Source organism: Scyliorhinus canicula, chromosome 3 (genome assembly GCF_902713615.1).
Source record: "Scyliorhinus canicula chromosome 3, sScyCan1.1, whole genome shotgun sequence".
Classification (NCBI taxonomy): domain Eukaryota; kingdom Metazoa; phylum Chordata; class Chondrichthyes; order Carcharhiniformes; family Scyliorhinidae; genus Scyliorhinus; species Scyliorhinus canicula.
This window is the reverse complement of record NC_052148.1, coordinates 257,124,710-257,268,888: the sequence shown is the minus strand read 5'-3', so window position 1 is coordinate 257,268,888 and position 144,179 is coordinate 257,124,710. Positions and strand designations below refer to the sequence as shown.

The 144,179-nt window shown below is 46.1% G+C and overlaps 2 protein-coding genes across 8 annotated transcripts; one reads left to right on the top strand and one right to left on the bottom strand.

Moving 5' to 3' along the window:
* Nucleotides 1-33,559: 33,559 nt before the first annotated feature.
* LOC119963475 (SWI/SNF-related matrix-associated actin-dependent regulator of chromatin subfamily A member 5) lies at nt 33,560-77,032 on the top strand. 3 transcript variants are annotated; one of them, XM_038792646.1, is made up of 24 exons: nt 33,561-33,827; nt 36,963-37,046; nt 44,851-45,017; nt 47,160-47,260; nt 48,521-48,621; nt 49,595-49,774; nt 54,892-55,047; nt 56,884-57,015; nt 58,103-58,171; nt 60,747-60,856; nt 61,982-62,208; nt 64,652-64,773; nt 65,365-65,517; nt 66,572-66,704; nt 67,276-67,424; nt 68,725-68,844; nt 68,932-69,042; nt 69,592-69,705; nt 71,156-71,278; nt 74,446-74,578; nt 74,750-74,868; nt 75,014-75,226; nt 75,357-75,467; nt 76,742-77,032. In XM_038792646.1, exons 1-24 carry the CDS (start codon nt 33,684-33,686, stop codon nt 76,805-76,807), a joined length of 3,138 nt encoding a protein of 1,045 aa, XP_038648574.1. In that variant the 5' UTR covers nt 33,561-33,683; the 3' UTR covers nt 76,808-77,032. The 3 variants fall into 3 exon arrangements, with proteins under 3 accessions (XP_038648573.1, XP_038648574.1, XP_038648575.1); XM_038792645.1 differs by having other exon boundaries at nt 33,560-33,827; nt 68,725-69,042; XM_038792647.1 differs by lacking the exon at nt 33,561-33,827 and having other exon boundaries at nt 47,160-47,240.
* Nucleotides 77,033-80,711: 3,679 nt separating this feature from the next.
* On the bottom strand, nt 80,712-141,959 carry hgsnat (heparan-alpha-glucosaminide N-acetyltransferase). Of its 5 annotated transcripts, none has more exons than XM_038792643.1 (20): nt 141,665-141,959; nt 140,203-140,515; nt 137,638-138,403; nt 121,060-121,175; nt 119,203-119,339; nt 116,200-116,327; nt 115,715-115,784; nt 112,593-112,662; nt 108,191-108,297; nt 107,837-107,913; nt 107,300-107,330; nt 104,082-104,242; nt 99,701-99,816; nt 98,407-98,528; nt 94,980-95,106; nt 92,510-92,596; nt 91,619-91,696; nt 91,184-91,254; nt 88,533-88,645; nt 80,712-84,146 (listed from the first exon to the last, which is right to left on the bottom strand). In XM_038792643.1, exons 2-20 carry the CDS (start codon nt 140,494-140,496, stop codon nt 83,965-83,967), a joined length of 2,853 nt encoding a protein of 950 aa, XP_038648571.1. In that variant the 5' UTR covers nt 140,497-140,515; nt 141,665-141,959; the 3' UTR covers nt 80,712-83,964. The 5 variants fall into 5 exon arrangements, with proteins under 5 accessions (XP_038648571.1, XP_038648568.1, XP_038648569.1 ...); XM_038792640.1 differs by having other exon boundaries at nt 83,965-84,146; nt 141,705-141,959; XM_038792641.1 differs by having other exon boundaries at nt 83,965-84,146; nt 141,778-141,959.
* Between the last annotated feature and the right edge of the window lie 2,220 nt (nt 141,960-144,179).

The following is a 144,179-nucleotide window of genomic DNA, read 5'->3' as shown; positions in this document are numbered from 1 at the left end:
TTGGGTACTCTAAATTTATTTTTTTTTAAATAATAATACAAAGAAATCTACATGACCCAGTTGATGCTCTTCTCTTCCAAGAGAGAAAGTGGAGAAAGAAGGAAAGGAGGTGAGATAACTTCCGCAAGGTCCTTGGGGGATCACTAATCGATATCTCCGTGGGGCTTGTAGAGTACGGGTTCCCAAGGTAATGGATGGAGGCCCGACCAACTGGGACTCATTAATGAGCCCTGTAAATGCTGCTCCTAGACCAGGGGTTCTGATAGTCCCGGGCTGGGACATTTATATTGTAAGCCTCGGTAGCAGCTTTATCTTTTGAGTTAAAATAAACCCGTTTAGCCTCTTTTTTTGTGTCTCCTGGATTACTGCATTGGCAATGAGAATGAAGATTCTGGACAGCCCTGCATGAAACTCCAGGAAGGAACGATGTGCGAAGATCACCCGTAAATGCCCCTATTAGGAAAACTCAAGCCATATTATTGAGGTGTAGAGGACTGGCTCCAGTATGCCGAAAGAATACACTATTATTTTCGTGCTAACAGAATAGAAAATGAAGAACGACAGAAGGTAATCTGTCTACTTGCGGAGCCCAGAAGTTTGGCATCATTAAGAGTTTGACACACGCAGCAGCCTGGATTCAAAAACCTTTAACAGACTGGGAGAGTTAGTGGCAAACCGCTATGACCCAAGAACATCAATAATTCTCCAGCGTTACAGATTTAACATGGTTGGAAGGGCCCCTATGACAATCTATGGCAGAAGTCCTGGCCAGGCTCAGGAAATTAGCATAACACTGAGTATGGGCCGTCCCTTCCTGAGATGCTATGGGCTAATTAGCCAGAAACTGAACTGGACCAACCATATAGATACAGCAGGTCAGAGGCTAGGCAGCCTGCAGTGAAAAAACTCACCTCCTGACTCCCAAAGCCTGTTCACCATCTACAAGGTACAAGTCAGGAGTGTGATGGAACACTCCCCACTTGCCTGGATAAGTGCAGCTCCAACAACACTCACAAAGCTTGGCACCACAGTAGCACAGGGATTAGCATGTCGCTCCACAGCTCCAATGTCCCAGCTTCGATTCCCGGCTTGGGCCACTGTCTGTGCGGAGTCTGCACGTTCTCCCCGTGTCCGCGTGGATTTCCCCCACGTTATCCAGTTTCCTCCTACAGTCCAAAGATGTGCCGGTTAGGTGGATTGGCCATGCTAAATTGCCTTTAGTGTCTACAAAGGTTAGGTGGGGTTACTGGTTTACAGGGATAGGGTGGAGGCGTGGGTTTAAGCGAATGTGGGGTGCTCGTTCCAAGGGTTGGTGCAGACTCAACGGGCCAAATGGCCTCCTTCTGCACTGTAATTTCTTTAATTCATTCAGGATAAAGCAGCCCACTTGATAGGCACCCATCCACAAACATTCACTCCCTCCTTTCGATGCACAGTGGTGGCAGCTGTGTGTACCATGTACAAGGTGCAGTGTAGGAACTCACCAAGCCTCCTTAGACAGCACCTTCCAAACCCATGACCTCTCTCATCTAGAAGGACAAGGGCAGCAAATGCTTGGGAACACCAACATGTTCCAGTAGCTGAATGTAGCATCACAAAAATGAATTACACATGTAAATTAATCCAAAAAAGTGGAGTACTGAGGTTGTGCTGGAAAATAGGTTAGCCGGCACAGACACAATGGTATGAAGGGCCTCTTGATGTGCTGTAAAACGCGATGACTCTTTCAACAATTGCATAAATTGTATTTCCTGAAGTTAAGACAGTTCCTGTGAAATCTTAAGTTATTTGATTTCTTGAAAATTCTGGCCTTATCAACAACTAACATATGGTCAGGCAAGCTGTATACCTGAGCTGCAGTTTGCTATAGCTTTTCTCGAAAACAATTTAGTGATTATATACGACAATGCCCTGACCCACAAGCTCTGGGTTCAGGTCCCACTGCAGAACTTGATGACAAGAGGACGGTGCATTCATAACACAGCAAAACAGAATTTACAGTGCAGAAGGAGGCCATTCGGCCCATCGAGTCTGCACCAGCCCTTGGAAAGCGCACCCTACCTAAGGCCACACCTCCACCCTATTCCCGTAACCCAGTAACCCCACCTCACCTTTTCGGATACAAAGGGCAATTTAGCATGACCAATCCACCTAACCTGCACATCTTCGGACTGTGGGAGGAAACGGAGCACCCGCAGGAAACCGACGCAGACACAGGGAGAAGGTGCAGTGTCCGCACAGTCAGTGACCCACGCCGGAAACAAACCTGGGACCCTGGCGCTGTGAAGCAACAGTGCTAACCACTGTGCTATCTTGCCACCCAATATTAACTTGGCAGGCAGTAAGAACGGGGGAGATTCCTGGTCAGCCATGTGATGGAAAGAAATTGGAGCCTCTACAATCATTATCAATAGCTCAAGGCTGCAACATACATGTAAAGTTGCATGTTGAGGTGGTGTCTGGTGTGGATCAGATTGGTGCCAATAGTGCAGGGTTTGATTCCCCATTCCAGGTGGGGTGAATTCGTGACATGCCCCAGCCCGTGGTGGAGATTGTGGCGTGGTGGGGCAGACCTTGCTCCAGGCAGAGAACTGATGAAGAATACATGCTACCACTGTACGATGTTTCCCCAGTGTTTCCCTTCAGAAATATCTAATTTGCTCCCTCCAGTTTGTTCACCTTGACTTTCCAGCAACCACAATCTTCCCCCAAATCTCTATTTGCTTTTTATTCTTTGAAAGACTTCTCCCACATTTCAAATTTTCTTACACTAATGATTCTACAGTCATCAACTTCCTTCAGATCACAAGCATCAGTCATTCTCCTCACAAAGCAATGGGTGACTCACTAATCATCATGCTCTTTCATAACACAATGAAAATCTTTGCTTCTCTCACTTCTTCAAAAGACACAGCATCTTTGTGTCCTTTGAAAGTCCAACTAGCAGTTATTATCTTTTACATTTGATGGCTCCACTTTTAGCCTTTCTCCAACTATCGACATTCTCAGCCCCACTCTCTCCTTAATTTCAAAGAGACCACTCTCCATCTTCTCCACAAAAAGCTCGGTTTCCTCCTTTGCGTCAAATACTTTTGCTTCTCCAGCAATGCTCTATGAAGCCTCAATGCATTCGACTTGGACACTGCTCCCATGTTGCAGGAACATTTTCTGTCACCTTAATAGGTCTGGATACAAGCAAAACTTCAACAATTCAAGAAATCCTCTCACCTCTATCTGGGTAGAATTGTTTGGGGCAGCACGTGGCACAGTGGTTAGCACTGCTGCCTCATGGCGCCGAGGACCCGAGGTCAGTGCCTGTGTGGAGTTTGCACATTCCCCCTCGTGTCTGCATGGGTCTCACCCCCACAACTTCTTTAGTAGATGTACGAGGCAAGTTTTTTTTACACAGAGGGTAGTGGGTGCCTGGAACTCGCTGCCGGAGGAGGTGGTGGAAGCAGGGACGATAGTGACATTTAAGGGGCATCTTGACAAATACATGAATAGGATGGGAATAGGGGGATACAGACCTAGGAAGTGTAGAAGACTAGTTTAGTTGGGAAGCATGGACAGCACGGGCTTGGAGGGCCGAAGGGCCTGTTCCTGTGCTGTACTTTTCTTTGTTCTTTGTTGTTCTTGGTTTTTGTTTGTTCTTTGTTAACCCAAAGATGTGGATTGGCCACGCTAAATTGCCCTTTAATTGGGAAAAAAAGAATTGGGTACTTTAAATTTATTTTTAAAATTGTCCTCTTCTCTCCATTTTTTAAATACTGATACTGTTTCTCTGAACTTTCCACACTTGTTACGTCTAATTATCATTACTGTCCTTGATCTTCCATTTCTCCATCCGCATGCACCTTCTCAATTAAATTAAAAAACTTACTGCTCCGTTTCCTAATTTCACTCATTCTCTCAGAACTCTTGTCTTCCCCCAACAAACTTGTGTGTTTTAACACCCAAGACTGACATCACTTAGCCTCTGCCTCTTCATCCATCACATTCTCCCACTTATTTTTCAGGCAGTTGTCTCAGTATGCAGCTTGTTTCACCCCTGGGTTGAAACAAAGAATGTTTCTAGATGCAGTGTCCGCTTATTGGGCACAAATTCGAGCAGGTTGGTTCGATCACGGGAGAATCAAAATCAGGAAGCGTGCCAGCCGCTGATCGGAAGGAACCAATAATCACCAATTAAGGCCAATCTCCACCCCATTAACGAGAAGTACACCCTCCCTAACATCCTCCCATGATCTAACTGACTCTCCAGCGATCGGGCACGTGGGTGCTGTTTAGCACACCTGTTTCAAAAGGTGAAGCTAGTGCAATGGTTGCGAAGGGGATCAGAGGATGTGAGTAGCCATCTTGGTAAACGGGCAGTCAGCCCGAGGGCACTGGGGCAGCTGCCCCAGTACTTGGGGGGGGGGGGGGGGGGGGCGGGGAGGGGCAGGACTAATTGGGGGTGTCAGCCGCCACCGGTAGGTGGTGCGTGTCATAATGTACACCAGTATATCATGGTGCAGACACATACTGATGGACATACACTAGGACCAATCAACATGCACAAACACCGCAGCCAATCACCAGTTAGAACACACACTATAAACGCAGAGGGCATCACTTTTCCCGCTCATTCTGGATGCTGCCTCTCAGAAGCACAAGAGCTCATCAAGTTTAGTACAGACTCTCACCATGTGCTGAGAGATTCAACTGGTTCGGACAGGCACAGGTCTCTAGTTAAACTAGCATCGTTTAGACCCACAGTTCTCGTATGTCTATTATTTATATGTAGTTAATAAAATAGAGTTGAACCTTCTTCAGTGCTGGTGGCATATGTTAGCTTCACAAGTCTACACTGCCGAACACTTCAGTGCGGTCAGCCCCGGGCTGGGGGGACTCAGCACACATGGGTCTGGCATGCCAGCCCCAGATTGTGTATATCCATACCAGGGGCGACCTCAGTTACAGATTGTCCATCCCACCAAGCTTCCCTGGGAGTGTGAACGACAGCGACATCCTGGGGCAGTTGGAGATCTCCAGCGTCTTCGAGTGACATCTCCTGATGACCAGATGGCTCTTGGGCAATAAGGGGTACGCGCTTAGGACCTGGCTAATGATGCCAGTACGGAGCCGGTGACCAATTTGGAGACCCGATACAAGGTCCATGTGGCAACCCAGGCTGTCGTTGAACAGTGCCATCGACTGCTCTGTTGGTGCCATTACTGCAGTACACCACCCGGAAGGTCGCCCGCTTTGTCGTGGTCTGCTGTGCCCTCCACAATCTGGCAGAGCAGCGGAGCAATGCGCTGGAGGTGGAGGAGCACGAACATGCACCCACATTGGAGGAGGAGGAAGAGCCGGATCAGGAGGACCGGCCCAGGGAGGACCCGTGGGATCAGCTGGAGGATGAAGGACAGGCGAGGGTCCGGCATGCCAGTACGGCCAGGGAGGCCCTCAACCTCGCCCACTTCACATAGGGCGTGGCTTCATCCATCATCTCACCCCCCTCTCCCCATCCGTGCCCCCCTGCCCCCATCAGATCCATCTCCCCCTCCCTCCCCACCCACCCATTCCCCCCCCCCAACATCGTTTGTTCCAGCCCCTCAGTATCACTCCAGGGTGGTGAGCCAATATTCAAGGCAGGAGGGTGATGATAACTCGCTTTGAGCTGAGCTCTGTTGCTCCTCAGTCTACTCCATGGCACTTCTGACAGCACTCTCACACCCATCACCTGCACATGCTATGCCTTGGGAGGGATGCAGACCTGCCCTCAGTGCTTCACATGTCTCGGTATAAAATGTTTTAATGGTATACAATCTTGACCCCGACTGTCCATAGCTGCCAATGATGATACCCTCCTCCCCCTCCCCCTCAGTGCTTTCTCAGTGATCCTCTATTTGATTAGCCCTCCGTGCTCTCCGTCTAGGTGTGTCCCCAGGTGGAAGCAGCCTGCTGCTTACCGCACCCTGTGGCCTTTGATGCCCCTGCCCGGCGTCCTCTGGAGGGCCTGGAGCTGACAGGCACCAGTCACATTGCCGGTGGCACGTTAATCACTGTCCCACATTTTCCTTCCGCTGATCCCAAGATGCACCATTGTCAGGAGCGGGGGGGGGTACTCGGAGAGAGCTGCTGCCCACTGTCATGTCCCCATGGAGTGGATCCGGCTCCCTCCTTTCAGTCGGTGCCCTACTAATCACCTTGGAATGGCGGGGCAGTTGGATCGAGTTCCAGAGGCCTCTGCGCCATCTGCCTCTGCGAGCCTGGTGGCTCCCCATTGTCTGCACCATGATGCTGATTCCCTTTGCGAGGGGCAATATAGCATGGCCAATCCACCCAACCTGCACATTATGGTACTGTGGGAGGAAACCGGAGCACCCAGAGGAAACCCACGTAGACACTGGGAGAACGTGCAAACTCAACACTGACAGTCACCCAAGGCCAGAATCGAACTCGGATCCCTGTTGCTGTGAGGCAGCAGTGCTAACCACTGTGCCACTGTCTATCTATTCCACTCACAATTGAATCCCCTATGACTATTGCATTTCTATGCTTTTTCTCCTCCCCTGGACAGCAGAGCCAACAGCAGAGTGGTGCTACGAATTTGGTTGCTGCTGTTATCCCCTGAGAGGCCATTCCCCTCAACAGTTTCCAAAACAGTGTATCTGTTATGCAGGGAAATAGCCACAAGAGATTCCTGCACTGCCTGCCTAGTCCCTCTTGCTCTGCCTGGTGGTTATCCATTACTTCCTGCCTGTGGAGTCTGAGCCTGCGGTGTAACCACCTCTCTAAACGTGATACCCGCGATACTCTCCGCTTCGCTGATGCTCCACAACGTCCCCAGAATCTGCTCCAGCTCCGAAACCCAGGTTTCCAGGAGCTGCAGCTGGAGACACTTGCTGCACACATGCTGGTCCTAGGAATTGGAATCGTTTGTGGCCTCCCACATGGAGCAAGAAGAGCAGGCCATGGCTTGGAGCTCTCCTGCCATGTCTTTCCCCTTTAAGTTAAATTAATCCTTTTAATGTCAAACAATATCAACTACAATATCAACTAGGGCCCTTCTTCTCCGCTCTTTGTTATTCTTGAATATATTTCTTACAATGAATCACAGAATGATGTCTTACCAATTATAACCAATAGTAGTAGTACCTACCCAACAGTACTCACCCAAACAGCCGTTTAGATTTTCTGAGGAGATGTAAACTTGCACTCCACTCTTACTTGCAGTATTTTAACCACCTGGTTCTGCTCTTAGATTTACGTTTTCTTACTCCTTTATCCTCCTAACTTTGTTGCCTAACTGTTATCTTATTTAGTTACTGAAGTTTCAGCTATTTAAAGCAGTGGATGTAGTGTACATGGATTTTAGTAAGGCATTTGATAAGGTTCCCCATGGTAGGCTTATGCAGAAAGTAAGGAGGCATGGGATAGTGGGAAATTTGGCCAGTTGGATAATGAACTGGCTAACCGATAGAAGTCAGAGTGGTGGTGGATGGCAAATATTCAGCCTGGAGCCCAGTTACCAGTGGCGTACCGCAGGGATCAGTTCTGGGTCCTCTGCTGTTTGTGATTTTCATTAATGACTTGGATGAGGGAGTTGAAGGGTGGATCAGTAAATTTGCAGATGATACGAAGATTGGTGGAGTTGTGGATAGTGAGGAGGACTGTTGTCGGCTACAAAGAGCTGGGCTGAGAAGTGGCAGATGGAGTTTAATCCTGACAAGTGTGAGGTTGTCCATTTTGGAAGGACAAATATGAATGCGGAATACAGGGTAAACGGATGGGTTCTTGGCAATGTAGAGGAGCAGAGAGAACTTGGGGTCTATGTTCATAGATCTTTGAAAATTGCCACTCAAGTGGATAGAGCTGTGAAGAAGGCCTATGGTGTGCTAGCATTCATTAGCAGAGGGATTGAATTTAAGAGCCGTGAGGTGATGATGCAGCCGTACAAAACCTTGGTAAGGCCACATTTGGAGTACTGTGTGCAGTTCTGGTCAACTCATTTTAGGAAGGATGTGGAAGCTTTGGAAAAGGTGCAAAGAAGATTTACCAGGATGTTGCCTGGAATGGAGTGTAGGTCTTATGAGGAAGATTGAGGGTGCTAGGCCTTTTCTCATTAGAACGGAGAAGGATGAGGGGCGACTTGATAGAGGTTTATAAGATGATCGGGGAATAGATAGAGTAGACAGTCAGAGACTTTTTCCCCGGGTGGAACAAACCATTACAAGGGGACATAAATTTAAGGTAAATGGTGGAAGATATAGGGGGGATGTCAGAGGTAGGTTCTTTACCCAGAGAGTAGTGGGGGCATGGAATGCACTGCCTGTGGAAGTAGTTGAGTCGGAAACGTTAGGGACCTTCAAACGGCTGTTGGATAGGTACTTGGATTAGGGTAGAATAATGGAGTGTAAATTAATTTGTTCTTAAGGGCAGCACGGTAGCATTGTGGATTGCACAATTGTTTCACAGCTCCAGGGTCCCAGGTTCGATTCCGGCTTGGGTCACTGTCTGTGTGGAGTCTGCACATCCTCCCCGTGTGTGCGTGAGTTTCCTCCGGGTGCTCCGGTTTCCTCCCACAGTCCAAAGATGCGCACGTTGGGTGGATTGGCCATGATAAATTGCCTTTAGTGTCCAAAATTCTATGATAATCTATGATTAGCCTGGGACAACAGTTCGGCACAACATCGTGGGCCAAAGGGCCTGTTCTGTGCTGTATTTCTCTATGTTGTTTCTATGACAGTCTTTAATATCATTTACTTACCAACCAATCAGCTTACTGCTTTCCTGTGCCGTCACTCTGGATATTTCAAACTCAACGCGCTGTCTGAGTGGCGATTGCCTCTCGCAGGTCCAGCGCTCTCCACTGCCCGAAGGTGAAGAAGGTGAAGGCACCAACAAGCAGCTCGTCTTTCTCGGAGGATTCCAAAAATCATGGAGAACTCTGAATTATGTATTTCCTTCCAGTAAGGTGTCAGCTCTGGCATTCTTGCCTCCCAGTTCGAGGTTAAAGATTCAAGTCCAAAAGTCATATAAAGCGTTCCACAAATGGAAGTCTTGTTTTTCTTTTAAACTTATTGGGCGGAATTCTCCATTGGCCAACGCTGAAATTGGGGCTTGCGATTGGGCGGAGAATAGCTCCCGACATCAAAATCATGGCAGCCACTGGTTTGACGCCAAAACGGATTCTCCGCCTCCTCGAAAACAGCGTTAGTACGATGCACACAGTAGTTGAAACACCGTTCGCATCTCATTAGTGCACCCACATGTCATAATATCCACTCATGTATATAATGAGATGCAGACAGGCAGAGGTTGACACATAAGATGGCCAATAAGCATAAAACACAGTACAGCCAATCACCAGACAGGACACTACCACTATAAAGACAGAGGGCACTAGGTTTCCCGCTCTCTCGGGACCCAGCTACTGAGACAGTCAGAGTCCACGAGCTAGCAAGTGCAAACACCATGCGGTAGCTAGTAAGTCTGGTCAGGCTACTACAAAGTCACCAGTCGACCCACAGCTGAATATGTATAGCAGTTCTATAGTTGAATAAAACAGTGTTGGATCTTCTCCAGTGTCAGACGTCTGTTTCTAACTTCCCTGCATCGAGTGCAGTCCAGATCGAACCAACCTGCCTAACACATCATGGTACCAGAGTGATACTGATCTTGACGTACCTACCTCAAGTGAATCAGCATTGACCAGCAAGAAGCCATCCAACAAAATGGAAAACATCCAGCCTCTGCCGCAACTCCGCATCTCCGGGAACCTCGGCGCCAACTGGAAAATCTTCAAGCAAAGTTCTCCGCCTCCAATGGGCCAGGTTCCCGACGGCGCGGTCCACGTATGCTCTCAACAATCGTAAACCTGCCGTGGTGGCTGCTGAGAGAGAGGGCGTACGGACAGTGTTTAGCACCGCCATACTTTGCCGACGGTCGTGCCACTGGTTGGGCGGCTTCTACCAGGACTGGGGTGAATAGTGGGGGATGGCCAGGAGGTGAGCTGTGGGGTTGGGGTGGACGGGTACGCAAAACCATTACCACAGCCGGCAGGTCAGCCATGCGGCTGCGCACACCGCTGACAGCCCGCTTTGAACCTGGTGCCCTGGGTCGTATAGGTGCCCCCCCCCAGGACACCCCGCTGGGTGCCCTCTGGCCCCTGCCAACCCATCAGCTGTATGGGCGCTCCAGTACAACCAGTGCCATCTTTTCGACCTCGATCAGTGTGTGTGTGGAGGGTCTACAGTTTAAGCACAGCTGCAACTTGTCAGCCCTGCGAGTGTCCATCACGGACTCCGCACCGTTTTTCATTATTCTGCTGGTGTTCCACGCGGCGCCGTGCTAGCACCTCAACGGCAACGGAATCGGTGCCGGTGTGACGCCGATATTTCTGGAACTCCACGGATTCTCCGTTGGCGGCAGCACTTAGACTCAGGAACGGAGAATCCAGCCCATTATGTACAAGATGAGGGATACTCGTACTGGGAATATAAGCTGGGCAGCCAATAGCGTATCCTGAACATCCGAATCATCAGTACAATAAGGCACATGAACAGCAAAGCTCTCTCCTGTCTGCCTCCAATAAATGTAATCTTACTGTGGTGAATGTGATTCACACTATATATAGTTGCCAATATCACTCCATGTATATATGGTGGTTAGCATAAATGCTTCACAGCTCCAGGGTCCCAGGTTCGATCCCCGGCTGGGTCACTGTCTGTGCGGAGTCTGCACGTCCTCCCCGTGTGTGCGTGGGTTTCCTCCGGGTGCTCCGGTTTCCTCCCACAGTCCAAAGATGTGCGGGTTAGGTGGATTGCCCATGTAAATTGCCCGTAGCGTCCTAAAAAGTAAGGTTAAGGGGGGGGTTGTCGGGTTACGGGTATAGGGTGGATACGTGGGTTTGAGTAGGGTGATCATGGCTCGGCACAACATTGAGGGCCGAAGGGCCTGTTCTGTGCTGTCCTGTTCTATGTTCGTTATCTACCCATTGTAAGTGCAGTTGCGCTATCCGACCACCGGGGGAATCGCTCTGGGAGTACGCGAGAGTTTGTACTGGGCTCCTCCCTTGGCTCCGCCCAGGACTCCTCCCCCTGGGACCGATGTATAAAGATCAGTGCCTTAGAGCCAGTCTGCCAGTTCACCTGAAGTTCAACAACAAATAGGCTGGCTCTATTGTAAGTGTATTAAAGCCTCTGTTCAGATCCAACTACACGTGTTTGCTGAATTGATGGTTCCATCACTTACATTCTCAGAGATCCATCCATGTTCACTAGTGTGATTTGCTACTACTCCCAAAACATCCATTATTGTGGATTCTCCAAATTAGGTTACAAATTGGCTATGCAGTTAGAGACAGTGGACGTGATTCAGTAACCCCGCTGCTGCACCCGACGCAGATACGGGCGCAATGGGTGAATTGCTTAAGACCACCAAATCAGACTCCACGCAGGGCATCGGGTCGAGCACAAGTCACCCAGCCCATCCCAGATCTGCATATTTAAATGAGCCAAAAGGCACCTGAGGGATCTTGCAGGACATTAAAGACTCCCAGCTGGTCAGGGACAGAGCAGGGTGGCACCCTAGCAAGCTCCCTGGCACCTGGGCACCTTGCTACTGCCAGCTTGGCACTGCCAGGGTGCCTGGGTGGAATTCCCAGGGTGCTAGGCTGCCAGTGCCTGGGTGTCAGGTTGGCACTGCCAGTGTTTGGGCCTTGTCCATTGGAGTGGGGGTAAGGGGGTCCAAAGGGGCTTCGCCAAGGTTGGAGGGGTGAAGAGGCGGTCAATAAAAAGGGGGGGCCGGAAAGAGGGGGGGGTGGGGAAAGATCGGGAATCGCGGTCCAAGGCAAGCGGCCGTCACCAGCAGGAAATCAACAAAAGTGTTGCCTCGGCAAGGAGAAACTCCCTGAGGCCCAAAAAAACAGCAATGTGCCACTGAATAGCGGGGTGTTTCCAGGCATTGCAGCTGCTGAGAAACACGCCGCCAAATGCGCTGTCCACTGAATTGCAACCAGTGTTCGCGGTGCCATGCCCGTTGTAAAGCTGACTGGAAACTCAATTATTTAAATTTCGAATTCTCAACATCTATGAACGATGATAGATTTTCATTCCATAATCTGGACATAAATAAAAGGGTAGTGTGTCAACAAATTGAACCACTCAACCTCCTTTCTCCTATCACTTCATCATTCCAAAGCCTGCCCAGTATCTCATGAAGTAATGAAACATTTGGTTAAAGTGTTAGGATAACAAAGGTAGTTTTAAGGGATTGATCAAACTGGGGCAGCACAGTGGTTAGCACTGCTGCTTCACAGAGCCAGGGAGCCCGGTTCAATTTCGGCCTTACGTGACTAATTGTGTGGAGTGTGCACTTTATCCCCATGTCAGCGTGGGTTTCCTCTGGGTGCTCCAGTTTCCTCCCACAGTCCAAAGATGTGCAGGTTACCTGGACTGCCCATGTTAAAATTGGCTCTTAGTGTTCAAAGACGTGCAGGTTAGGTGGGGTTACAAGGAGCACGAATGGGCCTAGGTAGAATGCTCTTTGGTGCAGACCCAATGGGCCAAATGGTCTCCTTCTGCACTGTATTGGTAAATATTAGCAATAAGGTAGAATTTTAAGTAGGTTTAATTTAATGTTTCTGTGCCTGAAAGGGTAAACCTACAGTTAGAATCATGCTCGACAAAGATGCGGGGGTGGTTATGTTCCAACTGTATTTCTGTGGTCCTTAGAGAGAGTTACAGCATGAAAAGTAAATAGAAGTTAGCAGTCATTGCTTAGCAACTGGAGGCTTTTTAAGGTCGGGAGGCTTTCTGTTCTTAGTTCAGCTGAATTTGTTCGCAGTTGGAGACAGGAGAGTGAACATCTTTCAACTCTGCCAGGAGGAACTGGACAGGACAAGGGAGTTGAAAAGATGTAAGCTTCCTGAGGAACAAGATTCAATCCAGATAACGAAGGAATTATGACAGAAAAAATGTCTTACGATGACTGTTGTGAAGAGAACAGGGACCAAGGTATTGTTCAGAAGAAATCAAGAGTAAACAAATGGTTCTGAGTTCAAGAGACAATTGCAGTAACCAAATTTAAAGTGGGGCAGCGGATTTCAGAGGTAAATCTAAATTTTAATGACATTTTTACTCGAGTCTGGGAATTGAGAGTTAAAGCTATTGTGAACGGTTTGAACAGCAGTCAAGACAAAGAATGCCTAAAGGAGGTGGTGTAAATCCTAGGCTGGATTCTCTGTTAAAAGTGGAGTGGAAGCTTTGTTTAGGTGTCATTTGGAAAACTTGGACTGGATTTTAGAATGCAAACCGTTAAATGATAGTACTCAGTACTCAATTCATTTTTTTCCAATTAAGGGGCAATTTAGCGTGTTCAATCCACCTATCTTGCACATCTTTGTGTTGTAGGGGCGAAACCCACGCAAACACGGGGAGAATGTGCAAACTCCACATGGACAGTGACCCAGAGCAGGGATCGAACCAGGGACCTCGGCGCCGTGAGTCTGCAGTGAAAGGATAGTATTATTACAAATGAAGATTTTGAAGCATGTTTTTGGGAGTGGAGTTTGGAAACTTTCATGTGATAATCATTTGGGGGGGGGGGGGGGGGGGGATTCTAAGGAGACATTCATAGACATTCACTTGGGATTCAGAGTGGAGAGTGTATTTGACCAGTCATCTTATGCTCTTAAAAGGGACTTTGTACATTAATGAGACCATTGTAGCTTAAGATGTACTTTGTAATCTGCGTTTGTCTTAAAATCTGTGTGCAATTTTTAAACTAAGGGGGAGTAAAGGAGAATTTTATCATAATCCAATTTCTTCAGGTTTATTAACTGTTTTGTTAAAACTAATTAGCGGTCCTGTGACTCTGTTCCTCCACACATATTAAAGAAAAGTAAAAGTGACGTTCTTTTGAGTCAGTGTTCCATTCTGAGATCTTCCCATCCAGTTATAAGATCAACTGGGATCGTATCAAAAGTTTGAATGAGCATTTTCAACAACTTACTTTTAGATGGTGACAAGCTGAAGGTCAAAGTTCAGGACCACGAACGAGATGTTCCAACTCTCCAATAACAAATTCTGTTCCAGAACCGTAACTTACAGCACAGCAGAGGCCATTTGTCAAATTGTGTCCGTGCCAGCAATTTGCTAAAGCAACCTAGAACTGGGGCAGCACGGTGGTGCAGTGATTAGCATTGTTGCTTCATGGCGCTGAGGACCCGGGTTCAATCCTGGCCTGGGTCACTGTCCATGTGGAGTTTGCACATTCTCCCCGTGTTTGCGTAGGTCTCACCCCCACAACCCAAAAAAAATGCAGGGTAGGTGAACTGGCCATGCTAAATTGCCCCTTAATTGGGAAAAAATAAATTGGGTACTCTTAATTTTATTTTTAAAAAGCAACCTAGAACTAATTCCATTTCCTCTGCATTCTCCATTAAGCCTGCGCCTTCTTTGCTTCAAATATTTATCTAATTTTCCCTCAAACACTGCAGTGATATCTTCCTGAAAGGTTCTATGCATCAAAGCATTCCAACAACCTTCTGGGTACAGATGTTTTTTCTAACCCCCTCTCTTCGCTGAAAAGCAAACTTTCAATTGATGAACTCCTCATCAGTCACTCCCCACTCAGAGGAAATAGATAACACCTCCATAAAACATTAGAATAAATAGAATAACTGAAGCAAATGTGATTAACCAATTTCCTCCCCCCATCACTTTACTTAGCTACTGTCTTTAATCCCATTTTCACTGAGGCTACGTAGGAATTACACTGCATGTATTCCTTGTTTCTATTTTCACTTTCTGCACATTAGCATCACTGTTCAAACTAACTGGAGAATTATCTACAGTATTATCCATTGTTTACCTCTGTAAAAAATGCAAACAACCATCTTTGCCTTCTCTCTGAAGTTGAAGAACAAGTTAGTACAAGAGCACCCCCTACTGTATTCCTAAATGATCTACTAATTGAAACTAAGCAAAGCAAATAACTCAACAAAGATTAGGATCCACTATTTAAAATATTACATTATCAAATAAAGCAAATTTAGATTAAGAGACAACTGTATCATCAACATCACTTTCATTGTGTGGTTTATATTTTCCTAGACTTCAAATTGTTGATGCAGAACAAATTGCAACTTCGGATAGTTTGCTTGCCATCTCAACTTCAGGTAAACAAGTAGGACATGTGATGAGTCATGGGACAGGCTGCATTAATGACTGCTATTAAATATTGCAACCCTGGCCCTAAGCTTACTGGGAAATGTGGACAAGTTAAAAGAAACACTATAGCCTGATGGGTACTCAAAGACACCAACGAAGCCTGATGGTTAATTTTGTGAGGGCCACAAAGAATCCAGCACGAGTTGAAGGATAGAAAGAAATAACATTTATTTACAATAACATATATATACACACACACATGCACATACAACAACAGCAGCAGCAACTTCCTTGCTGCTCATTCTCGTCTAGCCGGTTCCAAACTGGCCAGCTTTATTTATGCAGGGAATCTGCTAATAATTTCTCCGCCCACTCCGCTCATTGGGGAAGCTCATACTCCCAAAGGATTATGGGATTACCATTAGTCCCCAGCCAGTGGTAAGCAAGCAGATTATAACATCCCCCCCCCCCCACCCCCCCCGCCCCAAGTCCAAGGAATCCACCAAAGACCCTGGCGAAGGAGGGCGTCGGATTCGTTTTGCCGCAGGCCGGACACCATTTGCACGAGGCGCTGGATCAGGCGGCGTGTAACGAGACAGAGAACGGCGCTTCCGTGATGAACTTTGTAACGGTTGTACATCCACAGCCCGTGGGCCCAAGGATTCCCCCTCTGAGGCGTCCTGTGTCTCCATCTTGGAGTCAGAGTCCGCTGCCTCCATAATCTCGGCGTCTCTATCTCCACGCGGTTCTGCGATGACCTGCGCAGGCTTGGAGTGTGGCACCAGAGGAAGATTGTGAGGAATACTTTCCATTATGTCTGGTCTCTGTGGCTGTAGAAATGAGCTCTGGGGGCAGGGAATCTTTGGATGGGATGGTCTTCTGGACCGAACGTGGGCTTGCACCTGGTAAGACATAGGGCCCGTTTGGCGAAAGATTACCGCCAGGGACCCACTGGGCACCACCAGCAAAATTCCAAACGAACGCTGGGTCACTGGGCGCAAACTGCCGAATCGGCCGATGCCGAGAAAAACCATGTCCCTGTCGTTCTTGTGTGCGGCGTACTTTTGCGCCAATGTCCGGGAAAACCATACTGAGGCGAGTGCGAAGTCTCCGGCCCATTAGGAGTTCCGCGGGAACTACCCCAGTCACCGCATGTGGGGTGGTCCGATATGAAAACAAAAAACGATCCAGTCTCATGTCCGTCGACCCGGAAGACTGCTTCATTAGGCCTCTTTTGAATGTCTGCGCGCTCCGCCAACCCATTTGAAGCCGGGTGGTATGGGGCGGTGCGGATATGGCGTATACCGTTCATCTTCATGAACCTCGCAAACTCATCACTTGTGAATGGAGTGCCGTTGTCTGTGACCAGAACATCGGGGAGGCCATGCGTACTGAAAGACAAACGCATCTTTTCAATTCTTGCACAGGACGTTGTGCCTACCATCTTATGCACCTCTAACCAGTTAGACTGGGCATCGATTAATAGAAGGAACATGGATCCATGGAAAGGGCCGGTGAAATCCGCATGCAAGTGCGCCCATGGCTGCCCTGGCCATTCCCAGTGATGTTGGGGCACGGCCGGCAGAAGCTTCTGATGCTCCTGGAGCAGTTTTGGGCCACCTTCTCAATGTTGGTGTCGAGGCCTGGCCACCAGACATAACTCCGGACCAAAATTTTCATTTTGGTCACACCCGGATGCCCATTGAGCAAGTCCCTTAGTATCAGCTCCTGTCCTTTTTCCGGAACAATCACACGCATCCCCCACAAGAGGATGCCGTCTTCCACGCTAAATTCTGACAGCTTGGAGGAAAATGCCGGCAACTTGCCTGGGAGCTGTCTATGCTGCCCACCATACAGGACTATGTGTCGAACCTTTGACAGGACTGGCTCCGTCTGGGTCCACTCACGGATCAGTGATGCCGTGACAGGCAAGGAGTCCATAAACGTTAGGGTTGCAACCACCTCACCAGTCATTGGGGTCGATATGGGGCCGGTCGATAAAGGCAATTGGCTCTGTGCGTCGGCATTCGCTATCTGCTTCCTGGTTTGTGCTCCAGAGAATACTCGTAGGCAGCGAGCAACAAAGCCCAGCGTTGGATCCGTGTGGAAGCAATGGGCGGTATTGGCTTATCCTCTCGGAAAAGTCCCAGCAGAAACTTATGACCAGTCACAATAGTGAAGTGGCGGTCATACACATATTGGTGGAAGCGTTTCACCGCAAAGACCACCGCCAGGCCCTCCTTCTCAATCTGCGTGTATTTATTTTCCGCTGCAATGTTCGGGAGGCGAAAGCTATCGGCCGAGGCCGTTCTCCATCTTGTGGGACAGGATGGCCCCAATACCATACGGGGATGCATCACACCTGATGAGCAAAGGCTTTCCAGGATCATAGTGGGTTAGTAACCCAGACCACGACAATTGTTGTTTTACCTGCCGGAAAGCAGTTTCTTGTGGCTGGCCCCAAACCCAGGTGTGATTCTTCTTTAGCAGAAGGTGCAACGGGGCCAGAGTAGTTGCCAGATTGGGGAGGAACTTCCCGTAAGAGTTTACGAGGCCAAGAAAAGAATGAAGATGCAAAGTGTCAGTCGGGCGGGGGCCTGTTGAATTGCGCGCCCCTTCTCTGCGACGGGGTGCAAACCTTTGCGGTCCACCCGATAATCCAGGTAGACTACTTCCTTTGCCTGAAAGACGCACTTTGTGCGACGTGAACGGACTCCGGCCTCCGAAAAGCGTCTAAGGACAGCCTCCAAATGTTCCTGCTCCGACATCCCTGTAATCAAAACATCGTCCAAGTAGACAGCGATACGCGGTAAACCTCTCAAAATGCCCTCTTTGATGCATTGAAAAATAGCGCAGGCAGAGGATACCCCAAAGGGCAACCGTGTATATTCATACAGGCCCCGGTGTGTATTAATCGTTACATATGGCTGGGAGGCAGGGTTCAGCTCCAACTGTAGGAAGGCGTGACTCATATCTAATTTCGTAAACGAGAGTCTGCCTGCAAGCTTCGTGTAGAGATCCTCTATGCGAGGTATTGGATATCGGTCGAGCCGGGAAGTTGTACTCACTGTACGTTTAAAGTCGCCGCACAAGCGAACTGTGGCATCTGGCTTCATTACAGGTACAATTGGTGCTGCCCAGTCAGCGAAACAGACGAGCCTGATAATACCCAAAGTCTCCAAACGAGTGAGCTCCCTTCTACCTTCTCAAGCAAGGCGTAAGGCATCGGGCGCGCCCGGAAATAGCATGGTGTGGTTCCTGGTTTGATTTGGATACGGGCTATGGCCCCTTTTATTTTCCCTAAGCCAGGGCTGGAATACATCTGGGTACCATCCTAGCACCTCAGTCAACCCTCCAGAACCTGTTTGGAGGATGTGCTGCCACTGCAGCCGCAAATGGCGCAACCAGTCCCGACCCAACAGGCTGGGCCCGTGGCCGCGCACCAAGATAATTGGAAAACGTCCCTCCTGGCATCCATAAACAACAGGGGTCATCATAGTTCCTGCAATGTCCAATGGTTCCCCCGTATAGGTAGCCAACCTGTCCTGTGTGTCGTTTAATGTAAGGGTCTGTACACCCTGCTTAATGCGGTCAAATGTCCTCCGTGCGATCACGGAGACCGCTGCACCAGTGTCCAACTCCATCTCAAGCAGGTGACCATTGACCCATACTGTCACCTTAATGGGGGCCACACGGGGAGCTGCCACACAATGCAGCTGCAGGCAGTCGTCCTCCATCTCCACGTCCTCCGGAGTAGTCGCCGCAGGTTCATCCAAATGGAAGGTACGGCCCTTGGGCTGGCCCCAGTTTCTGTCGGAGCGACAGCGCCTCTGGCGCCCCCAGGACTGGCATCCGCGACGGGGTCGGCGCCCACAAGTCTGACATGGACATGGCTCCTCATCCATTGGCTCTGGAGAAGGCTCCCTTCAGGGAGGAATGTCCGACGGCCACTGGCGTCGATCCGGACGTCGTCTCGCCCAAGGTACCGCAGGGGTGCGGGGGGATGCTTTTGGATGGAAGGGGTTGCACCCCAAGGCATTCACCTCCATTCCCTGTAGCTCCTGCACTCCCCGTTCTGCGCTCTCTCGGGACAATACTATTTGAATGGCCTGCTGAAAAGTCAATGTTGGTTCAGCTAACAACTTTTCCATGGGTGGCCGCATTGTTAATACCGCAAACCAAACGGTTGCGTAACATTTCTGACAAGGTCTCACCATAGTCACAGTACTCCGCAATCCCGCATAGCCTGGATGGAAATCGGCAAGGGATTCTCCTGGGGTCCTCTCAGCGGTATTAAACCGGTAACGCTAGACTATCGTGGATGGGGTTGGGTTAAAATGTTGCCTCACTAAGTTCACAAGTTCAGCAAACGTTTTGGTGTCTGGCGCAGCTGGGTACGTACGGCTCCTAATCACTCCAAACGTATGCGGGCCGCAGGCGGTGAGCAACATGACCACCTGGCGCTCGTTTCGGTGATGTTGTTTGCCCGGAAATAGTAACGCATCCGTTGTGCGTACTGGTTCCAACTTTCCAGCGCAGCATCAAAAACATCCAAACGTCCATAGAGAGGCATAGTGTAATAGAAAACAACTTCCAACCTGTATGCAACAAAAGTCCAGGGAGGTGGCTTCAGCAGTGTAGACAGCTATTCACTTTAACCCTCATCGCCAGTTTTGTGAGGGCCACGAAGAATCCAGCACGAGTTGAATGATAGAAAGAAATAACATTTATTTACAATAACATATATATATATATACACAGCAGCAGCAGCAACTTCCTTGCTGCTCACTCTCTTCTAGCTGGTTCCAAAATGGCCAGCTTTATTTATGCTTGGAATCTGCTGATTTCTCCGCCCCCCCTCATTGGGGAAGCTCATACTACCAAAGGATTGTGGAATTGCCATTAGTCCCCAGCCAGTGGTAAGCAGGCAGGTTGTAACAGTTAAAAAGGCTAACTCTGTATCAGCAAAAGCCGCATAAACAGCGGGGGTCTGCAGTGAAGAACAGGATGTGCAGTCAGGGAGTGAGCACTGGGGCTGATTGGACAATGGCTATTGCTATGCCTTGGAGAGACAGTGATTGAACACAGACCCCTGTGTGCCATGCTCCTGAGAAGAAATACAACCCCTGAGTGAGTCACGAACCTTTAATCCTCCATGATCAGAAACTACGTTGATTGATTAGTGCTGTTCTGTGAACAAATGAATGGAAGACTGAGATCAGTGCCAGCGAGATCTGTATAAGAAGGAGAGGCAAAGAGATTCCATCAGCGAAACCTCAAGGAGCAACATCGCAGAAGGAAGAAGCCTCAAGCCTCCAGCTTGAAGATTGAGTTTAATCCCCACTTATGCCGGGGATACTGACATCCTCCTCACATTCACTACCAGAAGTTAGATAAGTCCTAACAGTTTAACCTACGCTTGTGAACCTGTAGTGGTAGCAAAGGAAGGTAGAATCATTTTCATGTTTTTGACGTAGTGTATGATAGAACCTCTCTTGTAGTAGTGATAAGCATTGGGATCTTATATTGTGTTCAATAAAGAACTGATTTGATTCAAAGTGAAAATGTTTCTGTCTATCAATTCACTGGAGCAATGGTCTCAGTCTATAATATTCATCTTTATTTACTCATTGTTCCTTGCTCAGAAGCTTGTTCCTTTTAACACTTCGGTTTCCTTTGAAATTTATGTTTAATGTTGTGCCAAACTTTTATCTTCCTGAAATTCCCTCATCGGCCCCTTGAATGAGAAAAATGTTGAAATGTGCCCCCCACGTGAAAACGTTGGACAAGCCTGTTCTAGATGGCGGTGGTCGTGGGCTTGGAAGGTGCTGTCTGAGGAGGTTTGGTGAGTTCCAGGGGTGCATCTTCACCATGTAACACTTGCTTTAATCCTTACCGATGAGAAATGGGCAAAAACGTTTGCCATGCCTATTTCTCTCAAATCCTCTGGCTGGCCTTTATAATACTTATTGTTTGTTTGTTTTCAAGCCTTGAGAGTGTGTCGCTAATTCAACCTTGAGGAATGCAACAGCGAAACCAAGAAAAACATTAATGATGTTCAAATTTCCAACGGGAAGAATTCCATTGATGGGATGTGCTGAGCGGACACAGGGAAGGTGGCTCTCCTCCTGGAAACTTGAAATTAGGTCCTTTTAGCCCCGAAATAGGAGGCTGAACCCGGGTGGGAAAATCCCATAGGCTCCAACACCACCACAATGAACGAGACATGCCAAGCATCAAATTTAGGAGCCAAAAGGACGGCTGAATCAGGATAAGCCTGGAGAGGAAGAATGAAGCAATGACGCTCTCACGCAGGTGATAAGGAATCGGCCGTACCTGAATGGGATGGGACGGCAGGGCACATGCCGGGCTACCCCCAATAAGTGAATAGATGGACCTCCTAACACAAGAGCTTCAATTGCACTGAGATGCCATCAAATTAGAAATGATGGCAACGGTGAAGGCTGTATTGGGGAGGCTCCGGTCTCCTTTAAAATGGCGTTGGAAAAGGCGGAGCGGTGATTGGAGACACAGGAGGCGACAATCAGGAGCTGGAGAAGGCTGCGACCGACCAGAGCAACTGGATCGCCTCACTGGAAATGGAGATGGCAAGGTTGGTGGCGACACAAGGGATGCTGAAGGCGAAGGTCAAGGACCAGGAGAACTGGTCATGGCGTCAAAACCTCTGCATTGTGATCCTACTGGAGGGTACTGAGGGCAGGAACCCAAATTAATAAGTGGCCCAGATGCTGGTCAAGCTGATTGGAGTGGAAAGTTTCCCCAAGCCTTCAGAAGTGGACAGAGCTCAAGGCGCAAAGCCGGGAGCAACCACTGGACATCATCACAAAAGATCCCGAATTGCACAAGGCACACACGGACCTGCAAGTGGGAGAGACACTCAATCCGTGTGTACCAGGACATTGGGTCAGGGACCTAGCCAAGCGCTGAGTGGAATTTAACGCAGCCAAGGCGGCCCAATACAAAACCCAGGTGCGGATTGAGATGCTGTACCTCGCTAGACTCTGGGTGACTTTCCAGGGTCAGGAGTTCTACTTCATCACACGGGCAGAAGCAGACGATTTTGTGCGCAGACGCGAACTGGGAAGGCAGCGACAACAGCAGTGAACTCGAGCTCTTGTTTCCTCTGTTTGAAAAGAGACTAATTGTGTGGAATAGAATGCCTCATCTTCAGTCTATAAGTAACAGGAAGGAGGGGGCAGGCACAAAAAGAGGTGTGGATAGGGAAAGGGGTGGGGAAATGGAGTGGGTAGGGGAAGATAAGCATCGCTCCGGGGGGGGGGGGGGGGGGGGGGGGGGGGGGGGGGGGGGAGTTGCAGCACGTCTCCCGACAGAGAGAGACTGCCTTGCAGGGGGGTGGGGGGGGGGGGAGAAAACACTAGATGGGGAGAAAGTAGGGGAAAATAGACGGGGTAAAGAGGCTGCGGGGCACATTGACAAGGTAATGAGGGAGAATTCAGAATGTCTAATTCAACGAACAGCACATATTTCGGGACAAGTGAGAGGAAACCGTAGCACCCAGAGGAAACCAACTCAGACATGGGAAGAAGGTACAGACTCCGCACAGTGACCCAATCTTGGAATCGAACCTGGGACCCTGGCGCTGTGAAGCAACAGTGCTAACCACTGTGCTACCGTGCCGCTCTTGAACGCCTTCATGGAACAGATGAGTGCAGTGGACCCATGGAGGTGCACACACCCAGAAAGAGTACTCCGCAATCGTAATCTCTGACCACGCTCCACACTACATTGATGTGAGTTTGGAGATGGGCCGGGCACAGCGCCCCACATGGAGGCTGGACACGGCCTTCCTGGCCGATAAGGCATCCTGCAAATGGATATCACAGGCCATAGAAGGATACGTTACCAACAATCAAAATGGGGTGGTCTCGTCCTCCAAGTTCTGGGAGGCGCTGAAGGCTGTGATTAAGGGGGAAATTAATGTGCAAAAGGCATGCAAATATAGAAAGAAGAGGGCGGCTAGGCAACAGCTGGTCGGCATATTATTTTGCAGCTTTCAATCGAAACCAAAGGTCTGTTTTCCCCTGACCATGGACACTACTGGTGGAGAGGAAAAAGCCACAGATGGACATTGACTTGCTCTCTCCCCACTGGGAAAGCAGTGCACCAGCTCGCCAGACAAGGGAAACCTTTTACGAACACGGAAACAAAACAAGCCAAGGATCCAAAAGAAGGTCCGACAAAGGAGAAGAAGCCGTACTATTTTGCGATAGTATTCAATGCATGGCTTCTAAATTCAGTGTGCGCTGCCATATTATTTTTCCGCTTTCAATCGGACCCAAAGGTTTTTAGCTGTTTAGCAGCTAAAGGGTTTAAAGGCCATTTCACACCTCATTAAATCGTACTCTGTGGAGTGTCTGCAATTGTTAATGTCAATGAATGCACAATTGATAAGGTAATTTAGCAACATTGGATAGAGCTGAGAATTTGACAACTTGTTAAATTTTGCTGCTCTGCAGTGTATCTGACTCGTTCCAGTGATACACCTGATTATATGCACTTTCAATCACCTTAAAAGGAAATCAACAAGAGTGTGTCTGTCCCACTTTTCACATTCATTGTTGGGTCCAGTACCGTAGCTAATAGGTGCCAGGCCCAGTGGGCACAGAGTGCCTGACCAATTGCCTTGCCATAAAGTACCAGTCCCATCAGCCATCCCATAGGTGGCACCACATCTCAGTCTGAATTCTCCCATTTTGAGGCCGTGCAGTAGTGGGTGGTTTCTGACCCGCTGACCAGATTGGTGGCATCCTGCACCAGATTCTGCACTTGGAACCCCATTAATCCTGCACAGGCGAGTTCCCCTCTGACCCTCCTGGCAAGCCTGTCGCTGATTCGTCCTCCCACTCAGCTGTGTCCCAGCACAGTCCAGTAGATTCATATCATCCTCTTCAGCCCAGCCCGGCTTCACCAGACCGTGCAGGATGTCAGCAACCCAGAGGGAAAAGTCTAGCAGCTGTAGGAGCGAGTATGTTCTCCAATTCAAGATCCTTCCCCCTGAAGTCATCACCTGTTAGATGCCCATGCCCCATTTGGACCTCCATCCACCACATCTAGAGTCTTCACCCATCCTCTTCCACCCATCCTCTTCCTTTTGAACCCCTTGTTTGTGAGCTTTTCATGCAGCCTTGTCAGAGTCCAGCTTCCCTCCTCTTGGTTTTTCCTCTGTTTTTCATTGTCCATCTTCTTCATCCACCTCCTTGCCCTTCTGCCTGCCATTGAGTCCTCGCCCTTCCATCCTCTTGCACAACCCCCCTCCCACATTGCCCCCATTTTCTTTGTCTAGCCAGTAACCCCAGTCGAACTTAGGGGGTGGGATTCTTCGAGCCTCCGCACTGAAATCGCGATCGGCGCGGGGGCGCAGAATGTGCATTGACGCGAATCGTGGAGAATCGCCACGAATCCCGCGCATGCGGTCTACGCGGTGCGGGCAGGGGGCCATTGACAGAGGCCCCGCGGTGATTCTCCAAGAGTAACTGGCCGAGTTCCCGACTGCGTGGGTCTCTCATGGTCCCACCCATCGGGAATTCGTCATAGCGGCTGCAGATTCAGTCCGCGGCAGTCCTTGTCGGGGGCAGAGGGATCCTTCACTGGGGGTGGGGGGGGCCTCACAGGCTAGGCTATTGATCAGAGGCCACCGATTCACGGGATCTCGGGGGGGGGGGGGGGGCTATCTTTTAGGTGCCGGTCTGCGGTGTGGATCCGCCATGTCACAGGCTGCCGCCGTGCACATGTGCGTACCCCCGACCGGACGTACAGGGCCTCGCATCGGCATCCAGAACTACAAGGACTACTCCAGGGCTCTGCTAGGCCCCTTCAAGTAGGAGAATCTCTCTGGACTTTCTTCAGGAAAGTCCAGAGTGATTTGCCCGCTGAAGTGGGGACATAGCCCCATTATCGGAGAATCCCGCTCCAGATCTTTGTTGCGGTGTCTGCATGAGTCCTGCAGCATAGTGCTGTCCAAATGGACACTGGTGTAGGGTGCCAGGGAAGTGGGAGGAAACCCCCGTACTCCCCAACCTCTGGCACAGTACTGAACCGAGACAGTGACACAGGGGGTTCCATGGGTCCAGCAGCACAGTGCTGTCAGCTCGGCATGGAGACTGAGGGCAGGAACTGCCCTGGGGGGATGACTCAATGGTACTGTCAATGGTAACAATCTAGAAACCTGGTGTAATTCTCTGGGTTCAAATCTCACCGTCGCATATGGTGAAATTTGAATTCAATAAAAATCTGGAATCAAAAGTATTATGGTGACCATGACACCATTGTCAATTGTTGTAAAAACCCATCTGATTCACTAATGCTCCTCTAGGGAAGCAAATCTGCTGTCCTTGCCTGGTCTGGCTTACATGTGACTCCAGATCTACAGCAATGCGGTTGACTCTTAAAGCGGCGCCTGAAAAAGCTAAGAAGCCACTCAGTTCAAGGGCATTTCGGGATGGGCAATAAATGCTGGCCCAGCCAGCGATGCCTAGATCCCATGAACAATTTTTTAAAAACTGGTCTGCCCCATCAGAGTGGTGAACAGCCCATCCAGAACAGTGCAGCAATATGGCAGAAATCTTTGTTGCGCTCACTTCAAAGTCTCTATTGATCCGAGGACCGTCGAACGCACGCCGCCCTTCAGCGATGGGGTTTGGCGCCGACATGATTTCCCGCCTGATGGGACACTGGCAACCAGCCGTTTTAGTGAGCAATCATGAGATCCAAATGAATGCGAGTGGCGTTCACGTCACCTGCCAGTGGGATGACCAACCCACCATGAAGTGGCTACTGGGAAAACTGCAATGTGATTTTATGCTGGCGGGATTTCTGACTTTTTAGCTCTCGTCAGGTTCACCCGCCCACTATCAAAACTGCCACGGGAGGGTTGGGAGAATTCCACCCTCGACTCAAAAATGGGGAATTCTACCCCAGGTCCCAACACTATCCCATGTGGTGCCCCACTCAGTACTTCTCTCCACCCTCATATATCTCCTCTGACCATTACCCATTGTTCCCACTTTTATGGCCCATTTCCCCCAGGGTATCCTTGCAGTTTTGAGTTTAATGACTAGGTTTTCAGGCTGAACTTTATCCAGAGATATGATCCACGTCATCGGGCCTCCGGCATTTTACTGGGGTTGTCACTTCCTCAGAAGCAGTGAGGAGCCTCGAGCTTATGCTTGAATTCCCCCCCCCCCCCCCCCCCCCCCCCCCCCGAAGACATTCTTGGGGAAGTCAGATTCACTCTGTTTTCCTTCAGCCAGGTTCGGCCATTGCACACTGTCGAGGTAAATGCTTTGCATTGGTGACAAACTGGTAAAATGTGAGGCATTATAGTGCAACTTTGGGAATACCGTATAACTTTGGTTAATTTTTTTTACAGATGTTTTCCAGCTTCTAATATCACCACAAAACCTCTGAGATACCAGCCGTCCCAACCAAATCCGCAGTATCCCTCCTGTTCCCCTCTCTTTACACTGACCAAGCACACCCTCTGCTGGCCTTTACTTACACACAGCTATATGTTGCTGTAGTGATCCCCATGTAGATCCTAAGGTGCTCATTATATCAAGTTACATTTAAGTATAGATATAGAATCCCCACAGTGCAGGAGGCCATTCAGCCCCTATATCCCGATCCCCACCCCTCCCATTACCCCAAACCCCCTCCCTGACATCCCGATCCCCACCCCCCCAGCTCCTTATCCCCACCCCTCCCATTATCCCAATCCCCCACCACCATGACCCCCAACCCCTCTGCATAACCCCACCTCCCATTGTGGCGGTATCCACTCTGTATTACAAACTGATCAGAACTGACTTTATATAAAATCATGTATTAACTCTATATTAAAAACTGATGACTGATGGTCATATATCTCTTGTAAACCATTACTTATCGCAATAATGTTTTTTAACAAGTACTGCAGACATTATCTTTGTAAAAGTCGAGCTGCAGCGAGCTCATTAAGTCTAGTGGCCTTGTCTAGAAATAAGCCTTGTCGACTAAAGGAGGCTATTGCTTGTCTAGTGGCCTGCCAACTAAGGGAAGCTATTGTTTGTCTAGAAATAACTGTTGGTGTTGGGAGTTAATTGAGTATCTTCAGAAGCAGATGCTCTGCTAAAACTCCCTTGAACTCCCTAAGTAAGAAAGGCTTATAAATGTTTAAGCAAAGGCTGCGAAGAAAGGGATTTGCTTCGAGAGCTGTTTCGGAGATTGCCGAGTGTTTACCTGACCAAGCCGCTGCCTTTATCTCGGCTCATAGAGTTCTGCTCTTGATTATTGAGTATTGAACTCCGAGGCTACGAGCCATTGTAAGTATGAATTGTTTATAGCTTAAGCAATTATGTAGTTAGGGAGTTCAAAGGCTAACTCATCACATATCCTGTATTTGCCGAACTTATCATTTATTAAAAACTTGTATTACCCTTATTCTTTAAATAAATTGCATATATATTTTACCATACAGGGCCATGTCTATTTTCATAACATTTAACTTAGGCTCATCATCTTCTCACCTCTGAGGCTACTGGAGGATGACTTACCCATACCCGGCTCTCAGAATAAGAAAGATTTAGCTACAGTTAAGGATAAGATAGCCCCCTAAGTGACAGGCTATCTCGTATACAGAAGGTAGTGAAAGCAAGGAACATTGTTGATACTATAATTAGACATCCCAAACAGTGAGTCTTACTTTAGATATTGACAAGACCTTGTCTGGTAGTTTACAACCTCAACTAATCGGGAAGATCTTAGGTAGAATACTCCTCGACTGTTACACCATATTTCCAGTCCCTCCCCACCCCTCTTCCCTATCCCCCTCCTCACCCCAGCCCATCCCCCTCCTCCAATATCCCCAGCCCCTCATGTCCCCCTCCTCCCATATCCCCCTCCCCATCCTCTGCTCCCTATCCCCTCCCCCCTCCTCCCTATCCCCTGTCCATGTCTCCCTCCCCATCCCCTCCCCCTATCGCCTCCCCATGTCTCCCTCCCCACCCCCTCCCCCTATCGCCTCCCCATGCCTCCCTCCCCACCCCCTCCTCCCTATCCTCCTCCTCACCCCAGCCCATCCCCCTCCTCCAATATCCCCAGCCCCTCATGTCCCCCTCCTCCCATATCCCCCCTCCCCACCCTATCCCCTCCCCACCACCTCCTCCCTATCCCCTCCCCCTCCCCACTATCCCCTCCCCTCTCCTCGCTAGTCCCTGCCCATGTCTCCCTCCCCACCCCCTATCACCTCCCCATGTCTCCCTCCCCACCCCCTCCCCCTATCGCCTCCCCATGCCTCCCTCCCCACCCCTCCTCCCTATCCCCTGCCCATGTCTCCCTCACCACCCCCTCCCCTCCTCATGTCCCCTCCCCTCCTCCCTCCCCCCATCCCCATCCACCTCTGTCCTCCATACCCCATCACCCTCCCCTCCTCCATACACCTTCCTCACTATCCTTCATATCCCCATATTCACCCTCCTATCCCCTACTCTAGTGTTCTTCAAACTTTGTTTTTTGCCAACCTTCGGGACCCAACCCGGCTGGCCTTCACGACTCACGCCTGCCGACCCTTGCGACACACGCCGGCCGGCCTTCACAACCCACCATTTTCTCTTACCGTTAATGCGAGAGGTGAGCCTGCTTGGTCCTCACAATCTCACTCCAATCAGGTTCACAGGAAGAGAGGCTATGCGCATATCGGGTGAAGGATTCAGCTGGTTCCTTTGTGGCGTCTTCATCTTTGTGAGGACGGAAAATCCAACCTCGCACCTGAAGGTCATGGTGAAGGGCAAGAGCAACAAAATGCTTGTTTTACTCAGCTCCGGATACTCTCAGAGATGCTACTCCAGAATGCTGACAGCCTCATTGACTTGTGCCATGTTTTTAATATGCTGTCACAGCTGGGACGCATAAGCTCAATTTCTTCTTTTGGAGTCAGCTGCAAGTTAAGAACTGATTCTGGGGTCTCAAACTCAAAGGGATTTTTCGCCCACCTCCTCTCTCTCTCAGAATCTTAAACTTCTCCTCTGGAAAGTAATGACCAAAATTGTCGATCAGGGCAGCCAGATGCAACTCAATAAGGCTTGCCAATCAATTACAGTTTCCTTACTAATGCTGTTTTCTTCAATGTGTCGTAGCAGTGTGGGAAACATGTAGTAGTTTTGGCAATTGCCAAACTTTCAATATCTTTTGGAAAGCTTCGATTTCTTCAGAGTGCCGAAAGCAATCATCATCCTTCCCTTGCAATTTGAGGTTCAGTTCATTTAGAATTGAAAAGATGTCTGCAAGGTAAGACATTGTTAGCATCCACGTTTCATCAGCAAACGAATCAGCCAGAGGGGACTTTCTCGAGGAGGAAAGCGTGGATTTCGTACCTCAGTTCGTAAACTCTGAGTAGCACCCGACCCTTTGACAGCCAACGTACCTTTGTGTGGAACAATAAATGTGTGTGCTCAGCCCCCATATCGGAACACAGAGTGTCAAAACGTCTGGTATTGAGTGGGCTGCGTTTAATGAAATTCACAAGTTTCACTATTCCTTTCAACACCACTTCAAGATTGGATGGAATTCCTTTCGATGCCAGTGCCTCACGGTGAATAAAACAATGTCCTGACCAGTTACCTCCTTAATCCTTACTATAACTCAGCTGTTTTTCCCAGTCATGTTGGCTGCTCCATCACTTATGATTCCTCTGCAATTGCCCCAGTCGAGCCCGCACTTTCCAACCACAAAACTATTCAAAACTTCAATAATTTCTGCGCCAGTCGTGTGGGTTGCTAAAGTCAGGTAGCACAGCAAATCTTCAACAAATTCATTGTGCCAAACATACCTAACGTATACTAGCAAGGTTGCACAATCTGAAATGTCTGTACTTTCATCCAGCTGTATTGAGAATGCCTGCACTGATTTTAAATGAGAAATAAGCTGGGCTTCTAAATTCTCAGCAATATCAGAAATTCGGCGAGCCACTGTGCTATCACTAAGTGGGATGCATTTCACTTTTTCAACGAACCTCTCATCTATGACTGTACGAACTATATCTAATACTGCAGGGAGAATTAATCTCTCTGCTATAGTGTGGGGCATTTTCTCTTTAGCTACACAGTAAGATATTATGTAAGAGGCTAATTGTATTTTGTCGTTCGATGTAACATTTCTGCTGAGGACTTCAGCTGACGATTTAAGTTCTCGTTGCATCGTTTGAAAAAAATCAAGAGGTCTGTCCTCGAACTCGCCATGCTTACTCTTCAAATGCCTTTGAAGTTTTGCGAGATTTAAACTTTCATTTGCCAGCACTTCCCTGCATATAACGCACACGGACCTTGCATCCTAATTTGCATTGGCACAATTAATAAATCCATACCTTAAAAAATCGTCTTTATAATGCTTTGTGCCTGATTTCAGTTTCTTCTTAATTGGTTGTTCACCAGAGGCCCTGGAGCTCACATTAGCACTGCTTTGTCCTGTTGTGGACCCTCCTGAACAGTTCACACCAACACTGCTTTGTCCTGCTGTGGACTCTCCTGAACAGTTCACACCAACACTGCTTTGTCCTGCTGTGGACTCTCCTGAACAGCTCACACCAACACTGCTTTGTCCTGCTGTGGACTCTCCTGAACAGCTCACACCACCACTGCTTTGTCCTGCTGTGGACTCTCCTGAACAGCTCACACCACCACTGCTTTGTCCTGCTGTGGATTCTCCTGAGCCACTGTCTTCAGCAGGTTTAGTTGTGAGATCCTGGCCTGTTTGTGTCTCTGGTCCTCTCTTCCTTATAACAAAACGATCCATTTTAAATTCTACAGTCGTTGCTTGTTTGCTGCTAACAAAATGGAAGAATCGCAATCGCGGCCAAAGCACGTGACGTCGATATTTGGGGGGGGGGGGGCGTGACCTGCCCTCTGCCTCACTTTCGGCAGGAAGATTAGATAGATTAGGTTAAAAAAATCTTGTGTCTCTGCAGCAGCCGGCTTTTAAAACTATATAGTTTTGCACATGCACACCAATGATTGGGCGCGCATACACAATGCGACCATTTTTTTCAATATGTTCGCGGCAATTTGGAAGGCCGCTTGCAGCCGGCGTTATCAAAAGCCAGCTGATTTGCGCAATCGGGAGCGCCGCAAATGACAGCTCCGCGACCCTCCCGACACCCGCCCGCGACCCACCCGCGGATCGCACCCCCGAGTTTGAAGAACACTGCCCTATTCCGTATCCCCTTCCCCCATATCCTGTTCCCCATATCCCCTTCCCCCTCCATATCCCCTTCCCCCTCCGTATCCCCCTCTCCCATATCCCCTTCCCCCTCCGTATCCCCCTCTCCCATGTTCTCCCATCCCCCTCCCCATATCAAAGCTCCAAAACCTAGGACTTGGCTCTCCACTCTGCAACTGGATCCTTGACTTTCTGACCAACAGACCACAATCAGTAAGAATGAACACCAACACCTCCTCCACAATAGTCCTCAATACCGGTGCCCCGCAAGGCTGCGTACTTAGCCCCCTACTCTACTCCCTGTACACACACGACTGCGTGGCAAAACTTGGTTCCAACTCCATCTACAAATTTGCTGACGATACGACCATAGTGGGCCGGATCTCAAATAACGACGAGTCCGAATACAGGAGGGAGATAGAGAACCTAGTGGAGTGGTGTAACGACAACAATCTCTCCCTCAATGCTAGCAAAACTAAAGAGCTGGTCATTGACTTCAGGAAGCAAAGTACTGTACACACCCGTGTCAGCATCAACGGAGCCGAGGTGGAGATGGTTAGCTGTTTCAAATTCCTAGGGGTGCACATCACCAAAAATCTGTCCTGGTCCACTCACGCCGACGCTATCACCAAGAAAGCACAACAGCGCATATACTTACTCAGGCAACTAAGGAAATTCGGCATGTCCACATTAACCCTTACCAACGTTTACAGATGCACTATAGAAAGCATCCTATCTGGCTGCATCACAGCCTGGTATGGCAACTGTTCTGCCCAGGACCGCAAGGAACTTCAGAGAGTCGTGAATACCGCCCAGTCCATCACACGAACCTGCCTCCCATCCATCTACACCTCCCGCTGCCGGGGGAAAGCGGGCAGCATAATCAAGGATCCCTCCCACCCGGCTTACTCACTTTTCCAACTTCTTCCATCGGGCAGGAGATACAGAAGTCTGAGAACATGCACAAACTCAAAAACAGCTTCTTCCCCACTGTCACCAGACTCCTAATTGACCCTCTTATTGACTGACCTCATTAACACTACACCCTGTATGCTTCATCCGATGCCAATGCTTATCTAGTTACATTGTATATCTTGTGTTGCCCTATTATGTATTCTCATGTATTTTCTTGTATTTTCTTGAATTTTGTTTAATTTCCTTTTCTTCCATGTACTGAATGATCTGTTGAGCTGCTTGCAGAAAAATACTTTTCACTGTACCTCGGGACAGGTGACAATAAACAAATCCAATCCAATATATTTATCCCCTGCCCATTTCCTGAAACCAATCGCCTGTCCACACCCACTCTCTGATCTCCCATCACACCTCATCCTCTGGCCAGTCCCCTCTGCCCACATTGTTACTTAGGGGGCGGGGTCTGTGCTCGCGGCAGGGCGGGGGCGGGGTCTGTGCTCGCGGCAGGGCGGGGCCGGGGTCTGTGCTCGCGGCAGGCCGGGGGCGGGGTCTGGGCTGGCGGCAGGGCGGGGGCGGGGTCTGGGCTGGCGGCAGGGCGGGGGCGGGGTCTGGGCTGGCGGCAGGGCGGGGGCGGGGTCCGGGCTGGCGGCAGGGCGGCGCCGGGGGCGGGGTCTGCGCTGGCGGCAGGGCGGGGGCGGGGTCTGTGCTGGCGGCAGGACGGGGGGCGGGGTCTGTGCTGGCGGCAGGGCGGGGCCTGGGTCTGTGCTGGCGGCAGGCCGGGGCCGGGGTCTGTGCTGGCGGCAGGCCGGGGGCGGGGTCGTGCTGTCGGCAGGGCGGGGGCGGGGTCTGTGCTGGCGGCAGGGTGGGGCCGGGGGCGGGGTCTGTACTGGCGGCAGGGCGGGGTCTGTGCTGACGGGGGGCGGGGTCTGTGCTAGCGGCAGGGCGGGGGCCTGGGTCTGCTGGCGGCAGCGGTGTCTGTGCTGGCGGCAGTGCGGGGGCGGGGCGTGTGCTCGCGGCAGGGCGGGGGCGGGGCGTATGCTCGCGGCAGGGCGGGGGCGGGGCGTGTGCTCGCGGCAGGGTGGGGGCGGGGCGTGTGCTCGCGGCAGGGCGGGGGCGGGGCGTGTGCTCGCGGCAGGGCGGGGGCGGGGCGTGTGCTCGCGGCAGGGAGGGGCGTGTGCTCGCGGCAGGGAGGGGCGGGGCGTGTGCTCGCGGCAGGGAGGGGCGGGGCGTGTGCTCGCGGCAGTCTCGCGAGAGCGGCGGGTGGCCAGGCGGCGGGAGGGCGGTTGAGCGGAAGCTGGGAGCCGGCTGAGGGGAGCCGGCGGGAGATCGGGCCCTGGGCGGCAGGCGTCTTGTGAATTAACCCGATCCGCGTGGGGCAGGATGTCGGAAGCGGAGGAGAGGCCGAGCGCCGACACGAATATGAACGCGGCCGAGGGGCCGGAGGTCGCTTCCAAGCCGCCGCCGCTGGTGGTGGAGGCGGCGCCGGCAGCGGAAACCCCGATGCAGGCTCCGGGCCCGAGACAGGTGAGTTAACGACGGCTCCGAAGCTGCCCCGGCGGCGGGCGATCGGTTGTCAGCCTCGTGTCGGCTTGGGGAAAGGAGCCGTTAGTTCGGCCGCGCGGTACCGTCCCGGGATCGCATTGTGTCCCCGGTACCGGGAGATACGGTACCTGCCCGGGATCGCATTGTGTCCCCGGTACAGGAAGATACGGTACCGGCCCGGGATCGCATTGTGTCCCCGGTACCGGGAGATGCGGTACCGCCCCCGCCTCCCCCTTTCAAACGCTCGCGCGCTGACGGCACCGGCGCATGCTCAGTACGGCTCCGTCGCCCCTCTTTGTCTCTTCAGACTTTGAGGATAATGGCAGAGGATCCACAGCGCGGCTGCTTACATACAGGCTGCTCCTCCTGCCCCCATGCTTCATCTCTCAATCCCCACCCACTTCCTTTGCCTCTCTCCCTCTTCCAATCCATCTTCTCTTCCCCCCGCCCATACCCCAAAGACAACTTCGCCTCAATTACTCTCCATGTCATAGCCACTTCGTCCCACTCTCTCAGCCCACGCCAGGCAACATCTGACCCGAGACCATCATAGTCCAGCCTTTCAGTTCCACGACCTTTTGCTGAGAGTAAGTTTGGGAGATGTAACAGTTTCTAAGCAGTTTATTCCGGGTACGATTACTTGTCAATCATCAGTGATCCAGCATGGCTGAGTTGGTGTCTTTGTAGGAGTGTCTCTGATTCACATATTCCTATTTGGCGTTTTTGTTTTTAAGATATTTTGTTCCAAACATACACCATATCAGCAAAAACAACAAGATGCAATTAACAGTTTGTACAATTTATTTTCATTTAATTACCCCCCCCCCCCCCCAGTCAAACAGTTCCTCAAATTAAGTCATGAATGGCCTACACTGCACTTTGAATCCCTCTTCTGACCCACTTAGAGTGAACAGCAGGAGGTAGTCGTACAAGCCCCCAGTCAAGCCTCCACACCTGTGACGTATCTGCTTCCAATTCAAAATATTTTTTTGCCGGGCAATCAGAGGAAAATGCCACGATCAGCCTCCTTTGCCCTCCAGCAGCCCCAGCTCCTTGGACCTTCAAGATTGCCACCATCGGGTCCCGCTTCACCTCAGCCCCGACTATCCTAGATAATGTCCCAAGCAACCGCCTCCCAAAATCTCTCCAACTTCTCGCAGCCCCAAAACATGTGAGCACGATTCAATGGCCCCTGCCTGCACTTTTCACACCCATCTGTTACCCCTTGGAAGAACCCACTCATCCTCTCCCAAGTCATGTGTACCCTGTGTACGATTTTGACATGGATCAAGCTCATTTGTGCACAGGAGGAAATTGAGTTCACTCGCTGCATCGCCGCAGACTGGAGTCCCCATTCTAGCTCCCTCCCCAACTCCTCCCATTTGCGCTTTATTGTTACCAACAGTGCCATGCTCTGCTCTCCCAATCACCTGTATATGTCCCCAGTCCTGTCCCCCTCCAAACCGTGGGGCAGCAGTTGCTCCAATAATGTATACCCCCGGTCGCTGTCCGCAACTCCTTTCGCGCCAAGCCCCACATCTGCCTGTACCTAAACTCAGTTCTCCTTGGTAACTCAAATCACTCCCCGCAGCTCATCCAGTCCAGCAAACGTCCCCTCTAAGAACACTTCCCTAACCTGCTCCGGCTCCTTTCCCCTCTACTTATTCCCTTTTGGAGTTTGATCTAACTTGTTCCGCTGGGCTAATTTAATTTGCAGTCTCATTGCAAATTCACCCCTCCATCTCCGTGCTGGCCAGCGGTGTGAAAGGTGAATTGTTTCGCGGTCATTGGCCAAATTCTCTGCAGCCCAAACCTCTGTGACTTACCCTGGTGATGGAATAGAATAATAAGAGACTGGTTACGAAGGTAATAAGACACAGAATCCAGGTTAACTTGGTACATTCGATCCAAAATTGGCTTAATGATACAGTTCCTCAACTAGCAAATGTCCTGGTATCTGAAGGTACATTGTTGTTTCCCTACGGAGGAAGTTTTTGATCTATATGTCTCATTTTATTTCCTTTTGTAGTTGGAACCTTTGTGAGTTCCTCCTGGGTCGCTATTCTGTTGTCTATGCACATGTCACTAACCGTCAAGTGTCCCCTCGTCCTGTCTCCACGTTTTGAAGGTGGTGTGCACTGTTGCAGGCGTGAACCTGTGGTTGTTACAGATGGGGGCCATAGTGAACATTTTGGATAGGTCGAAGTGTTGTGTCATCTGATACCACGTTCGGAGTGTGGCTACCATCGCTGAGCTTCTTGACAAATACGTGAATAGGATGGGAATAGAAGGATACGGACCCCGGAAGTGTAGAAGATTTTAATTTAGACGGGCAGGCTTGGAGGGCTGAAGGGCTTGTTCCTGTGCTGTACTTTCTTTATTCTTTGTTCTTGAATATTTGGTCAGAGGGCTTGAGAGTGCAGTTGTGACTATGGCTTGATAGGATGTCTCTATGCAGGAACTCTCCATCCATTGTTTGAATGGTAGTCTCCCTCCCTTGCGGGTTCACCGGGAAGATTTCACTCTTGCTCAGGTTGAGTTTGTAGCCCGAGAAGGCTCCAAACTCCTTTAGGAGATTCATGATCCCTTCCATGCTGTCCTGGGAGGGGGTTCGAGATGTAGAGGTGCAGGGCATCTGCATAGAAGCTCTATCCTCTCTGTCCCATTTCTCTCTCTTGAGACCTTTGCTGCCTATTGCGACTTTCTGGAACCCGGAGCTGCTGCTGCTTGGCATTTCTTGTCCTCGGGTTAAGGGGTTTTTCTCCTGTTTTAGTGGGCTATTTTGGGTTTAAAGTGCCTAAATTCAAATTTCCAGGAGGAGAGCCACCTTTTGTGCATCCGCTCAGCACATCCCCGTCACCGAAAGTGCTTCACACATTTTCTTGTGCAAACCTGCAATCTACTTTGCCCATTTTAAAGAGAGTGAGGACATCCCTCAGTACCAAATAGCATTGGCCCTGTCTAAAACATGTATTGTTGTTCTGTTTGGAAGTCCATCCTATAACTGTAATATGAAGGGTAATATTTATAATAATGCTGTATTTGGATTTTATAATTCTCCAGTTTGCAAGTTTCTTGTAAATGTATTGAATTTTAATGCAATATTTTCTCCCATAGATGGACAGTGGTGATGCAGCTTTTATATTCAAAATGCCTAAACCAGAGGTTAAAGAGGAGGATCCTGCCTATGAAGAAAAAATGGTAAAACAATAACAGAAATATTTGTTTAAATCACTTTCATTTGTGCATAGTATTGCAATTCGTTCATGCTTTATGTTCACCTTAATTTGGATCAAGTAAGTACCAAATTAGAATTTATCAAGTTATCTTTAATTTTCACAACTTCGGGTACAAGCTGTGTACCTGAAAGTCCCACTGTCACCACCCAAACAAAGTACAGGTCTGCGCTACGATGCTGCTGTAGTAACTTTTTTCTTTTTAAAATTTCAATTTTTGGAGCAGGAGCCAATTTAACCTTAATCCATCAGTGATGGCTTACAATACATTTAGCCTGAATTTCCTTATTTCAGAAATAATTTCAATATTCTGACTTCTCAGGGAGGTTAGTCCAACTTTAGAGAGCTGGTATTTGCAATTTCAGCCTCTCATTAGTAACATCAGTCTTACAACACGAGTAACATCAGGAGGCTGCTGAATGTGGTTATGACTCCCGTCGGTGGGGTGGGTGCCGGAGGTCATTGGATGCAGAGATGGCTTTTGATCCGGTGGAGTGGATGTATTTATTTGAGACCTTGGGTAGGTTTTGGTTTGGCCCGAAATTTATGGCGTGGCTGCGTCTGTTGTATGTAGCCCTGTGGCAAGTGTATGCACAAATGGGATGAGTTTGCGGAATTTTGGTCTGCATAGGGGAACGAGACGGGGTGTTCGCTGGTGCCATTGTTGTTCGCGCTGGCAACTGAGCTCTTGGCAATGGTCTTTAGGGATCTGTGAAATGGCAGGCGATTGTGAGGGGGAGCAAGGAGCAACGGGTGTCTTTGTACAGCGGACGACCTGCTGTTGTTTGTGTTGGATTGGATCCCCTGGGGAATATGGGTAGGATCATGGAAATATTGCAATGGATCGGGGCCTTCTCCAGGTACAAGTTAAATGTTGGGAAGAGCTAGGTGTTTCTGGTGAATGCGGCGGGGCAAGAGGCAAATGTGGGGATGTTGCCATTTAAGGTTACGAGCGATAGGTTTAGGTACTCGGGATTCAGGTGACGAGGGAATGGACTATGATGCACAGGTGGAATTTGACAGTGTTGATGGATGAAATTAGGGGGGATTTTGAGAGATGGGATACATTACACCTGACACTGGCAGGGAGGGTGCAGGTTGTAAAAATGAATGTGATGCCAAGGTTCCTGTTCGGTCCCTCCCAATTTTTCCCCTGAAGGCCTGATTGGAGACAGTGATTTTGGAGTTTATATGGGTGGGGATGGTGTCGAGGGTAAAGAGGACCCTGATACGAGGGACTTTGCTTGAAAGGAGGTGACGATGTCACCCAGGTTGCTGGGGTACACCCTATTGGAACAACTGCTGCTTCCAGATGAGTCCATAGAGGGTAGGATTGGGAATATATATGGGTGGTTGGGGGAGCAGTGGGATGTGCAAGTGATGAAGATTGGGAATAAATGGGGGGTGGAGTTGGGGGAGGGAACAGTCTGGGGATTATGCTGTGAGGCAATGCATAGGGTGAATCCAACCTTCTGTGTGAAGATGAGCTTGATTCAGTTCAAGGTGGTGCACAAGGTACATATGACGAGAAGTATGCACTTGTTCTGGGGTTGTGAGAAGCTGGAGAGTTGCTGGGAAACGGTGTTTGGGACGTTATCTAAAATTTTGGAGGTCAGGCCGGACCCAATGGTGGTGATCTTTGGGGTATTGGAAATGCCGGAGCTGCTGGAGGGGAAGGTGGGGATGTTCACAGCTGATAGCATTATGTAGTACAGTTTGCACCTCCTTCAACATTGAAGCAGTCTGTTCTTGCACGCAGCAAGACCTGGACAATATTCAGGCTTGGGCTGACAAGTGGCAAGTCACATTTGTACCCCACAATTTCCAGGCAATCACACCTCCAGCAAGCAAGCATTTAACAGTTTTCCGATTGCACCCAAATAAGTACCATTGCTGAATCTCCCATCAACATTCTTTTTTAAAAAGTAATTTTTATTGAAATTTTTACAAAATATAAACATCTTAACTTTATTAACAAACAACCGCGGTAACACCCCAAGAACAATACCCCCCCCCCCCCCCCCCCCCCCAACTTCAAGAGCAACTTCAAACAAAAGGAAAAAGAAAAAAAACAAAAGAGCACCCAAACAACAAAAGGGAAAGAAATAGCACCCGCCACATCCCACAGACCCATGTACCCAGTTTTTCCTCCTGCACTCCCGGCTCCACTGCCACCCCAAAAATTGCGAGTCCCCAGCCTGGCTCGACCCTGGATCCCACCACCCTCGACACCGTCCTTGCTACCCCCTTCCAAAACTCTCCCAACGCTGGGCACGCCCAAAACATATGGGCGTGGTTCGCTGGGCTCCCCGAGCACCTAGCACACCTGCTCTCGCCCCCGAAAAACCTACTCATCCTTGACCCAGTCATGTGGGCCCTATGCAGCACCTTGAACTGTATGAGGCTAAGCCTCGCACAGGAAGAGGAGGAATTCACTCTCTCCAGGGCATCCGCCCACGTCCCCTCCTCAATCTCCTCACCCAGCTCCTCTTCCCATTTACCCTTCAGTTCCTCCACCGAGGCCTCGTCTACCTCCTGCATTACCCGGTATATGTCCGAAATCCTCCCTCCTCCAACCCACACCCCCGAGAGCACCCTGTCCCGTACCCCACGTGGGGGCAACAAGGGGAACCCCTCCATCTGCCGCCTGGCAAACGCCCTTACCTGCATGTATCAAAACATGTTCCCCGGGGGGAGCCCAAATTTCCCCTCTAACTCCCCCAAGCTCGCGAACCTCCCCTCCACAAACAGGTCCCTCCCATCAACATTCTGAGCAGTTGGGCGGCACGTGGCACAGTGGTTGGCACTGGTACTACAGCGCTTAGGACCCGGATTCGAATCCCGGCCCTGGGTCGCTGTCCGTGTGGAGTTAGCACATTCTCCCCGTGTCTGTGTGGGTTTCACCCCCACAACCCAAAATTGTGCCGGTTAGGTGGATTGGCCACGCTAAATTGCCCTTAAAATTGGAAAAAATTAATTTGGTACTCCAAATTTATTTTTAAAACATTCTAGACAGATACCATTGACCATAAACTGAGCATGTAATTACTGAGGCTACAAGATCAGGTCAGAGGCTGGGAATTCTATGGCGAATGACCCACTACTTAAATCTCCAAAGCCTATCCAATATCTACAAGGCACAAGTCAGGGGTGTGATTGAATATCCTTCACTTGCCTAGATGAGTGCAGTCTGAACAACATTCAAGAAGCTCAGCACTGTCCAAGACAAAGCAGCCGCTTGATCGTCACTTCATTCAACACTAATGCAGTGGCAGCAAAGTGAACCATAGACAAGATGCACTGCAGTATCTTGCCACGGTTCCTTTTACAGTGCCTTCCAAACCCACAACCTCTACCACCTAGAACAAGGACAGCAGATGTACACTACACAAGAAATAGGAAAAGGAGTACACCAAAGCAGAGTATTCCAAAGATTCACAACATTTGAAGTAATTTCCCCTCATCTCAGTCCTAAATGATCGGCCTCTGATCCTGAGATTGTGCCCGTGTTTGAAAGTCCACAACCAGCAGAAACAAGATCCTTGGGAATGTAAACTAAAAGTTTCTATCCAACTCAAACGGCATCCTGACCTGTATCACGATTGCGGGGGTCAGAGTCCTGGAAATTTCTCCCTAACAGCATTGTCAGTATAAGTACACCATACTGGGGCCTCACGGTAGCATGGTGGTTAGCATCAATGCTTCACAGCTCCAGGGTCCCAGGTTCGATTCCCGGCTGGGTCACTGTCTGTGTGGAGTCTGCACGTCCTCCCCGTGTGCGCGTGGGTTTCCCCCGGGTGCTCCGGTTTCCTCCCACAGTCCAAAGATGTGCGGGTTAGGTGGATTGGCCATGCTAAATTGCCCGTAGTGTAACGTTAATGGGGGGATTGTTGGGTTACGGGTATACGGGTTACGTGGGTTTAAGTGGGGTGATCATTGTTCGGCACAACATCGAGGGCCGAAGGGCCTGTTCTGTGCTGTACTGTTCTATGTTCTATGTTCTATCACTTTGAGGACAGTAGAGATGGACAATAGATCTTGGCCTAGCCAACGAAGCCCACATCCCATGACCCTCCCTTTTGTGGGGGAAATAAGTTGAGTTGTGGCCTTTTCAAACCAGCAATTGTCTTTTTACATTAACTAACTGTATAAATATAAACTGTATAAATATTCCCTAGTGGTTCATGGAAGAAACAAGTCACAAACGTTTATTTTTAATCACACAAAATTGCACTTGTTTAGACTTTCAAGCCACACAGAACCTTGGACACTCTTGCTTTGATGTAGCAAGATCCTCTGAGCAAGTGGAACCATTTTAGCATCAAACCATTGGAAATGGTATTGAAGAGATTTTATTAACAAAGCCGATTTAGAGACAGTGTGGAAGCTAAGTGGCTGCTCTTACCGTAAGATATTAGCCACCAAGCTCCTCCATTTTTGCAAAACATTCCACTAACCTGTGCTTTAAACACTTTTATAAGGAGTTAAACATGAACGTTGCAAAATTTAAGGCTGACTTGTATAGTACTATATAAATTGAGTTTGTGTATTATCCGGTATGTTGAATTTAAAGTATTGTAGCATTGGTAAATTGTATTCACTAAAGCACAATGGACAATTTTTAAATTATGTCTGCTTGATGTCACCTTTTTAAAATAAAAAATAAATAAAAGTTATATATTTTTGTCTCACGAAATATAGCTTGTGTTTGAAGAGCATTTTTGAATTTTCCATCACTAAGTGAAATCTTGATTACAGTGGGAATGATTTAATTGCACCACAGCAGAAAGGGTTGCTTTAATTCCTCTTTCCCCACTCCCCTCATCCAAATGTTAGAAGGTTGCCCAATTTACAAAATAGCACCAGGTGAATGCATATAAACTTATTAGCCAAAGGCTGTTTTCCAAAAACATGTGCTTACCTCTCATTAAAAAAACAAATCTGAGGAACAGGACAGTGAAGTCGGTGGTGGCTCCAGATCTGATCAACAAAGTCTTTGAGGAATACTTGAGAGATTGTACAGGTCAGAGCCTGGGGGAGACCGTGAGGTGCACGAATTTCTAGGTGGGCTGGAGTGCCCAAGGTTAGGGGAGGGGATCAGGAGCGATAGTGGAGCAGGAGATAAAGATGCAATTGGGAGGATGCAGTCTGGGAAGGTGGCAGGGCCAGATAGGTTTCTGGTGGAATATTATTAAAAAATTCAAGGATAAGCTGGCACCCCTGATGGTGGGGATATTTGAGGAAGTGTTACCACAAACTTTGGGGCAGGCATCGATTTCCCTGTTGCTTAAAAAAGAAAAGGATCTGACGGAGTGTGGGTCATATAGGCCCATATCACTTTTAAACGTGAATGCAAAAGTATTGGCGAAGGTACTGGCAGGTAGGCTGGAGGAGTGCCTCCCAAAGGTGATCGGTGAAGATCAGACTGGGTTCATGAGAGGGAGGCAGCTCTTTTCAAACGTTAGAAGGGTATTGAACGTGGTCATGGCACTGGCGGAGAGGAAGGAAACAGGGGGCTGTGGCAATGGGCGCCAAGAAGGAGTTTGACCGGTTAGAATAGGGTAACTTGATGGTAGTCCTGGAGTGGTTTGGGATTGGACCAAGATTTGTGGACAGGGTAAAGCTATTATATAAGGAGTCGAGGGCGAGTGTCTGCACAAATAGCATCAGCATGAGATACTTTTCTCTCCACCGTGGGACTAGGCAGGGATGTCCTATGTTCCCCCCCACCCCTGCTGTTTGCAATCGCGATTGAGCCGTTGGCCATTCCGTTAAGAAGTTTGGGGGTATGGAAAGGGAAAGTGCGGGGGGGGGGGGGGGGGGGGGTTTAGAGCATAGGGTGTCCTTGTATGCCGGTGACTTGTTATAAGTGTTGGAACCGAGTGTGTCAATAGGGGGAATATTGGAGCTGCTTCGGATATTTGGGTCTTTCTCGGGGTACAAATGAAATCTAGACAAGATGAGTATTTTGTGGTGTCTCGGCTGGGAGTAGAGGGGCTGCCATTCCGTAGGGCAGGGACCCTGTGTGTGTGGGGGGGGGGGGGGGGGGGGGCTCCGTGGGCACAACATTTCTTAGTTTGGTGGGGAGAGTGAAAGCTGATCTGACAGTGTGGGGTGGTCGCCCTCTGTCAGTGGCGGGTCAGGTGCAGGCGGTTAAAATGAATGTGTTGCCGTGATTTCTGTTTATTTTCCCATGACTGCCGAATTTCCTGTCAACGGCATTTTTCAGAGAGACTGGAGGAATGATCACCTTGTTCATATCGGAGGGAAGGTGGCCAGAGTTACAAAGGTGCTGCACCAGAGGGAAAGGCAGGCAGGGGGTTTATTACTGGGCGGCGAATATGGAGCTGGGTCAGAGGCGCTGATTCCCAGTGGGTCAGAATGGAGGAGAGTTTGTACAGGGGGTCGGGATTGAAGGCGCTAGCAACAGCGCCGCTGCCGATGACCCTGAGGAAATACTCGGAGTCCAGTAATAATAGCTTCATTGAGAATTTGGAGCCAGTTTCGGCAACACTTTTGGTTGGGGGCGGGGTCAACGGAAATGCCTATTCGGGAACCACAGATTTGAACCCGGGAAGTGGGACGGAAATGGGAGGAGAAGGGGATTACGACACTAAAAGATTTGTTTCTTGGGGGTCGGTTTGCAGGATTGAAGGAGCTGGAAGCGAAGTACGGGCTGGAGCAGGCGGAAATGTTTAGATACATGCAGGTTCGAGATATTACCAGAAAGGAGAGACAGAGCTTCCCGGTGGAGCCGGCCTCCACATTGCTGGACAAGATGCTGACGACAGGGGGACTGGAGAAGGGGGTATTTTGGAAGAGGAGAAGGCACCACTGGAAGGGATCAAAGCAAAGTGGGAGGAAGAGTTGGGAGAGGATATGGAGGAGGCGTTCTGGTTTGAGGTGCTCCGGAGAATGAGCACCTCCACCTTTTGCGCAAAGTTCGGGCTGATACACTGAAGGTGGTATATAGAGCACACCTCACAAGGGCGAGGAGGAGACGGCTCTTTGAGGGGGTAGAAGGTGTGTGTGAACGTTGCCGGGTGGGGGGGAAATCACATTCATATGTTTTGGTCCTGTCCAAAGCTGGAGGATTACTGGAAGGCGGTTTTTAGGGTGATCTCTAAAGTGGTGCACATGAAACTGGGCCCGGGCCCTCGGGAGGGCAGTTTCGGGATGTCGGTCCAGCCGGGGTTCGAAACAGGTGCGGAGGCAGATAATGTAGCCTTCACCTCCCGAAGGCCGATCCTGATGGGATGGAGAGCAACCTCTCCACCCTGTGCCCTGGCAGGGGGACCTGTTAGAATTCTTGACTCTTGAGAAGGTTATGTTTGAACTGAGGGGTAGGGTGGAGGGATTCTACAATTCATGGGTGTTATTCATTATACACTTCCAAGAACTGGGTAACATCGAACATTAACTGGGGGTGAGGGAGGACTGTATGTGTTAATGGTGACTATGGGTGATTCCTGATTCCTTTTTGTCATTTGTTTATGTTAACATGCAGGCTTGTGTTTTGGTGGGAGGATAGGATTGTTGTTATTGATATGGGGTATGACATTATATTTGTTATGCTTATTGTTTATTGTTGGTGGGCGCAAATTTGGGGGGAAAATGGAAAGGGAGGTGAATAAAAATATATATATTTTAAACTCTGCGCCCCCAGCAAGGAAAACTGCTTCCTTTGACTGTAGATTAAATGAGAAATGTTCACACACTGTGATTCTCAATGCTTTATTTTCTTGTTAACATACTCTTTTCTTTGGCAGAAAACAGACCGGTCAAATCGATTTGATTATCTGCTGCAACAGACCGAGCTTTTTGCCCACTTCATCCAACCAGCTGCACAGAAGACTCCAACGTCTCCTTTAAAGATGAAACCTGGGCGCCCTCGAGTAAAGAAAGATGAGAAACAGACACTTCTGTCTGTTGGAGAGTAAGATATATTCCAGGCAATGTGTTTTTGGATTCATGATGCAAATTCTGTATGATTTCAACTATAGACCATAAGGCGTAGGAACAGAAGTAGGCCATTCAGCCCATCGAGTCTGCTTCATTCAGTGAGATCATGACTGATTTATTTCTTTTTCTTTTTTTGTAAATTTAAAATACCCAATTATTTTTTTCCAATTAAGGGTCAATTTAGCGTGTCCAATCCACCTAGCCTGCACATCTTTGGGCTGTGGAGTGAAACCCATGCAAACACGGGGAGAATGTGCAAACTCCACACGGAGAGCGACCCAGAGCCGGGATCGAATCTAGGACCTTGACACCATGAGGCAACAGGGCTAACCCACTGTGCCGCCGTGCTGCCCATGGCTGATCTGATATAATCCTCAACTCCAGTTTCCGACTTATCTCCATAACCCTTGATTCGCTTACTGATTAAAAATATTTGAAAGTGTTCCTCGTGTTTGAAAGCCAAAGAGGTGTTAATGTTTGATCAAAATAGAATAGTGGAACTAAAGCTGTCATTCCTTTTTGAGATTTTCAGGCCTCTGCTTTCAATAATCTTTATTAGTGTCACAAGTAGGCTTACTTTAACACTACAATGAAGTTACTGTAAAAATCCCCTAGTCACTACACTCTGGCGCCTGTTCAGGTACACTGAGGGACATTTCAGAATGTCCAATTCACCTAAGAAACATGCCTTTCGGGAATTGTGGTTCCCCCGAATTGGCATTTCCCTTGACCCTGCCCCCAACCCGAAGTTTTGGCGAAACTGCCTCCAAATTCTCAATGAAGCTATTATTACCGGACTCCCTGAGTATTTCCCCGGGGCTATCGGGAGCGGCGCTGTTGCTAGTGCTTTCAGTCCCCCCTGCACAAACTCTCCTCCATTCTGACCCACTGGGAATCAACTCCTCTGACCCAGCTCCGCACCTTCTCCACATTCGTCTTCCAGTAGTAGTACATCAGGTTCAGAAGACCCAAACCCCCTGCCTGCCTTCCCCTCTGCAGGAAAATCGGCATGCATAGTAAAATAAACAGAAATCGCGGCAACATGTTCATTTTAACCGCCTGTACCCGACCCGCCAGTGACAGAGGGAGACCATCCCACACTGTCAGATCAGCTTTCACTCTCCCCACCAAACTAGAAATGTTGAACCTGCGGAGCCCCCCCCCCCCCAAACTCCCGGGCAACCTGCACCCCCATGTACCTAAAGTGAGTCAGATGAGACTAAGTTAGGAGCAAATATAAATTAGGATCATGAAGGAGTTACAATGAGGCATAGACAATGAGTGGGCAGAACTGTGGCAAGGATAGTTCAGTGTGGAAAAGCCTTCCACTTTGGAACGGAGAAAGACACATCTGAGTGTTTTCTGCAAGTTTAGTTGCTGTGGAGAAGCAATATGGAAATTTGTGTTTCCATACACAAATATTACTGCACTGTTACAAAAAGGCAATGATGTCTGCTAAAGGAAAGGTGGCATTTATCTCAAAAAGATTGTGATTGAAATGAGGAAGTTGTACAGAGCCTTGGTCAAACCCCAGCTGGAGTACTGCTTTTAATTCTGAGCACCGAACCTCAGGACAGTAATGTTGTTCTTGGGAGGTGGTATAGTGCATTCAAATCAAAATTACACCTTAAAGTATGAAGTTATGCGAATATATTCCATAAATTTTGCTTTCGTTCTTTTGAGTATAGAGGGTTGAGGAGTGACCTCATTGAGGTGTTTAAAATAATTGAGGGATTTGATGTAGATACAGAGAACAATTTCTTCCTGGGGAATCCAGCGCAGGGGGTCATGACTTAAAATTATAACTAGGCCATTTAGGATTGAAATTGGGGAGTATTTTGTCCCACTCGGTGGGAATATCTGCCCCAAAAGGCCGTTGATGCCAGGTCAACTAAAATTTTCTGAATTGAGATCAACAAATTTTCTTTTTGGCTGGGTGCAGTATTGAACAATATTACGCAACAGCGGCAAGATCTAACTAAATGTGCCTTAGGCTTTATGGCCTCCCCTGTTTCTCTGCTATTTAAAGTTGAAGCAGCATCTTAGTCACCAAGTGTTAAAATATCTTGCACTTTTTAGAACTCCTCGCACAAAGCAATTCACTTTTAATTCTTAGCTATCGGCATCGTCGTACAGAACAGGAAGAGGATGAAGAACTACTGTCGGAAAACAGCAAGACAACTAATGTCTGCACAAGGTTTGAAGAATCCCCATCATGTATGTAAAGCCATATTATTCATTATTTCATACATGAGTGAATGTAGCTGTTTTCACTACCTTTTCCCAATTGCTTTCACATTTTCAGTCACCATTCATTGTTGTGCAGTATTCAATTTTGTCAAAATAGTCAAAACTGGACATGTGGGGGGGCATTTGAGACTGTTGTAATTAAATCTTCAAACCCAACAGAGCACCTGTCGTTCTCCTGGCTTAATTGGCTGTATTCACTGGCACGAGTGGTCTTTTTAATGGAATAGCCTGCTAATGGTGATGGACACCACAGGATCACTCCAACCTTATCATCTGACATTTTAAAACCTTCTGACTCAATGACAACATTGTCAATATTGAGTATTTTATGGTCGCGTTCAGCATGGATAAAATGCAGGATAAAGCTCAAAAATAACCTTCATGCCAGTACGACAAACCTGCTTCATACATCAGCCCTTTGCCATGGCCGTTGGCACATTTTATTCAGCATTGCCCTCTCAACCAGTGTTCACAAGGAACTGAGTGGAAACTGGTCCATCTTATTTTTCATGGGGCACTAGCAGCCATTTTGAAATGAAAAAATCTTAATATTTGTAGGCGCTACATTAAAATGGACCATTGTTTTCATGAGGAATAATTGGATTATACAGATTGTGAACTTGTAACATGTTCTCCTTTTGATGTTGACCATCATACATGATCAATTACTTCTCCTATGAGATGGTGAGCTGAATACACTGTTCTCCCCAAAGGCATTTCTCCAGTCGTAACAAATTAGAAATCCCTGTAATAGCCATGCAGTGATTTCTTACAAAGCAATCAAGGTCCAGTAAACTGGTTTTCCTCACCGTCATCCTTTCTTTCTGCCCACCACTCTGGCCCTCCCAATGTCATACCTGCCTTAGTGAAGTTTAAGTACTCTGTTTAACAGTTTATGTCTCTGCATATTATTTGGCCTTATTTTAATGGTCAATTTAACTGCTGTAGAATGGTGGAAGCCTCATTGCAAAATCGCCACCTTTGTTTTGGAGTCTGCATCTGAATGCTGACATTCTTTATGCAAACATTGGGACCCTGGTGCCAACTTGATTGAGCTGCTTGTTTTTTGTTGCCTCGAGTTATCATGTGCTTTCAGTTAAATGGTTCCTGATACAGTAATACTTTTATTTTTTTGGTCATGGCAATTATTTAATTTTCCCTTATACTGTATTCTGTGCAAGCTCTTGCAATGTTGGAGGCTCTAAATGATTGGGATCTCTTCCACAGATGTAAAAGGGGGGAAGCTCCGAGACTACCAGATCCGTGGACTAAATTGGCTGATTTCTTTATATGAGAATGGCATTAATGGTATCCTGGCAGATGAAATGGTATGAATACTTATCGATTGTGGCATAACAATTGTTTGGCGTAGATATTAAAGATTAAGGATGTTCTATGATTAAGGTGTTTAAACGAAATGATTTGATAAAGAAAATAGGGGAAAAGTAACTTTCACAGCTGTTCAATGGTGTGTCATACAAAGATTAATGGAACCCGTTGACATTTGTTTCCTCCTCCACCCTGCCCAACCGCGTGAATCCCGCCCCAAAGTCTCTGGTACCAGAGATGTGGCGGGCGCGGGAATCGCGCCGTGCCTGTCGGCCCCTCCCCGGCGATTCTCCGGCCCGTGATGGGCCGAAGTCCCGCTGCTGTAATGCCGGTCCCGCCGGCGTGAATCAAAACACCTCCCTTACCGGCGGGTCTGGTGGCGCGGGCGGGTCCTGGGGGGGAGGGGGCGAGCCGATCTGGCCCGGGGGGTGCCCCCACGGAGGCCTGGCCCGCGATCGGGAACCGCCATCGGCCGGCCGGCCTGTGCCGTGGGGGCACTCTTTTCCTTCTGCGTTGGCCATAGCCTTCACGATGACCGACGCGGAAGTGACCCCCTGCGCATGCGCGGGGATGACGTCAGCAGCCGCTGACGCTCCGGTGCATGCGCAGACTTCCGCCAGCCGGCGAAGTCCCTTCAGCCTCGGCTGGCGTGGCGCCAAAGGCCTTTCCCGCCGGCCAGCGGGCGCCAACCACTCCGGTGCAGGCCTAGCCCCTCAAGGTTAGGGCTTGGCCCCTAAAGGTGCGGAGAAATCAGCACCTTTGGGGCGGTCCCACGCCAGAGTGGTTCACGCCACTTCATCCCGCCGGGACCCCCCCCCCGCCCCGCCGGGTAGGGAAGAATCCAGCCCCATGATCTAATTCCATTTTGGTGGACCAAATATTTTTTTCCAGTACATTTCAGAAATGCGTCTGGACAACCCTGATCAAAGAACAGTCTTTAGTTCTAAGACTTAATTGTACTTTGTTTAACAGGGTCTCGGGAAGACTTTGCAAACTATCGCTCTTCTTGGGTACATGAAACATTACAGAAACATTCCTGGACCTCACATGGTTCTAGTCCCGAAATCTACACTGCACAACTGGATGCTCGAGTTCAATAGATGGATACCAACTCTTCGAGCTATTTGTTTAATAGGTGACAAGGAGCAAAGGGTAAGAACTGTTTTATGTTCCCGAAAATATTGTTAGACAATGCAACTGATGCCTGGAGTTTAATTTGTATATGCTTTGCAAAGAACAAAGAAACGTACAGCACAGGAACAGGCCCTTCGGCCCTCCAAGCCTGCGCCGACCATGCTGCTCATCTAAACTAAAATCTTCTATACTTCCTGGATCCGTATCCCTCTATTCCCATCCTATTCGTGTATTTGTCAAGATGTCCCTTAAATGTCACTATCATCCCTGCTTCCACCACCTCCTCTGGCAGCGAGTTCCAGGCACCCACTACCCTCTGTGTAAAAAAAAAAAAACTTGCCTCGTACATCACCTCTAAACCTTGCCCCTCGCACCTTAAACCTATGCCCCCTAGTAATTGACCCCTCTACCCTGTGAAAAAGCCTCTGGCTATCTATTCTGTATATGCCCCTCATAATTTTGTAGACCTCTATCAGGTCGCCCCTCAACCACCGTCGTTCCAGTGAGAGCAAACCGAGTTTATTCAACCTCTCCTCAGAGCTAATGCCCTCCATACCAGGCAACATCCTGGTAAATCTCTTCTGCACCCTCTCTAAAGTCTCCACATCCTTCTGGTAGTGTGGCGACCAGAATTGAACATTATACACCAAGCGTGGCCTAACTAAGATTCTATACAGCTGCAACATGACTTGCCAATTCTTATACTTAATGCCCCGGCCAGTGAAGGCAAGCATGCCGTATGCCTTCTTGACTACCTTCTCCACATGTGTTGCCCCTTTCAGTGACGTGTGGACCTGTACACCTAGATCTCTCTGACTGTCAATACTCTTGAGGGTTCTACCATTCACTGTATATTCCCTACCTGTATTAGACCTTCCCAAAATGCATTACCACACATTTGTCCGGATTAAACTCCATCTGCCATCTCTCCGCCCAAGCCTCCAAACGATCTAAATCCTGCTGTATCCTCTGACAGTCCTCATCGCTATCCTCAATTGCACCAACCTTTGTGTTGTCTGCAAACTTACTAATCAGACCAGTTACACTTTCCTCCAAATCATTTATATGCACTACGAACAGCAAAGGTCCCAGCACTGATCCCTGCGGAACACCACTACTCACAGCCCTCCAATCAGAAAAGCACCCTTCCATTGCTACTCTCTGCCTTCTATGACCTAGCCAGTTCTGTATCCATCTTGCCAGCTCACCCCGACCCCGTGTGACTTCACATTTTGTACCAGTCTGCCATGAGGGACCTTGTCAAAGGCCTTATTGAAGTCCATATAGACAACATCCACTGCCCTACCTGCATCAGTCATCTTTGTGACCTCTTCGAAAAACTCTATGAAGTTAGTGAGACACGACCTCCCCGTCACAAAACTATGTTCACTCTCGCAAATACATCCGTTTGCTTCCAAATGGGAGTAGATCCTGTCTTGAAGAATTCTCTCCAGTAATTTCCCTACCACTGACGTATGGCTCACCGGCCTGTAGTTCCCTGGGTTATCCTTGCTACCTTCCTTAAATAAAGTAACAAGATTGGTTATTCTCCAATCCTCCGGGACATCATCTGAAGACAGTGAGGGTCCAAAGATTTCTGTCAAGGCCTCAGCAATTTCCTCTCTAGCCCCCTTCAGTATTCTGGGGTAGATCCCATCAGGCCCTGGGGACTTATCTACCGGAATATTTTTCAAGACGCCCAACACCTCGTCTTTTTGGATCTCAATGTGACCCAGGCTATCTACACACCCTTCTCCAGACTCGGTCCACCAATTCCTTCTCTTTGGTGAAAACTGATACAAAGTATTCATTTAGTACGTCGCCCATTTCCTCTAGCTCCACACATAGATTCCCTTGCCTATCCTTCAGTGGGCCAACCCTTTCTCTGGCTACCCTCTTGCTTTTTATGTACGTGTAAAATGCCTTGGGATTTTCCTTAACTCTATTTGCCAATGACTTTTTGTGATCCCTTTTAGTCCTCCTGACTCCTTGCTTAAGTTCCTTCCTACTTTCCTTATATTCCCAGCCTTCTAGCCCTGATAAATGCCTCCCTTTTCGTTTTGACAATGCCTACAATATCTCTCGTTATCCAAGGTTCCCGAAATTTGCTGTATTCATCCTTCTTCCGCACAGGAACATGCCGGTCCTGAATTTCTTTCAACTGACATTTGAAAGCCTCCCACATGTCAGATGTTGATTTACCCTCCAACATCCGCCCCCAATCTAGGTTCTTCAGTTCTCGCCTGATATTGTTATAATTAGCCTTCCCCCAATTTAGCACATTCACCCTAGGACCACTCTTATCCTTGTCCACCAGCACTTTGAAAACTTACTGAATTGTGGTCACTGTTCCCGAAATGCTCCCCTACTGAAACCTCTACCACCTGGCCAGGGTCATTCCCCAATACCAGGTCCAGTACAGCCCCTTCCATAGTTGGACTATCTACATGTTGTTTTAAGAAGCTCTCCTGGATGTTCCTTACAAACTTTGCCCGTCCAAGCCCCTAGCACTAAGTGAGTCCCAGTCAATATTGGGGAAGTTGAAGTCCCCCATCAGAACAACCCTGTTTTTACTTGTTTCCAAAATCTGTCTACCTATCTGCTCCTCTATCTCTCGCTGGCTGTTGGGAGGCCTGTAGTAAACCCCCAACATTGTGACTGCACCCTTCTTATTCCTGATCTCTACCCATATAGCTTCGCTGCCCTCTGAGGCGTCCTCCCATAGTATGGCTGCGATATTCTCCCTAACCAGTAGCGCAACTCCGCCACCCCTTTTACATCCCCCTCTATCCCGCCTGAAACATCTAAATCCTGGAACGTTTAGCTGCCAATCCTGTCCTTCCCTCAATCAGGTCTCTGTAATGGCAAAAACATCATAGTTCTAAGTACTAATCCAAGCTCTAAGTTCATCTGCATTACCCGTAATACTACTTGCATTAAAACACATGCACTTCAGGCTACCAGACCCACTGTTTTCAGCAACATCTCCCTGTCTGCTCTTCCTCAGAGCCATACTGGCCCTATTCCCTAGTTCTCCCTCAATGCTTTCACCTTCTGACCTATTGCTCCGGTACCCACCCCCCTGCCATACTAGTTTAAACCCTCCCGTGTGACACTAGCAAACCTCGCGGCAGGATATGTATGCCTCTCCAGTTTAGATGAAACCTGTCCTTATGCAGGTCACACCTGCCCGGAAGAGCTCCCAGTGGTCCAGATAACGGAAACCTTCCCTCCTACACCAGCTGTTTAGCCATGTGTTTAGCTGCTCTATCTTCCTATTTCTAGCCTCACTGGCACGTGGCACAGAGAGTAATCCTGAGATTACTCCAGGGGATTCCTGCACTGACTGCCTGTTCCTTCTGATGGCCACCCATTTCTCTGCCTGCACCTTGGGTGTGACCACATTTATATAACTGCTATCTATGACGCTTTCCACCACCTGCATGCTCCTAAGTGCATCCAACTGCTGCTCCAACCGAACCATGCGGTCTGTGACGAGCTCCAGTTGGGTGCACTTTCTGTAGATGAAGCCATCCGGGACGCTGGAAGCCTCCCGGACCTGCCACATCTCACAGTCATACTGCACCCCTGTAATTGACATTGCGTTAATTCATTCGTAAATTAATTTTTTTTTAATTAATAAAAGTTACTGTTAACTATATGTTTCCTAGCACTAGATTTCTACTATAAATGTGAAAGCTAAATATAGTACTCTCCGATCTCTGGCTTAGATACCCATCTAAATTCTAATTAATTAATTATGTTTAATTAGTTTAACAATGTTTAATTTTTAAATCTAGTGCAGATTCCCAACCAGCCAATCAGGTCACAGCTTTACTGTGATGTCACTTCAGTTTCCCCCCCCCCAACACAATTTGAAAAGGTAATAAAATAAAAATCACTTACCTTCCCAGGATGTGCACTGGTTCTCTCCCTGCAGATTAACAGTTACAGGCCAGAAGAAAGAGAACAAAACAGGAGGGAAAATGCACCTTCTCCCACTCTGCACCGAATTACCTCACTGCACCAAATTCCAATTCCCACTCTGGATATGTCTCACTCAGGCTGTGTCTCCTTGACCTGCGCAAATCTTATGGCACATTGTGGAAGTAAGCTGTGCAATGCGTATTGGCTTCTCTGCCACGAGTTGATTGATCCCAGTTGGGAAAATACAACTACCCTTGCTGCCCCAGAATTGGCATGAGAAAAAACAGCCAGGGGTCTGAGAGCTAGCTGCAGTCTTGATAACCTGTCAGTTGCCAAATAGAAATTAAATGGTCCACCAGCACTGGATGTCAAAACTTGCGTGTAAAAGTTAGCTGTATGGACAGGGTACCAAAGCGCATTCAGTGTCTGTTGCACAGCGCTGGGAGGATCACTACCTTCACAAGGGAACAATATTTTCCTGCAGTAATTTTTTAATAACTGATCACTGGCCCATAAACCATATCAGCAAATCACAGAATAAATAACAATTAGCATTTTAGCTTTGTGTAAACAAGCACTTTTGCAATAAAATTACAATAAATGAAGGAACCATAAAGCCAGGGGTACAATTTTGATATAACGTTTAAATTTAAATTTTGAAGTTGTGCATTGTTCAGTCTTTAATATTAGTCCCACCTTTCACTGTATTGCATTTGCTTACATTCACTCTCTCGAAAAACATGTTTCAATATACGCGGAGAATGGATCTGTCACCTGTGTTAATGTCAGTCCTCAAGGTTCCGCGAGACTGACTAAGGGGATCGACTTTTCTTTGCTCTGCGTAACTAAAATCAGAGATTCGCCCTGCACATAATCTTGAGAGTGAATTTGCAAACATGTTCAAATATATTATAATTTGTTGCTCTATACTCGCTTTGCAGCACTCTGGATGAGATTTTCCAGTTCTGCCAGCGGCAAGTCAAGTCGTGGGTGGGACAGGAAATTTGAAGAGCAGCCAATTGGCTGCCCTCAGCCTTTTCCCGTCTTGCCCACAGCAGGTGGGGCTGGGAAATCCCACCGTCGGTGTTTTATTTGTTTGTTAATACCTGTCATAAGATCTATTTGTACTATACCTTAATTGTATTCTGGAAAAATAAATAATCTGGTGTTCTGAAAACTGAATCTTAATCCACTTGTTACTTTATCAGGCTGCTTTCATCAGAGATGTTCTCTTTCCTGGGGAGTGGGATGTCTGTGTGACGTCATATGAAATGCTGATCAGGGAGAAATCAGTTTTCAAAAAGTTTAATTGGCGATATCTGGTTATAGATGAAGCCCACAGGATCAAAAATGAAAAATCCAAGGTAACTTTATTTTCCCTAATTTTTTCTGCTCTCTTCCCTTTCCCATCCATTTACGCCAACGTTAATGGCTGCTGTTGTAGTAAAGGCAAGACCTTCCGGCTCATCTCAAGATGAATTGGGGAGCAGTGCAGACTTGATTTGTGGCAAAGAGCAACTAAAGCTGGTGGTGCCACATTCTCGGCGATATTATTGCAGTTCTTGAAATGTATCTTGGCGTAAGGTTATTTTCGAGCAAGGTGCAGTTATTTCTGTGGCCAGACAGAAAATGTGACACAGAGATTCGCTACCGACTGTTCCCCCTGGAGAGGGGAATGAAAAGACGGGATGTAATGGAATGATGAAGGGCCGTAAGAAATAATGCAGTGGGGATGGAAGTGACAGTTGCAAGGCGAATTTCATAATGAAGCTGTAAAGGAGACCAGGAATAGAAATTTTGAAGTGAAGGAAAATGATGAACTTTCAGTGCTAACATGCAATCATGTTTAATACAATGATTGTTACTTGCTGCTTCTTTAACAATTCTGCGTTACAATTCTATCGCAGCTTTAATAGCCAAGCTGTGAATGCCATTTATTGTCACTAATGGGGCGAAATTCTCCGACCCCCAGCAGGGTCAGAGAATAGCCGGGGCCGCCGAAAATCCCGCCTCCGCCGTGGCAGAGATTCTCCGCCACCCGGGAAGTGGCGGTGGCGGGAATCTCGCCACTCCGATTGGAAAGGTCCCTGCGGTGATTCTCCGGCCCGGATGGGCCGAAGTCCCGCCGCCGAGGTTTGAACCACCTCTGGAACGGCGGGATCAGCGGCGCGAGCGGGCCCCGGGGCCCTGCGGGGGGCGATCGAACCCCCGGGGGTGCCCCCACGGTGGCCTGGCCCGCGATCGGGGGCCCCCCGCTCAGACTCCGGGCCAGTGCCCTGGGTGCACTATTTTCCTCCGCGGCCTCCACCATGGCGGAAGTGGAAGAGAACCCCACATCGCGCATGCGCCGGCAGTGACGTCAGCGGCCAGCTGTCGCTAACGTCACTGCCGGCGCATGCGCTGACCAGCGAAAGCCTTTCGGCCAGCCCTGCTGCCGGGGGCGCCGGTTTTTTGCGCCAGTCTTCTGGTGCAAACCGCTCCGGCGCGGGGAGAATTCCCCACCTTTAGGGAGGCCAACCCCTGAGTGGTTGGCGCTACTCCCCTACGCCGACACCCTCCGTCACACCGGGTAGGGGAGAATGCCGCCCGGTATGTCAATCTTGGGGAAAGCAGTGCTGTAATCTCACATGATCCAGTGTGGACAAATTATTTCTGAATATTCATACTGATGATCTAAGTTACTCTAGGGGTTCAAAGATTTTTGGGAGTGTTATTGAACAATCAATTACTGTTGTATCCTGAGACTTGATAGTTGATCTCTGGACTTTAAAACTGGCGTGAGAGTGGAGTTGAATCTTTGAATTGAAAATCTAATTTCTGCTTATTCAGACCTTAAATGTGCTATCGTTTCAGAAACCTTTTAATCACCCGCCCCCTTCCATAACCATTGCTTCAATTTGAAAGAAATTCAATTGAGGATGGACATGGAAGTACCAATATTCCCGTCTCTCGAGTTCCAGATAATCATCTGCAATACTGGCATACTATTACTGCACTTGCTTCTTGCTTCCTAATGCAAAATGTATTTGGCCTTTGGTGCCACTATATGTCAACACATGGAAGAAATCACAGATGTAATACACAAAGGATCAGTGGTCTTTTAAACTCAGTCTGAATATACAGTTGTGGTGCTGGGAACATGATTTGAATGTGTACAGTAACGTTTGTACAGTAACATTTTTAATGTGCTGAACTTGTAGCTGTCTGAAATAGTGAGAGAATTCAAGACAACAAATCGATTACTGCTCACGGGTACGCCACTTCAGAACAACCTGCATGAACTCTGGGCACTGCTCAACTTTCTCCTCCCAGATGTCTTCAATTCATCTGCTGTAAGTATGAGAAAATCAACTTAATTGTGACTACCATTAATCTAAGGTTTAAACACTAACTAAACCTGTTTCTTGTTGGAAGGCATGAGCGAATGCTACAGAGTTGCACCGTGCAAGGTGAAGCTCTCCAACCTGATGGAGGGCAGTGTGGGCTACAGTAGTTCCTTACATTGGGAGCAGCCAGGTAGCTGAAAGGTGGCAGTCTGTACTAATTTGTTCATCTGCCCGCATTTTCTGAGGATCATATTCACCAACTCTGCAAGTGCAGAAAATTGGATGCAGAAACCAGTTGGTAGTGTCTGGTCCTCTCGCCCTTCGAGCCGCAGTTGTCCATTTTTGATGCTCCGTATCACATTGCCTTAAAGAAGCTTCGAAGTGTATTTCATTTCTGTGACTGACCACTTGAGCAACACTGCCATCTTGTGTCACAATTGAAAATTATATTAAAAGCATGCTGGTCAGATAACTTGTTTTATCTGTATCTAATCTATCTGTCTTCTGCCTCTCCCCGTGTGTCTGCGTGAGTCTCTCTCTCTCTCTCTCTTTCCCCCCCCCCCCCCCCCACCACGCGCGCACACAACACAAAAAGATGTGCAGGGTACGTAAATTGGCAACACTAAATGGCCCCTTAATTGGAAAATAAGAATTGGGCACTCTAAATTTATTTTTCATATAATCTATCCGTCTCAATCCATTAATTAGCTACCTATTTTTAGTTTTCAGGTTTTTTTAGGGTGACAAAAGCTACATTTATAACTTAATGCCAACTGACCATTCTTCTTGTGTGAATGTTGCTGTGACTTGTTACAGAGTTGGACATGGGGGAGAAAGTATGATTTTGTTTTTCCATGTCAAATTGCTTACATACCTGCTAGATGAACTGTATCAATTATTATGGGCAACTGTGTATCTGTTTTCTGATCAATTATTTATGAACAATCTAATTCGGATGTTACCTTTTTCTTCATTGCCATTCTTGTGCTTCCAGTAATAAACAATTTAGTAATTGAGACCTTTGATGGAAGTAACAACATATGTTAACTTTTCAGCTTTCAATGACCAAAGCCTGTTCTTTGTTCTTTTGCAGGACTTTGATTCTTGGTTTGACACAAACAATTGTTTTGGAGACCAGAAGCTTGTTGAACGTTTGCATATGGTTAGTTTCTTATTTTATCTGTATTGTGATGCTGATGAATCAGCAAAATGCAAAATTTTTCAGGCCTCATCGCCATCAGAGGTATTATTTAAAAACTAAACTCTGATGAAGTAATGTGCTGTGAGTAGGTTTGGGGCTGACTTGAAGAAAGTGATTTTTTTTTTCCATTTGTTTAGGGAATGTGGGTGTCGCTAGTTAGGGCAGCATTTATCATCCGTCCTTCAGAAGGTGGTGGTGAGCTGCAGCCTTGAACCGCAGCAGTCCCTGAGGTGTGGGTGCTGTTAGGGAGGGAATTCCAGGACTTAGACCGGGTGACAGTGGAGGAACAGCAATATATTTCCAAATAAGAATGGTGGGCAACTTGGAGGGGAACCTCCAGGTGGTGGTGTTCCCAGGTATCTGCTGCTCTGGTCCTTCTAGATAGTAGTGGTCTTGGGTTTGGAAGGTGCTGCCGAAGGAACCGTGGTGAGTTTCTGCAGTGCATCTTGTAGATAGTACACACTGCTGCCACTATGCACCTGTGGCGTGGGGAGTGAATGTTGTGAAAGGGGTAGCAATCAAGTGGATTGCTTTGTCCTGGATGGTGATGAGCTTCTTGAATATTGTTGGAGCTGCACTCATCCAGGCCAGTGGAAAGTATTCCATTACACTCCTGACTTGTGCCTTGTAGATGGTGGACAGGCTTTGGGGAGTCAAGAGCTGAGTTAGTTGCTGCAGGATCCCTAATCTGTTCTGGTAGGTTTTTGAACTGTTAATTTATTCATCAATAATATAATACCTAAAACTTGAGAATCGGGATGCCACTAAATGTTTATCCTAGCAGTGTTATAATTGAGTTATTGCATGTGAATGCCAAATTAATTTGACTAACGAACTTCACGGAGTGATAAAGTTAATACAGTTGCCCCCACTTGTTGCAAACACGCTTGCGCAAGTGTGACTTACCCACTCTGCACTAGAATTAAGTGGTGGCTCTATTGCCATGTAACAAGAATGGTTTCTGCCCAGTCCAATTGCATACCATTTGGAATGGATTTGAAATGTTAATGAGCACAAAACTAATTGAACATTTGCAAGATTTTCTTGCATTCAAGCAACTGGTGCTTGAAGTAAGCATGGCATTTTAAGGTGCCATAATATTAATGTTAACACACATAGATAATTATTGCCTTTCAGTCAATGTAAGCAACTACCATTGACATTTTTAGTTAGGGGGGGGACATTGTTAATTTGAATAATTTCAGATATTACATAATATGGTGAAGGAGGAGAGCTTTTTTTTCAGCTTCCTTTACTCGCATTCTTTTTTTTTCTGTCACCATTTATTGAGCCCCTCACTTGCCCTTAGAAACAAGGCCCATTAAACACTCCCGTGGGCTGTTCTAATCGCAGATGCTGACGAGTCTCCCAGATCAGAGCATTATAATTGATGCTGGTTCTCTAATAGAACTAACAGATTAAGAAGACTTGCTGAATTTCAAATTAAAGGGGAGGTGCAGGTTATGGGAAATAGAATAATTTTTGTTTATATAAATGTCTATCCACTTTTTCAGAAGCTGAAATGGTGGTGGGGGGGTCTCCTGTTCACACTGAAACCTCCAATCCCTAGCCATATACTCTATCCCTCTGTCTGTCTGAGGCTTAACCAAACTCTTTGCAACCATGACATCCTCTTTGAGCCGGAGCTGCATTTCCAACCCCATATTCTCTCTCTTACCAATGCCACCCACATCAACCACCATAACATCACCAGCCCTTGTTCAGCTGCTTTGTTACCTCTAGGTTCTTCTAAACATCATCTCAGCTTGCACCCCGTGTAAGTTTGAATTAATCTAAAATGCTGCTCATGTGAACCAGGTTCTGTCCAACCCGTGCTCACTGCTTCCTTTAGTTCTTGGTCTGGCAACACCTCAATTTTAAAATTCACATCCTTACTTTCAAATATTGCCATGTCCTTACCCCTTCCCTATCTCTGTAAACCCCACATAGCTCTCCTATATTTTTGCTGCTCCAATTGTGACCAAAAGTGCATCCCCAATGGTCGACCGTCAGCTGTTTAGACCCAAAGCTCTGGAGTTCCTTCCGTAAATCTCTACCTCATTCTTCTTTAAGACACTCTTTTAAAAACTCTTGACCAAGGTTTGCTCATCTCTCAATGGTTTTTTGGTAGCTCAGTGTACAATTTGTCTGACAACTGCCCCTATGATGAAACTGTAGACACCTTACTGCGTTAAAGGTGTTGTACAAATGCAAATTGTTGAGAATGAGGGAAGTGACTTTAAGGTTACTTTATTTCTTTCTCATAAAAAGGGTTGGATTCTAAGTTGGGATCTGTTATGTTGCAAAATAAAGCTATTGTCCGTCGGTCTAATCTGAAGTTATAGCTGCTTTCGTGTACATGAACACTCAACCCAAATCTGCGGATGTGCCTCAATCCCATGGCTTGTTGAATTGTTTGTCTTTAACCTCAGTCCACAGGACTGTTAGTACAACTGTTGTAATATTGCATTCTTTTGCTTAACCTCCTTGGGCATCATCAGTGTGTAAAGAGCATGTATTCTATAACCTGAATTAGGTATTGAGACCCTTCCTCCTCCGACGTATTAAAGCTGAGGTAGAAAAGAGCCTGCCACCAAAAAAGGAAGTCAAAATGTATGTAGGCCTTAGCAAAATGCAACGGGAATGGTGAGTATACAACTTGTGAATATTAATGTGTCGCATTGTGAAGCATGGCATAATCTTGCAACAATTTATTGAAATTTTACTGCACTTTAAGCATTAATTAAAGCATTTGTAGATTTAGGGGAACAGATACACCAGTGTAACCAAGGCGCCAATAGTAGGCTTTCCCTCCTATTAATGATCTTGCTTCCATCTGTAAGGTCTCTCAATCAACTGAATGATTTTTGCCGTAAATAAAATACAGACGTAGATTATCATTGAGTTCACCATGGATGGTTGCAATGCACGTGTGATTATTTCAGTGCTCTAAAACTTAATTTTCCTTCATTTTTGGGTTTTCTTCTTTCACACCCCTTTCTATTTCACAACGCAATTAATGATACCCACCTGATTAGGTATTAGTGAGGTGCCCCCTTAATTTATTAACAACACCTGTCTAGTTGTTCAGCAATGCCCTTGAAAATTAGATTGCATTTTTATAGCACAATATCATTCCCTCAGATGAGACCGGTCTAGATGCCATTAATATAAGATAATCACAAATAAATCGAATAGGAATTTAGGCAAAAAAAAATTTTAAGTGGGAGAGTGGTTGGTATAGAACTCACTACCACAAGGAGACGCATGGCATTGATACATTTCAGGGAGGCTTGTTAAACACAGGATGGAGAAAGGAATAGAAGGTGGGAAGAGACTTGTGGATCATAAACATTGATCTGGAGTTGTTGATCCAAATGGCCTATTTTTGTGCTGCTAATACTTCATCCAGGAATACTTCATATTTCTCCCATCCAAATTACATGGAAAGGAATATTCCCACCCCTTTAAATGTTGGCCATCTGATCCCTCTGTCCCTGGTAGTTTATGAATTGTACTTTCTATCAAAAAAACAATGTTGAGTATATATTAGCTATTAGATATGGATTTTTATATTTGTACGGTTTAGATGGAACACCATGTTCCCTGGTACATGAGAGGAGTTGGACTATGGATTTTAGGCTTTGTCCCAGATATCTTTAGAACAAAGCAATAATTTTAGGTTATAATTGCTTTTCTGTTGCGCTACACAAAAAATTAATTTACCTCCCAAGTTTGTCTGACCAGTTTTAATTCTGGCCTTGCTCACAGGTACACCAGGATATTAATGAAGGACATTGACATCCTGAACTCCTCAGGGAAAATGGACAAAATGCGTCTATTGAATATACTGATGCAACTGCGCAAGTGCTGCAACCACCCGTATCTGTTTGACGGAGCTGAGCCTGGTCCACCTTACACTACTGATACTCACTTGGTAATTAACGGTGGCAAAATGGTGGTATTGGACAAACTGCTGCCGAAAGTGAAAGAGCAAGGTCAGCTGCAGGCCTGTTCAAGGCTTTTGTTTCCCTTTCTGTCTTCCAGACTTTCGATAAAGATGAAAAATATCTCCACAGCTTCTGAACCAGAAATCCTCAAAAGAACTAAAGGAGACATTTAGTGATTTGGTACTTCCAAGAGTCCATGAATACTAGACTATGTGGGACTGGGGATGGCAAACATAGCTTCAATACTCCAACAGCACAAGGCCCAAATTTAGGATTGTCAAGCCCTGAAGGGAAATTTATTGAAAGCATTCCAAAAGGTGTTATAAATTAATATGCAATAAAAACTGGAAACCACAATGGTTTTAGATATAGTACGACATGCAAAAAAGCTTACGGAGATGTCCTTGAGAAAGCTAAATCACAAGGATAACCCAGGAGTTGCAAATTGGATTTTGAGAATATATTCAATACCATCAGTTATTGGAGAGTAATTATAACAAAAATATTTATGGTTTGTGAAATAGATGATATTGTCTCGATGGATTGAGAATTGGCTTAACATTAAAGGTCCTATTTTGGGAGGGTATAGGATTGGATTCAGATTCGACTGTAAATTCAAAGAGCGTACGGGTCACTCAAACTTGAATTGTTGACCAAATTAATTGAGACTTAAGACCAGGAGGAATTGAACAAAAACTAATGTGTAGGGTGACGCAGCGATTAGCACTACTGCCTCACGGCATCGAGGACCCGGGTTCGTCCCCGATCCCGGGTCACGTCTGTGTGGAGTTTGCACATTCTCCCTGGGTCTGCGTGACCAGAGATGTGCAGGGTAGGTGGATTGACCACGCTAAATTGCCCCTTAATTGGAAAAAAAAGAATTCGGTACCTTTAAATTTATAATGTATAGTCTGGCCCATTTATCAGGAAATCCAGCGGAGTAGAAAATGCAATATCCTGGTTCTTAGATCGGCTGTAAACAACCACCTGCCCGGTTATTTGTGTATTCCGAATCCAATGGCAAACTTTGGCACTACTGTACCTGTACTGCAGGCTGGTTGATCAAACGTGAATCAAAGATCGGGGAGAATTTTTAGTAAATGAAAGGGGGTTTGTAATGTTTGGCATTGGTAAGGGTGCAAGGATTTCCATGACAAGGTCAACAAAGAATTTGAAAATGATTACTGATTCTAACACGGCAGCATTTGACGTGTAGCAAAGGTACAGCAAATTGCATGCTGTGATGTTTTGAGTTACAAATCTGCATGGGTTTTAATGAACTAAATGCTGGAAATACTCAGCTGATCTAGTCACATTAGCGACGAGTTAACTATGACTCTTCAGGAACTCCTCCCTCCACAGATGCTGCCTGACCTACTGAGTATTTCCAGAACTTGCTGTTTTTATTTCAGATTTCCAGAATCCACGGTATTTTGGCTTTATTTCACAGGCTTTAATGACTGTTTAAATCAACAGTGTATCAGGGCGGCATGGCGACGCAGTGCTGCCTCATGGCGCCGAGGACCCAGGTTCGATCCCGGCCCCGGGTCACGCCCGTGTTGAGTTTGCACATACGCCCCGTGTCTGCGTGGGTCTCAGCCCCACAACCCAAAGGTGTGCAGGGTAGGTGGATTGGCCACACCAAATTGCCCCTTAATTGGAAAAAAAAGAATTGGCTATTCAAACTTCTTTTTTAACTTGGACAGCAAGTATATAACTAGTGGGTAGAGATAGAGAAATACAGCACAGAACAGGCCCTTCGGCCCACGATGTTGCGCCAAACTTTTGTCCAAGGTTAATCATAGAATTTTGGAAAATTTTTCATGGCCAATCCACCCAACCTGCACATCTTTGGACTGTGGGAGGAAACCGGAGTACCCGGAGGAAACCCACGTATGAGTAAAACATTTTGAAAGCTTGAGCATGATTTTAAAAAGCCTGCCACACACTCATCCACTGGGGCCGGGCGCTCCCAAAAAGCTGGCCGATTTAACATGAAGTGTTTTTTATTGGAGAGCTGGATCACTGAGAGCTGTAGGCCTCTGCAATGCTTGATAGGCCCCATCCTCCTCCCAGGCGAAAATAGTTACAGGAGCCAGATGTTCTGAAAGTTGGGAGAAGTTGAATGGAATAATTACGTGGTTTGAGATTGCAACTGTTTCTTGATGAGGGCCTCTTTTTGCTGTCCAAACTGCAGCACTGCCTAGAATCCATCTGGAATATAAACTCTTTGAAATCATTCCCATTGATCAATGCAGCTGGGTGTATTTTGATGTCAAAGGCCATGGGCAGTGCGCAGTGTATGAATTATAACATTGAAGTTAGTTATGTGTGTTAATTTATGTATCCTTTTTACTGCATATGCTACCACTGAAATTTGTTGCTGTTTTGCACTTCAGTAGGTGCAGGGTTTTGAAGCATTTTGTACCTGCACTGTGTTCTGCGCTACTGATCAACAGATTATCCTGATGTATGATCTTCATTTCCATAGGTTCTCGGGTGTTAATCTTCAGCCAAATGACCAGGGTGCTGGATATCTTGGAAGATTATTGTATGTGGAGAAACTATGAGTATTGTAGACTGGATGGACAGACACCACATGAGGAGAGACAAGTATGTTTCTTGCCTGTGCTTTGAAACCTAGGTTTGTTTGAGGAAAGTTCCCACCCCTTAAATTAATCTGAATCTCTATTATCTATGTGAAATTTAGACAATGTTACAAAACTGGCTCTAGTTTTTCAAACAGGCTCTAGTTTTTCAAACAAGGAACATATTCAGTTTAGGGCAACACAGTGACACTGCTGCCTCACAGCGTCAGGACCCGGGTTCGATTCCAAACTTGGGTGACTGTGAAGTTTGCACATTCTCTCCGTGTCTGTGGGGGTTTCTTCTGGGTGCTTCAGTTTCCTCCCACAGTCCAAAGATGTGCAGGTTAGGTGGATTTGCCATGTTAAATTGCCCCTTAGTGTCAACGGTTAGGTGGGGTTATGGGGATAGGGTGGGGGGCATGTGCCCATGTTAGGGTACTGATTTGTAGGGAGTGTGTAGCCGTGATGGCCCGAATAGCCGTTTCCACTGTAGGGATTCTATGAATCTAGCAACTATTTGTACTTTTAAAAATTTAACTTTCCAGCAATATAGTAAAAAGATTGATCGCAATCATTTATACAGTTCCAGCGTAACCTTTCTCTCTCGTCCCTCCAGAATTCTATTACTGCTTTCAACTCTCCTGGAAGCTCGAAGTTTATCTTCATGTTAAGCACACGCGCTGGAGGTCTTGGTATAAATCTAGCCACGGCAGATGTAGTAATCCTGTACGACTCTGACTGGAACCCTCAGGTAGACCTCCAGGCTATGGTAAGTTACTGAGCAATACTTATTTGTGTTCTGAAAACCACATACTGTTGAATATATAACTATCAAATTTGGTTTTGACATCCGAGTGCACTAATAAAGCAACATTTTAAATGCCACTGACCGCCCCCCCCCAACAAATATTCCATTTATTGCTTACATATTTTCTTTAAAGCTTTGGTCTACTGAACTGGCAACGGCCTTCTGTTTCTTTCCCTTTTATTGAATGGTGTATGCGGTTGTTTTCAGAATTGGTCTGGTATGATTTGAGTTGACAGGACATCCTGTTTCTCCCCAGTAATCAACTTCAAACTCCAATTGAGAGAGTTTGAAAATGAAAGTTTCATAATGCTTTAGTGTCATTATAAGGAACCTGTGGTTCTGTTTTCCACCGTACAACTATTAAATCCACTGATTTTAATAAATACTTTGCGATCTCCCTCGTGTACAAGAGCTTTTGAGTTCAAATCTCATTCAATTGTGAAGTTTGAATTAAAGTTTACAGTGAGCAGCAAAAGGGGTGGCAGCTACCAATTGTCCAGGCGGTTCACTAATGCACTTGTCAGTACATGACTCCAGTCCACAAACACAGTGGCGACTCTTCATTTACCCCCCCCCCCCCCCCCCCCCAAGTTGCTCAATTTCTTCATTGACCCACCAATCAGTTACAGTATTACAATAAATGCTTCGGAGAACAAATAATTAAATAATGTAAGGCTTCCCCAGCCGCAACAATTGATGTTGACTGAGTAATTAGAGAGGATTTATTTTGTTCATGTAGGAGCTGGCTATTCAGTCGTCATATCTTTGCCAGCTAATGATCGGCTTGGAGACAACTAGCAAGTTGCTTTATTCCCTATCCCTGCATTATGGTTTTCTTTATCGGGGTCGATGGGGGTTTTGTTTTGAGGTTCTTTGATTTCTCAATGCAGAAAGTGTTTTCTGTAAAATATATTACTGTGCTATTTTTCCAACTATATGTGGAGCAATGTTCATTGTAATTGCCACTTGATGGTGTGGATCTGCCGTGTAACTTGATTTTATTTTTATTTTTTAGGATCGAGCCCACAGAATTGGTCAATCGAAAGTAGTCCGAGTATTCCGATTTATAACTGATAACACTGTAGAGGAAAGAATAGTGGAACGTGCTGAAATGAAACTTAGACTGGACTCTATTGTAATTCAGCAAGGTGGGTGTTGAAGTTGGTTGTTTCTTGGGTGGGAAACTGCATGTTGAGGGCAGAACAGAGTCCCATGTATATATTAACTTTAAATGGCATAGCTGAATCTTTGGGGTACCAATCATCCCCAGCTTTCACTCCATAAATTTATCTTGTATTCTCTTCTCCATTCAAGTCGAAGTATGGCACAGATGTTAGAAACTTTTGTGTTGGGGATTGTGAATGCATTGGGTACTATCTCACCCTGTTCAGTTTCAAACACCGCAAAACATTTAAAAATTAAACTTCATTGTTTTGACAGCTAACTTCTCTAATCGTCAATTATTTTTTAATAAATTTATCATCTGTCATACATATTCCTACTTTTTGGTGCAGTGGTCCTAAACAATACAAAGAAAAAACACACACACCCCTCTGTGCAATCTACCACGGAATATAGTACGCCACAAACTACGCTCAATAGTTTCCAATTTATAGTCCTGTGTGTCTGCTTTTTAACATGTGAACTTGTGCCTCTTGCATTGCTACCAAGCTTGCATTTATGCACTGATTTGTTAACTGTGAAACTAAATTCTTTTAGGAAGGTTAGTCGATCAGAATCTCAATAAACTGGGGAAAGACGAAATGCTGCAGATGATTCGTCACGGTGCTACCCATGTGTTTGCTTCTAAAGAGAGTGACATTACAGATGAAGATATCGATGCTATATTAGAGAGGGGTGAAAGAAAGGTAAAACCAGCAGTCTGGAAGGGGATGGTGGGCTTGTTCTGCTAATTTAATCCTGCAACAACTTGTTCAATACTGTATTGTTCAATACTGTTCTTAAAATACTGGTGCAGTATTTCCATATTTGCAATAGGTGTCACTTAATCTGCATTTCCAGTTAAGTTCTGAAAACGGAGTATCAAAAGCGAATTACATTAAACGTATTGTACTGTGATGGTTTTGTGCAGTCTTTTTCACTTGTCATACTATTTTCATTGGCCCAAGAGGGGGATAACTTGGGTTTAAACAACTGGAGTGAAGAAACCCTTAAATGCTGCTTTTGAATTGGTTGTGTTATAGAAAAATTATTTCTTTCTTTTACGTCTTGATTGACAAAACAATTCAAATGAGTCATAAGTCTTGGTGAAGTTGGGGCCATTGAATCAATCTTATTACACTAATGTAAAGTTTTTAGCTGGCAGCTATTACAGTACTAAAGTACAAATGTGTATTCTGTAATGGTTGTCATAGACTTCACACATCAATGTCTGCTGCTCAGCAAGTAATTTTGCTGTTTGTATACATACTTTACATCACTGGAACTACTTTTCTATGCAATAGGTATTAGTCCATCTAAAAGTTAAAGTTAAATTCCATTTAAAAGGTTAGGTGAGGTTTCGGGGCTAGGGTGGAGGTATGGACTTGGGTAGGGTGCTCTTTCCAAGGGACGGGGCAGACTTGATGGACCGAATGGCCTGTACTGTAAATTTTATGATTCGTGTTTTGAAATGTGATGCTTTCTCACCTTCCGAAGGCCTGTGGGACATGAACCAATACCACGTGTGAAACACAAGTCGAGAGAATTTTCTCGGCCCACTTGTGAGATGTAAATGCCCATAGGCTGAAGCTTTGATCTTGCAAGCCCCTGTGCATCTTAAACACTTGAGTTATACACAGAGGGTAGTGGGTGCCTGGAGCTCTCTGCCGGAGGAGGTGGTGGAAGCAGGGACAATAGTGAAGTTTAAGGGGCATCTTGACAAATACATGAATAGGATGGGAATAGAGGGAGGCGGACCCCGGAAGTGTAGAAGATTTTAGTTTAGACGAGCAGCGTGGTTTGCACTGGCTTGGAGGGCCGAAGGGCCAGTTCCTGTGCTGTACTTTTCTTTGTTCTTTGTTTTTCCAGATGTTGAATATTCTTTGTAGAGGACCCCCCACCACCACCACCATTTCCCTGAAGTGTATGAGAATCCCATCCTGTGATGTTGTAACTATTACCAATCACCATTTAAACTGTGACCACCTCTTTCTGTTTTATCTGCAGACAGCTGAGCTGACAGAAAAGTTCTCTAATATGGGTGAAGGGTCACTAAGAAACTTCACTATGGAAACAGAGGTCAGTGTGTACAACTTTGAAGGTGAGGACTATAGAGAGAAGCAAAAGGTAAGTTTGGCTCTGAATGGCTATTTAATTTTATTTGTATTAAATAACTTTAAACGCCCATTTACTGAGAAGTTGTTTTATCCACAGTTGGCTCTAACTGAATGGATTGAACCCCCCAAACGAGAACGTAAAGCAAACTATGCTGTTGATGCTTATTTCCGAGAGGCCCTCCGTGTCAGTGAACCCAAAGCACCGAAAGTAAGTTGACAATAAGATGGTCCCCTTTTGCATTGTCGTTAGTTTAGGTTGCTGATTCTTTTTTTTGTGATAGAGCATTATAAAATTGCAGTTATTGAAACAAATTGAGCTCTGTATTGCATTCTAACTAGTTTCTCAGTACTGTTTAAGCTTGAGGAATATTACAGTACTTATAGGCCAGCATGGGCACTCTCTTTCTATTACTAGCATGCAGTTGAACATAAAACCACTACAATCTGTAAAAAGGATTAACACGTATCAAATTGTTATCTAGATCTGAAAATATTCTATAATCAGTGGTCCTTTCCTTTAGTTCTGAACTAAAAAGGTGAAGGAAAATGCCACTGGCTCATTATGTTTGAGACAAGTACCTTTTAAGATGTTTCTCCATTTTAAAACACAAGATGGTTAGATTAAATGCTTTAAAAGAAAACTTAACTTGACAAAGATCCACAGAAGCTTTGTTACACATTTTGTGTTCTCGCGTTGTCCCAGCTGTGCTTTGCTGATAGAAATTTAGCTTTGATGCTTTTTTGAAAATCTTCCCAGGCTCCTCGTCCACCAAAACAGCCCAATATACAGGACTTCCAATTCTTTCCCCCTCGACTATTTGAACTGCTGGAGAAAGAGATCCTATATTACAGAAAAACCATTGGTTACAAGGTAAAGTGTTTATTGTCTGGAAGTTGTTAATTTTGAATTAATTAGAACAAAGTCTCTAAATTTTGTACTAATGCTATTACTCAACCTTGGAAGAATGATGAAAGCAGTCACCGACTTCTAGTAACTAAGAAAAGGACAGCACAGGAATAGACCCTTCGGCCCTCAAAGCTTGTGCCGACCATGCTGCCCTTCTAACCTAAAACCTTCTACACTTCCAGGTCCATATCCCTCAATTCCCATCCTAGTCATGTATTTATCGAGACTATCGTACCTGCTTCCACCACCTCCGGCAGCGAGTTCCTGGCACCCACTACCATCTGTGTAAAAAAAAAAAGTTTGATTTGAGCACATTATATCGTCCAGTGCTCTTCTATAAATGACCACTAGGAGGGGCATGAGGTTAGCTTAATGTGGCTGACATCTGTCACTTTTCCATTTTCTCTTTCACACACTTTCCCTTGTTTACTCCACTTCCTTGAATGAACTGGTTGTTTACTCACCTGAATATTAACAGCTGTTATGCTTTAAGTGCAAGAGATCTCGAGAAAGCAAGGGAATCATATTTACGGAATTGAGGCTGTGGAATTTACTTCAGGGTTAATGATCGAGGCAGACATTGTGAACATTGAACACTAGATTGGATTAAGATTAGGGTTGTGAGAAACTGCTGGAAAAATGCAATTGAAATTATTTGCATTGTGGAGGGACCAGATGGTCCATTTCTTAGCTATGGGCTGGTTTAGCACATTGGCTAAACAGCTGACTTGTAATGCAGAACAGCGCCAGCAGCGTGGGTTCAATTCCCGTACCGGCCTCCCCGAACAGGCGCCGGAATGTGGTGACTAGGGGCCACAGTAACTTCATTGAAGCCTACTTGTGACAATAGCGATGATTATTATTATTATTCTGCATTACAAGTTTAATGGATTTCCAATTTTAAAATTTGCCTTAAGTATGGTGAATCTGCAATTGCAACATCAGCCATCAGTAATGAATGAATCTGTTTATCCTGAATGGCCAGCAATGTTAGTTTAAAAAATTTTTTTAGAGTAACCAATTATTTTTTTCCCAATTTTCTTCCAATTAAGGGGCAATTTAGCATGGCCAATTCACCTAACCTGCACATCTTTTTTTTGGCTGTAGGGGTGAGACCCATGCAAACATGGGGAGAATGTGCAAACTCCACACAGACGGTGACCCAAGGCCGGGATTCGAACCCTGGTCCTCAGCATGCTAACCACTGCGCCACCATGCCGCTCCGCCAGCAATGTTAGTTTATTGTGAATTCATTTGTTGGGAAACGGGATTAGAATCGATACGTGCTAGATGGCCGGCACAGCCACATTGAGTCAAAGGGCCTCTTTCTGTGCTGCAAAAATTTAATTGAGTTCCAGGAGTGAAGAAACACTGGCTCCCTGCATCACTTAAATACCTATTGATTTCACTATAGGTGCCACGTAACCCTGATCTACCAAATTCAACTCAACTGCAGAAAGGAGAACAATGCAAAATTGACGAGGCTGAACCCCTAAATGATGATGAGCTTGAAGAAAAGGAGAAGCTGCTGACACAGGTAATGTTGCTATTTTTGTATATGGTGGGATTTCCAGTAGAACTTTGGTAAGACCACACCTACAACTGTACATGGCTCTTGTCGTCTTATCAAAAAGATATCGAGGCACTGGAGCATTAGGTAAAACTGAACAGACTTGGAGCTCTTATCTCTATTAAAGAGAAAACTGACGGGTGACTTGATAGAGGCTTTTCAGATTCTGAAAGGGTTATGATAAAGTAGGCTTAAAGAAATGCTTCCACTTGTGGGAGAGGCCAAAACTAGAGGTCATAATTATGGGAGACTAATAAATCCAGCAGGTGGCAGCAAGGTGATGCAGAGGTTAGCACTGTTGTCTCACAGCGCCGAGGTCCCGGGTCCCAGATAATTTTATCATCTACCTCATTGCTTTAAAAGTAGTTTGGTAACTGAACTACTTTCAAAATATCCAGAGGACTTGTGCATTAAATTAATGTAATAATTTTATCTTTGGTTAGGAAAATAAAGATAGTTTTATGGGATTTATATTTGTATGTGTAAACATTAGAAAAAGGTACTGTTATGAGTGGGTTTAATTTAATGTTTCTGTGCCTGGAAGAGAAAAAATAATAGTTAGGTTCATGCTGACAATAGTATGTGTGGGGGTTGGTTTCATTTCAGTTGTGATTCTATTGTGCTTAGAGAGGACTACGGTGTGAAGAGTAAATAAACCAGCAATGTTTGTTTAGCAACTGGGGCCTTGTAAAGTAGAGAAGCTTTAAGTTTTAGTTTAGCTAATTTGGTTGCAGTTGAAGATAGGTTGTGAGAGAAGGCAGCCCTGAGCTCAGCTAGAAGCAGGTTTTTTATAAGGCTAAAGGATAGAACATACAGTGCAGAAGGAGGCTATTCGGCTCATTGAATCTGCAACGACCCACTTGAGCCCTCACTTCCACCCTATCCCAATAACCCCTCCTAACCTTTTTTTTCGACACTAAGGGCAATTTAGCATGGCCAATCCACCTAACCTGCACGTCTTTGGACTTTGGGAAGAAACTGGAGCCCCTGGATGAAACCCACGCAGACACTGGGAGAACGTGCAGACTCCTCTCAGCCCGTTACCTAGCAGGGAATCAAACCTGGGACCCTGGCGCTGTGAAGTCACAGTGCTAGCTACTTGTGCTGCCCTGATAAGATGGGCTTGCTCCAGTTTCCTCCCATAGTCGAAAAATGTGCGGGTTAGGCGGATTGGCCATGCTAAATTGCCCCTTGGTGTCCAAAAAAAGATTAGGTGGCGTTACTGGGATATAAATTGATGGCTGGACTCAGTTTGTGTAAAAGCCTTTAAGGCAAAGGAAACCTGAAAGGAGAGGTGTAAAAGCTGAAAACGAAACCTTGATGGAAACAGCAGAGGGAAAACATAATTTGAAAAAAAAATGGAAAGTGTTGCTTTTGAAAGTGGAATTTGAAATCCCTTATGTGGAAGCCAGATTCAGTGAGACAAAGTGAGACATTCATTTGGGTTCAGAGAGGAGTGCGTCTTACCACAGTCATCTTGTGTGCTTAAAAAGAACTTTGTGTATTAATGAGACCATTGTAGATTAGATGTACTTGGTATTATTCTTGGTGGGGGGGGGGGGGGATGAAGGAGTATTGTATCATCCAATTTTTTTTCATATTTAATAAATGTTTTGTTTTCTTGTTGAAACTAATTAGCAGTTCTTTGACTGTTCCTCCATGTTTTATTATTTTAATAATAATCTTTTAAAGGGTCTTTTGAGTCAGGGTTCCATTCTGAGATCTCCCCGTCTAGTTATAACATTGACGTTGATGATGATATCTTTATTATATTGTAACGGTATTGCATTTTTTTAGGAATGATATAAAGCCTCAAAATTGTGGATGCCTGGTTTATCATTGCACTTTATTACGATCCCAGGCGGGGCTACTGGACCGAAACCCCTATATTTTAATTTAGTTTGTAAGACTGTGGAATGACTACTTTGTTCCAGGGGTGATTGCACAACAAAATAGGGATTTGGTATTTTAAAACAAAACTTTTTATTATTAGTATAGTATTAAACTCTTTAACATCACAACCGGAAATAGTTTACAATTAGCCCTTAAACAATACTACTAAATATACTAAATACAATACCCTTAATTCCTATCTCTATTCCCAATAAATAAAAAAGAAAGGAAAACCATACAGTTCTCAATCCATCCTACATCCCAATGGCACAGCGTAATACTTGCTTTCCAGAAAATATTTAGCTTCTGTTCGAACCCCTGCAGCCTGTTAGAACTCCTGCAGACACTTGCTGGATGTCTTCAAAAAGCTGTTACAACTGGTTTGTTTCAGTTTTCCCCCTTGTCCTCTGACACGTCTGTATTGCTTTAAATGCTATTCTTTTTTTTCAACCAACCGACTATAAGAACAAAAGACTACTTGTGGATTCCGTGTTAGCCAGATCAGTACATAACTCAAAAGCTTTCTTAAAATGTCTGAATGCCTTCCCTGGTAGCCTGGAGATGGATACTACAGTATTAGCTTGGAGGGACTCAAAGCCCCCAAAGTCAGAGATCTGGCTATCGGACATGGCTAGCGTTCCCTGTTTGGAGAAAATCAAGTTCGCCTTGAGAGGGTCACTGTTTGGGTTTGCCCAGAGGTGGCAACTGTTCGTTGACTTCTTTGCAGAAAATTAATCGTCAGCAGGGGGGGGGGGGTTAATAAAGGTGGGACCTGTAAGGGAGGAAGCAGACTTTTTGCACTATTATTATAGACTCATGTACATTGTTTATTTTGTCGTTGTTGTAAAACCAAAAATACCTCCATAAAATGTTTATTTTTTTTTTAAATGTCTGAATGCCTTAGCTCCACCCTGATATCATCTCCCCAGGCTGAAAACACATTATTCCCCAGGGACTCCCCCTAGTCAAACAATAGTGCATTAGCCGAGGCTTTTATGATGGTCAATTTCACCTCTGGCTCCCAAGAGCTTTCTAGTCTTGCAAAAACAAGACAACTGCGGTCAAGCACGCTCTAACCCAGGCTTCTAACTCTTACATTTTTCTAACTCTTGCATTTCCGAATGTTTATAATTCACTATGTCTAAAATCCTGCATTTGTCACATTCTCTGTCATCTTTAGTTGGTCGCTGTTGTTTTGTGTAGTTGCGTATCTATTTAATAACCAATATAATGTTTGACAGGGATTTACCAGCTGGACAAAAAGAGACTTCAATCAATTCATCAAGGCAAATGAAAAGTGGGGTCGTGATGACATTGAAAATATCGCTCGTGAAGTAGAGGGGAAAATCCCTGAAGAAGTGATTGAATACTCTGGTACAGTTTACAACCTTTATTTAACAAATTACACCTATTTTCTGACCACTTTGTTTTGGAAAGTATACATTTTTCCTGTTGTTTTATTCTGCTCATTCTTGCCACCTCAATCACTTTATTATGGTTGAACCTGTCATTGGCAATTCACTGACTGGCTAATGTTTTTCTTAGCTGTGTTCTGGGAAAGGTGTAACGAGCTCCAAGACATTGAAAAAATTATGGCACAAATAGAAAGGGGAGAAGCTAGAATCCAAAGGAGGATCAGCATTAAAAAAGCACTAGACACAAAGGTAATGTTTCTAATTTCTATTTCTGGAGATTAGAGTATATTTATTTGAAGAAATGGTGCATACAAACTTTCTCAATTTTGCCGATTAGCTGGACTATTGCTCTTGGACTTAGTTTTCTACACTAATACTTTTGTTCCTTGAACAGATTGGCCGTTACAAGGCGCCTTTCCACCAGCTGAGAATAGCGTACGGCACAAACAAAGGGAAGAATTACACCGAAGAGGAGGACAGATTTCTGATCTGCATGCTGCACAAGCTAGGATTTGACAAAGAAAATGTTTACGATGAGCTTAGACAATGCATCCGAAACTCTCCACAATTCAGATTCGACTGGTTTCTTAAATCAAGAACTGCTATGGTATGGATTTTCCGATGTCCAATGTAAAAATTGTTACTACTTTAAATAGCCTAGTGAAAGTAGCCTTTTCATTTCTAAATGTTTGAGTGAAACTAATTAAACCAATGTTTTGCTTAATTTACACTTTTAGGAACTCCAAAGGCGATGCAATACTTTAATCACTCTAATAGAAAGAGAAAACTTGGAACTTGAAGAAAAAGAGAAAGCCGAAAGGAAGAAGCGTGGACCAAAAACAACATCGGTAACTTTTCTTTAGTCATTATGGCTTCTTTAGGTACTTATAGCCTTGTAGAATGGAGCAAGATGTGAAAAGAGATGTAGGAACAGTGTTGGCGAATATGATTACAACTTGGTGTGGTGAGTAAATAGTTGGACTGAGTGACAAAATGGATTGGTGATTGTGTTCCAGGGAGTCGTTGTCATCTTTGTTTTAAATCCGGGCAGCACGGTGGCACAGTGGTTAGCATTGCTGCCTCACGGCACTGAGGTCCCAGGTTCGATTCCGGCTCTGGGTCACTGCCCGTGTGGAGTTTGCACACTACCCCCGTGTTTGCGTGGTTTCACCCCCACAACCCAAAAAAGATGTGCAGGGTAAGTGGATTGGCCACGCTAAATTGCCCCTTTTGGAAAAACAAATTGGGTACACAAAATTTATTTATTTATTTTTAAGTGCGGCTTCATGTGTGATCTGATTCACCCTCGATTTGAGGCCTTGTTAGTGCATTGTGAAGGCCATCGAAATGGAAGAGTGACTTTGATATATAAAGAATATTATCTTTGACAAAAGTTGAAGATGTCCTTAAATTTGGGGGGGGGGGGGGGGGGGGGGGGGAAATGGGGGCGCAGTTGGTTGGCTCCACTGCTGTGGGATTGGAACCTCGGAGCCCAGACTGTGTTTACAGGTTTCCTTCCTTTAAGGGTATTACTGAACCCATTTGGTTTTAATGACAATCCAACAGCTTCATTTCAATAGATTTCCAGATTTTATTTTTTAGATCTTCAACTACCTCCAGTGGATTTGAACTTTGCTTTTCTAGATTAATGGCTTAGGTTTCTGAATTACTAGCTGAGTAATATGACCTCATGCACCATATTTTTTTTTTTCCGTTTTGTCAAGTCATTAACCTGTGGAATCCTATTCCTCAGAGAGCAGTGGAGGCAAAGTTGTTGAATATATTTACGGCTGAGTTAGATTCATGGCTGAGGGAATCAAGTGGTTTGGAGGCAGATACTAGAGCTGAGGCCACAAATGGATGAGTCATAAGCTTGCCAAATGGCGGAGCAGGTGCAAGGGGCAAATGGCCTACTGCTACTCCATGTTGTTTGTATATCCATCCCAAGTGGGTGTGCAGGACATCCATTTATTGGTGAAACTCCAATGATTTTAGTTCCTACCTATTTCATATGCATTAATTGTCATCAGTCTTCAAAATATTTTAAACAAACGTGTAATATATGATAATTGAGCAATAACTTGAAATAACCAAAGCTCTGTTTTCATGCTTTTGTTTTCAGGCACAGAAACGTAAATCAGACGGAGCACCAGATGGACGTGGTCGAAAAAAGAAGCTAAAACTTTGAATTGTCTATGCTCATCATGTCTGCATAGTTAATGTATTTCAGTTCTACTGAGGATGTATAAAGCTTTGATAGCAAACTCGTATGTGGTATTACAGCATCATTCCCACTGTAATAGTAGGAATTAATGTAGTCTAGAGTTTATTGAATTTTAAACAGCTGTGCTGAATATTTTTTTCTACCATGTAATAAAATGGCTTCCATTAAAATCCATGGATTATTTCTACACTTCAGTTGTTTTCTTTATGAACCAAGTGCAACTTTGTCTTATTTTTGGAGGTCACGTGATTTTCTTCCTAAATTAATGGGGAAGCAAATTGTTTAATTTCACCATGGAACTGTCGAGATTTCTGTACTGGATAACACAGCATAGCACTATGCTTGATTATGTTGTTACTGGGCTGTACTGTTTAAAAATTCACAATCTCTGTTGATTGAAGTCGAAGGGCCAACGAGGTGCAGGTCCAGTCTCCAAAATCTGGCACCCTTGGGTTGGACCAAGAGGGTGCTGGACTTTGGGTCTTGCTGGATTTTGAACATCACTGATAAACTGCACGTGCCTGCCTGCCTGGTCACACCTGGCAGCTCGGAAAAGGCTATTTTAGGCCACTGTCTCTTCGATAAGTGTTGAAAGACTGGGATGGCCTGGAAAATAATGGTCAGTGATTAGAAATGGGGGTGACCAGTGACCAACAGCAACATGCGTATTTTTTAATATTCATTTTTATGAGATTCTTTGCTGGCTAGGTCAGCATTTGTTGTTTGTCCCTAATTGCTCTTGAGAAGGTGGTGGTGACTGCTGCAGCCCATGTAGTGTAGGTACACCCACAGTGTAATAGCACTGCGCTATTAGGGAGAGAGTTCCAGGATTTTGACCCAGTGACCATGAAGAAACGGCAATATATTTCCAAGTCAGGATGGTGAGTGACTAGGAAGGGGAACGTCCAAATGGTGGTGTTCCCATGTAATTGTTGCCCTTGTCCTTCTAGATGGCAGTGCTCATGGGTTTGGAAGGGGCAGGGCTGCCTAAGGAGTCTTGGTGAGTTCCTGCAGTGCATCCTGAAAATGGTGCACACTGTTGCTGTCCATTGGTGGTGGGGGAAGTGAATGTTTGTGGAAGGGATGCGGGTTGCAATCTCTTGGACGGTGTCCAGTTTTTTTAGTGTTGGAGCTGCACTCATTCAGGCAAGTGTTAAGAGGAAGTGTTAATCAAAGAGCGACCATTCAGTGCTGCGGGTTGGATTCTTCAGCCTTCCAATTGCTCTTGGCAGCGGGAGGTGGCACGCCACTCACCGACAGTGGGATTCTCTGCTCTGCTGTCAATGGAATTTCCTGCTGAAGCCTCACGGCACCTCTGAGCCCTTCCAGTTTATTTTCTGAAAATCGGGAATACTGCAGAAGGGTACTGGGAACCCCCTCAATATTTCTCCAGTTGTCGAGGGGTTGGTTCTCCTAAAGCAGGCAGCTTTTGTATCCAACTGCCGAACTACTGATTCGCTCGGGGATTCAGATAGCATACTTTAGAACATTGATGATAGCTGCAGCATTGTATTTTTAAAGTTTTATTGGATTCCGTATGGAACTACGACGATGCTTTTCATCCATGTCATTAGCATTGCAATGTAAGAAGTTTTACAACACCAGGTTAAAGTCCAACATTGCAATGTAAGAAGTTTTACAACACCAGGTTAAAGTCCAACATTGCAATTGAAGTGCGTTGAATGTTCAATAGTTGTGTAATAAATTGGTAAATTACAGCTCTTGTCATTTGCAGCGGCTTAAAAGTCCACCTCTCTTGAATTTTCTGGAAGTGGGAAGATGCAATTTTTGAAGAGGGACCAGGTAATTAACTTGCCAGCAAATGATTTAACAGGTTGTCATGCCACCAGGGTGGGGTAGGATGCGCTATGGCAGACGCAACAGCATTGTGCCCAGTAACTTTATTTAAATTTATTAAAATAGATGGAAAGGGTGTGAAGCTGATTACATTACCAGTGGGGAGGGGAGGCAGATCTCGCCAACGCAAATCTAATTTCTGGTCATTCACAAGATTTAACGGCCATTGCAAGATTTGCACCCATAGCTAATGGGGCCGCTGAATCATTGCAACTTAATAGTTGCTTTGCTTGGGGGGTAGTGTGGTTCACTTTCTCAGACCCAAAATGCCCTGAACTCAGGTGAGGGTGATTGTTGAGGAAGTGCTCCTGATTGAGGGTAGTCTATATTTAGGGCTTGAGTTATAATCCACTTCAACTCTCTCTTACTGTTGGTACAGCTGTCATCCCTGCTTCCTCAAGACAAGAGACAACCAGGAACAGATATGGCTTGCAACTTATTTAACCAGCTCTGGCTGGACTACAAAGCACTGATGTCCTACTTTGATCTGTTAAAACTGTTACACCTAGGATCATCTTGGAATGCAAAATAAAACTCCAGGCTTCCTTTCTCTATCGTGTACCTCATCTGCACCAAGTGTGGGGAATTCATTAATTTCTGTCATTAAAGATCAGCTCCCTCTGCCACGTCCCTGCTTTTCCTGAGCCCAACAGGAAGTGTCCTCTAAATTCACTCAGCTGTAGTTCTGAATTTACATCATTCTCTAGTTTCTCTTATCTCCCCTCATACGGAGTTAATCTTCTCCACAAGACACCTCTGTTCAGTCAGATTGCCTCAAACTGATGACTGCCCAATTCCCTCCTAATTTGGCTGATCTTAATGATTTGCTTTCCTTCCAATCCCCCTGGAAGTCTACCTTCAACACCTCCTTTCATCAAAAACCAACCCATGGCCCCTAGGCTTTGCAAATTACCAATTCAGCTCCAATCAGCTCTTCCTTTTCAAGTCCTTGGACATGTTGACTCAATTGTATGTTCCGCTTTCCTGGCATTCGCTATTTGAATCGCTCCAATCAGGTTTGCACCCCAGCAACAGCACTAAAATGGCTCTCGTCAAAGTCACATGGTATCCTGTATGTCTGAAATAAAGGTAAACCACTCATCCTCTGGACCCCTCTGCAACTTTTGACATGGTTGATCACATAGTCATCTGGTTGGTACTACACATGCCTGCCTCCAGTCATAGCATCACATGCAATTGTTTCTCTTTCCACTGCTGCACTATTACCTCTCTAAATTGAAGGTTATCCAAGCCTTTGTCCTATTTCACCCCCAAAATCCATTCACTTATCACCCTGGTACTCACTGACCTGCACTGGCTCCCAGTTAAGAAATGCTTGATTTTAAAATAGTCAGCCTTATTTTCAATACCCTTCTTAACCCACCATCTCCGACAATCCTCAGAAATCTTTACTCGGCAAATTCTCATCTTGAACATCCTCCATTATATGCACATAACAGCTGGAAGGCTTTAGCTGCCAATGACCCTACTCCCTAAACATCCCACCTCTTTCCTCCTTTTAAGCCACTCCTCAAAACCTACATCTTTGACCAAGCTGTTGGTCATCTTCCCCAATATGTAGCTTGGTGCCAAACCTCGAGGCATTTTACCACATTAAAGGCACAATATAAATATAAGCAGTTAAGGAATTCTTTTATTTGTTTGAAGTTATCCCTTTTAAAATTATAACTGACTCCTTGAACTTCAGTCTTACCAAACTGGATCATTTTGGCTGCAATTAACTTCCAATTCCTGCATGAACTATGCCAACTAATGACGAGATGTACGACGATACACTGCGCCTGAACAGGCATGAGATATGGATCAAAATTAAACATCCACAATTAAAAAGGGCACAGCAATACCATAATTTCAAACTGACCATCTTCCTCAGATAAATGATGATTTGACCTGTGTTGGACGTGCTTAATCTACAGCATGAAAAGGTCTGCGATCTCCATTTTAAATACTCGTACATATAATTAGGAGAGACCAGACAAAACAGCAAGAGCACTGAGACAACCATAATTTTATTGTCAGTAATAATAGCATTCCATAAATTAGATACAGATCAAGACACGGAAAAAGGATCCTGCACTGCTCTACTGTACAAAAAGGTTATAACTAAATAGAGCTACAACAGTACAAATCCCAGCAGAACAGATGCCACGCAACTATCATGGGAACAAAAATCTGTTAAGTCCCTTTGTCGGGTAAAATCCCATTCAAACTAAAGTTAGATACACCAAACGTGTGCAAACAATTACACAAAGGAATCTTAATAATTAACCAGAAATTTGGGTATAAAAACACTGGAGTACAAAACACTTACATTTTTATTGCCAAATAAACACTTTAAAAACATTATGCGCCCCTTCTGCAGAAGCAAAGGATTCAGACCCAAAATGATGAGTAGTCAAAGTTAGAAGCTAAAAATAAGCTTGAAGGAACATACAATCCTTCAGTGCTCGGCTGAGGTGAAAGAGCGGCAGCCTACGGTGAGTGTAGGGTGAGGCACAGTGCTCTGTTGCTGTAGACACCATCACCAGTTTTGGAGGTTGCTAGTACAGATTTATAGAAGTAAACACACCTCACACTATTCAGAGGTCAACCATAAAAAGCAGCAGGCTCGAGGCATTTAAAAAATATTACGTCAGTGGGAATTTTCAAAGAAATGTGAGCAGTAAAAATACAAAAGTTTAATCATTTCCAACAGCTTGAAAAATTGTGTTTGAGATACACTGACAATCAACTGTTGACCACAAGGTTACTGAAAAGTGACATGTGCTTTAAACAACTACCAAACCAATAATCAGTACAAGTTAAAAACTTTTATTTGAAGCAAAGATTTACCACACCATTTCATGTTAGCAGTAAATGTTCTTAATGGGTAGGCTAGTTTCAAAACCCTCCTTTCCTAATTTTAATCTCAAGTAATTTAAGTCATCCTCTGAAACCAGTATTACAGCATCAGACCCACGGACCCTGCAAAACCAGTGCTGCTGTATTCAAAGGCAGAGCTCAAGAAAGTGTGGCAAAGTGCTCGGCCACCTAGTCCAGCATTTCACTGACCGGCTTCAGAAGATGGCACAGATAGATGTTATGGTCACTCCTGAAAATTAATTTGTTCACAAGTTTTGAAGCAAAAAGCAAACATCTGAAGATGGGAAAAGGCCGAGTGCAACTAAACCAATGAATGAAGACAACACACCGGATGAAGAAAACATCAGTGACCAAGTCAAAGCTGTCAAATAAAAAACTTTAAAACATGAAGAGCATTTAAGAGAATGAAAGCTGATTGATGAATCAGACTGTGCAGTATACAAGGAAGAATTTTGTTTTGCATTATACAGAAATCAATAGAATCTTTTTTTTAGAAAGTCAAAACACATGAACTCAGTTTCCCTGTTACCACAAATTAGAAGTTAAACATAATCAGTTAAATATCCAATGGACAATGCAAGACTTTCCAAGTCAGCAACATTTATGGAAGCCAACAGCTTGAATAATGTTGGGCAATAGTGATTTCACTTTGAGGGAGTTTTCAAACAGTAAATCTTTCTATCCTCTCCTGAGCACAAGATAGTGCAGCGCTGGGTTCTTTATGATCTTATTACTGTTAACCAAAACAGACACTTCCCAATTCAATTGCTAGCTTGAGGTCACCCAACACTTTCCAGCATGGTTTGAATAAATTATCACAACTTCACCCACCGGTGTTAGCTACACTATACAAGAGCGAACAAGGAAAATCCAATCAAAGTGCTGGGTTTAATTTAGAGAAAATCAGTATATCTAACTTACGTTGGCCAAGTTTCATCTCGATTAAGGAGTTGATGAGCAAACCTGCTTCTGGATGTTAAACTTCTAAACCACCCTGTTGGCTGGCACTAGTCTTCCCGCCCTGCAGGGCCACTAGGCTGAAGGGCACAAAAGAGTCTGAAGATGTGGGATAACATTGGCCAGGAGAAATTAGCTGAAGGCTGGGAACTAGACCAGAGAGATATCCAGGGCTCAGGTCCTATCTTGGAGTAGGTTAAAAAGCGGAGCAGTATTTTCACCTGGTGTAATTGCCATTCAGTGGGTTATGGCGTGTTCTTGTGCCCTGGCCAAATGGGTAGTCACAATGCTCCTTCACATTTAATAATGAGTTGCGCTGCTCATCATACTACTGGCGAGAATGATTATGTGACCTCCATGGAGGGGGCGTTGAGAAGCAGGTACCATTTGCATTCGGGACACTCCAATGATAAGAAACTAACACAAGTTCAGAACCAAATCAACCTTGCATGGCAGACCTGGTATTGGATAAGTAAGCTAGACCTAGTCATCAGGGGCTGGGTTTCTTCCCACATAACCTCAGGAAACCCAGCAAGCCAAGGTCCTAATGGACAAGGTGATCCTCACTGGAAAAGCAGCACGAAGTTCATCAGAAATTTGTTCTGCTAAACTTTGGTGCTTTAGCAGCACTGCTCCACACACTTCAGGTCCTTGAGCACTGCTTGGATGCACCCCTAGAGGGCATGCTGCTCCATAGTGGGAAAATACAAGCCAAGTCAATTGGGGAGGGGGCATTTTGGGATTCAATACTGGTGATGTTGGTCTAACTAGAAGGGAAAAAGAACAAATCATTGATACCGCCTACATGTTCTTTAGCTTTGCATGGCTGTACGGTTATTACTGGATTTTAGCTGGCCTCGTCAGACACAGACTTTAGTACAGCAAGGAGGCCATCTTCAATACTACTGCCATCCCATTCCTCATCCACCACGATGGAGCAACACAGCTTTTGGAAACAAAATGTTTTAGGCAAATCTTTGCTCGAAATTAGTTGAAGAATAGTGTAAGTAAGACCAAAATGCGAGTGATAACAAGTGGGACAGAATGTTAGGATAGAGTGAGTGTAGAATATTGAGAGGCTTCAGGAGTGGAGATCTAGTACAGTGGGACAGCGAGAGGGAAGAGGTTAAAAGTGCTAGTGCAATCAACTCCGAGCAGAACAGCACTTTTATACAATTCCAAATCTAACCAGTTGGCAGTGATGGCACATAGCAATGGTGTGGAAACCTGTAACCAAGTGGGCCAGGGAGAGCGTTGACAGAAATTGGTCATTGGCATACTGGCCATTAGACAAATTTAAAGCTGCAGACATTATGTTTCCACTGTTGATGCAAACACATCAGTCTGTTTAGACATAATATATATATAGAAAAATATATTCCACTTCATATATGTGCAAAAAAAAAAATACTGCTGATTTCTGATCAAATTTTCCAAAATATTTTCTTCTTATAAAGAACGTAAGAAATAAAAACCCAGATAGAGGTAGCGAGGAGGTTCTGGGCTAGGTGTTCACCATGCGAACGGTCGTTGAACATTTTCCACCTGAAAGGAAAGTAATGCTCGAACACCTCGTGTCCAACGTAGAGTAGGATGGAGTTCATCCCTAAAGAGATCAGGAGAAACAAAAGTGATCGTCAATGGTCACCAATTCTACGACAGCCCGTGGCAGAAGAGCATTCTAACCATAGCTGGTGCCATCCAGATAGTCACTGAGTTTAGACACCAAGTTTAGACACCACACCAAAATAAAGCCTGGTGTTCAAACAACTGGATCGGAAACATCACAACAGTGGCGAGCTGAGGGGCAATGGCAAGTAAAATTGTGACTCGTACTTCCCTGATGATTTAAGAGGCTGTGACCACACAATTGGAATCTCTGGGTGTTTGCCCCAGGCTCTCAGTCCTCTACCCACTGTATCTTCTGAAAATTTAATTTTTCCTCCCGGTTTCAGTCATGCACCTCCATGGCGGAGCCAAATGTACCGCACCGGTCAGTGCAAATGGACTCTAGACACTCAGAAAACAGACATGGCTCACTTGCACAAGTAGCCATTAATGTCTGGATTCACAGTCAAATGCCATTTCTCTTTCTTGATCTCTATTGGAAGGCAAGAACATTACTGAGGGAGAGGGAAACATCACAGAATTCCTGTTGCAAGCAGTGCTCCCTGAGAGGAGGACCACATGGCAGAGGGAAGGCAAAGGTACCAGCTGGGTCAACTCAATGCCAAACTCTGTACAGTGTCACTGGGGAAAAATAGAGAAGCCTGTGGATTCACACTGTCCCGTTCTCACCACAGTGGACTGGAACTCCCTGTGGGGAAGAAGCGGGTGTTAAAAACGCACAGGAAAGAACCAAAATTCCTCCTCTGTGCTGCCAGTGCACTCTGCTTAAAAATACCAAATGCTTGGACAGAAAGGTGAAATAGCCTCTTCAAAGCAGGCTAGTGTGACTACAGTAGTCCCCCTTTATAACGCGGGTGTTGGGGTCCAAGACAGCCACCCGCGTTGCATCCGAGCCGCGGATACCCACGATGGGGGTTTTAAATTTATTTAAAAATCTATGCTAGCGCTTCCCATTGAGAGTCTACGGGGGGGCGGGGGGAGAAGTCAGACCCCCGTAGACTCACAATGGGAAGCGCTAGCATAGATTTTTAAATAAATTTAAAACCCCCATCGTGGATCTAATTATAACAGTGTCAATTTCAGCGGCCGGCTCACTTTGATCCGGAGAGGGAAGCTGCTCTCTCACTGAAACAATCAGCCGGCCGCTGAAATTGACATTGCCGCTGCTCTCTCCCTCCAATCCAACTTTTAAGTTTTAATGTTTCTGATTGGAGGGAGAGAGCAGCCGGCAGTGTCAATTTCAGCGGCCGGCTGATTGTTTCAGTGAGAGAGCAGCTTCCCTCTCCGGATCAAAGTGAGCCGGCCGCTGAAATTGACACTGCCGGCTGATTGGAGGGAGAGAGCAGAGAACACATGAGGAGGTCACACGGGCCTCTGCAAGACCATCATGGTCTCACATCGCCCCTCCCCTCTGTGGCTGCTGGGGTACGGGCTGGGGCTGCTGGGGCACGGGCTGGGGCAGCTGGGGCAGCTGGGGCAGCTGGGGCAGCTGTGGCTGCTGGGGCAGCTGTGGCTGCTGGGGCACTGTGGCTGCTGGGGCACTGTGGCTGCTGGGGCACTGTGGCTGCTGGGGCACTGTGGCTGCTGGGGCACTGTGGCTGCTGGGGCACTGTGGCTGCTGGGGCACTGTGGCTGCTGGGGCACTGTGGCTGCTGGGGCACTGTGGCTGCTGGGGCACTGTGGCTGCTGGGGCACTGTGGCTGCTGGGGCACTGTGGCTGCTGGGGCACTGTGGCTGCTGGGGCACTGTGGCTGCTGGGGCACTGTGGCTGCTGGGGCACTGTGGCTGCTGGGGCACTGTGGCTGCTGGGGCACTGTGGCTGCTGGGGCACTGCGGCTGCTGGGGCACTGCGGCTGCTGGGGCACTGCGGCTGCTGGGGCACTGCGGCTGCTGGGGCACTGCGGCTGCTGGGGCACTGCGGCTGCTGGGGCACTGCGGCTGCTGGGGCACTGCGGCTGCTGGGGCACTGCGGCTGCTGGGGCACTGCGGCTGCTGGGGCACTGCGGCTGCTGGGGCACTGCGGCTGCTGGGGCACTGCGGCTGCTGGGGCACTGCGGCTGCTGGGGCACTGCGGCTGCTGGGGCACTGCGGCTGCTGGGGCACTGCGGCTGCTGATGCACTGCGGCTGCTGGGGCACTGCGGCTGCTGGGGCACTGCGGCTGCTGGGGCACTGTGGCTGCTGGGGTACTGTGGCTGCTGGGGTACTGTGGCTGCTGGGGTACAGGCTGTGGCTGCTGGGGTACAGGCTGTGGCTGCTGGGGTACAGGCTGTGGCTGCTGGGGTACAGGCTGTGGCTGCTGGGGTACAGGCTGTGGCTGCTGGGGTACAGGCTGTGGCTGCTGGGGTACAGGCTGTGGCTGCTGGGGTACAGGCTGTGGCTGCTGGGGTACAGGCTGTGGCTGCTGGGGTACAGGCTGTGGCTGCTGGGGTACAGGCTGTGGCTGCTGGGGTACAGGCTGTGGCTGCTGGGGTACAGGCTGTGGCTGCTGGGGTACAGGCTGTGGCTGCTGGGGTACAGGCTGTGGCTGCTGGGGTACAGGCTGTGGCTGCTGGGGTACAGGCTGTGGCTGCTGGGGTACAGGCTGTGGCTGCTGGGGTACAGGCTGTGGCTGCTGGGGTACAGGCTGTGGCTGCTGGGGTACAGGCTGTGGCTGCTGGGGTACAGGCTGTGGCTGCTGGGGTACAGGCTGTGGCTGCTGGGGTACAGGCTGTGGCTGCTGGGGTACAGGCTGTGGCTGCTGGGGTACAGGCTGTGGCTGCTGGGGTACAGGCTGTGGCTGCTGGGGTACAGGCTGTGGCTGCTGGGGTACAGGCTGTGGCTGCTGGGGTACAGGCTGTGGCTGCTGGGGTACAGGCTGTGGCTGCTGGGGTACAGGCTGTGGCTGCTGGGGTACAGGCTGTGGCTGCTGGGGTACAGGCTGTGGCTGCTGGGGTACAGGCTGTGGCTGCTGGGTACAGGCTGTGGCTGCTGGGGTACAGGCTGTGGCTGCTGGGGTACAGGCTGTGGCTGCTGGGGTACAGGCTGTGGCTGCTGGGGTACAGGCTGTGGCTGCTGGGGTACAGGCTGTGGCTGCTGGGGTACAGGCTGTGGCTGCTGGGGTACAGGCTGTGGCTGCTGGGGTACAGGCTGTGGCTGCTGGGGTACAGGCTGTGGCTGCTGGGGTACAGGCTGTGGCTGCTGGGGTACAGGCTGTGGCTGCTGGGGTACAGGCTGTGGCTGCTGGGGTACAGGCTGTGGCTGCTGGGGTACAGGCTGTGGCTGCTGGGGTTCAGGCTGTGGCTGCTGGGGTACAGGCTGTGGCTGCTGGGGTACAGGCTGTGGCTGCTGGGGTACAGGCTGTGGCTGCTGGGGTACAGGCTGTGGCTGCTGGGGTACAGGCTGTGGCTGCTGGGGTACAGGCTGTGGCTGCTGGGGTACAGGCTGTGGCTGCTGGGGTACAGGCTGTGGCTGCTGGGGTACAGGCTGTGGCTGCTGGGGTACAGGCTGTGGCTGCTGGGGTACAGGCTGTGGCTGCTGGGGTACAGGCTGTGGCTGCTGGGGTACAGGCTGTGGCTGCTGGGGTACAGGCTGTGGCTGCTGGGGTACAGGCTGTGGCTGCTGGGGTACAGGCTGTGGCTGCTGGGGTACAGGCTGTGGCTGCTGGGGTACAGGCTGTGGCTGCTGGGGTACAGGCTGTGGCTGCTGGGGTACAGGCTGTGGCTGCTGGGGTACAGGCTGTGGCTGCTGGGGTACAGGCTGTGGCTGCTGGGGTACAGGCTGTGGCTGCTGGGGTACAGGCTGTGGCTGCTGGGGTACAGGCTGTGGCTGCTGGGGTACAGGCTGTGGCTGCTGGGGTACAGGCTGTGGCTGCTGGGGTACAGGCTGTGGCTGCTGGGGTACAGGCTGTGGCTGCTGGGGTACAGGCTGTGGCTGCTGGGGTACAGGCTGTGGCTGCTGGGGTACAGGCTGTGGCTGCTGGGGTACAGGCTGTGGCTGCTGGGGTACAGGCTGTGGCTGCTGGGGTGCAGGCCGTGGCTGCTGAGGTACAGGCTGTGGCTGCGGGGGTACTGATTGGAGGGAGAGAGCAGCGGGCAGTGTCAATTTCAGCGGCCGGCTGATTGCTTCAGTGAGAGAGCAGCTTCCCTCTCCGGATCAAAGTGAGCCGGCCGCTGAAATTGACACAACTGATAGTTGGGGTCCATAAGCCCCCCCCGCGGTATATCGCGAACCGCGGTATTGCGGAGCGCGGTATAACAGGGGACTACTGTATTATACTCTCCTCAGATGAAGGTTTATTTTTTAGGACGGGGAGGGAGAAGGTCGAGAAGCACAGTGGCAAAAAGCAGAAAACCCTGGAATTGCGGAGTAGAGGAATTGTCCTACCTGGATAGAAAAAGGGAGCTCCAGTCCACTGCTTCTTTAAATCCACCATAAAATAGATCAGCAAGAGCAGAAGATAAGCGAAAGAACTTAGTGTTGTGACATAAGAGATGGACCTGTACGTAGAAAATGGAAGCAAGAGAAAAGTCAAAGTGGCAGATACCATTCCATTAAACCAACACTTCCCGACATGTACACGCTAACATAATGTGGACTCAATTTACTTCGCACTTTTTGTCATCTTAAAACACGGTGCAAAGAGACATCGGATTGCAGAGGACATCTTGGCTCAAACTGAGAGGATGTGACAAGTGCTCAAATGAACAACGGTGCTAAAAACATTTCTCAGCTTCAAAAAAGGTCCGAGTTGAAGAGAACAGTTATATCTTAATTCCATCCTCTTGAACCATGTTCCAAATATTCCAAAGGGTGGCACGGCAGCAGAGTGGGTAGCACTGCTGCCCACAGCGCAGAGGACCTGGGTTTGATTCCGGCCCCGGGTCTGTGTGTGGAATTTGCACATTCTTCCTGTGGGTTTCACCCCCACAATCCAAAGATGTGCAGGCTAGGTGAATTGGCCATGGTAAATTGCCCCTTAATTGGAAAAGAGAATTGGGTACTCTAAATTTATAAAAACAAATATTCCAAATCAGACATTAAATTTCTTTTAGTTCATACTTGGTAGGATATGGGTCCAGTTTGTGCAGTTAACTCTTGGCAATATTACCCACAAGCCTTAGTGTAGGGTCCAGCTTTACCGCATTCCCATCCTGGACTCCACACTCAGCTGATACAAAATTAGACAAGACTCAAACGATTTACAGCTCAATTTGCTTGCCTCCTTTCTCCAGCCTACTGAAACGCCATGATCTATTCAATGCGGCAACCCTTTACCCCTATCCCGGATGTCTCCTTGAGCTTTGTTCAGGGTCTTAATGGAGGTGGAAACTAATTTGTAAATACATCAATGCCAAATTTCCTGTCCCTCAATTCAAATTCTCAGTGGCCCAACTCTCCCGACCACCCCCCTCCCCACATCTAATTCTCCACCTGCTTCCACCTCTATCGCCAAGCTCATCCTCAATGATACGGCTCATTTATATCTTGCATCTTAATATACTCCTTATACACACATGACTGTGACAAAATCCAGCTGCAACTCCATCTACAAGTTTGTTGATGACACATCTGTACTGGGTCGGATCTCGAACAACAATGAGTACAAGAGAGGATAGAGAACTTAGTAGCATAGTGCATTGACAACAATCTCTCCCTCAATGTCAGCTTAATGAGGCAACAGATCATCGACTTCAGGAAGCAAACTGTTTTACATGCCCATCTGCATCAATGGTGCTGTGGAGAACATGGTTGACAGCTTCAAATTCTACGTGTAAACATCACCAACAATCTGACCTGGTCCACCCACGTCACGACCAAGAAATCACAACAACGCCTACACTTCCTCAGGAAACTAAGGAAAGTTGGCACGTCCACAATGACTCTTACCAACTGTTATAGATGCACCATAAAAAGCATCCTATCTAGCTGCATCACAGCCTGGTATGGCAATTGCTCGGCCCAAGGCCATAAGAAACTACAGAGAGTCGTGGACGCAGTCCAGTCCATCACATCATACGAACCCACCTCCCATCCATTGACTATCTACATCTCCCATTGTCTTGAGAAAGCAGCATAATCAAAAGACCCCTCCCACCCAGATTATTCTCTCTTCCAAATTCTTCCATTGCCTCCAATGAGAACATGCACCAACAGATTCAAAAATAGCTTCTTCCCCGCTGTTACCAGACTCCTGAATGCCCTCTTATTGAACTGAACTGATCTTTCTACGCATCTTCTTCAGTGTAGCACTATATTCCGTATGCTTCACCTGATGTTTATGTATTTACATAGTGTATTTATCCCATGTCCTGTGTTTTTCATATATGGAGCGGTCTGTCTGGACTGTTCGCAGAGCAATACTTTTTCCACTGTACCTCAGTACACGTGACAAATCTAAATCTAATCCTCAACCTGAACCTGTGTTCTATATCACAAAAGTCTAACTACTCAGAAACCTTGCTTGCAACTTTTCCTTCTTAAAATCCCGTTCGTCTCCCTATCCTGCCACTTGCTTGGGACAAGGAATTTCAAAATTCTGATCCTTCTCATCAAACCTTACTGTGCCTGCAGTTCTATATCCCTGCCTGCTCTTCTAACGATGCTCTAGTTACATAACACTCTCCGACACACTGCGACTAGTCAATGTACCTTCAGCCAGCATGCTGCCAGAAACCAAAACTCCACTTGCCCCTTGTGCTCCTTCATTAGGGGCAATGAACAGCACCTTGTCAAAAATTTATAATTACTTACTCAAGGACCATTTTAAAAAAAAGACCTTAAAATAGTCTATTGTGCACGAACTCATCACTTCGTTGCACTGTTGGGAATGAATCGCCCATTACAGATTTCTGAAACAAACCTTTTGCACACAGCGGGCCAAATGAGTGACTCATAAAACTGCATTTCTTCTGCAAAACATCTATTTCACTCTGCCAGTCAGATTGCACACGGCTCGTGGCAACATTTGAAACATACTGACCTGCCTGCAGTGCTGCACTAAATCACTGCCTCGTTTAATATTACAATATACCTACCATAAATTCTTGTTGACAGGAATGAAACCTTGGTCTTTAGAACATTCTGTAAGGATGGCTGAAATAGCACCCTAGGGTTAACAAAGCAGATCAACAGATTAGACAAGCAAGGAACACTTCAACAGTATAATATTCTTGATCACAGTAGCATAGTGGTTAGCACTGTTGCTTCACAGTGCCAGGGACCCGGGTTTGATTCCCGGCTTGGGTCACTGTCTGTGTGGAGTGTGCACGTTCTCCCAGTATCTGCGTGGGCTTGCTCCGGTTTCCTCCCACAAGTCCCGAGAATTCTCCCTCAGTGTACCCGAACAGGCGCCGGAATGTGGCGACTAGGGGATTTTCACAATAACTTCATTGCAGTGTTAATGTAAGCCTACTTGTGACAATAACAAAGATTATCTATCAGAAGTTTTTTTCCCCCCCAAATTCACTCACCAGCAGTATGCTCCAAATGAAAAATCTCAGCATTATCTGCTTATTTTGTCCTTTGTAAATAATGAAAATCTTCCCAGCCTGTAGAGAGAAAAATCAGACTGAGATATTTCGGCCTCAACAAAGTTGTAATTTTGAGGCTCGGCATAAATTGAATCAGAAGCATTGGGTGGATGCAGCTTCCGATTCCTGTACTCAACCATGAGACTACCCAAATGAAGTCTTTTAGTGTCATTCCAACACTAATAGTGACTACACTTCAATAGTAGTTATCTTTTTGGGATGTCTCAATAATCATGAAAAGTGCTTTATAAACTTCTTTCTTTCTAAATCCAAGTCTGTGTAGGTTGCACCAAGCTATTTAAAAACAAATTTGTGTTTCCAGAAAACAAAGCCACTGAGTTATCTAGTAAAGGCACAACAGGGAAAAGGAAGGAGAACGGACCTTTTGATAAAATCCCAGTCACCAGAAACATCCACCCTCCGGCAGACAATCTCAAAAACCAATCCAGCCACTGGCAGCCACATGGGGTTTGCATGAACCGGGAGGAATTTAGTTCCTCTCAACCTTTAAATGTGACAGAATACGACAGTCCAAACTTTCACCCCAGTTTCTCAGACCGTAACGACGGCGTAGAAACACATCAAAAAGGGTTTATATATCCATAGAATCCCTACAGTGCAGAAGGAGGCCATTCAGCCCATCGAGTCTGCACTGATCCTGAAAATGCACCTTACCTAGGCTCACTCTCCCACCCCATCCCTCCACCTAACCTGCACATTTTTGGACTGACTATATTTCAGTGGGTGCAGTACATTAACATCTCATGACAACTTATTATATTATTGTTATATACTATTCAAAGACGCTCACTGTTGCTCAATGAATGTTACCTGTAGTCCCAGAAATGCCATCACAATCGAGTTGATAAGTCCCAGCAAGTTTTCAGGATCATATGGCACTGTAGTGTGATAAAGTACCTTAAAAATAAAAATAATTCCCAGTTCATTGCATCTAAAACACAAAAGCCAAGACTATTTTAAAAACAGAAGGAACAGGCCTCATGAAACAGTTTAACTCAAAAGAAATTAGTCCTGATGGCAAAAAGAGACGGGCGGCATAAATTTCTTCATTTGAATTTACCTTTAAAACCTTAAACCTTTGTAGTCGTTCTCAGGGAGACTTGTAGGTTATGCCTGTACACATGGGAGATCAAAGAGCCATCTTTGTACCTGGGACTGATTCTCTTCATTAGCTTCAGTCAAAATACATGTGAAGATCCAGTGACGAGGACAAAATCTCTTGGCCCCTTGTGGGCTCGCTCTTCCATAACATCTTTGAACACTGAACAATCCAGAGGTGTTTGCCTCAATTAATCTGCCTGGTAGATCATCGTAAATATTGGTCACTCACTAAAACTTCCTTTGGTCCCAACTTCTTGTTGTAATTTGAAGGAATATTGAGTTTACCTAATCATACCATTTAATATATGATGTGAGTATTCATTTTCTTCCTAGACTAGAAAGGAATGGAGGGTACTCTTCCCTCTATGCTCCTCACAGGTATTATTCTTTTCTAATCTGCTGCTTTCCGCCCTGTGTGCAGCATGACCAGCCTATTATTAGCTCAGGTGCTAAATAGCCATGTTCAACATAAAAAGAGTGTTGGCTAGATTAATATGGTTTATAAATGCTGACATTTACCCCTTTTTCCCCCCAGACTGTGAACTTCAACCACATACAGTAAGTGAGACACATTGTGTTGCCGACATTCAGTTTCAAACAAGTCATGAAAAAGAAACAAGTGTGGCTGCAGGGGAGGGGAGGGTTACCCAGGGACACAAAAAAGGAGATTCAAACTGGAACGGGCATCAGAAAAAAATAAATCAGCTTCAGTTCAGTCAAAAAGTGAGATATGGCTACTGTAATGGATTTCACATGTACACAAAAAATTTTGTCCTCAATTATTGGGAATCAGATTTTCAGGTACACTTTGTAAGGAAAATTCGGGGATGGGTGAAGCAGATAGAACTGTTGTATAAGGCTTAATTGCAGAAGTGTTCGTAGCTTCAGATACAGGGAGTTACTTACGCTCGAACAGTACAGCATCCACAGGAACACTTCTCCCTAGTAAGAACCCCCACTTGTACATTATTTGATTTATGCAATGACATCATGGAGAGATTATTCTCTGTACAGTAACACAAAGTGTCTGGAAAGTATTTTCTGTCTTGCAAGATTTGATCGCAACCAGCAGTAGAGAGTTGTACTGAAGTTGGTCATATCCCCTCCCTCTGCATTAGAACAGGGACTAAACAGTTGGTTGGTTGCTCATTTTTAATCACCATTCCAAAATATCCAATAAGTTTATGATGCAGTTTAGTTTGACCAGTCCTTTTCAGCCAATGAGCGAACAGTTAGGGACACAAACTACCAATGGTTCCATTACTTGCTCTCAGGATGTTGTAAAGGGGTTCCATTTTGACTGTTTTGAAATTTAATTACACATCTTTTTGTATTGCAGCTCGTTGCGATGGTATCAATTAACCAAACTCAAAACTGCCCCCCACATCATGTGACATGGACTAACAGGGATACAGGGTCTGCTCTCCCACTGCAGTGAATTACTAGTCTCAGCCACATTGCTTTGGATGACACAGCACTAGCTGGGGAGAAGGCTGGGCAGGGAGGGGTCAAGAGGAACCTATTACATGCCAATTGAAACCCAATCTGTAGCAAGATTTTAAATATCAGCAGTAAAATGTGTAACCAGAGATGGGCAAGAGGGGAGCTGGGAGGGGGAAAAACTAAAGATGGTGGCAGCTGATGGCTCAAACTCAATGCTTTCTGATGGAAAGTTCTGTCATTTATTTTTGAAATGCTTCTCTCTACTGCATTCATTCCCAATTTAACTCAGGTGGCAGTGGTTAGCACTGTTGCCTCACAGCACCATGGACCCGCGTTTGATTTCAGCCTTAGGTGACCTTCTGTGTGAAGTTTGCACGTTCTCCCAGTGTCCGCGTGGGTGTCCTCTCTGGGTGCTCCGGTTTCCTCCCACAGTCCAAAGATGTGCAGGTTAGGTGCATTGGCTGTGATAAATTGGCCCTTAAGTGTCCAGGGTCGTGTAGATTGGATGGGGCTACAGCCTGGGTGGGGTGCACTTTCAGCAGGTTGGTGCAGACGTAATGGGCCGAATGGCCTCCTTCCACACTGCAGGGATTCTATGATAACAGTGAATTCCATCACACCATCATTGGAAACAAGGCCTCTACTTTCTGATTTGCAAAAACGTTTCATTACACAAAAGCGAAAAAACAAACTTCATAGGACACCAACTGAAAAGTAAAATTCAGCAGCTCTTTACCCTGCAAGAAGGGTGTTGATAAATGTGCTCTTCTCCAAACAGCCACCGATCAATGTACCCTGTTGCTCCTCCAGTACAATTAACAAACTGTCCAAAGTCTCCAATTCCACCAGGACCGAGATAACCTCTAATAAGCGACAAAAAAACAAGCACTTTTTAACGAAAGGTTTGATGAGAGGGTAAAAACAGCACAAGTGGCATTGGATGGACCCAGCAGAGGAAACTAAAAAGACGTCGGCTCAAATCCTGGGCTGGGGCAGGGTGATGAAATTAGTTCTAGTAATTCTGGGATGGAAAGGATGTCCTGGGTCTCCATTCCTTTGGCACCATAAGAAAGATTTGAATTATATAGCAGGGCATTCCAAAGCACTTTACAACTAATTTGAGTACTTTTGTAGTCATTGTTGTAAATTAGCCAGCCTAGCAGTCAATTTCTCACACAGCCAGGCCCTACTTGGGAGTTGTTACAATTAAGAGGTTTACACGGTTGATGTTTTGGGTGGGACTGTGCCATTTTTTAAGGTAAAATGAAGGGGGTCAGGCTACACATTCCGAAGCTTGCCTGACAGCAAGCCTGGGTGGTTTAATTGGTAAAGATTAAAGGGTACCCAGGTTATTTTATTTGGAAGGTGGTACAAGGTGTTTACAGCAGCCTGTGAACCATGGGTGATTAGGTTATGAGTCTCCAAAGTTCCAGAAGAGTGTCAAGAATGGTGAGGGACCAAAGACAATGACTTCAGCTTATTGAGGAAAATTTCTACTCATCCAGTACCAAGAGTCAGAGAAGTAGCCCAACAATTCAGATACTGTGGAAGAAGTGAGAGAGATGGCGGTGCAGTAAAGCTGAATGTAGCCAGGGAAAACATGGAAACTGACATTGCATTTTCAGATATATGGGAAAGATGGGTATAGAGGGATATGGGCCGGGATTGCAGTCAGGGGAGCTGGGTCTCCCGAATACACTGCATTATTACTGGGTGGAGAATGCAGAGGTGGTGAGGAGCTGGGTTAGGGGAAGACACTCCCAGTAGGTTAGAATGGAAGAGAGTCTGTGCAGGGGGTCAGGGTTGTGGGCGTTGGCAACAGCACCGCTCCCAATGGCCCCGGGGAAATATTTAGGGAGTCCGGAGGCGGTGGCGACTTTGAAGATCTGGAGGCAGTTGCGGCAACATTTCAGGTTGTAGATGGGGTTAAGGGAAATGCCGATTTGGAGGAATCATTGATTTGAGCCAGGGAAGCGGGATGGAAATTTTCGGAAATGGGTGGAGGGGAGAGCTACGGTATTAAAGGATTTGTTTCTGTGGGGCCGGTTTGCAAGGCTGGAGGAGCAGGGGGAGAAATATGGGTTGGGGCAGAGGGATATGTTTAGATATATGCAGGTCCGAGATTTCATTAGGAAGGAGGTACAGAGCTTTTCAGTGGCGCCGGTTCCCACACTGTTAAGAGATACTGACAACAGCTGGATTGGAGAAGGGGGTGGTGTCGGCGATTTATGGGGGGATTCTGGGGGAAGGTGAGGTATCGCTGGAGGGGATTAAGACGAAGTGGGAGGAAGAGTTGGGGGGGGGGGGGGGTGGAGATGGGGTTGTGATGTGAGGTGCATCGGAGGGTGAATGCCTCAACTTCGTGCGCGAGGTTGGGGCTGATACAGTTGAAGGTGGTGTACAGGGCGCACCTCACAAGGACAAGCCGACTCTTTGAAGGGGTCGAGGATGTTTGTGAACGCTGTCATCACGTTCATTTGTTTTAGTCCTGTCCAAAACTGGAGGGAGATATTCAGGGTAATCTCAAAGGTGGTGCACGCAAAACTCTAATCAGGCCCCCAAGAAGCCATATTCCGGGTGTCAGATCAGCTGCGGTTGGAAGCGGGTGCAGAGGCAGATGTTTTAGCCTTTGCCTCGCTGATCACCCGAAGAACAGTCCTGTTGGGGTGGAGGTCAGCCTCTCGGCGTGGTGGTGGGGAAGAATTGGATGACATCGAACATTAGTGGGGGTTGGCAATATATAATTTATTGGTGGTTATGTATGGGTTCCTGATTCTTCTTCGTTGGTGTTTTGTATTTTAAATGTTGTGGGCTGTTTGGGGGTGGGTGAGATGAAGGGAGTGTTAGCCAGGGGATTGCTATTGTTGATTATTTGTTGGAGAGTGTAAATTTGATGAAAATGTGGAAAAGAATAATTTTTTTTTTTTTAAAATAGAGGGATATGGGCCAAATGCTGGCAATTGGGACTAGCTTAGGGGTAAAAACTGGGCAGCATAGACAAGTTGGGCTGAAAGGCCTGTTTTCTAGCTGTAAACCTCTGACGTCACCAAGGAACATCATGTAGATAAGAAATAGGAGGGAGCCCAAGGACAGATCCATGGAGGACAAAGATAAAAGTACAGGAATGGGAGAATGGCGATTCTCTGGCTACAATTAGATAAATAAGAATGGAACCAGTAAAGTGTAGTCCCATCTAACGGAGTGATGGATTTCGGGGGGGGGGAGTGATCAACTGTGACAACGGTGCAAACAGGTCAAAAAGGACCAGAAGGGTCAATTTACCTTCATCAATTGTTTGGATCCCACTTGTAACTTTGATAATAACTGTCCTATCACTGTGGAAGGGGCAGACAGATGCCTGATTGGATTCAAGCATGGTTTTCTGGGGAAGACGAGCAAGTTCAAGTTCTTTCCTGTCCAAAGGGTGATTGCAGATGGGGAAGTAGTTTCCAAAGACAAAGGGATCAAGGGTTGGTTTATTGAGATGAATGTCAGCATGTTTGAAGGAGAAGGGGACAGATTAGAGGAGATAGAACTGGTGGTAATAACATCAGCTAACAAAGAGCTGGGAAGGGAAGCCGAGTGGTCAGTACTTTGTTGGGACTAGAGTCAAGGGAGCATGATAGGAGAGAAATGAAGAATGGACAATAAACCAGAACATCCATATCCTGAAAATGAAGGTATTTTTAAAAAAGTTTATGCTGCGCTTGTACACGGTCAACAATGAGAGAAGCCAAACCCCACTTGACCCATCAGCACCAATAAATAATAATTCTCAGAGTCAAGTAGATATCTTAATTGGATGAAACTATAACAAATCGCATTTATGTAGCACTTAAATATAGAAAATGACCTCAAACCACTTGCTCTTTAAAGGCGCAGAGTTGAACAGCAACAGCTGAACTACTGAAAATACATTCCAGCTAACCCTCGCCCATTCTACACCCTCATGGCTTCCAAAATAAAGTGGCATCATTGCAGAAGTTTTATTAGTGTCGACAGACAGTGGATTTTGAGGAACCACCTACAGCCCCAAGACCTCCAGTTTGGGAACCGATGGCACGCTGCCGTCACATTTCTCTCCTTGCTGGGTGCTATATTTCCCCTATTGGGAAACATGTCACTTTTTCTACTCTAGCAACCATAAGGAAATGAGGACTTACCGTGGGCAACCTGGTACAGGCAACAGGAAAATCAGACAAAGCCAAACAAACTCCAACATCAGAATCAAGATCCACTGGGGCCAGTAGATCAGAACATCCCTGACTGGAGACCACCAACTATCCTACAAAAATGTGAAGTCAAATTTTAAAATAATGCAAGGTCATTCGTAGTTGCAGGAAGCACATCTCAATAGCAGAAACTTTAAAACGAAACCTATTATCGGTATGAAAAGTTTCTGAGGGTCTTTCAAGTCTGAACCTCTCATCAGCACTCACCCACACTGCGAAGGAGTCAAATTAAAAGTTAATGCCAGTTAATCCAACACGTGTATAGGCTTTTGTTCCTTCATAACTAACTTTTAAACTATACCCACACTTTGATGGAAAATGAGGAAAAGTTGTGAAACATTCAAAGTTTGGCATTTATTATCCTTAGTTATCCCGAGATGGTGGTGAGCCACCTTCTTGAAATATCAGTCAAAACAACTTTACTGCCTTTTGAAGTGGGCTAACAAGAGACAACTAAGTTGGTGTGGGGGCAGGAGTTACATATAGGACAGAACAGGCAAGAAAGGTAAAGTTACCATCCCTAAATTACATTAATGAACAATTTGGGATTTTAGAAATATTATAGATTCATGGTCACTTTTATTGACACCAACTCTATTTCCAGATTGCTTGTAAAATGAGATTTCAAATTGGTGGAATTTGAAATTACATTCTTTGCAATACAAGTTCAGGCCTCAGTAGCCACTACACTACTGTCCCCATACTGTTTGCTGCTCCATTAGGAGATGGCCAATTTACCATAGCAAACCTTGTAACTTTGCAATTTGGACTGCAGCAAATTTCGTGTGACACACCCAGCTCACTCTACACTGCTGCATACAACAATACCACAATACACATGACGAGCAAGAAAAAGTATCAGGAGACAAGTTTAACTCCTGCAAGTTGGACAGCACTGGATGCTCCCAGTTCCTTCAATACTCTGCTCGTATTCAAGTGCAACAGCTGAGAAAACACTAAGGCACCCTATCCCAAAATTGTGCCCTTCACTGTCCATTAACATGAACTTGAGATTTTACCAATCCCAAGCAGTTCATGGACTGAAAACTCTTCAGGAAAGTTCATCACTTTTTTTTTTTAAAAAAAACAAATACATATAAATTAAGAATGATGATTTTCTTTGTTCAGGGCTCAGGATAGCACATCACTGAAAACTAAGAATGAAATATTAAAATTATTCCCGTGTGCACCAGGGTTGCAGAGAAATATATCCAAGTTTATTTACCAATGAGAGAACCTCAGGCCAACATTTTCCACACAGCAGCTCCATGACAGCAATCACACCGTAGGTCAGACCCAGCCTCTGAAGTACACCAGGGATTCGCAGGGTATCCCAGGAAACTACAGGGAAGAGGAAAATACGGAATCAGAAATGGCTCTTCAGCCCATCGAGGTTGTACCTTCCGCAGACAATTCCATCAACCAGCTTCATCCTCTTGAGAACAAGTTCCAGATATTTTTACCCTTACCCCCTCCCTGAAAAAATAAACTGTAAAATTGAGTATGCATTTCCCCTTTTAATTTGTCACCGATTGGTTAACTTCCAAACACGCAAGTTTATCCTGGCTACATATGAACGTAAATTTTTTTAAATATCTTACCTGTGGACCTTTTCCAAGGTCTCCAGTTTTCGCATCAAGGAACTCTTGTTTGGTTGTCATAGGGCTCGAAAACTATTCTAAGCTCATGCCAACTTCTAACCAACTTCATAAACTTGTCCAGAAATGGGTGCAAGATTGAAATGAGGCCACTTGGATTAGAGCTCCAATTACTTTGCAATGGGGTAAACAGAATTGGTCTTTTTTCCGTTTTCCCAGCTTCCCTTTGCCTTGGCTCAGCTTCAAAGCATTGAATGCCAGGGGGCACTCTTCTTCCATTCTACTTGGGACCATAACAACCAAACTCTAAATCCCCTAATTTCCCTCCATGATGTGGAGAGAATTCAATTAACTGTCTTACAAGAGGTTTGGACGCTTGATGCTGCATCCTGCAGTCGTGTGCTCAAGAGGAATGTTACATCGAAAAGCTCATTATTACATTTTATAATTTGTATGAAACTTTAATTAAAAATTCTCATTAAACAGAATTCCCTGGTACCTCAATTACATACTAAACTAAGAAGCTTTTCATGCGCCAGTGTGCACAAAAATAAGTGCTTCCCCCAAATTGAAAGTTAATTTACAGCATTAACCCAGCGTCCCAAATGAGTCGCATGCTCTCCAAATGTAACTAGTGGGCCATTTAGTACCACCAGCTGGATCCGTCGCCATTGCAATTTAACTCCACCCAGCTGCCTTGGCTCCATAACCTTTCGTATCCTCGCCTGGCAAACTAGTTAGCAATTAGGAGGCTGTATAAAATAGAACTAAAGCAATGAAAATAATTTGTCATTGCATTAATCCTCAGCCTGCTGCATCACCCTGGATTTTCAAACCAATAGAGGAAACATTTTCAACTGGCAATATTCTAGCAACTGTTGTTTGGTAGTATGGGACTTGGAACATTGCTGAAAAGAGACACATTATGGTGCTTTTCATCTTACACATCAGGACAAACGCAAGAATGGCAAATTGCAAACAATCACAACTATTTGTACCACATGAGTAAAGGATGCTGGTTGGCTGGCAAGTTTTGACCGAGGCATGGTCATAGAGAAAGCAACGGGGAGCTATCGGCTCCCGAAGCTCCCTGGTAATTCAAAACAGCTTGAACATACTCCTTTTGTTTGTAGAAAAATGGATCACTGCGTATGAATGTGTGTCGCTTTGAGCAAGTATAACTGAGCCACATAATAAGCTCAACTGATTGCCGCCAATTAAAGTCGACTTGCCAACCAATCATGAACCTCTCCCTCTGCAGTATAAATTGTTACGAACGTTTGAAATTTGGCACCTTGCCCTGATGAGTGCAAGATGAAAAGCTTTGACAATATATCTCTCTTTTCAGGAATATTCTAACAACTCATCACATTATATAGTCAGCTGTGTTCCTCACCTCATTCAACAGAAATCCAAATTGTAATGTCCAACTCAATTGGATACAAGAACATTAGGTTTAAAATAAATACACAAAAAGAAAAATCAATTGCAGTGCTGTCAGGACCATTAGATGACTGTATTCTATTTATAGAATAACATTATTTTCCCTGCCAATTTGAAGTTAAAGTAGGTGCTCTGGCATCTGTCGTTCATTGATCTAATGTGGAAAAAGTAGACAAGAAACGGCTCCTTGAAGATAAACCAGTGTCAAGGAGTGGGAAGCATTCAAGAAACCGAAGGGTTTCGGATAAATGCGTTTCCACAAGGAAAAAGAGAGAGACTTTCAAATTCAGAGCCTCCTGGATGTCAAAGAGCTGAAAAGGGTAAGTTAAGGCAAAGGGAAGTTTATATCAGATGCAGAGAGCTTAATACTGCAGAAAGCCTGGAGTAGTTTAGAGAGCACAGGGGTGAAACGGAAGAGGAGATCACGAAAGCAAGAAAAAGACATGAAAATTGTTTGCAAGTAAAATAAAGAAAAACCTCAAGGAAGCTTTACAAATACATAAAAAACAAGATAACCAAGGAAAACAGAGGGCCAATTAGAGACCAAAAAGGTAGCATCGCATGTGGAGGCAGAAAATGTGGTTGCAGAGTTTAGTCCTTTTCTTGACAAAAATCATTGATTTAGGCTTAGATGTAGGGGGCATGATTAAGAAGTTGGTAGGTGATAAAATTGGCCACATGGTTGACAGTGAGGAAGAAAATTGTACATTGCAAGATGATACCAATGGACTGGACAGGTGAGCAGAAAAGTGTCAAATAGAATTCAATCCAGAGAAAACAATGCAACAGGACACAATAAATGGCAGGACTCTGGGACAGCAAGGTGATGCAGTGGGTTAGCACTGCGGCCTCACAGTGCCGACGTCCCAGGTTCGATCCCAGCTCTAGGTCACTGTCCGTGTGGAGTTTTCACATTCTCCCCGTATTTGCGTGGGTTTCGCCGCTACAACCCAAAAATGTGCAAGCTAGATGGATTGGCCACGCTAATTGGAAATTAAATGAAAATCGCTTATTGTCACAAGTAGGCTTCAATGAAGTGACTGTGACAAGCCCCTAGCCGCCACATTCCGGCCCCTGTTCGGGGAGGCTGGTACGGGAACCGTGCTGCTGGCCTGCCTTGGTCTGCTTTAAAAGCCAGCTATTTAGCCCAGTGTGTTAAATTGCCCCTTAATTGGAAAAAATGAATTGGTACTCTAAATTTTTTAAACTAAAAAAATATTTTTAAAAAATTAATTAAATAAATAAATAAATGGCAGGACTCGGAATTGCAGAGAAACACAGAAACCTTGGGAATGCACGTCTACAGATCCCAAAGGTAGCAGGACAGGTAGGTAAATTGATTACGGTGACATACAGGAAACTTATACCTTCCTTGGCCAAGGCAGCAAGTAGAAGTGCAGAGAGGTTAGAACTGTATTAAAGACAGAGTGCGTATCGCTCTGGGCAGGCCTTTACAAGGAGGACGTGGACACGCTTGAGACAGTACAAGAGAATCACAAGGATGTTGCAAGGACTGAAAAATGATTGCTATGAGGAAAGGTGGGATAGACTGGGTTTGTTTTCTATGCTAGAGGCGGCCGAGAGATGATATAATTTAGGTGTATAAAATTATGAGGGATCCATTTCCCTTAACAGAGAGGGGTTGCTAACCAGGGGAAAAATATTTGAAATAGTTGACAGAAAGATTGGAGGGAAGAAACATTTTAATTCCAGGGGGTGATGAGGGTCCGAAATTCACTTCTTGAAAGGGTGGTTGAGGCAGAAACCCTCAACAAATTAAAAAATATATTTATAAATGCAATTAGAAGACCAAGAGCTGGAAGTGGGATTAAGCTGGATTGGTCTTTATCGGCTTCCTTACCCGCCATAAATCCTTTTGTCTTTCCGTGTATGTAGTACGGATTCCAAAAGCTGAACCCATCAAAATAATTTACAATTTCAACACAAGTGCATTCATCACATTCGTCTGCCTTCTGCTTCCATCCAAGCCATCCCCTCAAAAAAGGATTCCAGGAACCAACTGGTTATGGAGCTGCGCTAATAATTGAGGGGTTGGGAATTCAAATCTCACAATGGAAAACTGAATTTAATAAATACGGCCACTTGTGGCACCCGAAAATCACCATTGAAAACTTCCAGTTGTCATAAAGCCCCAATCAGCCGTGTCCTTTAGGAAAGGAAGCTAACACCCACTCTTCAAGTCTGACCTATATGTAACTCCTATCCCCCACTATATGGTTGACTTTTAATGCCCTCTTGAGCTAGCCTCATCAATATCATAATATATACTTTTTTTTTAAAAAAAGGATCCAATTCTAAACAGAAATTTAAATCCCTCTTGAAAAGTGTACACACTAATCCAGTTTATATGCACAAGCCATGTGCTGGTGCAGGAAAGCATGAAAGGGAATGGGGCCAGTGTGGTTTATCATTTCCCACTGCTGTATGCCAGACAGTTTCACTGGAAAGTAACTAAACAAGCACAGACTGCAACTCTGATGATTATCACTACTTAAAGAAAACAGATAGTTAAACATTCAAACACATGTCCAAATGAACACTTACGTGGCCCCTTGCAGTAGTTTGGGTTGATGATAAAGATCCCAAGAAGTACCAGGGCTGCAGTTCTCCAAGCAACTTTAACCAGCAGTTTCCATCTGGAGCGGTGAGCCTGTAATGCTGGGTTCAGGGAGAGCGCAATAGATGTCCCCATGATAAACACAAACCTAGGGCATTTTAATTCAGAACCTTCTTGATGAAACACATTCAATATATTGAAAAACAAACAGCATGCCGATTGGTTTTAAACTTGGCTACTATTTGAATTCTTCAAATTATGTATAAAACATCTTGTTTTATACTAGTTTAAAAAAGGTATACATTCCAGTTTTCCCTCATAATTCATGCCATTCGATTAAATTGAATGAGTAAACACTTCCTGTACAGTTTAAATAAAAAGGCATCATTTGTATTCTGAAGAATTCAAATTGTTTCCAACGTTAAAAAAAAGGCGAAATTTTACAGAAAAGACACATTAAAAAAAGTACATTTGTACAACAAATCTTTTATACACTTTCACTTCCCATCAGTACCCCTTGTACAACTTCACATTCATCACATTTTTGCACCAACTGTTCCAGAGACAAAGGTGGAAAGAAAAAAATACTTGGATTTATATAGTGTCTTCCACAACATGAGGACATCCCAAATCGCTCTGCAGCGAATGAAATACATCGGAATTGGGCTGTATTTAAAGTCCGAACTTTATCTCGGTGAGACAGTATCTCCCCCCACCGGGTTAGGTGGGGGGGTGGGGGGGTGGGGGGGGGGGGGGGGGGGGGGGGGGTTTCTGGTGGCTCCGAGGGAGACTGTTGAAGCCGGGGAGCTAGCCGGAGTCAGGCTGTCCTTTCCATTCGGGCTCTGTCGCCATCACAATTACTCAATCCGTCAAGGTGAATGAATGTGGTTCAGAGCTGCAAAGATGGACAATGCTGAACATTCATGGCCTGTCTGACAGCACCTGTGGAGAGAGCCTGGAAAATAAAATAGAAAACCCGCAACACAGGAGGGGCCCATTCAGCCCATCTTTTTCAAAAAGAGCAATCCCAATGACTCCTACCCCCAACATCCTTGATCCATCCCTCCCCCCCCCCCCCCCCCCCGACATCTATTTATCCAACATTCGCTTTGCTCGTATTTGGAAGCCCATAATTGAATCCACCAAATTGACAGTCATGATCCTAAGCGTAAAAATAAAATGATCTGAGAATGGGTCTTGGAGATTTCCAGCGATGGTGTTGTTGACTTTTTTTCCTTCAGTTTGTTCCACTGTGCGGCTGTCCTTGGGGAAGAAAGATTGTTGATGCACTGTCTTGGAAACCATTAATGTTTTGTGGTCTGTGTGGGTGTCTGTCCTTGCCAGTGCTAGCGAAGCATCCTGGGTGCTTGTTTCTGGCAATTCTTGCCTGTGTGATTGTAACCTAGAGTTTGTTATTGTTCTTCAGATCAGCCTTGGGGTGGAGACAGTGGAGGAGTGATATTTGATGGAGAGTTCTTTGTTAGTGGGGGACAGTAGTTGTTTGTTTAGAAGGTCACATGGGATATAAGGAACTGGATGAAACTTGGAAAGGACATGCTCAGGATGGACAGGGAGGCAATGCTCGATACAGATTGCCATGCACTGTAAAGCTTACTCCTGGCTTTTCCATATTGTCAAGTGGAAGCCAGTGTACTACCGCTAGAATGTTTTGCGGGTCCCTAACCTTTTCAGTATCCAGAGCCTTCAGCTTTTTCTTGATCCCATGAGGTTGAATTGGCTGAAGATTGGCACCTGTGATGCTGGGGGCCTAAGGACGAGGCTGAGATGGATCATCCACTCAACACTTCATTTTGAAGATATTGCAAACGCTTCAGCTTTGTCTTTACATGTTTTGTTCCCCCATCATTCAGGATGGGGATATTTGTAGAGCCTCTTCTTCTGCCTCCTCCTCTTAATTGTTTAATCGTCAACCATCATTCATAACTAAAGGTGGCAGATCTTGCAGAGCTTTGATTTGATCCTTTAATGGTGGGATTGCTTAGCTCTGTCTCTTGTATGTGCTTCTGCTGTTTGGCATGCATGTAGTCCTGTTATAATTTCACCGGGTTGACATCTCATTTTGGGTATGCTTGGTGCTGCTCCTGGCAACCCATTAAAATGACTTCATGAGTGAGAGAGATGGTAGCTATGGAAACCATGTTTCTTATAATCGGGGTACGAAGAAAAAGGGGCACAATCTCAAAATGATTGGAGGAACAAAATAAAAGAGACTGAGTGGCTTGCTCCTATTCTTATATCACGTAATGGAAAGGAAATGAAAGAAACGTTTTGTTGCCTGTTTGAAAGCCATGGACCCTGACGCCTTGAAATACGCTGCACCGCTGAGGAAAAGCAAAAGATACAAACTTGGTAAAGGTAAAGCAAGGAATGACTGTGATAAAATTGTAAGTGAAGATGAAAATCTTCCTCCTGTGACCAGAAAGGCTAAAAACGGTGGACCACCATCAGCCTGTGCCACAGGTACTCGGCCTAAAGTGGGTCATCTTCCAAAACGTCTTCTGAATGCCCTGTCCAGAAACAGTGATGTGCCAATCACTGAGAAGATGGCACCTGACGGTCCCCCTTCCAGAAACGGTGATAGGTCAAAGTCATATTGAAGGTGAATGATCCAATGAGGCACGACCATCAACCCGAGATTTCCATGTTCTCACTGAATGGTAGCTTATTCCTGGGAAAACAGCCCAATTAATTACTTCACTCCTCTAACAGCTGACCTTGCATTACTGTTGTTGGATAATGGCCTGTAATCAGAAATAAAACGTATTGCATTGGTAAAAAAAAAGAAATACATTGGAAACGTAGTTACCCTGTTGTAAAGCAGGAAACGTGGCAACTCATTTGCTCCCACAAGCATGACCAGAGTCTATTTTTAGTGAGGCTGGTTGAGGAATCATTGTTGGCAGGAACTGAGGTGAACTCCACTGTTCTTCAAACAGTGCCATCTTTTATGTTCCCCTCGGGCTTTGGTAAACTGTTCCTCTGAAGGTTGACACCTCGGACATCGAGGCATTCCCCATGACTGCAAAGTCCGTGAAAGGGGACTCAAGCCCACAACCTTCTGGAGAGTCACGGTTAACAGTGTTATTTATGATTATAAAGTAATTACCAGTCCAAGACTGAAAAGTCTATTCGACAGCATAAACACACCATCATAAAAAAAATTCCCAAGAAAAAAACTGCTTACCATGGAAATACCAAATCTGCCACTGTTAAGCCTATGAAGTTAGAAGTTGGAAAACACAAGCATTACAGATCTAGACAGAAACTGCAAACATTTAAAAAATAATAATCTTTATTGTCACAAGTAGGCGTACATTAACACTGCAATGAAATTACTGTGAAAAGCCCATAGTCACCACATTCCTGCGCTTGTTTGGGTACACAGAGGGAGAATTCAGAATGTCCAATTCACCTAATTTGTAGATTGAGATAATAAACTTTTAAAAATGTCACAAAACACCATCAACCTAAATTAATCTACATTTTCCTCTGTTGTGTACAGATGAGTTTACGTAAAGCCAGTGAATGGACTGGACTATACCAGCATTTACACAATGCGCAGCATGACCATGAGCAAACAAGGTCTGTTTCTTTTTTTTTTTTTTTTTTAAAAAGGCCCTCTGAATCCTAAAGAGAATTTGATCACAATATAACACGCAGACTTAGACCGGTGATTGGTGACTGCTACACATGCAGATTTTAAAAAAATTACATCACCTACCATTCCAGCTTTCATGTTTGAAGAACCAGTATCTCCCACCTCCATAGTTAACAAAGATCATGATCACCAAAGCCAATCTAGAAGATTATACAGAAATCAGATAACTGACGGATGGATACGTTGCCGCACAAACAGTCTTGTAAGCCAAAATATAGAATATACAGCAAACAGACCACTTGGTCCAACAGTCCCCTTACAAATAGGATGGGACGGAGAAGGGCAGTTGTTTTTAATGTCTTTGCTTCATTAGAATAATGACTCTACTTTAGGAGCTGCTTGGCGGAGGCAGACTGGAAGGCACACATCAGCATTTAATAACAGCACGGGCTCTGAAAGAATCTGAAACCAATTTACCCTCGAAAGGTGTCTAGTGAACGAAGTCGATAGGAGCTTGGCATCTGACCTGGTACCAGATTCCCGGGGCCAGCATTGTCGGTTAAATGGTTTGGGGATCCTAGCTCCTTTGAAGCAAAGCACAAACATTTTAGATTTTTCTTTTTTTAAATATTCTAGTCAAACAGCAACAAAATTTAAAAGAATAAACAAAACCAAATAAGATCCATGAACTGAGAATATTTGTCGTCAAGCAAAGATAAAAGAAGTCCCTCATCCCCAAAAGTTAACATTAGACCCTCAGGCATTTCCTTTCCGGGCTGAAAATTCCAAATCTCCCTAGTTAGCTCAGAAACAGCCTTATGGCTCCTCTCTGCATTGCATCCAGTGTTTGAATATCTCCCTTGCATCTCAGCAACCAGAATTGCAGACAGTTAGCAATGGGATCTGACCAGTAGTTTGATCACAATCTCTTCTGATTTACAGTCTACTTGTGGTGCAACATTCTGATAGCGTTGTTACCAGTTAGGCACTCACACCAAGATTCCTAGGTCGCTCTAGAACAAAGAACAATACAGCACAGGCCCTCCAAGCTTGTAATGGTCATGATACCAACCTTTGCCAAAACCCTCAGCACTTCCTTATGGCGTATCCCTTTATACCCATCCTATCCATGTATCAAGAAAACAATAAAGAACTGACCGCTGGTGGCCATGGGGCGAGTTGTCGCACACAGAGCAATTCCTGCTCGAAAGAGCTCTTTTTACCTAAAATTGGGTGCAACTTCAACATAGAGTGTAGCTAAAGGTCAAAGAAGATTCCCCCGGGAGTGATATGCTGGTTACCAAACCCAGCAGAAGGTGAAAGACCTGGCCAAGGAGTTGGAAGAGACCGGTGGTGCAGCAGCCAGTGGAAGGGCTAATGCAAATAGGAAAGCCCCAGATGCAACAGTTGATGGCCTTCATCAAGGAAGAGTTAAGGAGATGCAAGAGGATCACTCGAAGGTCATCAAAGATGCTGTGGCAACCCTGATGGGCTCAATTGAGAGGGTGGAGAAATGTTTGAAGGCACAGGGGTCGCAGATCCAAGAGATTGAGAGGGTGATGTCGAACCACAGCGATTGGTGGTTGCATTGGAGGCGGAGATGGGGCCTTTGCAATTCGAGAGCAAAAGCAGAGGAGCAAGAAAATAGATCGAAAAGGCAGAATCTGCAGATAGCAGGTCTGCCTGAAGGCGTGGAAGGTGCGAGTGCCACAAGGTTATGTTTCAAGAATGCTGGCAGGGCTGGTGGCAGAGGGGCTGTCGGATAAGGCCCCTGGAGTGGACAGAGCACACAGATCTCTGAGGCAGAGGCCTAGGAGCGGGCAGTGATCGTGAGGCTCCATAATTTTGTGGCAAAAGAAGATTCTGCAGTGAGCCAGGGAGAAGCGCAACTGTGAATGGGAGGGGAAAGACAGTCCGAATATATCAGGACATTGGTGCTGAGCTGGTAAAACAGCATGCGGGGTTCAACAAACCCAAGGCGGTGCTTTATTGACGGCAGATGTGGTTTGGGGTGGACTTCAACAAAGGAGCTATAAACTGGGGGAGAACTGAACTGAACAATTCTGGGAGACTTAGGAGCAGTCACTTTGAAGGAATTGGGAATATGGGTCCGGTGGGTGTTGGAGGGTGATGTGGCAAGGCTGGACAAGAAACATGGTCCATACAGGGTGAAATTAACAGGGTAGAGCTGGAAGGGTAGAATGGTAGGACAGCTATTTAGGGCAAGAGGGGTTCAGTATGAATACAGGAGAGAAGTTAAGTTGAATGTTAGCAGTTACGAAGGCAGGAAGCATCTAGGGAAATATTGAAGATAAGGGCTGGGGCAAGGGATGTGGGTCAAAGCCGGGCACGGTGATCAAGGTGTTTCGGGATTATTATAAGGAGCTGTACAGGGTGGACCCGGGTGTGAAGAGGGGGACATGGGACGGTTCTTAGGTGAACTGGTGTTTCCACAGCTAGAGGAAGAGAACAGGCTGGCGCTAGAGGAGCCCCTGGGGATGAGAATGAAGTCAGGGAAGGCGCTAGGGCTCGATGGCTACCCAGCGGAATTTTATAAGGAGTTCACGACAGAGCTGGCACCACATCTCTTGGGGGCATTTAATGAGGCTTTGGTGAAGGGGGAGCTGCCGGAGACGATAATGCAGGCAATGATTACATTAATACCACACGTTGGAGTGTGGGTTTTTTTGGTCCATATCACTGTTAAATACAGATGTGAAGGTGCTGGCTAAGTTGGCAGCAGGAAGGATGGAAGATCGTGACATTATGGAGGACCAAACAGGCTTCGTAAAGAGCAGGCAACTTTCTAGTAATACAAAAGGAGGCTGTTAAATGTGATTGTGACCCCGTCAGGAGCTCAGGTACCGGAGGTAGTGGTGATAATCGATGCAGAGAAGGCATTTGACCAGGTGGAGTGGCAGCACCAGTTTAATGTCCTGGGAAGGTTTGGATTTTGGCTGAAGTTTGTGGCTTGGGTGCACCTGTTTTATGTGGCACCGAGGGCAAGTGTGCTGATCAATGACATGGGTTCACGGAACTTTGAACTACACAGGGGAACAAGGCAGGGGTGGCCACTGTCACCGCTGCTGTTTGCACTTTCTATAGAGCCTCTGGCAATGGCTCTTAGGGGGTCCGCGGAGCGGCAAGGGATTACGAGGGGACGAAGGGAGCATCGGGTGTTGTTCTATGCCGACAAAGTACTATTATATGTTTTGTGTAGTTAAACGTAGGGAAAAGCGAAGTGATCCCGGTGTTCCTGTCCCAGACACACCCGATCTTAATACCGAAGGCTTTCTTTCGAAAACTGGACACAATTATTTTGGACTTTATATACGAGCAGGGAAGATGCCACGGGTCAAGAGAGCCCTGTTACATGGGCAGCACGGTGGCGTAGTGAGTAGCATTGCTGTCTCACGGCACCGAGGACCCAGGTTCAATTCCAGCTCTGGGTCACTGCCCGTGTGGAGTTTGCATTCTCCCAGTGTTTCGCCCCCACAATCCAAAGATGTGCAGGGTAGGTGGATTGGCCATGCTAAATTGCCCCTTAATTGGAAAAAAATGAATTGGGTACTCTAAATTTATGTTTTTAAAAAAAAAAAGAGAGGACCCTGTTACAGAGGCAGCAGGGAAGGTTGGCGTTGCCGAACCTGCTACATTATTAATGGGCAGCAAACATGGAGAAGGTGAGGTGGCGGTGGGAAGGAGAGGGGGCAGAATGGGTTAGGAAGGAGGAGGAATCCTGCTTAAGAACTACAGTTATGGCGACGTTGCCAATGGCACCAAGCAGATACTCGGAGAGCCCAGTGATGCAGTCTATGGTGAAGATCTGGAACCAGCTGAGGAGGCACTTTAGGATAGAGGGGATGTCGGTGTTAACAACATTGTGTGAAAACCATGGTGGAGCTGGTTACGGTGAGGGATGTGTGTTTGGAAGAAGAGTTTGACAGCAGATGTATTGAAGGAGAGGGTAGAGCTCCCTAGAGGAAGGGAGTTTAGGTGCCTGCAGGTAAGGGACATTGCACGGAAGGTTTGGAAAGAGAGTTCGCCAGGTGGCCAAGTAACACCCTGCTGGAATGACTGTTGCTTCCGGATGTGATAAATTGGGGAGCATGGAGTGAGGCACTACGAAGGGTAAACGCAATCTCCTTGTGTGCAAGGATGAGCCTGATACAGTTCAAGGTTGTACACAGGGTACATATGACGCAGGCAAGAATGAGTGGGTTCTTTCTGGAGGTGGCAGACGAGTGTGAAGTGTGGGGGGGGGGGGGGCAGCAAGCCACACACTTGTTCTGGGGCTGTGAAAAGCTGTAGAGATTCTGGGCGGGAGTGTTCGCAGAACTAGCAAAGATAGTGGGGGAGGAGTTGGAGCCAGACCCTTTAGTGGCGATAGTTGGGATATCGGAGAAGCCGGAGCTGATGGAGGGGAGGAAGGCCGATGTTGTGGCCTTTGCCTCTCTGATTGCCCAGTGACCAATTTTATTAGTGTGGCGGTCAGCAACTGCATTGAGGGTAGCGGCCTGGCTGGGAGACTTATATGACTTTCTTTGGCTGGAAAAGATCAAACACGAGTTAAGGGGTTCAGCGGAGGGTTGAGGCAAGGTGGGGGATGCTCATGACCGTGTTTGAGGGAGGGGTAGGGCGATAAAAGGGGGGAAATTTGTACAAACTGTATAGGTGTGTGTGTTGGGAAGTTTGTTTCCCAAATTGTTTGTGTTGTAACTTTTCATAAACGTTTGGAATAAAATACTGAAAAAAAGATTCCTAGGTCTCTCATCTGCATCCTCAGCTGCTCTAACAGAATCTGTGGAGTACACTTTGCCCATTTTCCCTCTCTACGCACACTTGCAAACAATTAAATCCGAGGCTGTTCACTACTTACCGAATTGATTAATCGTTCCATCTCAACACGATTTGAAAGACGGGACATCAGGTTTCTAACAAAGTGATGTCTGGGGAGAGAGAAATAAGCCATAAATTAGACTTCCCTACCCCTTTTGCTTAAAGCTGAGTGATGAATTTCCCCACATTTGACTGTGAAGAATATCAAGCCATTTGGCTGCCATCTCATGGTGAGCCCCTGTTCTACATTCATCCAACATTCACAAACACAATTAGAGAAATCATAACACAAGAACAGGTTGCTCGCCCGATCATTGATGGTGCTCAATCTTTTAGACAAATATCAAAACAGGAGTAGGCCATTTTTCTCCTCGAGCCTCTATTCAATTAGAGCAAAACCGATCTACAATTTAACTCTGCCATTGCCCCATATTCCTCAATACCTTAGGATAACAAACATGCATCAATCTCAGTTTTAAGGTTAACAATTACTCTATCAATCGCTGGTTGCAGAAGAGTGCTTCAAACATCTACCATCCTTTGCATGAAGAAGGGTTTCCTAACTTCTCCCCCCACAAGGTCTGGCACAGATATTTTGGCTTTTGCAATTAAACATTAGTTCTTGATCAACTTGCAGGAAATAGGGTAGATTGAGAGAAGCCCTATGTTCCTCACAACAACTTAAACTTTGCTCAAATTATCCCGTAACCGTCTAAATTTCAGGGATTACAGCCCTAGTTTAATCGCTCCTTGTAATTTAAAACTTGAAAGTCCAGGTATCATTCTAGTAAATCAACACAGAACGTCCTCCAAAGTCAACATATCCTTCCTACGGTGTGCTACCCATACTGCTCACAGTATCCCAGGGACAACACAGTGGGAAGCACCCACTATTAGGGACCCAGGTTAATTCCCCCCTTGGGTGACTTGTGTGGAGTTTGCACATTCTCCGTGTCTGCGTGGGTTTCCTCCGGTTTCCTCCCACAGTCCGAAGATCTGCAGGTTAGGAGGATTGGCCATGCCAAGTTGCCCCTTAGTGTCCAATGATGTGCAGGTTAGATGGGGTTACAGGGGTAGGGTGGGGGAAGTGGGCCTAGATAGGGTGCTCTTTCAAAAGGTCTGTACAGACTTGATGGGCCGAATGGCCTCCTTCTGCACTGTAGGAATTTATGACGTGGTCTAAGTAAGCCTTTGCACAGGGTTACAAGTGGTGCTTCCGCTATGTCTCTAGATATGGAGGCCAGCATTCCATTACTGTTCACTACAAATGTTCATTTGAATGGTCTGTTCAACCCCTTCACCACAAGTGACCTCCACTGTGTCTAGCTTTTCACCATTTTTTTTTTTTCCAGAAAATATTTCATTAAAACATTTATAATTTTAACTATTTTAAACATCAAATTTCAACAAAAACAGAAACACAATAAGCTTTTCACCATTTAGAACACAACCTGCTGCCTCCTTTTCAGGTCCAAAGTGCATGGCCTCAAATTGCTGACACGGACACTCATCCCACAGTTTTGCCTATTTACTTAACCCATCAGTTACTCTTTGTAATTGTGCGCTTCTATCTACACTGCTTAAAATATAGCCCATCTTTGTCTCACAAGAACAGCCCCCTTTCCTTAAACGCCAAACACCTAACATTCCAAAATGATTGTACAGTCTCAGTTTCAATCACCAACACCTGTAGCGCATTGCACAACCACCGTCCTGCTCCATGTTATAAACGTAAACAATTAATCCTATACCTACATGCTCTTCTTCCAAACCCCTTGCTCACTGGACACAATCTACTGCCTCATCCCCTTATAATTTTAAGCAACGGTATAAAGTCATCCTAAAATCTCCTCCTTGGTTCTCAACAATGCCAGTCCTAATTCAACAGAGATGTTTGGATATTGAGCAGGAGCTGAAACTCTGGACAGCGTTAAGACTGGGAAGAGTGAATTGTGGAGGAAGGTTTTAGGTCCCAGGTTAAGAGGCTCGATTTGGGGCAGCATGGTGGTGCAGTGAATAGCACTGCTGCCTCACGGTGCCACGGTCCCAGGTTCGATCCGGGCTCTGGATCACGGTCTGTGTGGAGTTTGCACATTCTCCTCGTGTCTGCGTGGGCTTCGCCCCCACAACCCAAAAGATGTGCAGGATAGATGGATCGCCCATGCTAAATTGCCCCTTAATTGGAAAAACAATGAATTGGGTACTCTAAATTTTAAAAAGAAAAAGAAAGAGTCTCGATTATGAGGAAAATCTGAGAAATTGGAGCTACTCCATTAGGTCAAATGGAGCTCCAGCAGAGGATCCAAAATTATGGAATTTAGACAAGGTTGATCAAGAAGAATCGCACTTACTTAGCTGGTAACAGGGGCAAAAATCTAACAACCAAAAAGTAAGCACATCACATCAGGATACAGAATGGAGTTTGGAAACAGTAAAGGAAGTAGAATTCATAGAGCTTTTGAAAGTTTACTAGGGATAGCAAAAATGAGAGTATAGAAAAGGATCTAAACAAAACGATGTGTCAGGCTGAAAGATCGCCTTCTGGGCTGCAAATCGGAGGGTTGTGTAACTTTGTCCTCTCTGGGGCCAGCAATGCTAAATTGCCCTTAGTATCCAAAATTGCCCTTAGTGTTGGGTGGGGTTACTGGGTTATGGGGATATGGGGATAGGGGGGGGGGGGGAGGTGTGGGCTTGGGTAGGGTGCTCTTTTAAAGAGCCGGTGCATACTCGATGGGCCGAATGGCCTCCGTCTGCACTGTAAATTCTATGATTCTATTTTTTTTTTATAAATGTAGAATACCCAATACTTTTTTCCAATTAAGGGGCAATTTAGAGTGGCCAATCTACCTATCCTGCACATCTTTGGGTTGTGGGGGTGAAACCCACGCAGACATGGGGAGAATGTGCAAACTCCACACGGACGGTGTCCCAGGGCCGGGATTCGAACCCGGGTCCTCAGCGCCGTAGGCAGCAATGCTAACCACTGTGCCACCGTGCTGCCCCAATTCTATGATTGCCAATTGTGGACAGAAAGCTGATGTCAGCAGCAGAGGGCAGACCACGGGCTCACCTGCAGCCTATCCTACCCATATGGCTCCATCAATGAGTGCTGACAATTACATTTCCATACATTTAATAACTCCTTTAAATTATAGCACTCACCCCAGTATTAACCGTGCTAAAGACGTCAAAATGGCCAATCCACCAAAGGCAAGAAACGCATATAAAATAGCTGCAGAAAAAGGATGCAAGATTTTATTTTTATTTTGAGGCAGCAAGGCATCGAGTACAACTTTCAAACAGAAAAGGGAGGAATTAAATTAACCCAGAAAACAGACAAGTTAAATTGCTAATTGCTTACTGAATACAAAACCACAGCCAGTGCATCAACCCACCCTTCAACCACAACATTATTAGTTTGAGGCACAATCTAGGTATGGCTTGATTTGAAAAAAAAAAAAAATGTATTCAATTTCCTCACGGCAAGTAGAAACACTTTGTTGTGTCTCTCACGATAGAATTCCATCTCTCTCCCAGGGCAGTAATAAAAAAGGTTATTGCTCTTTTTCCACTCCCTAGAAGAAGGAACATTACCCGCTTGACTCGGAACAGGACAAAATGTGGCAGCATTTCACAAGTGTACATACGAAGGTTGTTGTTAATGGCTTCATGGTCAATGATGATTTTACAGTTGACTGGTCCACTTGCGTTACTCAGGTTGGCCTTTGCCACCCATAGGGAATAATGTCCAAGCTCACCAAAGCTTTCATGAACCCTGCAAGAGAAGCACACAAAACCTACAGCAATGAGAATTGTAAACAATTTTCTTTTAGTCACTCCTCTCTAATAAGCTGCAAATTTCCATTCATATCAGGCTTGTATCTCTTGTTACGAGGACGTGATCTGTTATACATTTTTCTTTATTCTTTCATGGGGATATGGGTGTCACTGACAAGGTCAGCATTTGTTGCCCATGCCCAAGAGGTGACTTGCTAGGACACTTCAGAGGGCAGTTTAAGAATCAACCACATTGCTGAGGGTCTGGAGTCACGTGTAGGCCAGACTGAGTAAAGATGGCAGATTTCAGGACATTAGTGAACCAGATGGGTTTTTTTTTTTGCAACAAGCGACGATAGTCTCTGGCCACCATCTCCCCACAAGTGGTGTATTATCACTCATTTTACAAAAAAAAGTTGGTCCTCCACTCATTTTACAAAAAAAAAAAGTTGGTCCTGTCTTTCCTATTTTGTCACCCTCAATTTCAAAATATTTGTTTTGTGATGAGTTTGGTTGGTCGTCATTATTGAGGGGATGCAGTTTACACGCATCAGCTTAGAATAGCCAGACTTATTCTGTCAGAGAGATAGTCAGGTCAAATATCAGACAAAGAGAACATGCTGTAAATACCCAGCCCAGCTGGCAGAATCTGTGGAGACAAAGAATACGTTTAGGTTCCATCTCTCCTCAAAAGGCATGCCTCGCATCCTAGGAACCAATCTAATGAACCTTTGTAAATCCTCTCAAAGGCAAATATGTCCTCCCTGAGGCAAGGTAATCAAAACTGTACTACGTACTCACCAAACCCATACATGGTTGTGGCAAGACGTCCTTACTCATTCTCCAACCCCTTACAACAGAGGGCAACATATCATTTTGCCTTCCTAATTGTTTGCTGCACCTGCATGTTAACATTGTGATTCACGTACAAGGATACACAAATTCTCCTGCCTACCAATATTTACTAGTCACCGCTTTTAAAATATATTCAGCTTCGAGTATTCCTACGAACTAAGTAATTATTTAATATTTCCCCACATTTATTTGCACACAGTAAACTCACACAAACAGCAACCTGTTTTTGTAATGTTAATGGAGGAATAAATAACAGCCAGGACACCAGAGGTGCTCTAGAAGCAATACTAATTTAGTTCCAAAATAGTGTCCTAAAAAAGGTAAGGTTAAGGGGGATACGTGGGTTTGAGTAGGGTGATCAATGCTCGGCACAACATAGAGGGCCGAAGGGCCTGTTCTGTGCTGTACTGTTCTATAGCCTGCTGCCTAGCTAATTTCTCGGTAGATTGTTCTGGGAAACAGTCCTGAATGCATTTCATAAGTTACTTTTGCCAATCAGGTTTAAATTTAAGATTTAACAATAAATACAATTATTAAAGTTCAATACATTACTTTTGTACATGCTCCTTTAATTTCCTCTGTCCAACACCACAATTGATGTTAAGATTGATGCTAAAAACTATTCCTACTAATATTTTCTGAACCGTAGCAATTCATAACTACATCCGTACGGATTCTACATCCTGACTTTCCGGGCTAACATTCTTTTTTCTTATTGCCTTTATCGGACTCTTAACCTTTTTTGCCTTTCTTTTCTAAAAGTCACATATCCTGGAATATTTAGTTTGCAACCTTAAGTCACCGTGCTACAGCGACTTAATAATTGTCATTAAAATCAAACCCATTTGTGTCCATTAATTTATCTATTTTTTCAAGATTACATTGTGCATGAAAATATAGCACCTTTCATGTTAAGTTGTTACTATTTCCCCCCATATGGCCTTAGTTGCTGCCGTATGACCACCAGCAAACTCTGACCCTCGCTTGGACAATCTGCATGATTTTACACAAATCATTCCACAGCCTTGACTTTTCTCTTCGGACTGAAATTCACCCAAATCCTTCATTCCCCCTAACCGAAGCCCTTTCCAAAACATTAGTTATTCAATCTGCCAAGACTGCGATCCCAATCCAGTACAAGAGTCCTTCCCAACAATTTCTCAAATACTCAGGCCAGTCACCTACGAATTAGTGATCTCCACCTCCCGCACCCACTCTTTTAGGGGCTGATTTAGCTCACTCGGCTAAATCGCTGGCTTTTAAAGCAGACCAAGCAGGCCAGCAGCACGGTTCGATTCCCGTACTAGCCTTCCCGGACAGGCGCCGGAATGTGGCGACTAGGGGCTTTTCACAGTAACTTCATTGAAGTCTACTCGTGACAATAAGCGATTTTCATTTTTTTCATTTTCATTTTAGACACACATTTAAGCGCCCCAGTTTTAAAAATTTGTTCTCCATCTGATCAAACTCCCTCAATCAGCAAAATCTCATTCCTAACTCTATCTATAGCATTGGTTTCTACGTGGGTCACAGACATCCACTTTCTCCAGCTAAAGGGAGATGCCCCTAAACCGGACTCTGGCTTTCCAAACTCCTGGCCACAGCTGCAGAGAACAGCGTCTACCCCTTGGCTACAGTAACACACTACATTCTTTCTCACATCAGATTCCTATACCATGGACCACTTGCCCACCCTCCCTGCAACCTTTATTCTCAACCACACTGGCAACAAGTACCATGCACCTATTGGACAATGCCAAATGCTGAGGCTCCTTTACAAATGCGTCTGTGGGTCCTCTACCTACCCAAGTCGCAGTCACATTCTCTCGTCCCTCATTAATAAATCTAAATCCAAAGCAGTGTGACTGCTTTCAGTGAAAATATCCATTCCCCATCTCTGCTGCATTACAGTCAGAGACAGAGAGACACAGAGGATCAGCATGGGTAGTGGAGACTTTTTTAAAAATTGAACGGGCTTGGGACTGCAGTAGAAACAGTAAAGAGATGTATTCACTAACCTGCACACCTCTTGTCTATCAACACTACTGTTCACTTGTAACGTGACTGGATGCTTAGTGTCAATGGCAAAGGTTGAGTTTCTCGGGTGCCCTACACGTTCTTGTGCAGGCACATTTCCAAGCTCCTGATACAGACACTGAGAAAATTGAATACACAATGAAAGGGTTACATAAAAGTGAACAGGAAATACAGTACACGTCAACTTATTTAGTTTTACAGTGTTTTAAAACCAGTGTACAGAGCTAGTAAATGGATGGACAAAACAAAAACTCAAAACTCATCCCAACTGGAAATTCTCAGTGACTGAGACACAAGAAGCAACCAAACCAGCACAAAACATAATGCACGGACAAGTTGTGCCCAAAATCACTTGCGTTTTGAGTTTCCCCTGGTTTTTAAATTAGTTTTAAGACTCAAATCACCGGAATCAGGCTTCACCCACAAAACTGGCCATGCCCCCAGATCGAAACCGCATGGTGACTGGCCTGAGTATTCGAGAAACTGTTGGGAAGGAGTCTTATACTGGATTGGGATCGCAGTCTTGGCAGATTGAATAACTAATGTTTAAGAAAGGGCTTTAGTTAGGGGGAAATGAAGGATTTGGATAAATTTCAGTCTGAAGAGAAAAGTCAAGGCAGTGGAGTAATTTGTGTAAAATCATGCAGACTGTCTCAGCGAGGGTCAGAGTTTGCTGGTGGTAATATGGCAGGACCCAAGGCAACTAAGGGGGAAATAATAAAACCTTAAGGTGCTATATTAAAGGTGCTATATTTTCATGCACAATGTAATCGTTAAAAAAAAAAGATAAATTAATGGACAGCTGAGCCCATTTGGGAATGCACTTCAAACTGCACTAGGCACATTTTCAAAACTTTAATTTATAAGTATTCACAATAGAAAGAGATGTCATTCAGCCAAGCAGGTCCAGCCAGTGTTTAAGCTCCACCCGAGTCTCCTCCTCCTCCCCCCCCCCCCCCCCCCCCCCCCCCCCCCCCCCCAACTAGCCCCCTCCCGCCCCCATTTTCATCTAACCTCATCAACACATCCTTCTACTTTCACAGTAACTTCATTGCTGTGTTAATGTTAATGTAAGCCTACTTGTTACACTAATAAAGTTTATTGTATTATTCCTTTCTCTCTCTGAAAAAGTCTTTATATGAAATATATATATATTTTACTCAATCCGACTGGTTTACACCAGTGAAGTTATTCAATGGTCCAGTATAGCCTTTTAAATCATTTTCAGCAGGTTAAATCATTTTCAGCAGGTTGAAATCAGTCAGAGGGATGGATTCCCTCATTAAAATGCTTATTTTTGCTGAAACAAAAACCCATTCAGCTGCATTAATAAAAGTGAAGCAGGTTAGTGCTCTAACTGTATCAAGGAATACTTTGTGGAACAAGAACAAACAATTTTATTACGCTGCCTAATTGTGTGAGATCATTGAAGATTTTCTTATTTTTGCAATTACGTAATTAAATGCATAAATGTTAGGAGAAAATTCAAATAAATTCTGGTTCCAACATCAAGAGTGAGAATGCAACATAATATAATATACGCATACATATATAATATATATATTGTACGGATTAAAAAGTTGTCTTAACACAGCGTTGATCAGTAAAGTATGTGGGACTTTCCTTCCACAAATCAACCTGTACTGACACTGGATACAGAAAACATGGTTTAAATTTCCCAATTGGTACTTTCCAACTTTTGCCCAGTTGCAACTGCTCCAGGCCATTCCACCAAAGATATCCCTTTCTAGGCACCAGAGGGTAATACAGTAGTGACAAGCCCAAATGCAATAATTGACAGGGCACCTCTTGGTTGACCTGCGCTATTTCACACCCACCTGGTAACAGTGATCAGACAGCCAGGAGACCACCAGGCTTTCGTGAAGCAGCTCATTACAAACTCTTAAAAGTGCTTGGTCCATCTCAAGTTTGCGAGGCCTTCTTTCGGGCAATTCTGTTGTTAAATGAAAAAGAAAAACTCAAATACTTTTTTTTTTTTTTAATTTAAAAACAACTCCTCTCAGCCCGAGTAGAACCATTACATTTGTCTCTTTTCTCCTGGCAAGGTTTTGATAGACACGCTTCTACTTAATTAAAAGTTCTTGGGATACATTGAATGGTTCAGATTTAAAATATAGAGAACGAACAGTACATTTTCACTTTTTTGCTCTCTTGGTGGTTATCACAAAAGCGTAACGGTGCAAATGTACCATTTTAACTGATAAAATGCCAGGGTTAACCACTCCCTGACAACAGGCTGGTGAGGTTATGGAGTGTAAGTTGCACCTCGGCCACTACCCACAGTTCATGTTCCAGCCCATTTACAACTGTGACCAATGTAATTGTTTTGCAGGTACCGAGGCAGAGACAGGAACACGATCACTCACTCAGATTTCCCCTAGCATGTTGGTCATGTATGCACAATAAGCAGCATTAATTACAGGTTGGCTTAAACAAGCATTGTGGAACAAAATGCTGACTAGCCTTAGGCGCAGTGACAGTCACGCACTCCTTTTAGTAGAAAGCAACTTAATACAGGCAAATATACTGCCTGAACATCTACCACTTTTCAATTAACCCCAGGGAAGCAAAACAAAAGAACAAAAGAAAGCTATGAATATAAGAATTTCAGAAGTATTGTATGAAAGGTATTTGGCGGAGTAAGGATAAAAGTGTGTTTGACTGCTGCAGTCACTTTTTAAAAGAAATCCTAGTTTGAAAGATTGGGAGCCAGGGGTACAATTTAAGCATCATAAAAAAGCTTGGACTAATGGAACTTGTTTTTATTAAAGGGATTCTCTCAGTAAGGTGGTGTCATTGGCAAGGGCAGCATGGTAGCATTGTGGATAGCACAATTGCTTCACAGCTCCAGTGTCCCAGGTTCGATTCCGGCTTGGGTCACTGTCCGTGCAGAGTCTGCACATCCTCCCAGTGTGTGCGTGGGTTTCCTCCGGTTTCCTCCCACAGTCCAAAGATGTGCAGGTTAGGTGGATTGGCCATGATAAATTTCCCTTAGTGTCCAAAATTGCCCTTAGTGTTGGGTGGGGTTGCTGGGTTGTGGGATGGGGTGGAGGTGTTGACCTTGGGTGGGATGCTCTTTCCAGGAGCCGGTGCGGACTCAATGGGCTGAGTGGCCTCCTTCTGCACTGTAAATTCTATGACAGCTGGGTGAAGCCTAGGCATCAGGCATGTTGTAGAAAGCAGTTCAGTTCCGATCTGAATGAAGCAGTGTCCAGAAATGAAACAGTTTAATCTCTGCAGTTCAGTTAAAAGAGATGAAGAGTCTTTAAAGCAGTGCAGACTTGTCCGAGTGTATGAGCTGAAACAAGCTCAGAAACAGTTTCTGAGGACATACAGCCAGAGTTTCTGCACGAGTCTGACAGGAGTCAGATCTTTTCTTTAAAGCCGTGTCAAGAGATCTCTCTCCAATGTGCCATTGGTAGTTACAACGGATTGTGAGCCTCTATACTTTTTTTCCTTGTTGTTTAAATGGGAATAAAGATAGCAACTAAGGGTATTCAGTGTATGGAGTAGTATTGTTTAAGGGGTAATTGTAAGATATTTTCTAGTCAAAGATTTTAAGACTGTGTTAGTGATAAAATTTGTTTTAATATACAATATTTGTATTTTTTCATGCAATCACTCTGGAGTGAAGCATCCTTTCCTTGCAGTTTTACAAACTTAAAATAAAATATTGGGGTTTCTGTCTAGTATCCTAGCTACTGTTGGGGTCTGGTCTGGGATCATAGTACTAGCCTTTTTATTAAATGTACAAGATTCAAGGCGTAGACAGATTTTTCACTGACAAGGGAGTGATGGGAGGAAAGTAGAGTTAAGGCCACAATCAGATGAGCGATTATCTTTTGAATGGCAGAGTAGGCTCAATGGACCAAATGGCCTACTCCTATTTCTCATGTTCTGATACATACACTGAAACCCAATGTGAAAAAGAAACACTCCACAGAATTGGCCAGAATATTATGCTGACAATTTTGCGGTAGCCTCGCCCGTGAAGATTTATAATGAATCCGAGCCGATCAACATACATCCCAATAGTCAAGTTTCTGAAGCTCAGACTTGGACCACAAATTTACAGAACTGAAACAACTGTATTGATGACTGGCACAAATTTGTGGTTTCCTTGTACAAAGCAGAGAGCAAAAAAAAAGACTTACATTTATACAGTGCTTTTCACAGCCTCAGGATATCCCAAAGCACTTTACACTTTCAATGAAGCACATATTATATACGAGTTAAGATCCCAGACTAGACCCCAAAATTAAGATACCAGCCAAGAACACAAACATTTTTTTAAAAATTTATAAAACTGAGGAAAGGATACTTCACTCCAGGAGTGATGATGACCATTAGGTAGCTTTTATGTTAAAACAAACTTTAATTTAAACACAGAATTAGCCACATTATCAAAATAAATAGCTTTACAATTCTCAGTTTAAAAAGTTCTTAAACACAAGGAAAAACTCAAACCTATGCCTTACACCTACACTATAAATACTCACACCAGCAACCCAAATTCAGCTCAAATGCCACTTTATCGACCAGAACATGTTTTGTTGGAAAGAGAACCTTTCAATAGCAACCTGAAAATCCGTCCACGTTGTCAGAAGCTTCTGCTCAACCCAACAGCAGTGGGGGAAAACTGTTCAACTTAAAAGCAGACTGCAAAACTACACAGACCTGGCTCCTCCCACTAATTACATCATCTGCATCCCATTATATTCCATGACCTGTTTAGTTAGAACTAAACGCCACTCCTGCATAAATCATCTACACTCCAGGGAATCTCTAGCAATTATCACAATGCTGCATTAGGCATATCTCTGCATCAAGCAAATGGCTAAAATTAATCCTAACCTCACTTTCTGACCTCTTATTTACATTTAGCAGGCATATAATTTGGATACCTTAACCTAGATTCTTTAATATTACTGCAACAAACATGCACCAGAACACATGCTTTTTAAAAAAAAACTTACTGAAACAGGTATAAAACACAATATCTACCAATTTTTTTTGATCACAGCGTGGTTACAAGGTAACATAGGAAGCTCAAGTAAATTTGCATACAGCAAACTCCCACAAAACAGGAATATAATGGCCACATCTTTATTTTTTTTAGAAGTTTTAATTAAACAATAAGTTTTGGCTGGGACATTGAGGAAGAGCAAGGGTTATCCCCAAAGTAGTATCACAAGATTACCCCCAGTTTAGAAAGCGTATATGGGTTTGGTTTAACACCTCACCAGAGAAACAGCACTAACAAAACTGCAGCTCTTCCTCAGCTGAAATGGAGTAGAAACCACAACCTTGCAACTCGGGAGGTGAGAATGCCATTACCTCATTAAATCATTCAAAGACTTCTGTTGCCCTTTGACAGACGCAATATGCTTATAAACTGCCACAGTGAAACCATTAACTACAACTTTTAAAATGCTGTTGTGCAGGTGCAATACTTCAAGAGTAGGAATTAACAGGTCATTTTCCAAATGGCAGGCAGTGACTAGTGGGGGACTGCAGGGTTTGGTGCTGGAACTCCAGCTATTCGCAATACACATTAATGATTTGGAAGAACGAACAAAATGTTGTCTCTCCACATTTGCAGATGACACAGTTGGGTGAGAGAGTGAGCTGTCAGGAGGATGCAGAGATCCTCCAGTGTGACTTGGACAAGTTGAGCAAGTGGGCAAATGAATGGCAGTTGCAGTTAGAATTTGGATAAATGCGAGGTTATCCACGTTGGTAGCAAAAACAGGAAGGCAGATTATTATCTGAATGGCCATAAATTAGGAAAGGGGAACGTGCAATGAGACCTGGGTGTCCTCATACACCAGTCACTGAAGGTAAGCATGCAGGTGGTAAAGAAGGCAAATGGTATGCTGGCTTCCATGGCAAGAGGATTAGAGTACAGGAGCAGGGATGTCTTGCTGCAATTATAAAAGGGCCTTGGTGAGGCCATACCTGGAATAGTGTGCACAGTTTTGGTCTCCTTATCTGAGGAAGGATGTTCTTGCTTGAGAGGGAGTGCAGCAAAAGTTTACCAGACATATCCCTGGGATGGCAGGACAGATGTACAAGGAGAAATTGAGTCGGTTAGGATTGTACTCGATGGAGTTCAGAAGAATGAGGGGTAATCGCATAGAAACCTATAAAATTCTAACAGGAGAAGACAGGTAGATGAAAGAAGGATGTTCCCGGTGTGGGGGCGTGCAGAACCAGGGCTCACAGTCTGAGGATACGGGTAGACCATTTAGGACAGAGATGAGGAGAAATTTCTTCACCCAGAAAGTGATCAGCCTGTAGAATTTGTTACCACAGAAAGTAGTTGACGCCAAAACATTGTACGTTTTCAAGAAGCATCTAGACATAGCACTTGGGGCAAAGGGGATCAAAGGATTGGGGGAGAGGGAGGCAGGATTAGGTTATTGAGTTGGGTGATCGGCCATGATCATGAATGGAGCAGGTTCGAACAGCCTCCCTCCTGCTCCTATTTTCTATTCCAAAAGTATCATATTCAAGCTCGCCCCTGCTCTGCAAGCTCTTTTTAATTCAGGAATACCAGATGTTTTTATCTCCCTTTTATATAGCAGGAAATAAGGAAAAAAAATACAAGTGGCTGTTAAACCAGTTTTCTGCTTCAACCATGTATGTTGGCATTCTACCAAGAGGATTTGAGTATAGGGTGTTGGTGAGGCCACACCTGGAGTATTGTGAGCAGTTTCAGTGTCCTTATCTGAGGAAGGATGTTCTTGCTATGGAGGGAGTCCAGCAAAGGTTTACCAGACTGATTCCTGGGATGGTGGTACTGTCATACGAGGCGACACTAAATCGGTTAGGATTATATTCATTGGAGTTTTGAAGAGCGAGAGAGGATCTCATAGAAACTTTCAAAATTCTAACACGATTAGACAGGATAGATTCAGAAAGAATGTTCCCTATGGTAGGGGGGTCCAGAACTAGGGGTCATGGTTTGAGGATAAGGAGTAAACCTTTGGGCCTCCTCCTGCTCCTATGTATGTTTCGATACATATGGTATAGTGCGCCCCAAAATTGTTTAATCAACCAGCATTTAAACTATTTTTTTTTTTTTTAAAATTCCTTTCTCAAGGTTTACAAAGCTAATGCACAGAGTGGGCAGGGCAAGCCCCTAATCCACCTCCTGGTTTACTCCAAAAGCAAATTCAAATTGAATCCAATTCACGGTGCCCACAAGAGATACACACTAGATCCAAGTTGACAAGAACAGGCACTAAACCCGATCTAACAATCCTCTGCTTGATCTTAGCCAAAAGGCAGAGAGACAGATTAAATTATTTTTACAAAAATATACTTTATTTGTAAAATATCAGAAAGAACATTACAAGCATTTCAAAACTGCCATCACACAAAGTACAATAATATTTAGCTTCTCTACATACATCATGTTTCACTTGAGGTGCTTCAATACAGACATATCAAAGCGGCCATTACAAATGGTGCAAAGGTATTTAAGTTGCACTCTTGTGGTACACGTGATGTTCACTGTGTACATACAGCCCAAGGGAGTCCTATGCAATTCCTTCCCCTCAGTTCCCAATGACTGAAAGGTCAGACAGTGACCGTACCCCATGGCATCTCTGCAGTGGCTGTTCCAAGCTTCAATGCATCCCCCAGCACATAATCCTGGTGTTTGGAATGTGCCAGTCGTCAACTCTTGGGGGCAACTCTTGGTACTGGACGAACAGGTTTTGGGCATATCTCATCAAGTTGAGGATCCTCCAGCAACAGCTGATGTTTGTCTCGGTGTGCGTCCCTGGAAACAGCCCATAGTGCGCAGAATCCTACAGCCCATACAGCACAGGATCCTATGTCACGGAGCGCCTCAGGATGAAACTCGACAAAAATCACCCCATCTCTCGCCAGACCTTCTTTGCAAAGGCAGACACAAGGTGGACAGCGGTCTCTTTCCCACCACAGTCAACTAGAGGGCAACGCGCAGATGGGGTGAGACTCCAGGTGTGTAGGAAGGATCCGACGAGAAGGGCCTCTCTCACCATCAGCCAAGCTAGAACATGGTGCTGGTTTGAAAGTTCTGCTGATGAGGCATTCTGTCAAATGATTGACAGTATGCTCATGGTACCATCTGACTGGATCTACCATCTCCTTTTCCCGAAGGGCTTCTAGGACATTACGTGCAGACCTGTAAAACTTGTGGTCGAAGGGGTTTCTCGGCATAACGTTCTCTACGAAGGACAGGTGGTACTACGGCACGGTCCAACTGCTTGGATGAAGCAGAAAATGACTCGGATGATTGCCACAGCACAGGGGTGAGGTATGAGCCAGACATGCAACACCGAAAGTGCCTCAACACCTGATAACTAAGTTCTTACCTGCAATGGAGAGAGAGCATCGCTCCCACAGACGAATGTTTGGTTCATAATGCCTACTCGCCTCTTCCAATTCCTAACTCATGCCCTAGGCCCTCAGAACCATACCCGCATCACTTTCCGCCTGTCTGACCGGACAGTGAAGGAGACAAGGGATCGGTCAGCCAAAACATGACCTTGCTCTTGCTGCGATGTAGCTTGGCACCCAAGGCCAGTTCGAACCGATCACAGATGCTGATCAGTCTGTGCAGGAACAGCAGAAGACAGTGATGTCATCCACGTACAGGGAGGCTTTGACTCGAGTGCCTCGGTTGCCTGGAATCGTCACTCCTCTTATGCCCGAATTCTTCCTGATGAACTCAGCAAATGGTTCTGCACAACAAGGAACAGAACGGGAGAGGGCAGTCCTGCCCAATGCCAGATTTCATTGGAAAGTTTTCCGATTCCCACACATTGATTAAGACTGGGCTGATGTTTGTGTAGAGCAGTTGGATCCAATTGAGATTCCGTCCCCAAATCCCATTCTCTAGAGCACATCCATCATGTAGGTGTTCAATATTCTGTCAAAGGCCATCTCCGAGTCCAGGCTGATGAGGGAGATATCAGAGCCTTGTTCCACACAGCCATGTGCTACTCAGGGATGTTTTAAAATATAATCTTTATTGTCACAAGTAGGCTTACATTAACTCTGCAATAAGTTAGTGAAAAACCCATGTCGCCACATTCCGGCACCTGTTCAGGTACACAGAGGGAGAATTCAGAATGTCTAATTCACCTAACAGCACGTCTTTCGGGACTTGAGAGAGGAAACCAGAGCACCCAGAGGAAACCCACGCTGACACGGGGAGAACGTGCAGACTCCACACAGATAGTGATCCAAGCCAGGAATCAAACCTGGGTCCCTGGAGATGTGAAGCAACAGTGCTACCCACTGTGCTACAGGGATACAAATGTCTATCAAAAATCTTCCTACCGGTACAGCGCAGGTCTGGTCAGGGTGGATCACCAACTCCAACTTGACACGATTGGCAATGAGCTTGGACAGAATTTTATAATCCACATTCAACAGTGAAACCGTTTGCTAATTTCTAATTTCTTCCCCTTGCCCACCAATTGCAGATGAGGGCAATGATGCCTTTCCTCAGATTCTGACGTGCCAGAAGCACACTCTCGTCTGCCTCCAACAAATATGGTCCAATCTAGTCTCAGAGAGAGAGTCAAATACAACACAGCCGGTAAGCGGTCGCTTCCAAGTGTTTTACACTTCGAGGGCCTTAGTCGACTCATCCGGAGTTAGTGATACGTCCATAATGAGACAGCATTGAATCTGGTAAGCAATGAGCAAGGAGTTAAAGGTGTTCCAACTAGCTAACCTATCTCTAACTTAAATCCAACCTAAGACAGTCAGCACACTTCTCAGTGCACTTGTATACACTTGTAAGTCACACCCCTGTCAATATTGCCTATACATTTGAGGAAATTGACTTGCAACTGATTATAGCCAATTCTCATCTCATTTCCAACAGCTTCTACGCTCGGGCATCAGAGTTCACTCCCTGGCTGGGTTAAACAGGACATAAACTCAAAATAACCTGTACAATCAGATTAACAGTCAACCCATCCAGAACACGTGACAAAGAAAATCAACAAACGCCAACAGCAGGAGTATTCCCGACTGCCCCAAAACCCTCCCCAGTTGTTAGAATATAAACACAACAGGCAATTTTACACACTGCAACCTGAAACAAACCGCAATGGAATAACAGACCATAAATCTGTTTTGGACATTAATTGAGAGACAAGTATTAGCCATGGTTTAGTGGGTAACATTCTTGAATCGCTTGTTACAATGTTGTTGCTTCACCTCCCACTTGAGACAGGAGCAGGAAAATCAAGGTTGACCCACTATTGGATGGGTCATTAAAGTGGAGCCCTGTCTGTTTGCTCTCTTGCATGTTTGCACCAAGGAACAGGAGCATTCTACTCTCCCCAGTGTCCTGGCCAATATTCAAACTTCAATCAACACAAAGAAAAATGATTTGGTCATTATCACGTAGCTGTTTGTGAGCTTACGAGGCACAATCTGGTCGTCACACTTCTGACTACAATTCCAAATGATTTAAATTTCTGCAAAGTGCCTTAGAATGTACTGAGGTTGCAAAATGCTCTACATCAAAGCAAGCCAGTCTTTCTTTTCCAAATCTTGACCCTCACTTTTTTTTTGCAGCTGCCCCACAAAACTGAAATGTCAGCCTGTATTTCAGGCTCAAGTGACTCAGGAAACAAATGTATTACCTTATACAAAATACCTCAGCCACCTAACCATCTGTTTCGCTTTCAAGTACATTATGCTTCAGCTCACCATTACTCTTCTGCATTTCTGCTCAATGCCTACTTGAAATCTTTCATTTTTCACCTTCCTAGGTCTGCTGAAGGGACCAAATCAAAAACACTGACTGACGATTCTCTCTCGACAGACGTGACAAAACACTCCAGATTAAGTTTCAGATTTTAAACAGTTTTCACAAAAACTGGAAATGCACAAAGGGCAGGATAAAAAAGTAGTGTGGGAATGAGAACCAGATGTGATGAATAATCAAACATGCACATGGACGGACATCACTTTTATTTCTAGCTTGAATCCCCTGGAAAATATCCAGAAAAAGTCTCCCAAGCATTGTACTCCCCACCATCACATCCAGAGGACATCAACACACATCCCTCCCCGAGCACAGGCCCCTCCAAACCGTCCCTCAGCCATTGTCAGGACCCTGCATACCATCAACAACCAGCCAGTTACCTGCTCAAAACCCCCCCTCCCACCCTCCGCGGGGCCCCGGGACGGAGCTGCTCCACCGGCCTTACCCTGTGACTCGACCCCGGGCAGCTTCAGGCCGCCCGGCAGAATGAGTGCGGACAGCAGCACAGCCCCCAGGCCCAGCTTCACACTCAGGCCGCCCGGCTCCATCGGCTCTGCCGGCCGCCCTGCTGCTGTTGCTGCTGTCCCCTCGCTCCGCTCCGCTCCGGCCCGCCTGCTTCCGCTCGTCTTCCGCCGGCCACACAATCGGCGCTTTATCAGCGGCCACCGCTTCAAACCCGAGGCCGGCCCTGGATCCGCCCCCAGGGCGGAGCGTCTGAGGGGCGGGGCCATGGGGAGGGGCGGGGCTTCACAGAGGGGTGGGTCCACATAGAGGGACGGGGCTTGGAGGGGCAGGGCTTCGTAGGTAGGCGGGGCCACATACTCAGAATTTACAGTGCAGAAGGAGGCCATTCAGCCCATCGAGTCTGCACCGGCTCTTGGAAAGAGCACCCTACCCAAGCCCACACCTCCACCCTATCCCCATAACCCAGTCACCCCACCCAACACTAAGGGCAATTTTGGACACTCAGGGCAATTTATCACGGCCAATCCACCTAACCTGCACATCTTTGGACTGTGGGAGGAAACCAGAGCACCCGGAGGAAACCCACGCACACACGGGGAGAACGTGCGGACTCCGCACAGACAATGACCCAAGCCGGGAATCGAACCTGGGACTCTGGAGCTGTGAAGCAACAGTGCTTTTCACCATGCTACCGTGCTGCTCTCAAATACAGGGGCTAAACTTCATTGAGGGGTGGGGCTTCATAGAGGGGAGGGGCTTCATGGAGTGGTGGGGCTTCATAGAGGGCCAGGGCCTCATACAGGGGCGGGGCTTTGTAGAGGGGCAGGGCTTCATTGAGTGGGTGTAGCTTCGTGTGGGGATGTTTGAGTCAGGGCAGGGCTTTGGAGGGGTGGTGCTTAATCTGCAAGGCGGGGCTTCCGTCTGAATTGGCAGAGTAATCTTGTGGGCGTGGTCCCGTTCTGGGACAGAGCCTCACTGTTTGATGATCAGCAGGCAGCAGTTTGGTCGTTGGCTGAAGGAGACCTCTGGTGGCGGCCATGGTGTGAGTAGTCGCACATTTGGTAGCTCCCGCTTGTGGCGGTGTTTTTGGATCTTTCCCCAGGCTACCGGGTGGACTTGCTGATGGAAAAAGGTGCAGGAGTGGTAGAAGGAGAGTGTGTTCCACCAGTGGGTGGATTCATGGACCAGAAGCTGTTTTAAGTGAAAGGAGCTGTTGGAGTACCAAATTGTGCCTGAGACAGAGAGGAAGATGGTGGAGGGTGAGGGACCGGCCCTAACGTCTCAGTGGTCTATGGAGCAGCTGGTGGACTTCTTGAATGAGAAGTTCACCCAGCAGAGAAAGGAGACTGTGGAGGACCTGGCGAAGACATTGGAGCCGATTAAGGCGGGGATCGACGGTGTGGAGATGAGGTAGGAGTATCAGAGCCAGACGATCCAGAAGGTGGAGGAGCATGAGGAGCAGCCTACTTCGATGTCGGTTGAGATGGGGGTGATGCGGGATATTCTCCTGCTGCAGGAGATGGTGGAGGATTTGGAGAACCGATCGCGGAGACAGAACCTGAGGATCAAGAGGGCTCACATCATTGCGCATCTGAGGTGCCTAATGATGGACGTGACATTTGTACAGGAATTGCACTTGAAGATTGGGGATCAAACTAAGCTTAGGAAAGGGTGGGTAGGGCAGGTATTTCACTCAGGATTGGAATTCTGGGAGTAGCAGGGAGGTGGTGGTCTTGATAAATAAATGGGAGCTTTTGAAGTGGGGAACGTAGTGTAGTGGCAGACTCTTGGGGGAGGTTCACTGTGGTGAGTGGGAAATTGGGGTGGATGTTGGTGGTATTGGTGAATGTTCATGCCCTGAACTGGGACGATGTAGAGTTTATGAGGTGGGTGTTAGTATAGGGGTAAGATTTTCGCTTTGGGGTTTAACATAGAACAGTACAGCACAGAACAGGCCCTTCGGCCCTCGATGTTGTGCCGAGCCATGGTCACCCTACTCAAACCCACGTATCCACCCTATACCCGTAACCCAACAACCCCCCCCCCCCCTTAACCTTACTTTTTAGGACACTACGGGCAATTTAGCATGGCCAATCCACCTAGCCCGCACATCTTTGGACTGTGGGAGGAAACCGGAGCACCCGGAGGAAACCCACGCACACACGGGGAGGACGTGCAGACTCTGCACAGCCAGTGACCCAGCCGGGAATCGAACCTGGGACCCTGGAGCTGTGAAGCATTTATGCTAACCACCATGCTACCGTGCTGCCCTGTGCTGCATGAAGATGTGAGAGGTCCCGGGTTCATATCCCGGACGAGCCCTTTAACCTGGATGTTGCCTGGTATGGATGGTGTTAGCTATGAGGAGGGGATGAATAAACTCGGTTTGTTCTCACTGGAACGACGGAGGTTGAGGGGTGACCTGATAGAGGTCTACAAAATTATGGGGGCATAGACAAAGTGGATAGTCAGAGGCTTTTTCCCAGGGTAGAGGGGGCAATTACTAGGGGGCATAGGTTTAAGGTGCGAGGGGCAAGATTTAGAGGAGATGTACGAGGCAGGTTTTTTACACAGAGGGTAGTGGGTGCCTGGAACTCGCTGCTGGAGGAGGTGGTGGAGGCAGGGACGATAGTGACATTTAAGGGGCATCTTGACAAATACATGAATAGGATGGGAATAGAGGGAGGCAGGGTTGCTGGGGGAGCGGTGGAAACCACAGATGGAGTTTGGGCTGATATCCACGGGTAAGGCGGTGGGGCAGTTTAGAGCTAAAGGGGCGATATACGAATATGGGGAAAAGGTGAGTACGATGTTGGCACATCAATTGAGGAAGCAGGGTGCAGTGGTTAGCACTACGGCGCGGAGGACCCGGGTGCGATCCCAGCCCTGGGACACTGTCCGTGTGGAGTTTGCACATTCTCCCCGTGTCTGCGTGGGTTTTACTCCCACAACCCAAAGATGTGCAGCTCAGATGGATTGGCCACGCTAAATTGCCCCTTAATTAGAAAAAATATAATTGGGTACTCTAAATTTAAAATAAATTGAGGAAGCAAGAGGCAGTGAGAAAAATCAGGAAGATGAAGGATAGGGGAGGGAAGGTGGTTTTGGACCCCGTGGGGGTGAATGGGGTGTTTGGGGGATTTTTAAAAGAGACCTTATGAGCTGGAACCCCCAGCCGGGGGTGCAAGGAATGAGGCATTTTTGGAGGGGTTGGCGTTCCCGAGGGTGGAGGAGGACCTGGTGGAGGAACTGGGAGCCCCTATTGGGCTGGTGGAGGTGGCGGAGGGTCTGGGGGCAATGCAGGAGAAGAAGGCCCCCAGCCCGGATGGGTTTCCAGTGGAATTTTACAAAAGGTGTTCGGGGGACCTGGGTCCCTGCTGGTAAGGGCATTTAATGAGGCGAAAGATTTGGGGGCGCTCCCACCGACACTATCACAGGCCACGATCTATTTAGTTTTAAAGAGGGACAAGGATACGGAGCAGTGTGGGTCCTACAGGATGTTAAATATGGACGCCAAGTAACTGGCCAAGATCTTGGTTTCAAGGATTGAGGGCTGTGTGCCGGGGGTGATAGAGGAGGGCCAGACGAGGTTTGTTAAGGGGAGGCATTTGTCGGCCAACATCAGGCGGCTGCTAAATGTTGTAATGATGCCCCTGGAGGGATGAAGTGTGGAGGTGGTGGTCGCCATGGATGCAGAGAAGGCCTATAACCGGTGCAGCGGGACTAATTGTGGGAGGTGCTGGTGCGGTTTGGGTTTGGGCAGGGGTTTGTGGATTGGGTCCAGCTGTTGTACCGGGCGCCGACAGCGAGTGTGCGAACGAAGCGGGCGAGTTCGGAATATTTCAGGGTACATCGTATTTCAGGGTTTCGCTGTACGCGGACAACTTAATGCTTTATATTTTGAACCCGTTGGAAGGTATTGGGGGATTATGGGTATTTTGAAGGAATTCAGCCTGTCTTCAGGATACAAATTGAATATGGGGAAGAGCGAGTTTTTTCCGATTCAAGCGAGGGGGCAGGAGAAGAATCTCTCGATCTTCACTCCCTAGGCGTTTTTCAGGAGGCTGAATGCGCTAATTTCTGGTATGTTTGGGGGAGGGTAAAGCCCCGCCGATGAAGAAGGTGCTGCTGGAGCAGGGTCCAGTGGGGGAGGTGGGTGCCAGTTAGAGGTGGGCGGCGAATATAGCCATGGTGAGGAAGTGGGTAGTGGCGGATGGGTCGGTATGGGAGCGGATGGAGGTAGCCTCTTGAAAGGACACGAGTTTGGAGGCTTTGTTGACAGCGTCTTTGCCGTTCTCGCCGGCCAGGTACTTCACAAACCCAGTGGTGGTGGCGGATCTGAGGCTGTGGCGATAGTGGCGGCAGCACCTGAGGCTGTACGGGGCCTTGTTTTGGGCACCAATCTGTGGGAAACACTAGTTTGTTCCGGGGTACCGGATGGGGGTTTCAGGGGTGGCAACGGGCGGGGATTGAGCAGTTTGGGGGTATGTTCGTTGAGAGCAGCTTTCTGAACTTGAAGGGGTTGGTGCAGTGGTTTGAGTTGCACACCAGGAATGGGTTCCGGTATTTGCAGGTGAGGGATTTTGTCCGGAAGCAGGTACCGTCTTTTCCTCACCTGCCACCCCAGGGGCTGCAGGGCAAGGTGGTGTCAAGAACAGGGGTAGGAGAGTGTCAGAAATTTGCAAGGAGCTGATGGATTGGGAGGAAGTTCCGATAGGGTAGTGAAGTGCAAGGAAGAGTTTGGTAGGGAGTTGGAGGCTACGCTGTGGGAGGAAACTCTGAGGAGGGTGAATGCATTCTTATTGTGCTCTGGGCTAAACCTTTATTCTTTAACTAGAAGGGGGGGGGGCTTCAGAAAGCTAGAGTTCAAAGCCAATTTACAAGCAAATTGCCAACAACTGAACTACCTAGAATTTACAAATTCGAATTCCGAAGAGGCATTCCTCTCTTTTTTTAAATAAATTTAAAGCACCCATGTTTCTGATGTTGGGGGAGTCCAGCACCAGGGGTAAACCATTTAGGACAGAGATGAGGAAAAGTTTCTTCACCCAGAGAGTGGTGAGCCTGTGGAATTCTCAACCACACAAAGTACTTGAGTCAAAAGCATTGTATGTTTTCAATAAGGAGTCAGATATAGTTCTTGGGACGAAAGGGATTAAAGGATATGAGGGGAAGGCAGGATTAGCTTATTAAATTGGATGATCAGCCATGATCATAACGAAGGTTCGATTCCTGGCTTGGGTCACTGTCTGTGGGGAATCTGTGTCTGCATGGGTTTCGTCCGGGTGCTCCGGTTTCCTCCCACAAGTCCCGGAAGACATGGTTGTTACGTAATTTGGACATTCTGAATTCTCCCTCCATGTACCCGAACAGGCCCCGGATTGTGGCAATTAGGAGATTTTCACAGTGAGTATCCAATTATTTTTGTTCCAATTAAGGGGCAATTTAGTGTGGCCAATCCATCTACCCTGCACATCTTTTGGGTTGTGGGGGTTGTATTGATATGTATACAGTCAGGTTAGTGAAGGGTTAATAATTACATCTCTGTGTAAATCAAACACAAGAGGGCGTTACCACTTCTCTGTATTTAAGTCAGACCCTGAGGAAATTCTGGGAGTAGCATAAGGAGAAAGCATGGTGACGGCATTAGAAGATTAGATTAGACAGAGTTAACATGAGGTTAGACCATAGTGTAGTTAGTGACTATTTTGATTATTGAGTACTGCTAGACAGATTCAATATTACTTAATTATTATCTGTAGCTCAGAAGAGTGTGGAAGCTTCATTTCATTAATAGTATTATATTAAATTGGTTTTGTTTCATTATTTGAACATAGAATTTCAAAGAATCAAACAAAACAATTTTGATAGGTGGATAAGAGTATTAAAAATAGACCAAATATTTGATGCTCTTTGGGAAACGGTTATTTTGGAGGAATTTAAAGATTCACTTCCCCCAGTAGTGAGAACTCATGTGGAAGAGCAATGGGTTAAAATTGCTAGACAGGCCGCAGAAATGGCAGATGATTTTGAATTAGTTCATAAATCAAGGTTTGGTTTTCAACATTAATTTCAATCTGTGAAGGATAGAAACTGGGGAAATGAGAAAGCCACAGGTGGTCAAGGCAAAAGAGGTCCAGTTGGAGATATTAAGAGGAGTTTGCCTCAGATTAAAAAGGAATATAAATTGGGTTCTGGTCCGGGTGTTGTAACACCTTTTTGAATAATATCAACCGTGGAGATGAAAGCCGCTGTTACCTGTTGGTCTATCTTTGGATTATTCAGGATCTTACAGATTGACAACGGGTGTTTATTAAAAAAAAAGATTTTATTTGAGTTAAATTACAGCATCCTCATAGAATCACGGAAATGTTACAGCACAGAAGGCGGACCATCAAGTCTGCATCCGCTCTCCAAATGAGCAATGCAGTTAGTGCCAATCTCTCACCTTCTCCCCCTAAACCTGCACATTCTTCCTTTTCAGATAACAGTCTAATTCCCTTTTCAAAGCCTCGATTGAAAGTGCCTCCACCAAACCCTCAGGCAGCGCATTCTATACTCACCGGCTGAAAATGTTTTTATTCATGTTGCCATTGCTTATCATAGAATTTACAGTGCAGAAGGAGGCCATACTGTCCATCAAGTCTGCACCGGCCCTTGGAAAGAGCACCCCACATAAGCCCAGGCTTCCGCCCTATCCCCGTAACCCGACCTAACCTTTTGGACACCAAGGGGCAATTTATCACAGCCAATCCACCTAACCTGCACATCTTTGGACTGTGGGAGGAAACCGGAGCACCCGGAGGAAACCCACGCAGACACGGGGAGAAAGTGCAAACTCCACACAGTCACCTGAGGCCGGAATTGAACCCGGGACCCTGGGGCTGTCAGGCAGCAGTGCTAACCGCTGTGCCACCATGCCGCCCCAATTACTTCTTTTGCCAATTACTTTAAATCTTTGCCCCCTCGTTCACAACTCTTTCATGAGTGGGAACAGTATCTCCCCATCTGTCCCATACCACTTGCCTACCCCCCCCCCCCCCCCCCCCCCCCCAACCCCACCCTCGCCATTATTTTCAATACTATCAAAATACCTGTATGCTATTAGAACAGAATCTCACCATTAATTATAAATCACGTGACGTACCGCTGTGAGTACCAGACAGTTGTGACTCCTGTGTCAGTGACGTATAAACAGCTTTATAGGTCTGGACAACCCTCAGTGCTGAAGGCCTCTGCTGTGGTAAATTTCTCTTACAGTCCTGGTGCAGCTGAAACAAATGGAGCCTGAGAACATCACTTCCTTCGACCTGCCCCAGCAGGAAATCCGTAACATCCGGAATCTTCCATATATCCGTCTTCTCATCATATGGGGGCATGAGGTCATCAGAAAATGGAAGGTCGTCACCAAACGGCCAAAGCTGCTCTGGGGACACAAAGTCACCCTGCAGCTGTCTGGCACCACATTTTACTAAACGGCCAGCGCTCCGATTGACTAGGGGTAAAGCATCTAAATCGTTAGCTACCACATGCAAGTCTGCAGTTAACAAGTACTGGGACAAGGCCTTCCCCAGGTCATTGGAATCACACATAACCCGGGGGCCCAAAGGGCTGTTGTGTATAAAATGCAGGATCATCGCATATTCAATGGCCAAACGAAATCGAACTTCCCAAGTATTGAAGCTGTGGTGCTCCTCTTGCTCTAAAATAGAGTTAACGTTGGTTAACGATCCGAAACGGTGATACTCTGTGAGAATGGTGTGATCTTCTTCACAGTATCCCAGCAGTTTAACCACATACACACTCTGCAGGCCTTTCAGCATCTCCAAGCCATGAAAGAAATCGTTGCTGAATTCGGAGACGGCAAGTCGAGAGAGGGCCACTTTGTTTCCTTTCCAGTATGCCAGGAATACCTCCGGAGCAAACAGAGGTACTGATAAATATACAGACCGCTTAATGAGACAGTAATCTAATTCTAATTCGTATCAGCAAAATTGCAATATCACGTAGGAACGAATCTTGTGTTCAAAGCACCCCTTATCTTTTGATGAACACTTACAATATAGTCAAACACTCATAAAACCTTGTATTATTTTTCTAAAGACAGAATTTACCGAGATTCAGAAATTTACGTTATTGGAGCGTTGTGCCTGGTTTTGAAACAGTGACGTGTTTTGTCTTAAGCTCAGGTGATTCCAGGACGCAATAGAAACATCGACTAAGTTCAAATGAAAGTTAAGGCGACATTGTTATGCTTCTTTGATACGCCTTACCGTTAGGGCATGTGGTAGATAATAAAAACATGCTGCAATGAGGCCTAGCTGATTCTGTTATGTAATGGACGACCAGTACCTCACTCAAAACAGACAGGCTGCCTATTAAGAACTTGAATGAGGGTCCTATGTGTTCAACCAATTTCCCCCTTCCCCAGCGCCGATGCCACCAGCTAAAGGCCAAAGCGGATGTGCCCGGCATGTGTATAGGATCAGCGGTGGAAAATTCAGCAGCTCCCCATGGAACGTCAGCATTTGGAGAAGGGGGCTGGGGAGGCAATCTGAGGGAAGGAGGGAGCTCTGAGCAGCTGGTGGGTAGATATTTGTGAAATCAAGAGCAACATGTGGACGGTTTCCTCCCACAGTCCAAAGATGCGCAGGGTAGGTGGATTAGTCATGCTAAAGTGCCGCTTAGTGTCCAGGGATGTCTTGGTTGGGTTGGGTTACAGGGAAGTGGGCCTAGGTAGGGTACTCTTTCAGAGGGTCGGTGCAGACTCAATGTGCCAATTGGCCTCCTTCTGCACTGTAGAGATTCTATGTGCACCCCTTCGGGCCCAGACGAGCCAACATCAATGACTTTTATTTGGGCGCAGTCTCATGTGGTCTCTTTAAGGAGCATTGCTTCGATCAATCCACAACCAGTAGCGCGACTCCCCAGACCAACTCTTCATCAAAACAGAAACCCGCACTGAGCTCGGCCTATTACAATGTTTCAATGAAATTCAATGCAAGCATGAGGAAGAGAAGGGCAACAAACAAGGTGGTGCAGTGGTTAGCACTGCTGCCTCACGGCGCTGAGGTCCCAGGTTCGATCCCGGCTCTGGGTCACTGGCCGTGTGGAGTTTGCACATTCTCCCCATGTTTGCGTGGGTTTCACCCCCACACCCCAAAGATGTGCAGGGTAGGTGGACTGGCCATGCCAAATTTCCTCTTACTTGGAATAAATTAATTGGGTACTCTACATTTATTTTTTTTAATTTTTAAAAATTAAAAAGCATGAGGAAGAGTAGCTAATCTTTCCAGTAAACATTTTATAGCTTTCTGGACTCAACAGCAAGTTCAACAATTTCAGACCAGCATTTTGTTTCTTTTTCTTTGCCTGTCTCAGCCTTACTATTGTTTGTGCTTTCAGGTGGTAGCTGTTTTGCCATTCATGCCTCCTCTACACACATGTTTTATTTCTTTACTTGTCCCATTACCAATCCCTTCGGCTCTGCACCATGTCTCCCGTGTTCCATTCCCATTTGTTAATGTCTCCCGTAATCCATTCTCCCCTTTTTCACTCAGTCAAAGCCTATTACGTTTCTAACTCTTCCCAGTTCTGGCGATAGGTTGTTGACCTGAAACGTTAACTCTGTTTCTCTTTTCACAGATCTTGCCTGACCTGGCAAGTATTTCCAGCATTTCCTGTTTTTATTAAGGCAAGGAGGAGAGCTCACCTGCTTGACTGCACCTTGTCCCATCAGCTTCATCACAGTAACCTCGCTCTGCATCATTTCACAGGACAGCCAGGAGAGACAATCCTTCATTCCTCCCAGCCGGAAGTGGCCATCAGGGCACGATGAGTCTGAACTGTTGTTGTTTTCAGGTCCCTTTGACCAAAGCAAGTGGTGAAGAAACTCCACCCTGAAGAATGTGGTGACTGTAAGAAGGGCAGCAAGAAGCGATACAAGGCCCAGGATCACCCTTTGAAGCATCGGAGGGTGGTGGTTATCAGCTGACAGCCCCAGCATCTTCCAAACACTTGGCTACCTGCACAAAAAATGGTTCAGATTGAAAAAAGGACGGGTCAGTGGTATCATAGAATTTGCTGTGCAGAAGGAGGCCATTCGGCCCATCGAGTCTGCACCGGCCCTTACAATGAGCAACCCACTCAAGCCCACGTATCTACCCTATCCCCACAACCCAGCAACCCCCACTTAGCCTCTTTGGACACTAAGGGCAATTTAGCATGGCCAATCTACCTAACCCGCACATCTTTGGACTGTGGGAGGAAACTGGAGCTCCGGGAGGAAACCCACGCACACACGGGGAGAACGTGCAGACTCCGCACAGACAGTGACCCAGCCGGGAATCAAACCTGGGACCTTGGAGCTGTGAAGCAATTGTGCTAACCACTATGCTACCGTGCTGCCCTATCTTCTTACTCTAAGCCTAAGTGGACAGCTTTTGACTGGTGGGGGTGGCAAGGCACACAGATTTTAACACAAGATCCAGCATTTCTTATGGTAAGCATGGAAATCAATGTTCTGCTATTTGAGTCATTCTGCTGCACCCATAGGCCAATACTTTCTTCAAAGTGTGTACGGCATTCATTGTTGAATGAGACTTCCTCCAACATTAGCTCCTCCCTCCTCCAGAAGAGGAGGTACCTTTCCCTAAAAGTGGGACATGCTCTTCAAACTGACCTCAGAAAGAAAGATTCAGGGAAGAGAATGCATAGGATTGAGGTATTGTTGCCAACTCTGTTGGCACATTGGAGGTTTCATACCACGACCTAAACTCTAAATGCTTTGCCCCCACAAAACTGTCTTATTTCCTACACTTTTATAATTAGTAAACGAACGCATACAGATAGAATTAAAGCAAAATCATTGTTGTTGGTTCCTCTCGGTAGTCAGGAGATTCTCCTTTAATTCCGGGAGACTCCAGGGCATTCCGGGAGGGGTTGGCAAGCCTGTTTGATCCATTGCTTGGCCATTTTTTGGGGTTTGAAGGGTCGGGTGTCGAATCCTCGGTCTTTTGCGGATACAGGGGATGAACGCCGGACGGATCAAGCCTCTCCCGCGGCCCAAGCGGCCTGGAAACCTGGGCCGGCTCAAACTCGCCCTATCCCGGGGATCACAGCCGAGCCGGGCCGACAGCCGGACCCGCACCCACCCGAGGAACCCCAACACCCACCCGGCTGGGAATCCAGCGCAGCTCCGCGACCGCGGCTCACCGTGAATCAGAGACACAAAGACCAGAACCACACACAGACAGACAGAGAGAGAGAGAGAGAGACAGGCACAAACCCAGAGAGAGAGAGAGACACCAAATCCAGAGCTGGACAAAGAGACTCCAAATACACAGACCTGAACAGAGAGATCTCAGAGACAGACAACACCAGACCCAGAATCAGACAGACACACACACAATCCCAGAAAGGCTCAGAGGGAGACAGACACCCCAGACACAGAACCAGAGAGAGAGACACACACAGACACAGAATCAGTGAGAGACACAGACAATCCCAGATAGGCTCAGAGAGAGAGACAGACACCCCAGACACATAATCAGAGAGACACACACACACACACACACACACAATCCCAGATAGGCTCAGGCTCAGAGGGAGACAGACACCCCAGACACAGAATCAGAGAGAGACAGGCACACACAGACAATCCCAGAAAGGCTGAGAGAGAGATATAGACACCCCAGACACAGAATCAGAGAGAGACAGACACACACAGACAATCCCAGAAAGGCTGAGAGAGAGAGACAGACACCCCAGACACAGAATCAGAGAGAGACACACACAATCCCAGATAGGCTCAGAGGGAGACAGACACCCCAGACACAGAATCAGAGAGAGACAGGCACACACAGACAATCCCAGAAAGGCTGAGAGAGATATATAGACACCACAGACACAGAATCAGAGAGAGACAGACACACACAAACAATCCCAGAAAGGCTGAGAGAGATATAGACACCCCAGACACAGAATCAGAGAGAGACAGACACACACACACAATCTGAGAAAGACTCAGAGAGAGAGACACCCCAGACACAAACTCAGAGAGAATGAGACAGACAGAACCACACAGGCACAAGGCTCAAACAAAGGGACAGACTCTGAGGGGGAAAGGCAGACACAGATTTAAAGAGAAAGCCACCAATCCACAGATAGATAAAGAGAAAATACCAGTCTGCAGAGCTGAAAAAATACAGACTTGGAGGTAGACAACCATATAAACAGACTCAGAGAGAGAGAAGCAGAGAGACAATCCCAGACAAAGACTGAGAGTGAGACAGAAAACCCCAGTCACAGACCGAAAGTGACAGGCAACCCCAGACAGAGAGAGAGAGAGAGAGAGAGATAATCCCAGGCACAGACGGGGAGATAGAGAGACAGACAAGCGCAGACACAGGCCAGGAGAGAGAGACAGACAGACAATCCCAGACACAGACAGCGAGAGAGAGAACCCAAGACACAGGCTGAGAGAGAGAGAGACAGACAGACAGACAGACAACCCCAGACAGAGACAGACAACCGCCGACACAGACTGAGAAAGAGAGATGGACAACTCCTGACAAAGGTCCAATTTGATGTGTTGGGTGCTCTGGATCCGTGAAACACATACAGGCCACTAACACTTAAAATAGTACAACACTATTTTGTTAAACTATAAACTGTTGAACATACTCTTACTGTGGGTTAACACAATGTTAGATTAACTAAAGACTTGTGCCTGTCCTAACCAGTCGAATCACTCAGCACGTGGTGAGAATCTGTGCTGTAAACTATAAGCTCTTGTGCTTCTGAAAGGCTGCATCCCAAATGAGCGGGAAAACTGATGACCTCTGTCTTTATAGTGAGTGTGCTCTAACTGGTGATTGGCTGCGGTGTTTGTGCATGTTGATTGGTCCTATTGTATGTCCATCAGTGTGTGTCTCTGCACCATGATATACTGGTGTATATTATGACATCCCCCCTTTTTGAAAATTGTATGTATGTGTCAATAAATAGTGTGTGTGTGTGTGTGTGTGTGTGGACAATGTTCCTAACTATACAGTCCAAAGATGTGCACGTTAGGTGGAATGGACATGATAAATTGCCCTTAGTGTCCAAAATTGCCCTTAGTGTTGGGTGGGGTTACTGGGTTATGGGGATAGGGTGGAGGTGTTAACCTTGGGTAGGGTGCTCTTTCCAGGAGCCGGTGCAGACTTGATGGGCCGAATGGTCTCCTTCTGCACTGTAAATTCTATGATCCATGTATGGTACGAAGACGTATTTACAGGACTATGTACAGGAAAACTAAGCTATATACAAGGGAAGGTGCCTGGTGCAGAGAACTAGTATGCAACAAAATGAACGAGAACAATACTATATACAAACCAAGAAAACGATCAAACAAGGCAGGGAAACAACTCAGAGAGTCCATAAATTTGTAAAGTTCAGAAATTCAATCTCTGAGGTGGGCGACGAATTCTGGTTGACCGCCTCAAGGGTGGGTTGAGAGCCGCCAGTTCAGGAGCAGGCTGGACTGCATCACAGTCAGGGGGAGGCAGAGTGACCAGAAGCTCTGCACAGTCCGTGGCAGGGTCAGCAGGAGAGCGATGCAACTCCGGAGGATCACGTGGCGATCGTGGAATAAGGCGAAGGGCACGCCAATTGTGGCGCAGAATGGAGCCATCTGGTAGCCGAAGC

Coding starts and splice junctions, on each gene's coding strand:
- hgsnat (XM_038792643.1), bottom strand. CDS start 140,496: ATGCTGGGGCTGTCAGCTGATAACCACCACCCTCCGATGCTTCAAAGG. Junction 108,298..112,592: donor TGGAACGATTAATCAATTCG/GTAAGTAGTGAA, acceptor TTTGCTTCAAAG/GAGCTAGGATCCCCAAACCA. Junction 88,646..91,183: donor CCTGTCAACAAGAATTTATG/GTAGGTATATTG, acceptor TTCTACGTACAG/GTCCATCTCTTATGTCACAA.
- LOC119963475 (XM_038792645.1), top strand. CDS start 33,684: ATGTCGGAAGCGGAGGAGAGGCCGAGCGCCGACACGAATATGAACGCG. Junction 48,622..49,594: donor GTATCCTGGCAGATGAAATG/GTATGAATACTT, acceptor TTTGTTTAACAG/GGTCTCGGGAAGACTTTGCA. Junction 62,209..64,651: donor GCCGAAAGTGAAAGAGCAAG/GTCAGCTGCAGG, acceptor TCATTTCCATAG/GTTCTCGGGTGTTAATCTTC.